At 39.8% G+C, this 121,896-nt stretch overlaps 2 protein-coding genes and 1 non-coding gene across 9 annotated transcripts; 2 read left to right on the plus strand and 1 right to left on the minus strand.

Annotated features, from left to right (window-relative positions):
* Nucleotides 1-57,294: 57,294 nt before the first annotated feature.
* Nucleotides 57,295-78,087, plus strand: pitrm1 (pitrilysin metallopeptidase 1). Its single transcript, XM_037786777.1, has 27 exons — nt 57,295-57,672; nt 59,980-60,085; nt 60,359-60,465; nt 61,342-61,493; nt 62,610-62,724; nt 62,978-63,074; nt 63,628-63,788; nt 64,129-64,255; nt 65,026-65,114; nt 66,102-66,230; nt 66,469-66,582; nt 67,038-67,134; nt 67,849-67,983; nt 68,961-69,099; nt 69,792-69,908; nt 70,027-70,156; nt 71,705-71,825; nt 72,216-72,292; nt 72,402-72,567; nt 73,092-73,192; nt 73,318-73,438; nt 73,540-73,590; nt 74,685-74,797; nt 74,910-75,032; nt 76,822-76,967; nt 77,491-77,593; nt 77,715-78,087. Exons 1-27 carry the CDS (start codon nt 57,626-57,628, stop codon nt 77,806-77,808), a joined length of 3,078 nt encoding a protein of 1,025 aa, XP_037642705.1. The 5' UTR covers nt 57,295-57,625; the 3' UTR covers nt 77,809-78,087.
* Nucleotides 78,088-79,957: 1,870 nt separating this feature from the next.
* On the minus strand, nt 79,958-119,922 carry LOC119498195 (ATP-dependent 6-phosphofructokinase, platelet type-like). 7 transcript variants are annotated; one of them, XM_037786780.1, is made up of 23 exons: nt 119,664-119,922; nt 114,168-114,241; nt 111,127-111,204; nt 110,508-110,697; nt 110,249-110,414; nt 110,089-110,133; nt 108,566-108,674; nt 106,110-106,205; nt 103,648-103,740; nt 103,348-103,473; nt 102,821-102,885; nt 102,440-102,509; nt 102,192-102,227; nt 99,569-99,715; nt 94,869-94,939; nt 94,227-94,314; nt 91,675-91,827; nt 87,319-87,483; nt 84,353-84,414; nt 83,430-83,541; nt 82,295-82,394; nt 82,074-82,179; nt 79,958-81,012 (listed from the first exon to the last, which is right to left on the minus strand). In XM_037786780.1, exons 1-23 carry the CDS (start codon nt 119,776-119,778, stop codon nt 80,856-80,858), a joined length of 2,424 nt encoding a protein of 807 aa, XP_037642708.1. In that variant the 5' UTR covers nt 119,779-119,922; the 3' UTR covers nt 79,958-80,855. The 7 variants fall into 7 exon arrangements, with proteins under 7 accessions (XP_037642708.1, XP_037642707.1, XP_037642706.1 ...); XM_037786779.1 differs by lacking the exons at nt 91,675-91,827; nt 106,110-106,205 and adding exons at nt 89,672-89,824; nt 104,490-104,585 and having other exon boundaries at nt 119,664-119,921; XM_037786778.1 differs by lacking the exon at nt 106,110-106,205 and adding an exon at nt 104,490-104,585 and having other exon boundaries at nt 119,664-119,921.
* Nucleotides 107,572-107,663, plus strand: trnar-ucu. Its single transcript is given in 2 exon segments — nt 107,572-107,608; nt 107,628-107,663. It is a non-coding gene; the product is annotated as a tRNA-Arg (tRNA).
* Nucleotides 119,923-121,896: the final 1,974 nt, after the last annotated feature.

Raw genomic sequence — 121,896 nt, forward strand, 5'->3', positions numbered from 1 at the left:
GTGTTTTAGGCTACAGTATATCAGAATATGGAAGTGTTAGATTGGTTGAATGTATTTTTATAGATGGTTTTACACTGCTATAATTGTCTTTACGGTGCCATTTTATATTGTTTTTAGGCTGTTTAAGCTTCCTTTTATTGATGATATTTCATTCAATCAATTGTTACTTTGTAGCTCACTGTGAATGTTGCCTATTTTTTTAATAAGATCATTTTAATCTCAATGAGACTTTCCTCAGAGGAAAAAGCCCCAAACGCAGCTAGTAATCTGCTTTGTTGCTGCTGAGCACTCTTTGCTGTGATGTTCCTGCACTGCGCTCCTCAGACATCAGCTGTCAATCAAGCGGTGTGGGCGGTACTGTGACATCTACACACTTTGTCAGATGAGATGCAGTTCGATTAGCATCAATGTCATCTGAGACTGAGGGTTTACAACAACTTTCTCATCGTCTTTCCAAAACGACCCATATGAGAACAGCAATGTCACTGCCTTCCAAACTAGTCACCAATGACTTGTACAAAATGATTCATTCGACTGTGTTCCACCATTATTCTGCCACCACAGGTGTGTCAGTTGAACATTCTGTTGCTAGTAGCAACCCCTGCTGGCACAGTTCTAAAGCAGTTTAACTGACATCAGACCTGACAGGTATCTTTTCTCTACTCCCCAAATGGCCTTGTTGGATCATTATCTATAGGTACTCTTTTATTATAGATATTTTGTGATTGTTGATTTGTGAATTCATTTTTATTTCTACCATCACCGGAAACCGACGCACGGAAGCACCCTTTAGTAACAGTACTGTATGTGACGAACAGGGTTTTCAAACTAACTCCAATGTAAACCCACCCACGGCGTTATTCGACAGTCAGAGCGAGTGACGTAGTATTAATAGTGGGAGAGTCCATTCAGGGCGGGCGGGAGGGGTGGTGGATGGGTCAAACAAACACAAGACTTTCAATGAAGGAAACCGGCGTTCATGTCCCGTGTGAAACTAAAAGTTTGACTTTTTTTCAAAACGTTGACTTATTTTGTCATGTGACTCATTAGTCAGTGAAGTTAACGTCAACCACGACTGTTTCCGAACAACTAAAAAAGTTTATTTTGAAAGGACACATGTAACGCCGTCCCTGGTCTGTCCAAAAGTAACCCAAGAGGGAACCCCGTGCGTCGGTCTCCGATGCCGAGGGGCACTGACCAAGCGGCGGTATTTGACGAGCTGGGAGTGAGAATGTGCTGGCATCACTTCCGATGGAGACTGACTTGATACTTTGATTCTTCCAGGCATAAGGGACAAGGGTCAGACTCTTCTCATACACCTTTCGTAGCTATACCAACGAAAAGTAATGCACTATAATTCATATACAACCCCCATAATCAGTTCATATGTAATCCACGTAATTATCAAGACAAAGTCTGTGTAGGGAGGAGGTCAGGGTGGATGGATCGGTGGGTTTAAAAACAGCAGACTTTCACCCAGGAGACCGCTGTTCATGTCCCGTGTAAAACCCAGAAATCTGCGTTGATTTATTTAATTGATTTATTTAATTGTCATGTAACCTGTACGCCACTTCGGTAGTTATTTTAACGCAAGCCACGATCTTTTCCTAAACCTAACCAAGTAGTATTTTTGTTACCTAAACACCGCAGACGCTTGCACAGGCGCACTGATTGCTCGTGTTGCAGGACATTCGTAGGAAAATGCACTGAAAATAACAAAATATCTTTTCATAAGATATCATAAATGACATCTTTGGATATGAATCGTTGTATGAAGATACGTTGCAATCATCTCTAATTTCTTCCTGGCATGAGGGACAATGTCACTATTTTGTGAATCCCATTTCTTCATGACTGTACTATTTCATTTTCACAATTATGGTCTAAATCTTGTTCATCTTGTAATCGCTCTCATTGAATTTATTGCCCAGTGATGTTTTCACAGTTTCACATTTGTTTCCCATAAAATCCTCAAAGACCAACAGCTGTGTGTTTAGCTCGCTGCATAGCTGTGTATCTAATTAGTGATGGCAGAAGAATTATGGTTCAGGAAAGATTGTGGTCATGGTGAAATGAAACCAGCTTTGATTGCTGGCAGGAGACGAGAAGTGAACCGTGTTAGATGTCTTGGTACAGAATTGATATTTTTATTTTTGTGCGTGGAGTTGTTTTCTGTGGATAGGAACCCGTTTAGCAAAGGGTGTTTGCAAGTATTGCAAAAACATACAAAGTAGTACCGGATCTAACAGCATGCATGCATGTCTTCAGGTTGTCTGTTGGAGGTTTCTGTTGATGGCACTCTTTTATTTAGTTTCAGGAGATGTAAAACATAATTTCCTGTGTGTCTGTTGATTTTTACATCTAAATAGCTACTAGCTGTGAAGCTGTGTCCCATTTCCATACTACATAATAACTCCAAGAAGGTTTTATAGTGTGTTCACACTGGAAAAGTGACAAATAAGTATACTCATAAAAGTTGAGATGCATAGTAAAAAAATGCATATTTGAGTTTGGTGTTGGTATACACTATTGTTACTTATTAAATTTAAAAGACATTTGGCTCTTTCTTTGTGGAGCTTAACTGGCAGCAGCATCCCAGAACTGAACCAAAATGGATTAAAAAATTCATCCTGGTTGTATATATTGCAGGACTGTTTAATCAGACTGCGTTAGTCTTGGCTAAACCCTTTTAAAGTTATGTGTTTAATTGAAAATGTTCATATCCGTTATAGATCATACGCAGTAGATTCACAGATCATAAGACACACAAATGCTGCCAGTTCCAATTAACACTCTTCATATTTAGATGAAGAAGCAATTTGAGGATACGTTTTGAGGTTCACACAAACAATTTGAATATCCTCGTAAAAAAATGATTTTAGGAGCAGAAATATTCCCTCCAATATGAGACTCTTCATATTGGAGGAATATTTCCTGCCAGTGATGTGGAAAGTGTAGTTTACTGTGCTGTGTTTGGTGAAAAAACTGCTGGAGAAAAAAAATGCAAACGGTTCCCTGAACGTTGCAGTCTTGAGTCAATGTTTTCTTGACAGGTTTTAGAAGCTCTTTCCTCAGTAGCTTGATGCATAAATTTCCTCTCCTTCCATCCTTATATATCTCTGTCTTTGAACACGATAACACACACGTCCTCACACTCGCTACCACACACTTTCCTTACTTCATTTTCTCCATTGACATACTTTAATTCGTTTTATTTCCAATAGATTTTCTTAGATTTGTTGTTTTCGTTTGCTTTGATTAAACACCTTTTATTTCCCTTTGTATTCATACAGTTTTTTCTATGATTTTAATACTCTCAATAAAAATCTAAACAAACACATATCAAAGATGCATCCTCCGAGTCTTGACAGTTGATTCAACGCAATTAATCCCCAGTTTGCGTCTCCCCCACCCCCACCCCTGACCCACCACTTCACTTTCCCAGCATTCCCCCTGAGGTTGCAGCGCAGCATGGGTCCCAGCTGCATGGAAGCAAGCCTGAGTGCATCTCGCCGTTGCCATCGCAACCTCATAAGCCACAGGCGTCTCTGGGTGCCGAGCATGAGGATATATGTTGTGTTTACACAGAGAAAGAGCAATGTGGTGATTAAAAAAAAGAAGTAGAAAACACACATTCGGTATACACACGGACAGACGGCACAGAAAATGACAACGCTTCATTTGGAAATTCAAAAGCTGCATTCAGAGCGGGGAGATGTCGAGCCCGGGTGTCATTTTGTATGAATAATTCCTTTTATTTGATTATGCACTTTCAAAAGTTGGCTCTTTTGATCAAAACGGTGTCAGGCTGCTCCCAGGTGCGGCTGCGTCCTTGTAGGCGCTGTATTTCATGGGATGCTCTATTTGAAGAGTTCTGTTCCAAAATGCTTTAAATTCACTCTGGGGAAACAAACATAAAAGTTATCATTCGGTATTTCTAAAACACAGAGAATCTGGTTTGTGGAAGTAGAAAACTGCCAGGGTCATCAGCCTCTCGTTTTAATTTGTGCCTTTATGTGCCTCTAGTCATTAAATCTCAATGAGAAGCAGATTTCACTAGAAGTTTGCTGGTTCAAATGTTATGCGACAAATCAGGAAGTGGAAGACAAACATTTTCCTTGCAAACTGTGGCCTTGAGCAAGACATGAGAGGAGCTGCATGAATGTGAAGCAAAGCTTTATTGGGAAAAAGAAAGCAACTTTGCGCGTCATGGCCAACTTTACTCAGTTAAAGCTCCAGTGTGTAGGATTTGGTGGCATCTAGCGGTGAAATTGCAGATTGCAACCAATTGAAACTTCTCCCGTATGCTAAGCGTGTAGAAGAATGGGAATGTCCCTCTCTAGAGCCAGTGTTTGGTTTGTCCGCTCTGAGCTACTGTAGAAACCTGGCGGGTGGCTCCGTGATGAGGACCCGCTCCTGATGTAGATATTAACGGCTCATTCCAAGCTAACAAAAACACAATGGTTCTTATTTGCAGGTGATTATACACTAAATAAAACATACTTATCAATATTATATTCCATTTCTGCCAATAGATCCCCCTAAATCAGGAGTCAGCAACCTGCGGCTCCGGAGCCACATCTTTAGCTCCTCTCCAGTGGCTCCCTGTGGATTTTTAAAAATGTAAATGAATAACTGTTTTTTGTTTACATTTTAATTTTTATTCATCATTGTTGTAGGTCTATGGAACGACGGAGTATTACGACCACATTGAGGAAAAAAAAAAAATCTGAGATTTCAAGAATAAAGTCATATTACGAGAATAAAGTCATAGGTTTCCGAGAAAAAGTCATAATATTATGAGAATAAAGTCATAAAATTATAAAATAGTAATTTTACGTTTTATTTTTTATTTTTCTCTTGTAAAGTTATGACTTTATTCTCGTAATATTACGATTTTTTTTCCCGTAAAGTTATGACTTTATTCTCAAAATATTACGACTTTTTTCTCGTAAAGTTATGACTTTATTCTCGTAAAGTTATGACTTTATTCTCGAAATATTACGACTTTTTTTCTCGTAAAGTTATGACTTTATTCTCGTAATATTACGATTTTTTTCCCGTAAAGTTATGACTTTATTCTCAAAATATTACGACTTTTTTTCCCGTAAAGTTATGACTTTATTCTCGTAAAGTTATGACTTTATTCTCATAATATTCTGACTTTATTCTGGAAATCTCAGAATTATTTCTTTCAATGTGGCCCTAATATTCCGTAGTACATTTGCTCTTTGGCCCTCACTGCATTAGATTTATATACTATATACTTAGACTATAAACTGTGTTACCTTCATCACAATGCTCAAATGTTTTGCAGCTCCAGACAGATTTTTTTTTTCTTTTGCCTAAAATGGCTCTTTTGATAGTAAAGGTTGCTGACCCCTGACCTAAATTATACACACTGTTCCTTTTAAGATGCAATTCTACTCCTTTATTTGTTGTCACTGGCCAGCTGTAGTTCTTGGAGTTGATGAAAATGGTATCCATTCATCCCCATGCAGCCCCATCGGAGTCACTGTATTCTTATCAACACAAACTGAAGAAAGAAAGTGAACACGCTGCAATTATCAGACGATGAACATGTTGATGATAAGCTACTTAGCAATCAGGGCCTCTTAATAAGTATTTATTGGAAGCTAATAGGCTTCAGGCTCATGGCTATGCAACCATTAGCAGGTAATTGGTAATTAATTAGCTTTGCACACTCATACAATTAGAGAAATATGAGGCCATTAAGGAATAACCGATCGGTCGTTAGTGTCAAGTATGCAAATAAATGTTTACTCGTTAGGGGGAAATCTATCCAGGGAAAATGATGTGGTAGTGTTAACTTTTTGTCCAACTTGGCAGGGAGAATAAAAGATTTAATTGCCTTCGAGCCAAAACAAAACTGTATCCATTTTGGAGATATTTTGCTTCCTGATATCATCAGTTAGTATTTCAAAATATTTTCTTTATGAGGATTGAATAATTTTTTCAAAGCTAATTGTTAGCTCGACTCCTGACTTGTGGCAATCATCACATCTGCTTGTGTTTTTGTTTTCCTCCAGCTCTGGATATCTCAATTTACAGTGCAGCTCTTCTTCTGCTCTCAGAGGCGGCTCTGTGGTGGGTTTCTGCATCTACGCGGCACTGAACATTTAACAAAACCTGAATAGGAAGGACTCTTTTATTCAGCACAAACGGAGACAAAAATACTACTGAGCGCTGGCTGCTGGAGGAGAGAGAAGATGCAGTGAGAAAAGTAAAAGCAGAGCTCGGTTCAGTGAAAATGTGACAAGAAGACGACAGAATGAGAAGTTCTTGTTTCAGTGAACGACTTCGATACAGTTTTTAGGCTCTGCAGCTGCAGATATACACTATGTCATGTTGTCTGCATTCAAAAATGAAAAACAAAACATACAACAATCGTATTCAGGTTCATAGTATAATAATAAATACTGCATAATAAAATCTAATCACATATCCGTAGAGTTGAATCAAATAATGAATAATATAGAAGGTTAGATACATTAATTGGATGTCTGTTTCATATTGACTACATTCACACTAATATTCCACTATTATTCTGAATATGAAAATATTCTGAATTTGATATGGGTCATGTAAACAGCCTATTCTGTTTGGATATTCTGAATTAGGCCTTATTCCGAATGGAGCATTTTCAGATTAAGACATGTGGGTTATAGTGATATTATTCAGGTTTTAGAAGCATTCTTTGGACATGTATACAGCACATTCAGAATATGCATCTCAATTTGAGTTTTTACGGCAGTTTGCGACACACGGCCTCTTGTCTGTTTACAGCCAGCTCTGTGCGTTGCAAACTAAATGGACTTGCATTTATATAGCGCTTTTCTAGTCTTCCGACCAGTCAAAGCTCTTTACACTACATGTCAGCATTCACCCATTCATACACTGATGACAGAGGCTGCTAAGGTGTCGACTTTGCCCATCAGGATCTAATCTAAATACTCATTCATGCACCGATGGCTATGCCTTAAGGAGCAATTTGGGGTTAAGTGTCTTAAGTGCTCCGGGTCACATGTCACATTGACATGTGACCCGGGGCAGGGGATCGAACCACCGACCTTCCGATTGGTGGACAACCGGCTCTACCCTCTGAACCACAGCCGCCCCTAGTTGACAGTTTGCAGAGATACGTGCCCAAAAGAAAAGCTCAGAAGGAGAAACACACCTACTTTTAAACATTATGAAAGATTTGGATATCAACAGGTTTTTGGATATGCTCAAATATCGCAATGTCGACCTTTTCAAGAAGCTAGTAGAAGGAATGAAAGAGGGAGGCTATGTTTGCACAGTCCAACAAGTCCGCCACCGGTTACGTTAATCGGAGTATGCACGGCTGCATATAAATGGATATATTAGCGGAATATTCATTTTCATTAGCTTAGTTGGGATATTGTCTTTTTTGGAAAAAACAGAATATTTTGTGCATGTAAGCGTAGTCAGTGATTACTTGTACTAAAGCCACATCAGTCCTAAACAGTAAACTAAAAAGTTTAAACTCCCCCTCCATGGAGGCCAGTTAATAAGCTTGGGGGAAAATGGTTGAAGCAATAGCTTACAGGGGCAGTAGGCAGTATATTTTTGGCATCATTGGGCAAAAATTCCGTAATAACCTTTCATCATATTGTAATTCAAGTGTTCTGAGAGAAAACTAGACTTCTGCAACTCCTCATGGCTCTATTTTCAGGTTTTAAAAATCTAGCCCGTGACGGGAGACTTTGACCAATCACAGGTCATTTCAGAGAGAAAGCGTTCTCCGCTGTGCTCCGGCACTGTGACCGATAGTTTGGTGTTCCTTCGAGAGATTTCACAATGGCTACCGCAACATAAACTTTCAAATTTTACAGCTAAACAGTACACTACAAGATGATTCTGAAAACATGGAGGAGAAATAGACATTACAGTAACAGAATATTGATTCAAATTTGATCAGCGCTGCCTAGTTTGACCGTTTGGTCGGAGTTCGTGAGTGATTGACAGCCAGTCATAGACGGCAGCTGGACAGCGGACCTCAGATTAACTTTGACTGCTTGTTTTCCTCTGGTCTGTGAAATCTTGCAGATGCCGCTAGGAGCACCGGAGGACACAGAGGCACATGATTTTTTTCAGGTTACCTGTTTCATGCACTAATGTCAGGATATAGCGACCGTTTTATAAAAATAACTTTTTTTAATCATATTTGCTCCAATCTCGCCTACTTCAGCTTTAAGTATTTTGGTTTTAGACCAGTTTTTTGTACTAATATTCTTAATTCTGGATCTGGTTCAGTTACTTTAAACATGTTTTTTATCTTTTCATTTCATTATTTCTTTATTTGCTTTCTCGTTCACTTTGAATAAAAGTTATTTTCTTTGAGGTTCTTTGCTGGTTGAAGATGGTGCTCTCATGAACGTGCACACATAAACCCACCGTTCTCTGGGCAATCTGGACTGTACCAAGTGGGATTTGAGAGAGGGGGAAAGTGTTCTCATCTTTTATTTTGTGTTTTGTATTTCTTGTCCAACACTAATAAGATTAACTCTAGTTTGAATATATTGTTGTACAGTTATTCTGTTTAAAGCCTAGTTGAAAAAGGAGTAGTTTTGTCCCTGGATAGTTAAGCTATAATCGCTGCAAGACTCTCATGAGATGAGTGTGTACTGTAGGCTGACATGAACTGAATTTCTTAAGTGATAGAAAATAATTAATTTATCATAAGGAATTGTTAAAACTCACGTTTGCCAAGTATATAATATAAAATAATGTACAATGAAATGTCCTCCTCCGTTTTAGTGATCATCAATATTACCCCTAACACTGCTACTGCAATTACTATTACGTTCATTTTCAGGCACTTATCAATATCATACTAATAAGAGCAATCAGAATAAGAGTCAAATAGTAGTAAATACCTCTGTGTCTAAAGTTTACAGTTACACATGTCATGCTTACTATTGTGACATCAATACAAATTGATGGTGTTTAATCTGTGTAATGTTAGCTTCTAGTTAATCTCCAACATGTTGGCGCACCTAAAGTAACTTAGAATAGTGTTGAATAAAAGAAAAGTTAGCGAACGTTAAATATTGCTGAGTTAACCTACTGTTCAGACATGCCATCAGCTTTATTGTTTGCGATATTAGACTTGTGACGTTATCGTACATTTCATGTTTTAAACGCAATATTATGTTACATATAACATAATATCTATAAACTACCATTAGCTTCACAATAACAAACGCAAGCTAGCTCTTATCTGATTAGCTAAATTACGTATGCAAACGTTTTGATAATGCGAAAAAATTGTTAAAGGAAGATGTAATGTGACAGTACGACTGTTTAATAATGACCTAATAATTGCTTTAATCCCTGAATACCCCCTCTTTGTGATGTTTTCTTAGTTCAAATATGTCTTATCACCCTATATATAGTAATATTGAAAAGTAAAACAAACCTTTGAAATAAGTTTCTTGACACTTTGTATTCATTTTGGTGCTCCAAACCGCCCCAAACTGCTGGCTACATCCAGATCAACGTCCTCCACTACACAATGGATATCTGTGACAACATAAGCAGATGAAAATGGTAAGCTAATTATGCAAGTAATTACAATTTTCAGTTTTAGGAAGGGTTTGTTAATGTCGAATAGGAATCTGGTGTTACACGTTGGGAATTGAACCTGGGTTGTGAAGAAATTAATGCAAAATGTTTAAACCCATCCCAATCATAACGCACTTAACCAAAACCTTTTTATTACTGGGAAGGGATTTTTTTTTTCTCATGTAAGTGTTTTTGTTTTTAAAGTGTGCTCATTTCATTCCATTTCTTAAGAGCAGGCTCTACTGCACAGCCGGTAAAGTGATTCAGACGTTGTTTATCGAGTCACCTGTAGTTCAAGTTGAGCAGTAACAATGTTGCCTCCAAGTGAAGGTCAGTGAAATGGTGTGTAAAATAAATGACAATGAAAGTTTTGGTCTCAAGGCGAAGCTCCTCATACAAACACGGTTTTACAACCGCAATTCATGTTTACACAGTTGAAAGGCAAAAGGACAATGACAGACTCGTCTAAAGAAGGATGAGAGAGAGAGAGAGAGAGAGAGAGAGAGAGAGAGGTGGGTGATAGAGGCAAAGATTGTTTTATTCACTCATGAGCAGGATTAATTAAAATCACGGTAGCATCCAGGCCGAGCTAGAAAATAATGAGGAAGATCATGATTTGAGCAGATTTGATAACAGATAATGGCAACTAAAATCTAAATTAATCAAGTTTTTCGACCAGTAGTCTTTCCCTGCTATATTCTCAATGTTTTAATATGCCAACTGCATGAATGAATAAATGAATATCCAGCAAAATGCTGTACAATTGACAGTACGACAACATGTGCAGGCTGTTCTCATACACTGTATGTTGCTACACCAATGAAAAGTAATGCACTGTCATTTGCATATATACCACAAAATCATTTCATATTCAATCCACGTAATCATGAACCAGGAAGTATAACAAACACCGTGTAGGCAGGAGGTCGGGGTGGAAGGGTGGGTCCAAAAACACAGGACTTTCACTCAGGAGACCAACGTTCATGTCCTGTGTGAAACCAGAGGTCAACGTAGATTTATTTGTAACGTAACTTCTGTAGTTATTGTAACTCAAACCATGATCTTTTCCTAAACCAAACTAAGTAGTTTTGTTGCCGAAACCTAACCAAGTTGAAGACGGAAGTTTATTTTGACTGTATGCATATAACAAGCGGAAATTGACACTGTGGAGGGATACGAAATAAAAAAAAGTTTTCTTCAAGAATTCAAGGTAACACTCTGTGAGTCATTGATATACAAATGGTCATTTCATAGGTGAAGTATTCCTTTAATCAGGGTAGACCTGAGTGTGATAACACTGAGAGTCTGACAGAAATATCGCTAAGGCTGACAAAGAACGACAAAGTGAAAAAGGGTTTGTCCTAAAATTGCCACTGAGCTCTAATAGAAACAGAACCAAACTGATCACAACACACCTTCAGCAACCGGAGCCTCCGCACACAAACAAAGCTTGCACCTTTAAATTAACCCCAGCATTTCAATAAGACCTCAAAATAAAACACACATTTTTCTTCCGTTTTCACTTTTTGGGGAGGGAGGAGAAGAGTGAGAAGGAGGAATAAAGATCCTCTTGTCCCACTGATGCAAATAAAAACCAAATAAATGTATTCTTTCATCAAAGCAATATGTAAATGACGGCACTCTCAGGATAGGGTTCCTTGAGGACTTGCTACAGTAGCACATCTGAGTCGCTGAGGGTTCGCTGCTTATTTATTTCTTTTTTTCATCACCGTTGTCTTCATGGATGCTCAGCTGAGGCAAACGAAACGAACGCCCCGTAGTTCTGTCGTGGAAAAAAAGCGGGAGAAGAAATTTATGCCTTTAATTAAGAAAGTTGCGTGGCCTTGGAGGGATGTTACTCCATTCGAGTCACCCCGGGAGCTAGCAAGTTGTGCTCCGTATGTGTGTGTGTGTGTGCGTGTGTGTGTGCTGGTGTGTGTTGGTGGGGACGAGTGTATTCATTGTGGTCTTGGGTGTTTTGTTTTTTTTTAGGAAGAAGGAAATTGCAGATAGAGAATGAAAAATGTTGTAAACTGCGTTGGAAATGTGATTTCTCATGAGTGGTGACGCCAATACAGCAAGACAAAGTGGGAGCAAGACCAGCAGAGATAGGGACAAAAGATGTTCAATACAGAGATGAGGAAAGAGACGGGAGAAAGAAAGGAATGACAGTCACAGAGACACCGATTAAAGACAGATCGGTGCAATAATGAGAGAAACTTGAGAGAGAAACACATTAGAGTCAATACTCAAAATTAAAGTAGTAATCTGCAATATTGACACATAAATATTTGCTTGTCTCTCAATATAGCAAGGTAATGATTCAGCCTATACAGCCAGAACATCTATTTTTGCTGCTCTAATCAGTTTCTGTTTTCTGAACAAATAAAATAAATTCCAGATTTCATTTTTTATATTATTTTGGTCCACTTCAGATCAGAAAAAAAACCTGTTTTAACCTGGAAACAACTCTGACATGCCAAGTTACTTAGTAGCGGGTTGGCTTGTTGATTGCTAGCATGTTAGCAAACAGTTACAGTGGAAATCCCTTATAGGGATCACGGTTTCAGTGATCAACCGCTTATATGACATAAAAGGTTTTCATTTTTCATACATGACAACATATGGATAAACATTTTAAAACTACAGTAAGCTAACGTTGTGTTACGAATGCGCACGGGGAAAGCACCTGTGGTTGAAGCCACGCTCGTCAGGTGGATTGATAATACCTTGTCATGTAATGCCTCCGAAGTGAAACTCTGCCGATCCTGAACCGGCTCTGAACCGGCTCTGCCCGCATTGCCCACACTGCAGTGACACAGAGCCGGCTAAAAACGGCAAACCCCAAGCGGGCCCTTGGTGAGGGAAAAGGCAAAATAATTGGCAGTGGACCAAAAGTGGCAAAGCTGACCGTTTCATACATTTGTATTAATGTAATAAATATACAAATGACGATTAAAAATTAGAAAGAACGCTGCTTATAGTGATCAATTTGACAGACGGACGTGATCACACATCCAGCGGACGAAGAACAACGTCAGCATTCATTTAGAGTCATGTTTGTCTTCTGATAAATGAAAGTCTAAGATTTAGTCTTAGCTCTGGTTTGGTCTGCACCAACTCCTGAGAAAAATATCCAGCATGTTCTCATCCCACCAGAACCTTAATGTTGTGAATCAAACAGAAACACTTGTTTAGGATTAGGCAACAAAACCACTTAGTTAGGTTTAAGGACAAAACAACATAGTTGGGTTTAAGATCACTACGTTTGTACAGTGAAAAAGTGACTTCACGTTGTGAACAACGAACAGCTGATAGTAAAGTGAAAGTGAAACGTAACGCACAGGACATGAACAGCGGTCTCCAGGATGAAAGCCCTCTGTTTGTTGGACCCATCCACCTCCCCTACCACCCGCCCTGCATGTCTTTCGCTCTTTGAATTACATCATCCCTGAGCATTTACTTTTTCCGCTGATCACATTGTAGTTAATGGAAAGCCCGGTGCGTTTCATACCGCCACTAAAGGGTGCCTTGTGCGCCGGTATCGAACACCGACGACCGTGACAAGGCGTCGGTATTTGACGCCCTAGGAATGAGAACGGGCTGATGTATCTGGCTTTCTTAGCTGATAGATGTTCCTTTTTTTAACAATGAGCTAAAAGAGGCTAAAAAGCTCCAGACAGCTTGGTGATCATTCTTGACTTTGACATATAACTTTTATTTAAAAAAATATATATAACCACTTTACAAAGGAAAATATCATTGTACCTGTTTCACAAGCTCGGAAATTGAATAATCATCTTAAAAACTCTGTTCTAACTACAAAATTAAAAAAAAATTGAGACTGTGCCTCTCATCATTGACGTTATATTATGTTGTATCTGACATCGATGTACAGTAGAATGGTTCTTTTAAAGTCAGAAAAAAATCTTAAAATTTAAAGAGCTTCTTGAGCTGAAGCGACATATTGAGAATATGAACATGAATATGCCATTTCATTATCTTTTATGTATGTCTTTTATTTAGTTATTTAATCATGAATCTTTAATGTACTGTTTTAAAGCTTTGTTGTATCCTAAAATCCTGTCTGTTGTGAGAGAGACTGGGAGAGTATGAAAACTATTGTATCATTTATTTTTTGTATTTATTCAATTTATGTATTTGTTTTTGCATGTGACATCTTAACCGTTATATTACCTTTGTTCTTAAAATGATGTATGAAATCCGGAGAGACAGTGAGCAAGAGATGATGATCTCATCAGGGATGATCTCATCGGTGTATATCCGTGGAGACTGTGTGTGTGTGTGTGTGTGTGTGTGTGTGTGTGTGTGCGTGTGTGTGTGTGTGTCAGACTGACTGGGTGACTCCTGGGGGGAGTTAGGGGTGGGGTGGAGTTGAAGGAGGGGGTTGCCCTCTCTCTTGTCTCTCCCTCTGCAGCTCTGCCCCCCCACACTGAGCTTTTGTGTTTGACTTTGATCCGGCACTGTTGCCAACATCAAAAAGTCCTCCGTCACTGGGAGCAACGCAGCGTACAGTCAAAGAAAATGTACGTGTGTGTGTGTGTGTGTTATACAGTAACACTAGTGCTCACAGCAGGAAAGGTGGGGGAGGTATGGTTATTTCAAGCTGTAGGAATTAATAACCTGATCTTTGTGAAAGTAAATGATTAGTGATGAATAAAATAAAACCAAAAGTAAATTTATAAACAGTGTTCGCTGTGATGCAGCGGGTAAAAACGGGGAGGGATGCATAATTTTTTGCTTTTACATAATGCACTGAAATGATATGAAAAACAACTTTGAATCAGAATGTGTTGCACTTCTACAGATAAATCTACTTTATCTACTGTAAAAACAGACAGAGAGAGGGGAAGCAAAAGCACAGGATAAAAGATATCAGTTTATTACAACTTGCTTGTTTTAGTCAGTCTTTCATTAGGTTTTCTGTTGAGATCTTGGCAGGGTAACATCGCTTCAAAGACTATGCACCGATACCGGATTGGATACCGGGCCGAAACTGACTGAAATAGCTGGATTGGGTATCATTGACAATGGGGCCGATCTATTCAAGTCATTTCTATACATATAATATTATATACATTACATACTAGAATTTTAATCCTCTTTCAGTTTTGACTAATTTGATGCTGCGTTAAAAAGGTTTGACATTTTTTTACCAAGTTGCTGGTGCACGATTTATTATTTCAACACAATTCAGTAAATTTATATCTAGGCTATGTATTTATTTGTTGTATTTTTTTTTACAAAGTTAGGAAAGCAATGTATCAGTCAGGCCTGGTGTTGCCGTAAACATAAAAGAATGATCCCAGTCACTTCCAAACAGCGGGGCATACAGCATATTAATTAAACACTGGTATCGGATCGGTACTCTGTGTCGGACCGGTACTCTGTATCGGCCGACACCGAAAGCCCGGGTATCGCTATCTTTACTGAAAAAGTCAGATCGGTGCATTCGTAACAAAGACGTCTGATATGGCAGAAAACATCAGCAATGGATACTGTCCTCCCTTACAAACAACAAATGCCCAAAAGCAACATGTTTGTGTTCAAGGCCTCTAGAGGCTGCAGAATGTATGACTCTTCGTCAGGAGCAAAGGAAGAAATATGTTATGCTGTCATAAATCGTGTTTCCATTCAATTGTCAAGCAAATTTTAAGAAAACTTTTGAAATGACGCAAAAAAGAAATGCGATTTAGGTGCGTTTCCATCAACTGGTTTGGAGCGATTAAACTTAAAATTAAAGTAATCCGCCAGTAAACGAACAACTCACCTTGGTCATCTAACCATCTACAGTAGAAAAATGGAGAGTGATCTTCAGGAATTAGTTTCATTTGGGCAAGTTTAAATTTCATATCAGCTAGAATCGGACATGTTTCATGATGTTCGGAGACGAAGACAAGCATTCACACAATATGGGAATATAATAGGTGTTTCCATAATCCATTTTGTGCATCAACCACCTCCAGCAAGCGTAAAAACCTTTTGCAGTTGAGGAAGATTTATCGAATTTTGCCGTTTCCGTACAGCTTTTCTAATGCGATACTTCAAAATGTACATAAAAATATGTGAATGGAAACATGGCTATGGTTTGCAGTGGAAGGTGATCAGGAAGGCTGGTCAACAAAAATGTCAAACTTTGACACATTACCTAACATTGGTTTCTTTCAACCATGACCAGGGTCGTTCCCTGACATTAACCAATCCAGGCAGATTTCCAGAGCTCTGTTTTCTTTACTTAAGTTCGATTTTTTTTTACGCAGTGATCACAGCAACAGACTTATGTACAAGTGGCTTACAGTGGCATATTTAGCAATACAGTCGATGAAATAGCTGATTGGCCAACACATTCTCACTCCCAACTTGTCAACTGCCGCCACTTGGTCAGTGCCCCTCGGCATCGGAGACCGACACACAACCCTCTTGCGTTACTTTTGGACGGACCAGGGACGGCGTGTCAATATACGCGCGTTACATGCATAGTGTCCTTTCAAAATAAATTTCCGTTCACAGGATGTTAGGTTTAGGCAACACAACCAGCTAGGTAGGATCAAGGCCTTTGGAAAGTAGGCTGGGTCATGCGTCATCAACGCGTCATATCTTTGGGGGTATAACACATGCGCAGTAAAATCTGATCTGCACTCGCCGAAATTGAGCCAATCGCAACGTACGACTGCAGCTTCAGTTACACTGCGCATGTGTTATACCCCATACCCCAAGACCCATGTCCACCCATGACCCAGCCTCCTTTACATAGGCCTTGGGTAGGGTTAGGAAACGGTCGTGGTTGACGTTAACTTCACTGAGTAGTGACTTACTGGTGGCTGACAATACTAAATGACTCATGTGACTAGGGACTCATGTCACTAAAGACCGACCCAACAACTTAAGTCAACGCTATTTTTAGTTTCGCACAGGTTGAAAGTCTTGTGGTTGTTTGACCCGTCCATCCTTAGCGGACTCTCACATTACTAATACTACGTCACTTGCTCCGACCGTGTACCGCCATGGGTGGGTTTATATTGGAGTTAGTTGAAAGCCCGGTTCGTCACATACTGTTGCTAAAGGGTAACTCTATGCAACGGTTTCTGATGCCGAGGGGCGCTGCCCAATCGGCTGTATTTGACGAGTTGGGAGTGAGAACGGGTTGGAGAGGTTGCCTCCTGCCCACAGACACCCTAAGAATGTTCAGAATCATCCAAAATGGAGGAAAGTTACTGGGCTGTTTTATCCCTACAGTATATTTTGTCTACCGCCTGTAGCCTGTCCCAGCCTCTTCAATGATGACTGCATGGTCTCTGTATCATTGAAACAAAAGAGTTGATCATTTCATAGTTTCTTACAGTGAAGTGAGAAACTGTGGAGAGACAGTAAATTTGGTTTAAAAGCAAATCATTTGATCGTTTTATTATCGTCCCATGATTTAATGATGGAAATCTACAGCATCAAAGGGAAAGGTGTGTGCGCCGCTGATGGAGAAGATGAGGACAAACTCCTCAAACAAAAGGGTTGTTTCAAAGCAGAAAAGCCATAATTGCACGATTTTATTGATTCTTCACAACATAATGAGCTATGATGAAACAAAGACTTAACACTGTGATATTTCTGTAGACACAGCAACCAAGAAACCAAACTTCACAGAGATAGCTTAGCTGTTTCAAGCCATGAAACAATTATGATTTTATTGCTTCTACACGACGTACTGTAATGAGAATCTTCTTGTGACGGCAGCAAAGCCCAGAACTACACAGAAACAATCTGTTTTCTGTTTCGAGCGGTGGCGTTTAGACGACGATGGCTGCAACTAAACAGCACTCTCTGTTTACGAGCTCATTTCGTCGTGACAAGAAAGATTTTTCTCTTGTTCTCTCCATCAATGCAGATTGGTTCAGACAAAGAAATATCAAGGACGTTTCTGAAAACCCCTTTTTCTGTCATTTGTGTGAACAGCTGAAGCTCACGTCAACACAGAAACGTAAGACTCTTCAAACATTCACTCCTGAAGAAGAAACCGGTGCAATACAGAGAAAATTAGGTGTATGCCATCAGCCTTTCATCATCTTGGAATTAGATGCAGTCGAATATGTGTGGGAAGGTGATCAATAGACGTGATTATAGAAGTGTGATTAGCATTGTACATCAAGGCTTCAAAGCTCTGGATTAGCTTTAATGCAACTGATCTATGGTGGTATGGAACAAATGTGAAGATTATTAAAACCTACAGGGACTAGACATAACACATAATGACTGACTTCAAACCTACAAAGATGTTTTCAGTCTTTACAAAGAGATGTGCTGAACAAATGAGTAAATACAGAGGACAACACATGAATGACAGGAAGACAACAATTAACCCTCCAAATCCTGCAGGAACACAAAAAGTCTGTGTGCCTGTTATCAGAAATAGACATCCATCAATAAACTGCGCTGTTAAATGTTGGAGACGCCTTATTAGTCAATAAAACTGATGAGGACTATTAGACCCTGTTCAGACCTGGTATTAACATGCGTCCTCAATGATCTGATGACAAGTGGACAGCTCTAAGTACAGGTGTGAACGCACTCAAGATGCATTGAGGACGCATTGAGATCGGATCTTTCAGACCACATTCAGAGGAGGTCTGGGCCACATATGACCACATCCTTTTAGCAGTGTGTAGGTGAATGTGTCTTGTGACATGAATTCTCTGAGGTCTTACTTATCCATAGAGACCAAGCTATTCTTGATTTATTTTGGGTATGTCTGTCTAGGAGAAACACACCTTCCAACACCCCTAGGGCTTAAGAGGTTAAGATGAATATTTAACTGTATCAGTTCTAGTCCAACTTTGAATTGAATTATTTTGGATACGAGGAGGCACTGCCATGTGTCAGGAAGAAAGTGCATACATATCTTGTTTCTTCAGGAGAATTGTGCAAATCGTGTTTCTATAATTATTTTATCCATCCCTAGCTCCTTTGTGTCCACTGCACTATTTCTGTTCCCAGTGTCTTTATGTTGCGTGTCCACCGTGTAATTCTCCCACGTTTCATGCAGATTTCATGTGTTTCTTGAGACCGCTATAAAATGAAAACAGAACCAAGAGCAAAACATATAAGAAATACAGACGAAAATTGACAGATTACCTTGAAAATATTTGTCAGACAAAATGTGGTGGCAAAACTGACATCTACATTTTTCAACTTTTTGTCATTGACTTCATTCAGCTTGCACGGTGCTTTTAGGTGAGAAAAATAGCTCAGTACAAGCAAATATTGAGCCTTAGGAAGAAGAAAAGCAGCCAGAAGGCAAGTCAAGGCAGGTCAAGTTTATTTGTATAGCTAGTTTCAGTAAAGCAATTTAAAGTGCTTCACACAACGCATAAAAGCCATTAAGACGAGATCAAAAAGGAACACGGGACATTATAAAAAAGATATATCAAGCTCATTTGAAAAGAGTAAATAAAAAATAACATCACAGTGTAGTGCAAGTTGACTATGACCCCAACTTCTGCAAGTACTGTAAAGTCAGGTTTCCACCAAGAAGTCCAGTTCAGTTCGTTACACATTAGAATTTTTGCGTTTCCATCAGCAAAAGTTGTGGATGGTACCTGTAACTTTTTTTAGTACCACCTTGGTCAAGGCTCCAAGTAAGGAGCTGAGCCGACACAGAAGGTGGAGTTAAAACACTGCAGACCACTGATTGGTGAGAGAGAATCGTCACTAGCGCGACACGGGACAATGTGCACAATCCCCCCGTTTTTAGATAGCCAAGCTACCGTCAATAGCAACACAGTTTTTTTTTATTCACTCGACCCAGATTTTAAAAAAAAAACGTCAGCTCGCAAAACTACGCGGTACAACTGATGAAGTGTAGATCCGCTGTTTGATTGCCGATGTGGCGTCGCTACGGCGATCAGCTGAGAATCACACCTACACTGAGGGGGGTACTATTTACAGTGGAAAACGAATAGAGAAAAAGGACCTGGTACTAAAAAGTGAGTTGAATCGAGCAGAGCCATACCGTGGAATGGAAAAACGGCTTGTGTGTAGTAAGTACAAACAAATAAGAAAAAAACAACTCATTGGGGAGGTGAATGATGGATGTGATGAGGACAGCATCTTCTGACAAGCTTGTTGCCAGTTTCCAGCTGTTTATTTCAGCTGTCTACTTTTCGTAGCACGTCATTATTCAGTTAAATACTTTATAGCCAAATGTCCCTGAAAATCACATTAAAAAGGAGAACTTCAGGTATTTTATTTATTATCCAGGCAGTGCGGTGTGTAAAAGGTGGTGGCAGATGTATAAGAGGAAAAGGGGTCATTGATGGTCCAGCCATGCATTGCAACAATGCATCATGGGATATGTTCACAGATCTAGTATTATTAACTTGTAACTGCAAAGCCTCGGAGACAGACAGAGGATTGTTCCTCCCGGTGTGCAACCTTGTCTCACTTCACATCCTGACACTTGTCTCTTTACACCCACATGGCCTCGGGCTGGACACTTCAGACTGAGCAGACAGCCGTGTGTGTGTGTGTGTGATTAGAATAGTAAATGAGGTCAATGGCAGTGCACACCTGACCTCCGTACAGCTGAGCCTTGTACAATATCATGGTACCCTGTGCTGTTATATAATGCTAAATGAGTGACTGCAGTTATTACACCAGTCCACCAGAGACATGCAGGACTGATATGTTTCTCCTGGCCTGATGTTTATTTTTCCCTTTGATGTATGTTTGTGCCGTGGGCAATATAAACAGGCAGTCATCAGAAATGTTATGGACAACAAAATATGAAAACATATAAAACCCAAAATATATCCATGAAAAGGCAAAGACCCAGCAAAGAATAAGTGTTGAAAATGTTGTAGCTGCATCAACAAGCTGCTTGCAGTGTGAACCAATAGCCATAGAAAAGAAGGGCTGGCAGTTTAAAGTGTACAACATAAAGTTCTGCTCAACTCAAAAGGATCATTTCGTTTTTTTATTAGAACTTGGGCTTTTTTTTCATAGTGTTAGCCATCATTACAATCAGTAATAAAACATTGTACTTAGCAAAGTAACTGCTGTGATCCGGGAACATGATGTGACTAAAAACAAATCTGATAGGACAAGAAGCATGAGCAGTCAGACTCAGACTAACCCAAACAACAGCTTATCCAGATTATTTTAACCGCTTTTATTTTGAGGTAAAACTGAAAGCGAAAGCACTAAAATGTCAGTAATATACCCTCATCAGGTATGCTAAGTACAGTAGACTAAAGTTGAAGCAGGAAGTCTGTATACTGTATTGTTGGATGTTCACAGTATACAGGGTAATCATTTTACTGTTTGGCTTCATTTTCTATCCCAAATAAATCTGTCTATTGTTAATAATAATGTTAATAATGTCTATTATTAATTTTAAGCCACTGCTAAAAACAAAAATATGGTCCTCTCTCTAGGTTCATGGTGGAGAGGAGGTCGTGTTGCTCGGGCTCTATCTATTTTGACGTGGAGAGGAGGTCGTGTTGCTCTGGTTCTATCAATCTGGCGTGGAGAGGAGGTCGTGTTGCTCTGGTTCTACCTAAATGGCGGGGAGAGGAGGTTGTGTTGCCAAGGCTCTATCTGGTTGGCGTGGAGAGGAGGTCGTGTTGCCCTGGCTCTACCGGTTTGGCGTGGAGAGGAGGTCTTGTTGCTCTGGCTCTACCGGTTTGGCGTGGAGAGGAGGTCGTGTTGCTCTGGCTCTACCTGTTTGGCGTGGAGAGGAGGTTGTGTTGCTCTGGCTCTACCGGTTTGGCGACGCCTGGAAGCTGCTTGACATCCTCCATGATCCACCTTCTCACTTATATTCACATTATACATATTAATCTTTTTCATGGATTGTCTATGTTGTATTTTCATTATGTTATTACTCTGTACAGACATCTATTGCACATCTGTCCATCCTGGAAGGGGGATCCGTCCTCTGTTGCTCTTCCTGAGGTTTCTTTAATTTTTTTCCCTGTTAAAAGGTTTTTTTTGGTTAAGTGTTTCCTTATTAGATGAGAGGGTCACACTGTCAAAGACAGAGGGTGTCGTATCCTGTACAGATTGTAAAGCCCCCCGAGGCAAATTTGTGATTTGTGATTTTGACTTGACTTGTCTATATCTTGGTTTTAAACCTGTCTGATCTCCCTCCGTTGGGAATTCTTAGAGATTTACTTGGTGAGTACAATGTTATTATGATAGGAATGATGGACAACACCATGTATTTCCATGGCGTTGTCCAACCCTCAAGGTATAATAAACCGGAATTACTGCTACTAAATCAGTGTGCAAGGCATACTGAACTGTAGGTAACCGTAGCAACAATCATGTTACATCATGCTATGTTATCGGTTATCTTTCGCTGATGAAATTAATCTGTGTTAAACTCACTATAAACAAACTCAAACCATTTTTTCTCTTGCAGAGTAGCCGTGGTATAAGCACAGTAATGCACTCGGACGTGTCCTGATAATGAAATAATGTACAAGTTGGATTCTAACAACTCCACCTGTTCTATTGTTTTCTCGAGATGGGACCCTTCATTGTGCATTATTGGCAACTTAAAGTATACCTTTTCTCTAAATAAATGTATCATGTATATGTCACCATCGGGCAGCGGTGGAAATTCTACATCACTGATTCAAATCATTTCAGTTCCGCTCCAGGCTTTGTAGTATCTGAATATAGAGTTTGTTTATTGTTTTCTTAAAGCTACAGTAAGCAAATGCAATCAGAGTTTAATAATGGCATCATGAGTTATGGTCCTCCTCTCATCAGTTTAGTATGGGATTCTGACTAAATTCAATCTGTTTGTAAACTTTAAGCTCGTTCAAACAGCTTACAAACTCAAATAACATATGTTGAGTTCAATACAAAAGTAGGTCTATAAAAGTTACCAGCTCTTCAACCAGTCATCACATGAGTCCAAAGTGTCCAAGTGTCTGCTCTCCCTGGGACGGTTGGGACAGTATTGTTCCTACCTCGTTATAAACCAACAAAAAGCAGACAAAAACAAGACAAATACTGTCCCTCAATGAATAAGAGCCACGAGAAGTTACTGAGTGAATGTTTACTCAAGTGGCAGCCAGTCAGTTACCCTTTTTGCCAAATTTCATATCAGTAATTTATGAAAATATAATGATTTTAATTTTTTTTTTTCAATTTAAATGATTACGGGGTTTTTTTTTTGTTGCCCAGAACAAGGTGTCCCAACCGTCCTGGGGAGGCAGAATTTTGTACCTTTAATAAAATTGTACTTTTCACATTTGGGTTGGGCTCTAAAAAACTTGATAAATTGTTAGCGAATAACTGTATCTGTTGTAGGATCAAATTCTTTTCATTACTGTTCAAGTATTCTGTGAGTAATGAGAGGTTATTTGGTGTCGATACAAAAGTGTCCCAACCGACAGCTGAGCTGTCATTGGAATTTCATTTTTTTTTCGTCCCCAGTGAGAGGAATTTTAAAGCAGCAAGTTATAAATCTGATCAGTTACATTAAAGATTCCCTTTGCACTTTTCAGCTTAAAGGTTCAGTACTGATCAACTGTAGTTTTGGGTCAAAAACGTAAACTCCCAAATGTAACTTATTTTTCATGAGTTAAATCAAAGAGTGTAGAAGCAAGGAGACGAAACTCCGGTGCTTTTTTGAGAAGAGCCGCTAGATGGCGCTGCGGTAGCGCTGCCGCCATTTTGGACTGAAAATGCCAATGAGTTTGTGGCCATGGATGTATAAATACACGTCTGTAAATCAGAGGATACTTTTTTTTAGGTAAATCAACTCCCCAGTACGTACACTTGAATAGCCCTCATTTAAATCATTATGTCCTAAAAGTTGTAAAATGAACTAACAGCTGAATCCAGAGTTATTTTCCTCGGCATAATGAACGTGCATCAGACCCACTGGACTGCACCGCCCTGCACGCTCATATGACATATCGGGTTCTGCCAGCTTCCTGCTAGCTGTATGCGGCTGTAATAATGGATATACAGTATTGGCTGTAATTCATCACTTTTATTATCTTCTAATACACCGATGGGCTGTATGCTGTAAGCCTGTACCGTGGTGGATGTATTAACGTTTCTGTTCCCAAACAACCAGCTATCGGCCAGTAGCTAGTAGTGCTAGTAGCATGACATACACAGAGTTTAATGGAGTTGTAAGCTATTTACTAACACGCAGGACAAAAGCACAGGACACAACCTCTTCTACATCCATGGTCTGTGGTCTACTGGACCCTCTTCTACATCCATGGTCTGTGGTCTATTGGACCCTCTTCTACATCCATGGTCTGTGGTCTATTGGACCCTCTTCTACATCCAAGGTCTGTGGTCTGTTGGACCCTCTTCTACATCCATGGTCTGTGGTCTACTGGACCCTCTTCTACATCCATGGTCGGTGGTCTATTGGACCCTCTTCTACATCCATGGTCTGTGGTCTACTGGACCCTCTTCTACATCCATGGTCTGTGGTCTACTGGACCCTCTTCTACATCCATGGTCGGTGGTCTATTGGACCCTCTTCTACATCCATGGTCTGTGGTCTACGGGACCCTCTTCTACATCCATGGTCTGTGGTCTACTGGACCCTCTTCTACATCCATGGCCTGTGGTCTGTTGGACTCCATTTTGGATCCTTGACATGAAAAGGTTTGAGATTGGTCTCAAAATCTGTGTGCTGGATTTTTCTAACTTCAATTTATGTCCATTGCTCACTTTGTGCTCCTCTGGGAACCGGCAAAACAGTTTAATAAATAAATAAGTAAGTAAGTAAATAATTATAATAGAATGTATATTTATCATATTTTTATCGTTCAACACATGCCATTTCGGTAGAGACATTAAATATTAGAATAGAAAAAAGTTATTAAGATTTACTTTTGTACGGCACGTTGTAGGCGGACGTTTTACTGTCGTCCGGTAGTCGCTTTCAGTCCAAAATGGCGGAAGCGTAGCTCTGCTGCTTGGCGCTGATGTTGCAATTGAACGACCAATTGACTCTCACTTCTTCCTATCAATATACATTCTTTGGTTCATTTACTTTCCACTTATAAAAGACCTTTAAACCTTCAATTAAATTCAAAAAATAAAAAATGTGATTTTCACCCAACCACATTAGTATCTGCTGTAAGTTATGTCTTTCACCATCTCTCCAGACTGTGAAACCTCTTGCTGTTCTTGTTTGGGTCTGTACTTTTTTATACGTTATCGTCTCAGCACCAACGACACCAACAGACAATGTTGTTCATTTAATGTTTATATTTTTTGTAGCTGCTGACTGAAGTGAATTTAAATCTGACACGAGATCAGATCACTGGAGATATCGCATCCCTTTCATCTTAAGCTCAATAAAGAGGTTATTCACCCCCTCCTGCGTTCACCAGCCAAAAGCCAAATACATGTTGGGCTAAAAACTCCATTAAAAAAAAGTGTAAAGAAACCCTAATTTGAAGTGAAAAAAAAGTGGGGGAGGGCAGATGGACTTCAAGGCTGTCTTGGCTTCTCCATTCAGTCCCGTTGGCAGCTAACAGGGTGGAGTAATTGGGATATGGATAAGACAGTGATCAAACGAAACCTTCACACCTCCATCACACTTAATGAAAGCTCAACAAGCAAACACAACTGCCAAGTGCTTTGTTGTAGTCCCTCGCCTGCACGAGTATATGTGTTTGAATGTGTCTGCATGCCTGTATTTGTTTGTATGTGTGTCTGAGTGTAGCTGCACATATCTGCTGTGTTTGCTTATGTTATTTTTAAGGCAATTATTTTGGTTTTTGGCCGCGTCAGTCAATCCGGCATTATCCGGTCTGACACGAAGCGCATTCAGATAAGTCGTCTAATGGCACAGATATAATAAGTCAACACTGAGACAAATTTTCTCCCTGTGTGTGTTTGCTCCATTTTTTTTTAGGCAATATAATGCCTCTGGAGTATTGAATTCAATTATCTACAAAATTACTGAAGAAAACAAAATTCACAATGTGTGGATTTCATGGAAAAGTAATTATTTTTGTCTCTCGGGAGTTTAGACAAAGAGCAGATTCCTCAGCATCGTTCTAACACAGTTACTGCTGCTGTGTGCCTGGAGAGATTGGAAGTAGATGTAGGAAATGGGGTTGAAAACGTTGTTGACTGTGGATTACCCAAACCCCAGTTTGTGCCTATCATGTAAACATTGTTTTTACATTTGTGTTTATTTTTACATTAGAGTTCCTTGCCTGCAAGTGACAAAATATGAGCCAATGTCGTCCTTAATTATATTTTAAAAAGTAGGCGATTTGAAGGGGGAATGCCTCTTGTTAGCAAAATTACCAAAATGACCATGCCTCATGTTAACCTGCCACTCACACCGCTCTATCCCATAGTAGCAGAGACACTGCAGGGGCTGAAGAGCTGTTTAGTTGAATATGTCAGACGAAGGATCAATGAGTCAGGCAGACTCTTGACTGAGGTTTGTGCAAGTTAGAATGTATGGCCCCAACCATGGCTCTATCAGTGAGTTAGAATCTATGGCCCCGACCATGGCTCTGAATTATCAGTAAGTTAGAATCTATGGCCCCGACCACGGCTCTGAAATATCAGTAAGTTATAGAATCTATGGCCCCGGCCATGGCTCTGAAATATCAGTAAGTTAGAATCTATGGCCCCGACCATGGCTCTGAAATATCAGTAAGTTAGAATCTATGGCCCCGACCATGGCTCTGAAATAGTAAGTTAGAATCTATCGCCCCGACAATGGCTCTGAAATATCAGTAAGTTAGAATCTATGGCCCGACCATGACTCTGGAATATCATTAAGTTAGAATCTATGGCCCCGACCATGGCTCTGAAATATCAGTCAATCAAAATCTATTGCCCTGACCATGGCTCTGAAATATCAGTAAGTTATAGAATCTATGGCCCCGACCATGGCTCTGAAATATCAGTAGCCTAACTGTGCTGTGTATTGGTAAATCCACGGCGCTGTCCATAGTGCTGAAGTAGCAGACGGATTTAAAATTGTTATTTTTTAATCTTGGATCTATAATTATCTCTAAACTAATTTATATAGCTATATAGCATTCTGTAAAAAATACAGAAGCAAAAGAGTTGTTCATGGGGCAGTTCGCTGGTCGTGAGTGAAGGACACAACCCGCCCCCCCTCTTAAAAGTTAACAAATCACCTACTGATTGTAAATGTAAGTTACACTTTGACAACAGTTACAAAATATTTTACAGACAGTTTTAAGCCCTTTGAGCTCCAATTATTAATTTTTTTCTGGATCACATTAATTCACATAATGTAAAAAGAGGTTGTTCCTAATGACAAAGCCCATGTCCCACCCAACTCTACGGACCGTTTTATCTCATTGTTTTGGTTTTATGGCACATTTACATACAAACACATACATTATACATTACTGTATATTTTTTCAGTTTTCAGCAGCAGCCAGCAGGTGTTTCTAGCAAAAAGTTCAGATTTGCTACTTTCCTTGCAGCAAACAGCAGACAAAAATAGCAGTAACTGACATCTAGTAGCTAAAGAGAGATACTGTATATTTCTCAGGAGTTGGTGGAGACCAAACCTGACCTAAAAAGAGAGTAAATATTGGGCTTACATTCATCAGGTGGACAGGAAAACAATCTCCAAATTAATGCTAATGTTGCTCGGTTTCTGCTAGATGTGTAAAAGGTGTTTGCAAAAATGCCATAACAAGTTTAAAATGCAATAATAGATCAGTGATTTGTTTTTTTCAGATTCTTGTAAAGTTCCTTTTCCTTCCACAGGCCCAAATCAAACTGCTAAACATTTTGTCTGGTGAACCATAAAGGGGATTTTAAACTCATTTCACGAGGTGCAACATTATTCCTTCCGCTAAAACAAATAGGCGATATATTTCCTTGCTTGTTTTTTACAAGGCAACATAAATGTAAACATGTTATTATGTATGAAAATAGAAAGTAATAGAAAGTATAGTTAAGTATAAATACGGTAAATTAACCAGATTAGAAAAATGCTAGCTTTGGTGAAGCGTACATGTTGAGCAAGAAGGTATTTCACTTTCACTGGTTGAAGGAGTAGAGTTTCTTTTTACAAAAGGGGTTACAAAACTGATGTTACAGTGCACTGGATGTATTTTTAGTTATAGCAGGAAAGATTTTAGAATGGAAGGATTTTCAAAAGTTAGTTTTAGTTTTGACAAACAGTGGCTTGTGTCTGTGACTTGAATATAATCACCACTTCACAAATGTAGGAGGAACAGAAAAGGTCCAGATTATCTCTTGTTCGTGTGTTTCTTGACTCATTGACCTGCGTCTCTCAGCAACACAGCTCCATCAGCGCTGCTCCGGAGGGACTAAAGGCGGTAATAACCAGCGTGATGCTGCAGCTGTCACACTGTATCTGTGTGCTTGTTTGTGTGCTTTCGGTACGTATTAATCTGTATGTTTGTCTCTGCATGCCTGATCTCACACTTGGGCGACACGGCGAAACGCTTTCTGTCACACACAGTTCGGGCATTAAGTCTTTCCTGCTGCACTGCACCGCCATCTGTTTCCCAACTCGCTCCCAGTGTCGACATGTGTTCAAGTGTCACATACTGTCGCTCCTGCAGTCACAATGTCTCCCAACTCCCCAGCCTGTGGAGGAAGCAGTGTGGAAGATATGACAATAAGCTCTCGTTAGGAATTGGATGAGTTGTTTTGACGTATCAGTAAAAATGTGACACCTGTTCGAAGGATTGGTGGTATCAAAATGTAAGTCCAGTTATTTGTTTTCTTAAAATAAATACTCCATTAGTAGAATGTAATATATCAGTTCTATGCTAGTACTTCCATTGTTTCAACAAGGAAAGACTACATTTCCCATAAGTTCAGTTACTAACCCCCCCCCCCCCCCCCCTCCCTCCTCCTTCCTTCAAGTCTGCAGTTACAAATGTTAGTAAGTTATCAACTATGAAGTAATAAATTGAGTTTTGTCCAGATGTTCTGCAGCATTGTTTCAGGTGGTAGGGGAGAGCGGGGTCGGTTGGGACACTTGTGTATCGACACCAAACAACCTTACATTATTCACAGACTACTTGAACAGTAATGAAAATAATTGGATCCCTCAGCAGATACAGGTGTCCAATCACAATTGAACAAGTTTAACAAGCCCAAACCAAACGTGAAAGGCACCATTTAGTTAAATGAACAAGGAGTGCATTTCCCTAAAATTCTGCCTCCCCGGGATGGTTGGGACAACTTGTTCTGGGCTAAAACCAAATATATAATTTAAATTGGAAGAAATTGCAGTCTAAATTTCAACACCTTATATTCAGGATGTCACTTGTTCACACATTTCCTTGAGAAAAAAACAACAACATTTGTATTATTGTATTTTTATAAAATACTGAGATACGGAATTTGGCAAAAAGAAAAAAAAAAATGTTTTTTTTGTCTGGCTGCCACCGGGTCTTATTCATTTAGAGAAACTTGTTTTTGTCTGCTTTTTGTTGATTTTTAACGAGGTAAGAACAATACTGTCCCAACCTCCCCCGGTCAACTGTCCCAACCGTCCCAGGGAGAGCAGACACTTGGACACTTTGGACTCATGTGCTTGCTAGCTACCAACAAACACTCAGACAGCTAATGCTAGCATCAACTAATAGGCCATAAAATAAGCTTTCTAACAATACAGTATGTGTTTTGTATGTGGCATAACTAAAACCAGAATGGTAGAAGAAAAAATAGCAGTAGAGCCCAAAATGTACTTACAGTACATGCTGTATATTTCAAAACTGTGAATAAAACGTGAGGAATAGTCTGAAGGTCTCCTATTGTGCAATGTTCAAGAAAGGACTACACATACGACTGATGCAGGATTAATACATGAAGGATACAGGAGTGTGTGTGCGTATCTGTGTGTGTGTGTGTGTGTGTGTGTGCGTGGGTGTGTGTGTGTGTGTGTGTGTGTGTGCGCGCTGCCTCCTGGGAGTTTCCCTCCCCACTCAGCAGTAATGAGCTGTGCAGGCAACATTTTGCTTATAGGCCCATAAACAACGTACTTATTAAGATGGAAGTCGCCGCGGGCAACCCAGGCTAATTCGGATACATATGCGTGGAGTGAGTGCTTTCGGAGGAGCGTGTGTTTGTGGAGGCGGAGGGGGGGTGGGAGGGGGCGGGGTCTCAGTCAATCAGGCTGTACACAGAGGGAGAAGGATGATGGACAGAAAAGGCTGGAGAGGATTTGCGCCCATATTCGGCGTGACTACAGAGCACAGAAAGAGAGAGAGAGAGAGAGAGAGAAAGAGAGACGTATATTTAAAGCGGGGATGTTTAGAGTTGGAGAGCAGGGACAGAAAGTGAGACAGAAGGAAAGCAACAAAATAAACAGAGACAGCTAGAGTCAGACACATAGGACAGCGAAAAAGAAAGGTAAAACTGAAGGACACAGACAAACACTACAAATTGGACAAAAGAAAGAGTGGGACAGCAGACAGAGAGAGAGATTAAAATAGAGTGAGTGAGTCAGACATGGAAAGAGAGACAGAGGGAAAGACTGAGTCACAAAGATAAAGACAGGGAGAAAAAGTGAAACATATGGAGAAAGAGTCAACACAGAGAAAGTGGGAGAGAGAAAAAGACACAAGACCAGTGAGAGAGAGAGAGAGAGAGAGTAAAAACCCAACTGAGGAGAGGGAGAGACAAGAAATCAGATGAAAAGAGAGACAGAGACATAGAAGTGAGTGAGAAAGTGAAAGTGAGAGCAATGGAGAAGAGGGGAGGTGGAGGGTGAAAGGAAATGACTGCATCTTGGGAAACCCAGAGTATGAGGTGTAAGAAAGAATAACATGATTGAGTGATATCTTGGGACAAAAGGTGAGATGCTGGTCAAAGAGGAAGACGAGTAGAAAGAGCAACATAGGAAGACTGTGATAAGGGAGGGAGTGAAAGGAAAAAGATGAAAAGAGAGACGTATAATGGGACAGACAGGCATGTAAAGAAGAGAGAATGAGTGTTTACATGTGTCCTAATATCTGTCAGTTATATGTTTGTGCATATTATCATTGTGTCCTGGTTTCAGTATTCTGAATATGCTACTGTAGCTGGAGTAGCTCAATAAAAACTGCCAATCAGATGGAGAAGCTTCATCTGGCAGATTGGTGCAAAAAGTAATGTTCAGGCAACCAGAAACCGAAATGGAATCATCCTCAACATGCTGACAACGTGACTCAGTTAGTACAGAAATGACAGATTTGGTCGAAGTGAAGGAGCAAAAACATGGCTGACCTGTTGCTGAATGATTGGAAATCAGGATAATATTGGAATCATGTAAACAGGGAGATGAATGACCACGTCCTCTCCAGAATATGATCAAGATCACGAAGCAGAGATGTAAACCTACGAAAGGAAAATAAGAGGAAAAGAGAGAGAGAGAGAGTGTGAGAGAGTGAGAGAGAGAGAGAGAGAGAGAGAGAGAGAGAGAGAGAATTGACGCTTTGGCAATATTGTTCACCTAACAGTCATGCCAATAAAGCATATTAAATTGAATTGAGAGAGAGAGAGAGAGAGAGAGAGGATGGAAATTCAGAATATATCTTAGGACAAAAAGTGAGAGGGTTAACCCTTAGAGACCCACATAGACCCACTTTTTGTCTTTTTTAGGGGGAGATAGCAGGTCAACAGTAGATGTCACATAGAAGTGGTGTACATCATCTGAAAGCTGGGAACCTGAAGATTAATTTGAGATGCAGCTCAGCACTGTGTGTCAAGTTGTTCCAGTCATAAATCAGAAATGAGAATTAATTATTGAATTAATTCAAATACATTTTGAAAGGGTGTAAGGGCTTATGATAGAAGTATATGATGGCCATTCCCATGCTCTGTTATGTCTCATAAGTTGTTGCAGCAATTTTTTGGGTTGATACCATTTGTTACACAGATTTGGTGCTAAATTTAACCATTTTTTACAAATCTAGAATTGATTAAAATTATGATAATCCCTCCAAAATTCCACACTAAGACACCAAGACCCTGAGGAACACCATAGAAAAAGCCATGCTGTGATTTGGTATCAACAACTTTTGACATTTGGAGATTTCTGTGAGAATTGCATTTTTCGGCAATTGGATGGCGAGCACTTCTGTTATGGAAATTGTTCAGAAACCCCCTTATTGTCAATGTAGCTAAGAAAGCCATCCATCCTCTGAATGCTCTAGGTCGCTAGTCGGATCCATCCATCCTCTGAATGCTCTAGGTCTCTAGTCTGATCCATCCATCCTCTGAATGCTCTAGGTCTCTAGTTTGATCCATCCATCCTCTGAATGCTCTAGGTCTCTAGTCTGATCTATCCATCCATCCTCTGAATGCTCTAGGTCTCTAGTCTGATCCATCCGTCCTCTGAATGCTCTAGGTCTCTAGTTTGTGGATGTAAAGTTTCATGAGGCTGTGATTATCCTAGAGGTCACCACAGGTCATTTTATACAGTGAGGTCAAGTTTTAAAAAATGGTCTCACTACAACAATGAAATGTCTCCTATGGGGACTAACATCATCACACATGAATACAGTATTTGATTGGATCCACAAGATACTCAGCTTTACAGTGATACCCAATTTATGTAATTCAAGACTATTTAGGGACCCCAGTATGCAGAAATATTCAAACACACCATTTTAGAATAGGTGAAAATAACACATTTATACTGCATGCAAATAACTGCATGTTTTCTGTCCCAAACTGCATGTGATTTTCATAAAATGGACATTTCTGTAAAGGGGAGACTCGTGGGTACCAATAGAACCCATTTTCATTCATCGTTATATCTTGAGGTCAGAGGTCAAGCGACCCCTGTGAATATAGTATGCTAGTTTTTCCCTCGCCAAAATTTGGAGCTTTATTTAGCCTCCTTTATGTCGTCTAGTTTCATATGATACCAGTATCTGTATATCATCATTCTAGCTTAAAAATTTAGCCCACTACAGCCTTTTAAAGACAATAACGTCGGCCGGGATCGCCTCGTCTCAGAGGGTTTTAAAGTGAAAGACAATGAGAGAGAAGGAAAGGAAGAAAGATGAGAGAGACAAGGTGAAAATGAAGGAAAGACAAAAAGAGAGAGGAGCAGACTGCCAATGAGAGCGAGAAATCCTAAATGAAAGAAAGAATTTGAGACAGAAAAATACACAGCAGGTGGTGCATGTGTGTGCACGCATGTAGGTGGAGTGGACTTTAATAAATAATACCACTGAGATCAAAGCTGCCACAAATGGACATGCATGTAAAAGTCCTCCGACTCGCCTCAGGTTCCCATTAGCCTCTGGGTTTTTGTTTTTTTTCTTTCCCTCAAGGCAGCACTCGACTGGAGTTATTAGTGTTAGTGTGTGTGTGTGTGTGTGTGTGTGTGTGTGCGTGTGTGTGTGCGTGTGTGTGTGTGTGTGTGTGTGTGTGTGTGGGGGTGTGTGTGTGTGTGTGTGCGTTAGTGGAGTGTTCTAACGGCTGTCCGGCAGAGTAAATTGGTGAATTTCTTTTTTTAAGTACTGAAATGTCACAGGAGGGTAATTTGCGTCTGCTGGATGAGATAGTGCAGGATGCCGTCACCAGCTGCCGACTGGTGACGACTCAACGCGCTTTTCAGAAGAAGATCAAGTGAACATCTTCGTTCATCCTCAAACTGGTTGTTTACTTTTCTTCTTGGCGTGTTTACCCATCACACTGCCACTACACACACTTATACACACTTACGCATTAACCAATGCAAGCCTGATAGCAACACAAATATACACATCAACATGGACACACATGCTCTTTTCATCATGCACCCTAAACACTGAAAAATATGAAAACTCATGTTCACAGTTGCACCCTTTTTTTCTCTTCCGTAACCACACACTCAAACACACACACACATTCAACAAACAGCCACATGTATGCATAAACAGTATGTAAAGAGCTGTGGACAGGCAAAGACAAAACACAAACACACCTGCAGTTTGTACATTTGCTTACTCGCATAAATAAAACTTAATATGCAAATACACGCACACATGCAAATGATTAAGTGGTCACCCACACGCCATCACACACAAACACACACGTATAAAGTGAACACATGCTCATGTGCAGCACATGCATGACAGCATCGCTGAAGATGCACGCGCAGCCATGTACAGAATGTGGTCACACATAGATATGTTTACTCGGTCATGCACATGCTGCCATATGCTATCTCTCTCACACACAAATACACTCACAGAGTGAGGAGACAGACCTTCCTCTCTCCAACACATTCACATGTGTGCAGTTGCCAAGCTTGTTTCCATGGAAACCTGAGGGGCAAGGTGTTAATGAAAGACTTTATGATTGTGTAAGCGCCACGAAATGTTCACCTGTACCTGCATCCACAGCAGCATGAATACACACTCTCTGTATTAAGTGCATCAGCTGTTTTTCACATTACAGAGGCAGACAACCTCCAGCTGAATTCATATTGATATGTTCAATAGATAAACAGTAGCAGGATACTTAGGATATCAGTATATGAGGAATGAGGAAATATACCACTTCTGTGCAAATCAAGTTAGAAGTAACAAATGCTGTTACTCTCTGAGCCAAAGCAAGTCTTGACTTTTGCTGAACAGCAGCCACTGTGATAACAAGTGACCACTTTGTAATCGGGTTTATGATGGGGATTTTGAAACTCAGTAGTGTCTCATTAATTGAAGAAACTTAACTTATGTTGATGTATGGATGAATGTCCTCTAGTTGTTGTTTTTTTTTCTTTCACTCACGGCAGAACTGACTCTCGCAAAAAAGTATTTTATTAGAAAAGTAAGTTCACTCTGACAAAGTTAAGTTTTATCTGCAGATTTTTACTTTCTTCATAGCAAAATAAAACTTTTTACATCCTGATGTTTCCCATTATTCCTACCACTTGTGCTAACATTTTACTAACCGACTTAAAGCGGCTGTGTATCAAGTGACAATGTGAAACAAGTTGCTCGTAGTGTTGAGCCTACAGATAATTATCACTTGAACTTGCAGCTCCCCTCGGCTTTATAGAGTGTCACGGTCTAACTGTCTGTCATAAGTTGAGTCATAAGGATGGGCTATTACGATTGGCTGCGGAGTTTTAGGGGCGGGTCTAGTTGGTGAGCAGGAAGTGATTCGAGCAACTCGCGGGAGAGCGAGGGGGCCGCCGCCGTTCTGGAACGCCGGAAAGACCGACCTGAACGCCACAAGGGAGGACTTTGGCGTGGTGTGTTCGGTCGTGAAAGTTGAATGCCAAGCCTGAGAAGACTGACGAAGTGACCAAGAATGAACAATGCCCCGTGAATGTTTGTGCCCTCAAGTTTGTCGTGTATCGTCTATGTCTCGTCTTTACGAGACCATATTGAATTATGAGGCCAACCATCGGCCCACCGCTGCTTGGGCTCTCCCCAGAGCTGCCCAGACGCACCGGCAACGGGACTGAACGGAGTCGGGAGCTGGCCGAGCAACTCGGAGAAGCGAGCGGTAGCAAGCGGGACCAGGTAGACCAGCCCACACTACACGCCGCAGCAGGTATGCTAATAGACCACTCCTTCGTCACATGCCACGGCTGACTAGCTTTGTAGTTACCTCTAGAGAGCCGAGTGAGTATTGACATACCATTATTGAGGGAAAGATGGTTTGACCGTTTGACCGTGACAAGAGCTTTACAGTGAGTTTCAGCTCATTGTTTAGCTTTTCTGGCTGCAACTGTTCCTGTTCACTCTCACCGATCTCATGGCGTTGTTTTCAGAGAAAAAGACGTAAAAAGCCACGGTACACTACCTGATCAGCCAACCCTGTCTCCGACAAAATGACATTCGCATACGACTAAACCGCATCACCAAAATACGTTTTGAGGGAAATTTTGGTTTCAGCAGTCTCCTGAGGGGAAAGTCCGGTGTGTGTTGGACCCATCCACCTCCACTCCTGTCCACCAGTAGTGGACTTTTTCTCTTGTTATACCTAAAAACATTATTTTTTCTTGTAACTTTCATTCATGGTCGCTCGATATACTACATCACCTGCTCTGCGCGTCACTCGTTGTACTTTGACACTCGCTGCAGCCATCTGCGGACTTAAAAACATATTTCTGATACGTAAAAGACAAATGTAATCCACTACAAATATGTTTCCTTACGAATGTAATTGAGAATGCAATTTAGTTGTATGGGAACATAATTTTTAGGAGACGGGGCAGCAGACAGACCCAGCTAGAGACTAGCTGGTGAACATAGTGGAGCATTTAGTAGCTAAAGAGACAAATATTTCCTTCAGGAGTTAGCGGGGACCAAAAGCAGAGCTAAAAGAGAGAGAATATTGGAATTACATTCATTAAGTGGACACAAACATAACACCAAATGAATGATAATGGTGTTGGATGTATAAATAAGCAACTGTTTGAGAACAAGTTAAACTTGTTTTTGCTACCCCAAGTGGACAATAAAAAAACAGTTATTGCAGGTTTAAGGAGTGGTAATACAATTATAACCCTGGTTTCCTAAACTTATTTGAATGATGAAACAATGGCCATACATCTATTATCTGTAACCTCTTATCCTATTCAGGGTCACGGTGGGGCTGGAGCTGATCCCTGCTGGCAAGGCGGGGTACACCCTGGACAGGTCGCCAGACTATCACAGGGCTGACACATAGAGACAGACAACCATTCACACTCACATTCACACCTACGGGACATTTAGAGTCAACAATTAACCTGAATGTCTTTGGACTGTGGGAGGAAGCCTGAGTACCTGAAGTAAACCCACGCTAACACGGGGAAAACATGCAAGGAAGGAGGGCCCCAAGCCGGATTCAAATAAATATTTCCACCTGATTTCTTAGTTTAACCGTCACCTCCTAGTTAAAATTATTTCCCACAGTGCAACAATAAATGTTGATGTTTCTTTCTTACATTATCCACAACCTTTCCTGAACTTACCCAAGTGTGTTAGTTGCCTAACCTTGGCCAAACTATGGTAGCCATGTACAGGTATGGTAGAAATGAGTATTAGGTAAAGTCGTCACTGATGTATAAAAATATTGTCATTGAAAGTAATCCAGAGTTTTGCAGAATCTCCAGAAGCTGTAAAGTGCGGTCTCGGTTGAATAAAATTAGATGTTCATGTTGTTCATTACGCTATTGTTTTAGTGTTATCATTGTGTCATTTGTAAGTGTCTTCCAACTTGAATGAGCTCTATTTGTTGTACTGTGGTTCATGTGGAAGTCAATGATCAGTCCCCACACACTACTTTCAACAGCTCTGTGGCCTCATTTATAAAACAGTGCGGAGGATCCATACTGAAAATGTACGTGCGCACAAAAGCCGAAAATGGTGTGCGTCAAAAAGAAATCAGACTTATAAAACTGTGCGGATCAGCCTCATATTACGCCCTCTACACGCCCACATTCAACCATACACGGTCGATGCAAAGCACCTCATGAATGTTTCTGCATGTAAATGAGCCTGCTGATCAGTGGATCTTTACGGTGAATCACGGCAACTACCGAGAGGAAGACCAAGAAAAGTTTTTTTCTGAGGAGCTTGTGGCTGAGGTGGTCCCTGAACACTCGTTCCCTCCTGATTCTTTCATTCACGTCACGTAGTCCTCACAGTGCCGGTACATCCACCATGCAGCATGTCACGAGTGTCATCGCAGTGTTTAATGTTTACAGCAATCAGACTGATCCATTCACAACTTGCCAAAATGATCAAGACAATCAGTAAAATCCCCCACCTATATATCATCTGAAAAAGGAAGTTTGACAGGTGAACTTGGCCTGCATTATGATTTGGACTGATAATAATAATGAGGATATGGAGAGTAATGATTGTGTGAGAGCTTTCACTGGCTTTATTTCCACACTTTGCTAATTTATACAATCCACGTGCAGGTGGTGAAGATGTGCCGGGTGGAGGTGACTGGAGGAAGCAGAGTGTGTGTGACAGCCAACATGGTGGCGCACTGGAGACATAGTTGCATCAGATAGCTGTTTTCATTTTGTCTATGTATACTGTATCTGTCCATATCTAATAAACCATAAATAAATGAATAAGTCATGTCTTGTTCACTGCAGCAATTTATCACACGACAACTTTATGAAAACTAATATCATATAGTGATATTTGCACACTATTAGAAGATATTATTAAAACTATTGGCGCTCTGTTATGCCATTCTTTAATGATATTTCATGTTATTTTGGATTTCTACAACCGATGAAGATGATTTCAACAGCTGCGTTGCTCCACAGCTGACGGCGACTGTCGGTAGTCCGGCCCTCTCCTCTGAGCTCCGGAGGACCGTGATGGTGAGACAGCGCTGACGAAATATTGAGCGGAATTTGCTTTGAGATTTGAGTTGTCTTATATATTTTACATTTGTAAGGTGCTTATGGAATATTTATGGCACACTAGCACAAATAACACTGCTGGTTGAAATGTTTATGATAAAGTGGATCTATAAGTAACGTGTGATATGAAGTGAAGTTAAATGTGAGAAAGGCATCATTATACGTATAATGATTACTCTTATTTTTCATTTCTACAGTCTGGTTTCAATTCACCACCTCACCATCTGTGTTGCCAGTTTCCCTCGTCTCCATAATGTGCGTATGCATGGGTCAAAGTTTCCGTACAGGTGCGCACATTCTCCCGTCAAGTTTGTTTTTACAGATCACAACTGTTGCGTGGGAAGTGGCTTACGCACATTTCAGACCCCGTTTTGTGCGTACACAACGGTTATAAATGAGACCCCTGGTCTGACCACTCATGGTCCTGCCTGGTTCAGCTCTGTCGTAGCACTGTCATTAGATAAGCTAGTCAACTGATGTGTTTTGAAAAGAAGAACTTTAATGGTCTGCCTCAGCTGCCCAAATGTCCTTCATCATCTTTCCCTTAAGGCACTTTCTCAACAAGCCAGGGTTGCTGCATTTTAAAAATTAAGGAGATATTTGTAATATTTATCCTTCTTCGATATATCTCTCGTCTGCCTTCCATCACACCTAACACCTCTTAGTGTACAGACTTAATTCCAGATGAAATAAATTCTTGAAATGGACATTTCTTTCCCAGTGTGGGTTTCAGCTCTGGAGGACGGTGCTCAGTGAAGCTGCGAACCCCTTCAGCCTCTTTTTTTTTTTCTCTTCCTTTTTTCCAGGTGAGTGAGCGTCAGGGGAGATAAGCCTGTCACCGTTTCCCTCCAGACTGAAGCACGGGGAGCACATCTCAAACAGCGGGACGACTGGCCAACAGCGATAGCTGGCCAACATCTCCATGAGACGGGTGAGACGGGGGAGGCGAGGGGAAGCAGGGAGAGACGCATCAAAAACCTGGCACACTTTCACAGGAACGGAGGCACTCTGCAGACCTATCTGTGACAGAGCCCGGGCAATTGTTTTGCTTCCAAACGAGATTCACTTTGTTGTCGACGCGGAGAGAAAAATCAAATGATTGATGGAACTAAGTAGTGAGTGATGGTGAATTTGAATGAGGGGTTTCACCACAGAATGGAGGCTGGATTTCAGTATGAACAGCCATTTGTACTCACTATGTAATGGCTCGACACTCACTGTAAATATCCTGTATCTCTTCACCAGCCACACACTGGCTTCATACTTTTACATGAAACATAAAAATGATAAGGTAGAGGGAGTTTCATCTTATCCAGACACTTATCAAAGTTTATGCCAAGATATTCTGGTTCCTTATTGCACTGGCAGACAATTTTGCTTATTGAGTAAAATTGTATTGTATGATATATAATAAAAACGTGTTTCAAGAGTTAAAGAATGTAATGCTTTTTGGGGGGAATTAGAAGGTATATTGAGAAATATGCTGACAAACTGATGAATAGGGATAACGTTTGAGATACATATTGATATTTTACTGTACTCTAATGTGCAGTAATCAACAGATCAATATTCTCACTTTAAAAATGTCCCCCACTAATCAAAAAGATCCCACTTTTCAAAAATGTCCTCACTTTCCAAAATGTCCTGAAGATGTTCTTACTTTTTGAAAATGTCGACATTCCGTCAAAAATGTTTTCAGTCCTGTCTCCTACAAAATGAAGTTCCCATTGGCTTAAAATGACTTAAAGTTTCTTACATTCTTTACGGCTACGGAGGTAAATTAAAATAAGTGAACGTTGACTTTTAGTTTCAAATGGGACAGGAACAGCTGCCTCCAGGGTGATAGTCCTGTGTTTGTTGGACCATCCACCACCGCGAACTCCTCCCTATGTGGAGTTCCGCAGACTCTCATTAGAAACAAATTTGTGATATGTCAAAAACAAACGTAATCCATGAAAAAAATATGTTTCCCTTGAAAAGTAATTTACAGTGCAGTTTGGTTGTATGGGAAGGTAATTTTTAGGAGACAGGACTGTCACTTATTATTAACATTCTTACTTTCCAAAATTGTCCCCACTATGTCAATACTTTGCAAATATGTCCTCACTTCCCAGGTCTAACACTGAAATCGCTCCTCACTAAAAAGGCAGTAGTACAAGGGCACACACATACTTTCTTTAGTACTCTCAAGCACACGTACGCACTTCAAATGTCTCCCTTTCCCATACACACACACACACTTCTGTCACACACACACACATACACACATAATTCCCCACGCACCTCCACACCATGTGCACAGTGCCTTCGGGGCTAATAAACATTCTCCGGGTTAATTATGCGTGCTGCCCATTAGATGGCCGTCCAGGTCAGAGCCGACATGTGTAATTTCCCCGACGTTTATGAATGGAGGCCAACAGCCCACCAGAGGCTCATGGGAAGCAGGTGGCTGCTGGACGCTGGCTCTCCAACAGGCAACAGGGGGCTTGTTCAGACTCGGCAGCATTTTGAAATGGTCAGGTACCACGACCAGGAGTTTCATCTCCAAATGACACACGTGAACTCTGAAAGAAAGGGGAACTTCTTCAAATTGGACTTTTTGGAGGGCAAAAAAAGTACATCATCTGTATTTTCTGACTTTGTACGGGATGAATTTGCAGTTTTCTTATATTACAACCACAGCTGGAACAGTATATTCTCTGGATGAACCACTTTGGTTGGTAACCACTTGTCATTTCACCATTACTTTGTTCAGTAGAGTATGAAAAGGGTCATTTTCTGCCTTGTTATTTAAAAAGTGGCGTGTGTGTGTAATCTGCTCCGAGCTGACCCTGACCCACAGAATCTATAAAGGGAAGAAAAGTCACATATGTCAGTAAATGTGAACGTTAATTGGAGTCAAACTGTAAAACCTGCCGCATACTTTTTATTGTAGCAGATGGGAAACCTGTGCTGTACCTTGCTGCCCTGGTTCAAAATATATTTTATATAGCAATGATGCTGATGGTCATTTGTCAGTTGCTTTAGGGCAGGGGTCAGCAACCTGTGGCTCCGGAGCCACATGCGGCTCTTTAGCTCCTCTCCAGTGGCTCCCTGTGGATTTAAAAAAAGGGAAATGAATAACTGTTTTTTGTTTATATTTTCAATTTTATTTATCATTGTTGTAGGTCTATGGTACGACGATACAACGGAGTATTAGGGCCACATTGAGGGAAAAAAAAAAAATCTGAGATTTAGAGAATAAAATTATAATATTATGAGAATAAAGTCATAGGTTTACAAGAAAAAAAGTCGCAGTATTATGACAATAAAGTCAGAAGTTCAGTATATATATATACTACTATATATATATATATATACATATATATATGTATATATATATATATATAGTAATTTTACATGTTATTTTCTTTTTTTCTCGTAAAGTTGTGACTTTATTCTCGTAATATTACGACTTTTTTCTTGAAATAGTATGACTTTATTCTCATTAAATTATTACTTTCCTCATAATATTACGAGCAGGCCAATTGCTTGGCCCCAAGGAATATATAAAAGAAGGAAGGGTCATTACGTCATCGTGACACCATTCTAATTTTGCAAATATACCGGTAAGGTCCATATTTATAGAGGCATATCAAATTTGATGATTAGCGCCACTTCCTGACAACAATATGAAACATCATCAAGAGAGGTGGCTAACATTAGCCCTCCTGAATGGTATTATGTCATTAACAGTTTGATGGTTGGTTATTTATTGATAACAAAGATGCTCTATTACAATCAAATACATGTTGAATACTACCGGCATGGCACCAATGTGAAGGTCATATCTAGAAGGTAACCCACAAGTTGTGAAACGCTTGCGAGATGGTTGAGGTTAGACATTGACCTCAAATGGTTTTGGCTAGGCATTGACCTTTAATAGTTAAGGTTTTGCATTGACCTTGAACAGTTATGGTTAGGCATTGCCCTTGAATGGTTAAGGTTGTCGGGCAGCGAATCTCGCAAGAGTTTTTGAACGTTTTCACAACTTCTGGGTTACCTTCTAGACACGACCCAATGTGAGTTCAGTGACGAAATGACCCTTCCTTCTTTTATATATCCCTTGCTTGGCCCCCCCGGAAGTGCTGCTTACAACGTTGTCGAGAACCGCTCATCGCTTGTTGACTCCAGGGAAGTGAAGAAGAGTTTGGTTGTAACGTTAGTATATCCAGCATCTAGCAGCAAAAGTGAACTACAGTCAACGAGTTGCGACCTGTAAAGACCCGCTGAGGACGTCATGCTCCACTCGGTTCACAGAGCCCTGAAGCCCCACCCCCCGCTGCTGCACAGAGCACTATTGCTTTTTTATTCAAAGTTTATTAATATTGAACATGTCGCATGTCCAATTGCACCAAATTCGACACTGCACGTCCTTGAGTACCCTGCAATTCACCCACCAAATGTGAAGTAGATCGGATGGACGGACATGCAAAGGACACACACATACAGACAGAGATTCCTTGCTTCATAGTTAAATGATTTATGCAGGTGTGATGCAGTGCGAGCCATAAATCTCTTTAAACACTCACACTCTGTAACCTGTGTGTTACCTGTTGACTGAACCAGGTTAATGAATGATCTATGAGCTGAGACCACCAGCACAATGAGCTCATATCACAACACATGGCCTCCTCTCACACACACACACACACACACGCACACACACACACACACACACACACACACAAACTACTGAAGAGATGCAAATGAAGCCGCTGTGTGTTTGGCTCACACCACTCTTTTTTTCACGGCCCCTTTGGGGAAAGCCCATGAGGGTTTACATCATCCGACATCCCTCCCTCCCCTTCTCAGCACACCTCCGCTCCCACCCTACGTTTGTATTTTAACAGCTCTCCTGGCACTACTTCATTATTGAATGTTTTTTCTGACATATTTTCTGATCACTTCTTCTACAATCTGGGGACGCATGCAATTAAAAATTTCCACGAGGGAAAGACACCAAAAAAAGAGAGAGAGGGGAAATCTTTCCACGTTTACCGCTGCGCCATTTGATGAATATTTCTCTTCTGAGATTGAGTGTTTCGAGAGTTGAGGAAAAAGTAGTGAATAAAACCTTATTTGTACTTTGTTTGTCACCTCTCTGGGATTGTCAAGAGGTTAGAGGGAGGGGTACAAACACATTCTAAGGTGTATTTAGATGCTACCAGATGGGACGCCTCACCCACGCATCACCCATTTACACCCATCAGAAAGCAGAGATGGCAACCGTGAGGTGCTGTCGAGTACAAAGTGAACCAGTGAAGGAATCCAGGAGGAGTGTGTGTGTGTGTGTGTGTGTATGTGTGTATGTGGTTGAGGGGAACTGTGGGTTTTTGACTTTGGAAGCCATTTTTTGGGGTTGTTGAACACCAGCACCAGACTGTTTGGTCTTCCAAAGAGGTGCACAGTGGCAGAATTATTGCATATTGCCTATGACAGCGATAACGACTCGCCGCATATTGGGATTATACTGCTGTGTGAAGTCTTGGCACCCAGCCTATTAAATATGCATGAATGTTTGAAATGAATTTTGGAGGATTTTTCCCCCCCTCTCTTCTGCCCCCCTCCTCTTCATTGTCAAACTATATAATCATATTCCTGTCTATTAAAATTCGGATGAATAATTTAAATGTATGACAACAGCCAGGCTCTGAAAGAGAAGGTTTCTGTTCAGCAGCTGGCAGACAAGGTTGCTTTTGATGAGCGATGCATGCTAAATTGACATTGTTGTGGTGGAGAAAAAAAAAGGCAAAGCAAAACAATAAAAGAAAAAAACAATCCTCCGAAAATTTCACCCCTGTGAAATTCGACGCCACGACTTCAAAAGTGTGACACAGAAACATATTGGCAGATATGAAATATTCAACAAGGTTACAGCGAGGCTGCAGCAGGTGGAAGCACACCGTTGTGTTGGCAAACGCCTGTCAATCTGTGGTTGTTTCATACGGTTTAATTTGAGTCAATGACTTTATCGGCATGACAGTTGTTCAGAAACAATTCTGCCAAGTGCTCAATGTAGGCTTCATTTTAACAAACAATTCTCAGGTTCAAACCAAACACTCGTGCTCAGTGTGTGCACAGGCGGAGTTTGACAGTGGCGGCAGATGAAATCATGTCGCTCTGTATCAAACATGGAATTGAAAGCGGCCTCAGTGTTTGTCCTGTCTGAAAACTTCACCAGAACAAAAAGAAAAAAGATTTTAAAAACAATGAATGGTTTTGGTTTAATATTTAAAGCTGCAGTGGGTAGAATTGGAGCAAATATGATTAAAAAAAGGGCCGCACGGTTAGCACTGTCGCCTCACAGCATGAGGCTGGGCCCTTCTGTGTGGAGTTTGCATGTTCTCCCCGTGTTAGCGTGGGTTTTCTCCGGGTTCTCCAGTTTCCTCCCACAGGCTAAAGATATGCAGGTTAATTGTTGGCTGTAAATGTCCCGTAGGTGTGAATGTGAGTGTGAATGGTTGTCTGTCTCTATGTGTCAGCCCTGTGGTAGTCTGGAGACCTGTCCAGGGTATGCCCCGCCTTCGCCCAATGTCAGCTTGGATCAGTTCCAGCCCCACCCCCCCCCCCCACCCCCCCCCCCCCCGTGACCCCGAATGGGATAAGCGGTTAAAGATAATAGATGGATGAATGGTTAAAAACAAAGGATATTTTTATAAAACGCTATATACATATTATTATTATATTATAAAACGCTCACTTTATCCTCACAGTAGTGCATGAGACAGGTGTCCCCTGGTGCTCCTATCGGCATCTGCAAGATTTCACAGACCAGAGAAAACAACTGAGCCGAGCTGGAGCCTTGCCGTCTCTGAGCAGCTGTCAATCACTCGCAAACTCCGATCAAACGGTTTTCGGTTTTCAGAATCATCTTGAAGTGTGCTGTTTAGCTCTAAAATAATAAAGTTTGTGACCCGGCAGCTGTGTTGAGATCAGTTGAGGAAATGTCCTCTAATTCTTAGAAAAAGAAAGCCTTGTTAATATGACATAACTTCAGTGAAATTTAGTTGAAGTTCAAGATAATATAAAGGTGTAATACATTGGAAAAATTACTTTCCAGACTTGATATTTCTTTGCTCTGAGAGTAGATGCAGAAGATATACGTGCTCGTGTGTATAGGAACAGACTGAATCTTATATACACAGATATGGAGAATGAGACAGACTGCATGCGCACACACAGAGATGTAGAGATAGACTGTGCATGTGTGCAAGAGAGTGTCTGAGGGACCGGCAGAGTGCAAGCTTGAAAGCGAATGCAGAAATTGGAGATATAGCTGTGGGTGGAGGGCAAACTAACTTTGAACATTCATTGCAGTGAAGTTATTATCCGTCCTCTCTGGAGGTCACAGTCAAGGCTGCTGGGAAGGCTTCTCAAACAGGAAAAAAATCCCACATATTGAACTCACAGAGCACGATATGAGCCTTCGCTTAATTCCCCAGACCTCAGAGAAAATGTCCTTTATACCCTTTTTCCATCAGAATTAGTGCAGGTTTTTTAAACATGGGAAAACATGTTAAAAAATAGGCGATAACCCTGGAAAACAGGGTTACAGTAAACAGTGAAAATGTAACTTCTTTTTTTTTTTCTTTTTTTTTATATATCAGCTATGATAACATTACACCCACCACTGTAATTTCTGAGATCTCCAGAAAAAAACACATCAGCGATCAGGCAAAAGCCAGATTAGCTCCCACTTTATCTGGAGGTGGAGCCCAAAAGTTTGAACACCTGCAATGTCCCTCATTGACCATAGACTGTATATATGAAGTGGATCATGTAACCATGATGTCACCCATTGGCTTGTGGACTGCCGTTTTGAAGACTCGAGTTCGGCATTTTGTCCGTGCTATCTTGGTTTTTTGCAATTAGAAGTGACACGAGAGGGTGGAGCTAAGTACAACCAAATGCTGAATAAGACATTTTTAGGCGACCACAATGTTACAATTAACTTTGATGAACTGAAAAGGTTGAAGTTGTAAGACAAAAACGCAGACAACTCCCAGACCGGACAGGGCCGTGGTAGCAACCTGTCAATCACAAGGTAGCCCCGCCCTAAAGCATCCCCTGCTTTATGGTCTATTTGACTCTAAATGGGACCATAATTTACTAAATGAACATCATGCTGAATTGTAGAAGACTTGAAACTAGCGATTGAGACCATAAACTCATGTTTACAATGTTTACTGAGGTAATAAATCAAGAGAGAAGTAGGCTCATTTTCTCATAGACTTCTATACAATCAGACTTCTTTTTGCAACCAGAGGAGTCGCCCCCTGCTGGCTGTTAGAAAGAATGCAAGTTTAAGGCACTTCAGTGTTGGCTTCACTTTTCAGAACCGGAAGTTGCCGCCTGTCATGGACACAGGAAAATAGTGAGAGTGCATGATTACGACAAGTACGGTAGGACAAAGTTGAAACAGTTGCTTAAGTTGAAGTTGCACGTTCCCAGATATCAGCAATCACTTTGGTGAATATGAGGTTGACATAACCAATAGAACCTATGGCTGGATGAAAACATAACTGAAGATGTAATAAACCTTAGTTTTCCTTTATCAAAATAGTTTCCTTACCTAAACTTTAACACCGGCTAACCTTGTAGAGGAAAAACATGCAATTTGTGTTATTATTATGTAACTTCTGCAGCGACTACCACTGCAGTGACATTCCAGCTGGAGACATCAGATAGTTTACTTCATTTACTATTTATGATTATAGCACCTTTTTAAGTTATAAGCAATCTCTGTGTTGACTTTAGTGTCACTCTGTGTCTAGGGGTGCTATCTGCCATGTTGCCGTTCTCGATACGACCACTAGAGGGTGCAAAGGTACGAAATTTCAAATTAATGGATTTAATATATATATATATATAATAAGATATATTGAATAATTCCAGCTTTGACAACCTGCATACAAAGAATGCGTGATTTTAAACATGTGTAGTATGTTTTTTTGTTTTGATTTTAAACTTGACTGTTTCACTCCACAATCACTGCACTCGCAGTCACAAGAAAAATCGCTCCACTCTTTCAGAAGTGAAATAAAGTGAAGTAAAGATTGTGTGTATTCACCTTCCAGTCATTTTTTTTTTATTATTTTATTTTGGCTCTCAACTAACAGTACATACATTATGTATTCAGTAATATGACATAGGCCTACTGTATAAACTTCAATACATTCGATTTAATACAATGTATTACTTTGACTGAGCTGTTTTGTTGTATTATTTATTATCGTGTTACTCATTGTATTATTTAAAACAACAACAGCATCCGGCTTCTGGGAGATTGGATAAAACTGCAGTATAGTCTTTGGGTGTGTTGCATACAGAGTTTACTTCTGATGGGTGTCAGTTGTAATCATAAAAACATCTCTGATCATTTAACATTACTTCAAGTTTCTTTTGTAGATACTCTGGCATGAGAATGGGAATCAATCCCATTTAAAATCGGCACGGTGGCCTCGCACCCACCCACTGAGGAGCTATTAGCAGCTGGCAAGCAGCTCAATGCTGAACCCACAACACCTGAACAAGAGAATTCACAGCCAATAATGTTTTAAACCCAGTGGCCTCACGTCTTATCGATTCTCCCTTCCATGTAGATACAACGTGGAGTTCACCGGTGCTCAGATGGCGACGTTGTGAATGTGTGATGTTTTACTTTTTTAAATTTTTACCACAGACCAAAACAAAAAAAGCAGAGCCCGAGGCTGTATGTCAGGGGAGCCATCTGAGACTGAGGTACGAGGGCGAGCGTCCGTCCAGACGATCCGTCCAGATTAGTGTCAAACACTGGCTCGACGCTCTGGATATAAGCGGGCAGACATAGGTGACTGTCTGTCTGTGGGAGCGTGTATGAACTCATAACCTACTACTGCTGTGTGTCTGCGCTCTTTTACTTCTATCTTAGTGAGGACAGATTTGAGTTTCAGTGCGTGAGTTTTCACTTTGACGTTTTGAGGGTTAACTCTTGGTTTTAGGGTTACGGCAAGAATTAGGTTTTTATCCTTCCTGAGGTACAACGGTGACAACGGAGCAAACTTCATCCAGCGAGGAAGACTGTGAGATGCTGTTGAAAGCTCAGAATAAGCTTGTAGTAGGCTTTAAGTTACGATTTGTATCTTAAACTACTGTTTTCCAAGGTCACGAATTAAAGGGGACATATCATGAAAAAATCTTCAGTGCTTGTGTTCATACATTTGGGTATCTGGAGTGCCTACCAACCCAAAACTGTGAAACAACCCAGTCCGTTATTTGGGGGCTGCCTAAATCAGAAAACATGTGATTCAACAAGCCATTCAGATTTGGCTCCCCTTCCTATGTCACATGCAGGCTCATTAGAATATACCGCCCACAGCTTGAGACCTACCTCTGCAAAGGTGCACCATATTCTTCCCGCAAGCCAATCAGAGCAGACTGGGCTTTTTCAGGAGGGGGTCTTAAAGAGACAGGCGCTAAAACGGAGCGTTTCAGACAGAGGGTGAAAGCAGGTATATTCAAACAGACAGGATGAGAAAAATAATGTGTTTTTTGAACATTAAACCATAAACCATACTTGTCAACCTCAAGACCTCAAAAGGATTTTAAAACGAAAGCGGGGGGGGGGTCTGGATGTCCTCCACCAGAAATCTTTTAGTTTCAGAGACTTTGTTTCCTGCATCCTGGTGACTTTTAAAGAATGAAAATAACAAAATAATAAGTAGACTGCAACAGCATTTTTATGTTAAATAGACCAGATTTTAATTCTCAGGAAAGAAAACTGAATAATTTGCCCCTCTGGCATGAATTTGTGTGAATCTCTGGCATAAATTATAGGCTAATATTCATCAGTTTTTATTCATTCACTTTTTTTTTTGCACCTGCTTGTGTATTTCTTCCTCTAGTACTCTCCATTTCACTCTCCATCGCTCACTCACGGAGGGCTGTTTCAGATACAACGCAACACGCGACACCACTGCGCTCTGAAACACATTATTTCTAACGGCTTGAGCCGCGCCACGATGGCTTTTCGCGAGAGCAGCTCAAACCGCCTTGTGTCACGAGCATCTCTTCCACCGGGAAACGACATTTGATGTAGCTCTATTGTTGTCCAGGTGGAAACAACAGGGCTTATACTGTACAGTGCAGGTTGAGATAAAGATGGAAAAGGAAAAGGAGAAAAAAAAGTGTGAAAATCTGCTATAAATCAGGAGAAATACAGGATAATTGTGACCGGGAGAGGGCAATGAAAAACGCGTCTCTCGGGTTGGCAAATATGATTGTAAACATGTTCTATAGAAACACAAAATACGAGTATGAACCTGAAAATTAGCACGATATGTCTCTAATAATGCTCAACTTTGATTCACAGCAGTAACAATGGATTTAGAGTCACAAGGGGAAAACAAATTAAGAAAATGTCAATAGAAACCGATCCTGCAGCTAAATCCTCTTCTCCACTGTTGATCTACGCTTCAATATACATCTGGAGGCGATGCTACGGCACAGACGTATTTAGCTACGTTGTGGAGAAACTATGAAGTAAGTGTTTGGAACATACTGAGAAAATGGATCAATGGAGAGAGAACTCGCCGCAGGAAGTTTCTGTGGACATTTTGGTGTGTTTTGACACGTTTCTTGTTCATGATTCTGGGTCACCATTCATTGTAACTGTTGTGAATTCAAGTCAGCTGCTCTCCTCCACGAAGGAGCAGCTATGGTACAAACTTTTATAACCTTTAAAGCATGCAGGAGTGTGATGAAGAGATTTTTGGTTGGAGTATTCCTTTTGAAGGATAAATCTGGCTCGTTACTTATTTTTGTAGAAAAAGGTTAGGGTTAGGGGCTACGGTACCCCGTCAATGAGGGTCCAAGGTAGTCTGTGTTTCTTTGTATTCACTCTTTTTGGGCACATTCTGTGTGTTTGTGTCTTGAAGTAAAGGGAGTGGAGAAGATAGTATTTTTGCTATTAGACTGTATGCACTGCACTTTATATATATATATATATATATATATATATACACTCCACGTATCAACACATTCAGCACTGACTGTTCCTTTGGAGTCTCCACTCAATAAGTTGGCAACAAATGCAAAACCTGCGAGATCAAAGAGACTATCGCCCTGCTAATTCAACTTCAGATCAGAGAGAGATCTTCAAATTAAGTGCGAGGTTTTGAAGTAAACGCTGTTTTGCCACCGCATTTCATTTATTTTCAGCTCCAGCGCCCTAATTGGCCCCAGAGGTGAGGAGGAAAGTGGATGGGTTGGGGGCGCAGACCCAGGGCCAACTATCCATCTAAAATGTGCGCTAATGAAACGGTCTGGGGAGAAATTGACATTTCTGTGCAAAAAGAGCAAAGACGTGTCAGATCGGCTAGTGGCCAAGCAAAGAGCCATGTGGGACCTGCCCTCTGAAAGCAACTCAATATTTCATATCATATAGGTATTAATTAGTCTCTGCATAACAGATCTTTACACCTTTCATCACAAAATATGTCCAGAAACAGCTTTTGACCTCTGTTGCACATGCAGAACGCTTCATCCTGTCTAAGCACCTGCATGAGCAACTGTGATGAGGACACATCCCGAGAGGCACCAAGCGTCAGGTTGAGCATTTAAATTCCTTGTTGCTGTTTCCTGCCTTTTTCTTCTTTTTTTTTTTACAAAAGCAGCACATGCATGCAGGTTGGCATCAAATGGCTTCACACTTTAATACATGTTGTTATACAGTCTGAAATGGCTTCATTCCAGAACACATTTCCCAAATCAATCCAATTTCAGTGAGACAAAATTGTTGCTACATTGTTCAATATCTCAAAATTACAGCTCATTCCAATCAGTAAAATACAAGATTTCATATCCAAACATCCCCACCCTGCTCACTTCTGTCACCCGGTTCAAAAGAAGGCTTGGTGTTATACGGCTGAATTGAGGGAGCACGCTTCCCAAGATGGGCCGAGCTTAAAGTAAACAGCCCATGATAATTTATTTTATCAAATACCCAACCTTTATTTGCCCTTTGTGAGGGGAGTGATAAAGGCACGGCGAGGGCGTTATGTGATAAACCTTAGTGCTGATATGGCGGGTGGCTGACCAGTGCGAGCCAAAATGCCACCACGTCCGATTGTGGTTGCATCATGTGCATCAGATGCGGTCACTGCAGAACTGATGATGTCAAACATAGATAGAAATGTAATGACTGTTGGATTATTTCAATAATAAAGTAGAGATATACTATTATATCAGCATCAGTTATTGGTCCTCTCATGTTACAGCATGGTTTAAGGGATGGCAATGCCTATTGGTCGGTCAGATTTCTCCAATACTTTAGTTTTTGACCATATATCTGCAGAACTAATGACATCATCAGCCTCAATTGCACCCTGTGTTTAGTGCTACTTAGCGAATGTTTGCATGCTAATACACTAAACTAAGATGGTAAACACGGTTAACATTACACCTGCTTAACATCAGCCTGTTAGCATTGTCATTGTGAGCATGTTAATACATTGTTTGTATACGTACAGCGTCACAGAGCCGCTATGTGGCTGTAGACTCTTAGTCTTAGTCCTTGTCCACACGTACACAGGTATTTTTGTAAACGTAGCTTTTGCTATGCCTTTTGGACTTTCGTCCACACCCAAATGGCATTTTAGGTCACTGAAAGCAAGGGTGAATATTTTCAAAAACTCTGTTTTCAGTGTTGACGTGTAAACAGTTTGGGGCTTGTAACTTCAGAGTGTGCACCGTTATCTCCTTTGTGAGTCATGCAACGGCAGCATGAATACATTCATGAATGGCAGATGTGACCAAATGACCTGCTAAAGGGACTTTTTACATGTTTACACATATTTTTACAGTTACTCTTCCACTATATTGAGGAGCAGAGGCGTCAGAATGCGCTACGGAGGTCGACTGCTACTTATCCATGCAACACTTCCACGACACAAACCCTGTTGCTGGTGTGTGTGTGTGTGTGTGTGTGTGTGTGCGTGCGTGTGTGCGTGCGTGCGTGCGTGCGTGCGTGCGTGCGTGCGTGCGTGCGTGCGTGCGTGCGTGCGTGCGTGCGTTTGTGTGTGTGTGTGTGGCCCAACCTGCTCACTGGCCTTGACAGCGCTTCGATTGTATTTTTGCATTTTCGTCTGGAGGGAGATTTTTTTCTAAACCGTGCTTGTGTGGACAGGAGGTTTTTTTTTGAGAATGAAGGAGGAAAAACACTCTTTACAAAAATACCCATATACAGTACATGCACATGTGGATTAGGCCTTAGTCTTGTCATTTTAGGATACCACAATCTGTAATTCAGCATTCATGCCAAGAAAAGGATGATGCAAAAATGTAGATATTTTGGAATTAGATTTGGAGGTCAAGAGATTATCAGAATAAAGGTTGATAAGGAGTTAGAAGAAGAAGACAAGAATAATTACTTTATTAATCCCCGTGGAGGAAATTTAATTTTCTCACTGCATTATTTTCCATACACACACACACACACACACACTCAGGCCCAAAATACACACAGCACCCACAGACATGCAGTTGTTGTGGAGAAATGTTGGAGTGGTGGGGCTGCCCATGGTCAGGCACCCAGAGCAGTTTCAGTGCCTTGCTCATTTGAACAACGGGCACTTCCAGTTACCAGTCCACTCTTCATACTGGACTTGAACCGGCCACCCTCCGGTTCCCAGGCTAAGAAAATGGATTAAGGGCTAACATTAGAATACATTTATGGAAGGATGACAGATAAGGTTAGCAGAGTTCCTCTCTTTGAAACTGAAGTAATGTACATACAGTCTACAGCAGTCATTACCAAAGACTGGGTCGGGACCCCCAGATGGGAGGATTGGGAGCAGAATTTCTTCCAATGTCTTTTATTTAACATGTGCAGTACACCTTTGAGCCACATGAGGAAACCTGAACGTTCGTATTGTTCTGATCATTGTAGCCTTCTTATAACACTGAATCCAATATGAAAGGCTAGCGTATATTCTGTTTGTTTTACTGATGAGAGCAAATACACGAGAGCCTGTTAACTCCGCCTAAATGCATTGATTTGGTCTCATTTATAACACATGCATGAAATAAAGTTGTGATTTATCAAACGTATATCTCTTCGACATGGCTGGTTTACCTAAAGTAAACCACCTAAAGTGAAGATATTATAACAGGTAAAATGGAAATGGCAGTAAAAATGGTCAAAACATTAAAGAGTAAAACGTTCATTAACGCACAAATTTGCTCTCGTCATGATTTACAGATAAGGTCTATTGTGAATTGGGTCGAGATGGTTTGTCATTTTTACAAAGTGGGTCCCCAGATAGTGAAACTCTGGTCCACAGGTACTTATTTTAATGGCCTGTCCTTTATCTACTTTGATTGTACCTAAAGTAATTTGTTTCTAGCTTTGAACAAAAGCCTATGCAAAAAAAATAAATGTAAATGTAAGCTTAGAGATGCGTTGAAAATTATTTTTTTTACAGATTATGATTTTAGACAATTGAAGAGCATCAAAAGAACAGTGTTGGTTTGTGTGCAAGGCAGTATTCCCCAGCTGCAGGTGAGTATGTCCACTATATGGACAAAACTATATGGACACCCAAACATTACACCCATATGTGATTGTTGAACATCTTATTCCAAACAGGGGCATTAATCTGCTGCTACAACAGCCAACACTCTTCAAGCTTTCGGCTGCATTTCCTCCCATTCAGACACAAGAGCATTAGTGAGGTCCAACACTGATGTTGGGTGATCAGGTCTGGCTCACAGTCAGTTCATCACAAAAGTATTGGGTGGGGTCGAAGTCAAGGCTCCGACACATCAAACTGGGAAACCAATATCTTTATGGAGCTGGCTTTGACGGGGACACCGGAGCCATGTTGAAACAGGAAAGGGACAAACACAAACTGTTGACGCAAAGTTTTAAGCACAATATTTTCTTAACTAAGAGGCCTAGCTTAAACCTTGAAAAACAGCCCCAGACCAATGGGGACGGTGGACAGGACCGTCTTTGGACTTTTGGCCATATAGTGTATATAATAGCAAGTGGTTGCTGGGGGAGGAAACATCCATGCTCAGCAAGCTGTCGCTGGATAACAGAGCTGTAAAAGACAGAAGTGAGGAAGAGCAAGAGAAGCTGGGGTTTTGTTTTCCATCTGACACTGATGGATAGCTTAAGCCTGGATGAACCAGCGTCTGGACAGTCCAGACCTTTATGAAATCCTGTGGATTACCTGCAGGAAAGAGCACATCAACACCAGCACGCCACCAGTCACTCACATCCCTGACAACACCATATATACTGTATGTTGAGTGATTCATTTCCCATTATATAAAGTATGATTCGGACATTATATTTGCATTGCATTTTGAGGATTTCTTGTTTGTGTGCCACAGTCCTTGTTTATAACTTGACCACCATTTATTACTTTATTCAAATAAGGGCTTTAAGAGCAGAGGGGTGGAGAGTTTGTTCAACCTAATGTAATCCTTCAGTTGACCTTAAAGTCAGCATGAAATGAAAAAATGCCTTTTCAAAGTTGTTTGCTAATTTTTTTTCACACTAGAGTATAATCCTATGTAACAATAAGTGTCAAACTGTGTACAAGTTTTATATCCAAAAAACCTTTATCGAATGTGTGGAAATAAAACTACAAGCAAATAAAACTCTTTTTATCTCTTTGAAATCTCATAATATTCAACTTTTGATTGGTTGCATTATGTCCTGCTGCAACACCCTGAGTCAACGGGAGCACATCAAATTAACGAGGCACGATGCGCGCTGCCAAAACGCTTTTTCACCTCCTGTAGATTGAAGATATGTGGTTTGTACATGAAAACAGCATTATGTGAAATTACGAAAGATAAAAGAAAAGGAATAACTACTTACGAGCTGCAATGTTATGAAATCGCTGAAACCCCTTATTTCAATTTGACATAAGAAAATCCTTGAAACAAATTGAAACCCACTGACATTATGTCACATTTTGCTTTTCACGTAATCAGGTTTTTAATGCAGCGTGTCTGTTTCACCCCGCTTTGTGTGATCAAGGTCTTCCCTGATAATGAACATGCAGCGGCAGACTGGAGCTGGCTACCATGTTGGAGGACGCTCCTGCTCTGTCAAAAACCCTCCTGCCTCCTCCTCACCAAGGCCTCCTATTCATGCTGCTGGAAAAGCTCCCACATGCTGTCAATGGAAACACAAGGGATGACTGTGGGTGCCTCAAAAGATATTTAAAAAGAAGAAACAGAAAAGGCAGTTTACTGTTGCTGTCAATACAAGCAGTGTGATTTTTGCGGGGAAGAAGGAACTTTCACACGACGCTGGGGAGTTCATACTCTAATGACAAGAGAGTGCAGTTCTCCATGGTACGTTTGTAATGACTATACCTTTATAACCTTTCTATGATATTCTTATTGTTGTGGAATTTCCGCATAATCACATGCTTGCTATAGTTACTTAAACAGAAAGGAAGGCCAGCAGGATAAAGCTGCACATCCTCTTCTGCAGAGGATTCACCTTAGCATCATCTGGAGTTACTTCCTGCTTCTTGCTTCACAGAGACCAGTGACTGATTTTGGGATACTGAAGAAGAACGCTATGACCTCCTTGGAATGCATATATTGCAAAGGAGGTCACAGAGTTCATATACATAAACTATAACAAGCACCACCTGATTTCAGGTGATTGTTTTGATTCCATTATAATTTCATACCCATCCTTACAAACACGCTTTATGCAGCTGAGCTTTGTTCGAATACTGTGAACATTATTTTAAATCCTTTTTGATATCCCAAAGTTTCCAACCACAATAGAATGTCAGGCTGAAATGTGAGGCAACATGTGTAACATGATGCAAGAGACATCTAAAATGTTCCATTTGATATAACAGTGCAGCCATATAATAATGGCATAGGGATTTGAATACATAATGCACAAGGCTGTGAAATACCAACTGAGAAGAGTCTGCCCCAGGGTCCCAGATCTCCAGGTCCCCCCCAAAAAACATAAGTTTACTGTGTAGCAATTGGTTGATGGTATTTTGATTACTTGTAACCAAGAAAGCACAATATCAACTGACATGATAAATGCCTAAAAGTAGGTCCTGCTTTATCACCTGATCTTGAGTCTGTTTTGAAGAAGGTGTCAAGATCTAATTTGAAGACCTACATTATTTCAGCTGACATTTTTCATGCAAATTTCTAAATTGATTTGTGTTTAATCGTATTACCACCCAGTAAACCTAGAGCAGGGGTAGTATTCTATCACAGGGGCATGAACGAGGGGGATAATGAGGGCTCAGCTCATCGGTCCCTAACAGATTAATCCGGCCATGACCATGCAGTGTATGTAAATAGAAAATATGTATTTATGTTGGTGACAGTGTTTTACATGGGTTTTCTTTGAAGATACTCAAATTATTAATGTGCTTCATTAATTTAGGGTAAATAAAAAATGAAGGAAAAGAAGATAGGACAGATTAAATATATTTTTTTAAGCCTGCAGGCAGCACATACTTGGATTAAAGTGCAGAAACTTTTAGCATGTCAATGATGGAAAGGTATTTTGACACACCAATTAGTCGATTGCAGCATATAAATAAGTCTGGAAGTGGTTAAAATACAATTTTAAACTATCAATCATCAATAATGATAAAAAATAATAATAATAAAATATACCAACAAAAAATGTTTTTCCTTTGAAACAGAGATTCTTTATTCGGTTTTCAAGCTCTACACTACAGTACATGCAATTTGCAATGTCATGGCAAATATAAAAGTTGCTTAGCAACACTGAAGTTCAGTCTTAATAATTCTGTATTAATGTATGTAAATATAATGGAAAGTTTAAGATAAATGTGGGGACTGTATGCACTTTTTTCACAATAAAGTTTGTTCAGTTGCACTTTAAAAATATGTGTTTCCCATTTTTCTCTTACTTTGAATGCCAGAGTGGAACATTTAGAAGAAAAAAAAGTTACTACTATAATAATACAACTACCTCTGTGACTAACTTGGTCAAACATGATCTTACAGCGACATCTGCTGGAAAAGAGACAGCATTACAACTAAACAGAAATAATAGAAGATGAACTCCTAAGATAGTTTTAAATGAATTAACATTAACGCTGTATTTGAATTTGCAAAAAAAAGTGTGATATAAACTAGTATTAATTATGTTTTACATGTGCTGCCCTTCAAAAACTCCCCACACCAGAGTCATTGTTGGGTAATATTAGTGATGTAACATACAGCCAATCATATCTGCTCTCCATTCCAGCTTGACCAACCGAAAACAAGCATGTTAGTAGGTGGACGTTCAGCTTACGGGTGTAGAAAATTGCTCAGCGAGTACTAGTAGAGTTTCACTGCGGATGGATGGGTCTAACTCAGTATGACGTCGCTGTCAGATCTGCGATCTGCGCAGGTGTGGCGGCCATTTTTTATGTGCGCAACTGATCCCATGTGTCATCTGTAGTACACAGCATGAGAGAGGACAGCGACCTGGGATGCGCAGCCTGAATCATGTGGAGTTATTGCTCGTGGAATTGATTATTTGATTATAATAGTGTAATTGTTGATAGCCGAACATACTGGGAGTGGACATACCGGCACTGGAATCATTTTCCAAGTGACAACAAAGCCATGTTCCGGCAAACGAAGACGGTGCTTCAGAAACTCCGATATCTGAGGTGAGTTACGGTGCAGCACGTTAGCGTGAACACACCATGGAACACACCTGGCACATTGCTCATCAATTAAACGCTACTGTTGTGTGCTGTTGACTTCGTAATGTCACGACAACATTCACTGACTGTCTGTGACAGTGTGGCTGCTTTGTCGACATGTGACATCAGGTTTAAATAAACTGATGCAACAGCTGATGTCACCAAATAGGATTTCTCTAGTTAACGTTACTGTTCATAGTTTGATTTGATTTATTTATTATTTTATTTAAAAGGGACCATGTACGGTATAAAACATAAATGTTACCATTTGATGCACCGTACCAGATCATAGCTTTAAGCTATCTGCAACCATCTATGACTCTAACCACTGGCGCACTTTACACTTACTTTAAACTATACATCCTATATACACTTACCTTACACTATACATCCTATATACACTTACCTTACACTATACATCCTATATACACTTACCTTATACTACACATCCTATATACACTTACCTTACACTATACATCCTATATACACTTACCTTATACTACACATCCTATATACACTTACCTTACACTATACATCCTATATACACTTACCTTACACTATACATCCTATATACACTTACCTTATACTACACATCCTATATACACTTACCTTACACTATACATCCTATATACACTTACCTTACACTATACATCCTATATACACTTACCTTACACTATACATCCTATATACACTTACCTTACACTACACATCCTATATACACTTACTTTACACTACACATCCTATATACACTTACCTTACACTATACATCCTATATACACTTACTTTACACTACACATCCTATATACACTTACCTTACACTACACATCCTATATACACTTACCTTACACTACACATCCTATATACACTTACCTTACACTACACATCCTATATACACTTACTTTACACTACACATCCTATATACACTTACCTTACACTATACATCCTATATACACTTACCTTACACTACACATCCTATATACACTTACTTTACACTACACATCCTATATACACTTACCTTACACTATACATCCTATATACACTTACCTTACACTATACATCCTATATACACTTACCTTACACTATACATCCTATATACACTTACCTTATACTACACATCCTATATACACTTACTTTACACTATACATCCTATATACCACTTTATAGACTGCACATATGTACATATTACATTTATTTATTGCACATTCTACATTTATTTATTGATGCACTGTACACACTATGTTCACCCATTCACTCTGTATCTTTTATATCTCTATTATTGTTTTTATCATTTTTGTATACCTTTACCTCTCCTGTGTTTCACTCTGTTTGCTGATGTTGCTGCTTTGACACCTGACTTTTATTTTATTTGTCTTGAACATGTTTTTATTGTGTTTCTTTAAAATGAGTTATATGTATTGTTATATGTTATGTTTTTGTTGTGTGTGGACCCCAGGAAGAGTAGCTGCTACCCTGGTGGCAGCTACCAGGGATCCAAATAAAGAATAAGAATAAGAAAACTTCTACTCCACTACACCTCAGAGGAAAATATTGTAATTTTAGCTTCAATACATTTGACAATATTAGTTTCTAGCAACTTTGCAGATTCAGATTCTTAATACAAAATATAAATCAACTAATAAACTATGATGTATTGTTAAGTAGTATATCATTATGAAGTATATAAAGTAGTTAAAATGAGCTCCACTGTTACCAGCTGCAACATTAAAGTGATGAACACATTAATGCATCAATAATTATAAAACAATGGTATAATATATATTGTTCTGAAATGGAACATTCTGCATAATGACTACTTTTACTTTTGGTACTTTAAGTATGTTTTGATGCTACTACTTTTGTACTTCTACTTAAGTTACATTTTGAATGCAGGACTTTTAAATGCATGCACACTCTGACAAGTCAATATCTGCAATGAAAGATGAAACAATAATACCCACACACAAGTCATGCTCATTCCAAATTCTTCTTTTCTGCCCTTACACCAGTTACCTCTTTTCATCTTTAAACTGAAGGTCCACATGGTAGTTGTGTGGCTGCAGTATGTTTTTGGACAGATACATTTTGGAATAGAGGAAACTTCTAATTAAAGCTTCAGCAGCATCATTATTATTGTCCTGCTGTGGGCATGTGTCAGCCAATACACCAGATACTCAACACAACGCTGTAAAATATCCTGATATGAGATCTGCATTTGTTTGTGCAAAGATGGGCGAGTTATTTTTTGTACTATTAATTATTTTCCTCTCCCAGTTTGAATGGACAGCAGCATACATGGAAGCTGAAGAGCACTTCAGCAAAAGAGAGGGCCTGTCAGTACCAACCAGGACAGAAAATCAATGGCTTTACAGTCAGAGAGGTAAACTGTGCGTGACTCAAAGTAGCATAATTTATGACCTATGGAGTAATGTTGTATGAACACTGTGGAGGTCAAAATGCATGTGTGGAACAATACTTTGCAAGTACATCAGATATTTTCTGGTTGAATTTTAAAAGGACGTACTGTGAATCTTGTACCACCAGTTGTTACAAGGTTTGATTCAGTGGCTGCGACAAGACCTTGACCCTTAATGAAAGTGTCTACTGCTATCAAACAAATGGTCATTTCAGCTGCTAACTCTGTGTTTCCCAGGTTGTAGAGGTCCCTGACTTGTTTCTCACAGCAGTGAAGTTGACCCATGATAAAACTGGAGCTCAGTACCTCCATGCAGCCAGAGATGATTCCAATAACCTCTTCAGGTTGGTTGAAATGTGTTTCAGCAGTATTTATTAGGGCTGTCAATCGATTAAAATATTTAATCGCGATTAATCGCATGATTGTCCATAGTTAATCAGGATTAATTGCAAATTAATCAAGATTAATTGCAAATTAATCGCACATTTTTATCTGTTCAAAATGAACCTTAAAAGGAGATTTGTGAAGTATTTAATACTCATGTCAACATGGGAGTGGGCCAGTATACTTGCTTTATGCAAATGTATGTATATATGTATTATTGGAAATGAATTAACAACACAAAACAATGACAGATATTGTCCAGAAACCCTCACAGGTACTGCATTTAGTATAAAACAATATGCTCAAATCATAACATGGCAAACTGCAGCCCAACAGGCAACAACAGCTGTCAGTGTGCTGACTTGACTACGACTTGCCCCAAACTGCATGTGATTATCATAAAGTGGGCATGTCTGTAAAGGGGAGACTCGTGGGTACCCATAGAACCCATTTACATTCACATATCTTGAGGTCAGAGGTCAAGGGACCCCTTTGAAAATAGCCATGGCAGTTTTTCCTCACCGAAATTTAGCGTAAATTTGGAGCGTTATTTAACCTCCTTCGCGACAAATTAGGTGGTACCAATGGATTCCTTAGGTTTTGTAGTAGTAGTAGTCATATGATGCCAGTATCTTAACTCTAGCTTTAAAACCGAGCCGATGTTAATGCATTAAAGAAATCAGTGGCCTAAAACAAATTTGCGTCAACGCGTTAATTTTGACAGCCCTAGTATTTATATTCTTGTTTGACAACAGATTTTTAACTTTCTCTCTGCAGTCAAACTTTACCTTGTACAAAAAAGAAAATAAATCCAATGCCTCTTGTTCTTGTTTCAGTGTCCAGCTCAGAACGACCCCCATGGACAACACAGGGGTCCCACACATCCTGGAACACACGGTGCTGTGTGGATCTCAGAAGTACCCCTGCAGAGACCCTTTCTTCAAGATGCTCAACAGGTCCCTGTCCACCTTCATGAACGCTTTCACAGGTACAGAACAATCATTTGGTCCTAAATGTACAGAGTGACCTCTGAGTCTGTGAGCAAAGCAGCTGGGAAAAGTGTGCTTACATCCAAATAAATATCCTGGATAGAAAACGAATGAGTGACTGAGGATCTAGCCAGGTTTAATGCACGTACATGGAAATAATCTAGGGTTTGTGGTTTACCAGAGGTTTCATTAGTCCCACATTATTGCGATGGACTTGCTCTGTTTGACCGTCCAGCAGTTAAGATTGTATAGTGTTTGCAGGTCAAAATATATGGATTCACTTTTGTTCTTATTTTATACATATAGTTTTTATAATATTAATTTAAATCCCCCCCCCGACCCACCACATTTTTAATTAATTAATTATATTAATTTCATTTTATTCAAATTTTTTCTTTCATTTTATTCTTATCTTTTTCTGTCCATATTAAAGAGTTTACTGCTTGTTTTTTTTTATTCATTATTTGATTCTACAGTATATAAAGCATCTTTGAGAGCTTTTGAAATTGCTATATAAATCTGTATTTGTTATTATATAGTATATCTGAACATGTATTATAGTGTTTTAAGTATTGGAAATGAGAGAGAGTTTACATGCACCAATACTTCATTAATTAAAACGCTACTGTCATTATATTACTAGTCAGCTTCTAAAGAAAAGAAAAGAAAAGAAAAGAAAAGGAGTTCCACATGATGGTTGGCCATTTCTTAAGGGGAGACACTACATTGTGAATAGGGTAAAACATTTGAACTATCCCCATAAAACGTCCCCAGTTGATTGCTTATATTAAGACAATTATTTTTTGTAATACAAGTTTTCTGAAATTCAGTGTTTAAATATGCAAATGAGGCCTTATCTAATGCTAACTTTTGGTGAATTTAGGAGAAATCTACAGACACAAATAGACAAAGTAGTAAAATAAACACCTAAATGTGTATTTAGGATGTTTTCTTTCCACTAGTCTGAAAGAAGACATGTTATGGAAGCAAAAAGCCCCAAATTTCAAAATTGATCAGTGAATAAAAAGCAACTATGTATTTGCCTGTGGCGTCTCACCTGGCTGATGAGCTCTTTGCATGGGTTGATGTTTGTTTGTTTGCTTCCTCATGAACAGCCAGTGACTACACCATGTATCCATTCTCAACCCAAAATGGGAAGGACTTCCAGAATCTTCTGTCGGTCTATCTGGATGCAGTTTTCTTCCCTTGTTTACGAGAACAGGATTTCTGGTGAGATTGACTATTTCTGCACAGTTATACATGTTACAATGCTAGAATTGCTCAATTTTACTTTATAAAGTACGTGACGGCATTAAAACAAAACAGTAGCCAAAATTAACTTTTAAACACTTGGTTGTGATTGTGTGAGTCTTTAACAGTCAGTTACTCACTGTATTGTCCATCAGTGGGCTAAAACAGACCAATAATTAGCAAATATCCCTATCATTACCATGTTTTAACTCTGTATGTCTTGATCTTCCAGGCAGGAGGGCTGGAGGCTGGAGAATGAAAACCCCACAGATCTCAACTCCCCTCTGGTGTTTAAAGGAGTGGTGTTCAATGAAATGAAGGGGGCTTTTGTAAGTCAACACTTCATCCAATCACTGTCATTAACATGTCATATGCATAGCAATCATCTGTTCTATACAGTGCTTTTTTTTTACACACACACCCACAGGCCATTTTGGTGCTTTTACGGTATAAACTCCCCAACAGTTTAAACATTTAATGCACAAATAAGTTATTCCTACTTTCCTAACTATAAAGCAAAGAATCTCTGTCCGTCTGTCTTTCTGTGTGTCCTTCGCATAACTTGAGAACCGTTCATCCAATCTATTTCACACTTGGCGGGTGTATTGCCTTTGGTGCAGTTGCACTTTCCTTGAACAAAGTGTCCTGTAATCCAAGACAAAAACACAGCAAGGCTACACAAAGAAAACAAGGACAGATACAACGTTGAGAGATGAAGTTCGACTGAAACAAATGGTGGGAGAGGGGATTTAGATTAAACCAACAAACTAATGTGGTTGGAAGAATGAAAACAAAAAGAACAATTTGAAATTTACCATATCAGCAGTGTCAGAATCTGAAATAATCATTTGTGTGTGTTTGTATGTTTGTGTATTCTCGCAGTCAGAAAACGAGCGTGTGTACGCCCAGCACCTCCAGAACAAGCTGTATCCAGACCACACCTACTCTGTGGTGTCAGGAGGAGAGCCTCTAGCCATCCCCGACCTCACCTGGGAGCAACTCAAACAGTTCCATGCCACACATTACCACCCCAGCAACGCCAGGTAGAGGGACACACACTTACACAGCCTAGAAAAGAACGGGAACATGTGTTGTTCAGTTTTATTTGTACTCGTTCATTCTGGTATTTTTTTTTTTATATTTTCCTAGTTGAAATTCACATTGAGGTTTACAGCATTAACCCGTGTCATAGTGTCAAACATTTGAAACAGACTGTCAAAAGGAAAAAAAAGAGTTCTCATCATTCTTAAAAAGAAACTCCCATGTTTCTGTGACAGGACAGCAACCATACAGCTTTTAAAATGTTACATATATGTTTTAACACGTTCCCTAAAAGAAACTTTAATAATACAAACACACATACACCCTCTATACGTTCTTCAGGTTCTTCACCTACGGAGATTTGCCGTTGGAGCAGCATCTGAAGCAGATTGAAGAGGAAGCTCTGTCCAAGTTTGAACGCATCAACCCGAACACCGAGGTCCCCTCCCAGCCACACTGGGGCAGCCCTGTGAGTTCATAATTCAGAAATATTACTATAACATCTAAGAGTGAAAGGGTATTTGAGATGACAAAACAAACAATCCACTACAGTCAAACTCAAAGGATTCCTGCTGCTTCTGTTAAAGAAAATCCAATTTGATCTGTATTAACAACATAGGCTGAGTAAAATAACGTGCTTTCATCATTTTATCCAAGGTATCCAAGGTTACGCTCCTGTTGCGCCTGCCGTTACTAAGCAACCAAAACCTGTACGATGATGATGAAGTTGCGGTAATTTAGCAGTAAAAGCTTCACTGACTAAACAAAGTCAGAACAAAGATAAATGGATTTGCAGCACCATGAATCCCTCACAGTAGCTGATTGGTTAATTATTGTCACATGACTTCTGCTGTGTTTGCTGCATTCGAAAAAGTTGGTAAAAAAAAATAAAAACGAACAAAAAATAGGCGTGTTGCCATATACAGTATGTGCACCACGACGACGTTGCTCTCGCTTTTGAGCACGCCTTCCGCGCATCTACATAGACAACAAAAGGTTGTCTACAGTCTCACTGAAAATACAAAACAAATAAAGACACAAGTCACGTCTTGCATTTCATTCTTTTGGAAAATGGTTTCCAGTACTATCTAAGTATTGTGTTGATTTCAGTTTGAATTATTTAATCTCATCATGTATTTAATTATCACTTGCATGCATGGTTCCATTGTTTTTTTTTTAGAAACAGAAATGCATGGAATAGCCAGTGTGGCCTCACTGTGAATCTCATTGGTTTCCCAGAGAGAAGACCATGTGACCTGCAGCCCTGATGCGATGGCTCCAGATCCAGCCAGGCAGGACACGCTGTGTGTGAGCTACCTGCTGGGAGAGTAAGATCACATCACTACTCTCTATTTCCTGCTGTGTTTCACGGAGACATTTGTACTTACTTACTTAAAGGGACTATTTGTAAGATTCAGAAATGCTGCTTAACAGCGACACCTGTGGCCGTGAAATCAACGAAAGTCAGCGTCGAGCTCGCGCTTGCTCGCTCTACATAGACATGAACGAGCATCGCTCAAAACAGTGAGGCGGCAGACGTCAGCTAAAAGCACAATATCACTCTATATTTCAGCTGCTTGGCAGTAATGTTAGCTGACCAGACGAAGGTCTCTCCATGAATCAATGCTGATCCTAGTGTTGGCTTTTCCTGCTCAGCGCAGGCTTCAGAAGCGGGGCTCCTCAACGAGTTACGTTATCGCCTCCCGACCGCAGCCGGCAGCTGAAGACACTGGCACCCGGTCGGTTATGAGACGATAACGTAACTCGTTGAGGAGCCCCGTCACTTCACAAGACACGGAAAACCTCTGTTGGTCTGGAGGAGCTGCAGCATTTATTTCTGCACAAACGTCCACTGTGCATTCACTAGATATTCTCAGAGATAAACTAACTCTTCTGCAGTGTGGAGTGAGCGCGCATGCACGTCTAGAGGTGGAGCGAGACAGCGAGGACGCGCGTGCTGTCTGAGTGAAGGAGAGCAGGCAGCGGAGACGAGGCTCCGGCCACACGCGAGCGCGCATTTGCGAACGCGCATGTGTGCCGACCCGCTACATTTATACGCTTAAAAAGTTACAAATAGTCCCTTTAAATAGGATGGCATTTATGAGATTCTGAAGCCACAGATACGCATCCTCTGTTTCTCCTGATCTTCTTGTTGACCCTTGTTTACAGTGGTTTATATAGTCATGTTGACAGCTTTTGTTTCTTCCTCAGTACAAAAAGACATCATACAGCATGTCTCTTTAAAAAGTGAAGCTTTGGAGTCTGCCCTGTTATTCAGTAACATCTGATCTCCTGTTCTTGTTCCTCTGTTGCAGCATCACTGACACGTTTGAAGGCTTTACTCTCAGCCTGCTGTCATCTCTAATGATCTCTGGACCAAACTCTCCCTTCTACAAGGCTCTCATTGAACCCAAGATAGGAACCGACTTCTCTTCTGTCGTAGGGTGTGTATATGGGCTTTAACAACAGCAAATCTACATTTTACTAAGATGGGATCAGTTACAGTTTGATTTTACTGGTTCGATTGGGAAGCCAACTACTGCATCCCCTCTTGTCCAGCTCATCTGTGGGATAAAACAAATCATCTTCAGTATTTGACCACGTGTCTTTGACGCAGTGCCATTAAGTGTCCATGACATTCATGTACTTGTTGAGAGCGTGTTGAAATGTCCTGTTGTTCAGGTATGACGGCAGCACCAAAGAGGCTTCGTTCAGCATTGGACTGCAGGGAATGGCTGAGGAGGACACGGAGAGGGTGAAACAAATCATCAGTCAAACCATCGATGACATCATCAAGTAAGTACCACAGTCATATTTGGTACTGTGGTTTATGATTTCATGGCTTGATATTAAATGTGCACTGATTCAAGTTAAGAGTACAACTCAAAGTTGATGACAGTATCATTTATTTTACAAAGTTGCTCCTAAAGTTGTTTTAATAAAGCCATGAATGTTTGATAGAACAGCCATAGTTTTATAAAGGTGGAAGCTCCTCATCTTTCATCTCATCTCTGTTCAATGACTATCATAAATTGGTATATTTTGGGGGTTAACTATGTAGAAAGAGTCAACTTTTTACATATAGCACTTTTCAAATGGTTTTGAAATGGTAGTTACAAAGTGTTTAACAGGAAAAGGGGAAAAGAGAAAATAGTATGTTGGTAAATGAGCCAGTAGGAAGAGACAGAACAGATTTCCACAGTATGTACTGTGAGAGCAACTTGAGTCACTTCTCTTGTCGTCGTTCACAGGGAAGGCTTTGAGGAGGAAAGAATTGAGGCTCTCCTCCATAAGATTGAGATCCAGATGAAACACCAGTCCACAAACTTCGGCCTGTCTCTGGCCTCGGTGAGTTCACTGCTGTGTATCTGTAACCTTCATTTTGTTTCCACAAAATAAACACTACATGTACAGTGGAAACCGCTTACAGTGATCACGTCTGTCTATGTCGAATTGATCACTAAGCTGATGATTATTATAACAAATTGTATTTATTTCTCATGCAGATTACCATCTAATTAACATTTGTATTTTTATTATTTATTACTTGCTATTTACCAAGGGCCCCATGTGGGAGGCATGTTAGCAACACTAGGGATGTTGGTTTGTCTGCATTAAATCTCATGCTTCTATTTGTTCCCCCTGTTTTTCTGTATATTTATATACAAATCAAGAATGTAAACATCCATGGTTATTGTCCTGGGAGACTATCTTGTGACCTAAGCAATTTATTTGCTGATTTCCTCCTGTTGGATATTTTACTATAATTCTAGAAACCTTCCTCTTTGTCCAAAATCCATGATCACAAAAAGAGTACGATGTTTAACAGTTAAACATTTACATCAATATTTAAAATGAATTCTATATGTGCATTAGTAGACAACTTGTCTGTATTATTAAGTATAAGTCATGCTATGAAATCCCTCTCTGAAATAAGAGGAAGAAAGAGTAAAACAAGATACTTGACTGCTTTAGCTGTTTGAGGAAATCTTCTTTTTTTCAGAGCTGCTGTTTTTACATGTTGGTTTCCTCACTCTTGTCATTTTGTTTGTGTGTTTCTAGTACATAGCATCATCGTGGAACCATGACGGCGACCCGGTGGAGCTGCTGCAGCTCAGTGACAGCGTTGCAGAGTTCAGACAAGCCCTGAAGGAAAACCCTCGCTTCCTGCAGGACAAAGTTCAGCACTACTTCAAGGTGAATAAAAAAAGATTTTTTGTGTGTCCCCGGTATACAGTAGTTGTAAGTTGATTGCAGAAGAAAAAAAGGGGGCAACGTGCAGCAGTCTGGATTCATATCCTAACTGACTCCCAGTGGTTGGGAGTAAGAGAGAGAGGGGGTTGTGATTTCGTAATTGAAAGTGTGAATTTGAGGGTAAAAATCAAGGACTTGAAAGTGTTTGAAAATAGAAATAAATAGACATGGGTCATTGAAAGTGCTTGATTATCAATATTATTATTTTTACACAACATTAGTAAATAAATACATATGTCATGTTCCACCTTCTTTGAAAATACGCAACGGTCACGTGCATGAGTGATTGAAGTCAAATGATGCAGGTTAAACAGCGGCGAGAAAGCCAGCGTTAAGCGAACCTCCAGCTATACCTGGAAAATGTAAACTCCAGAACTTGTGGCTCACCAAAGACATTTACAAAAACTGGCTTGTTAAAGATCAGTGGGCCATCCATATAATTAACCTTGATCCCTGTCTCAAACTGTGCCGTGTTGGATCCTTGAATCTGAGGAAATCTGGCCTGAAAAGTCTTTGAATGTAAAGTTTAAGAAGGTGTGGGAACTCTGCTTTTTTTAACAAAAAAGTTCTTAATCTGTTAACAAAAAAATATAAAAGTCTACTATTGCAAGGATATATTATTGTTTGGCAAATGAAAAGAACACCTACAGGCTGTAACTTTAATTAAATGGAAATCTTTTCTCTATGATGAAATACACTTTAACTGTAATTTCCAGGTGACATCCCCAGCATCCTTTTCAGGAAGAGGTCCGCCCTGGTGCTGGTTGGGTTTTAAGTCTCTTTTCTGGCATCAGCACAGATACTGGCTGTCACCAGTGGCTTTACCTCAAGTCCTCTAGTTGAATTTTAGGATTTAATGCTAATTTGTGTTTTTCTGTCCTTCAAACCCCCCAACCCCCCCATCCACCGTCACCCTGCAGGAAAACACACACAGGCTGACCCTGTCCATGAGCCCAGATGAGGCCTACTTGGAGAAGCAGGCCAAGGCCGAGGAGGACAAGCTCCAGAAAAAGATCCAGGCTCTGTCTGACGGAGACAGAAAAGACATCTATGAGAAAGGTAAGAATGAGGGCTGTCAGAGTTAATGCAATAATAATAATGCGTTAACAAGCAGTTGCCTGTTGGGCTGCAGTTTGCCATGTTATGATTTGAGCATATTGTTTTATGCTAAATGCAGTACCTGTGAGGGTTTCTGGACAATATTTGTCATTGTTTTGTGTTGTTAATTGATTTACAATAATAAATATATACATACATTTGCATAAAGCAGCATATTTGCCCACTCCCATGTTGATAAGAATATTAAATACTTGACAAATCTCTCTTTTAAGGTACATTTTGAACAGATAAAATATATTGACATATTGTTATAATAAGTCACTGCTCTATGTATGCAGTTGAATCTCTTTTCCTTTGCAAGAAGGTCAGTTCACAAAGTCTTAATCAATGTTCTTTTGTATTTTTACCTGTGTGATTTTCTTTTTATACATATTTAATTAGCGTTGTTGGAGGCAGCTTGAGACTTGATAGAAGAGTCTCATTGACAACTGCTTCTGTAATTGTTGTGTACATGATAACAAGTAACATGAATCTTGAAACAATGTCAGAAATCAACACCAAGACTTTCACCGATCATAGATTTCTGATGAGTACCCTGCGAACACGTGACTAAACTAGGATGTAATGGAAGGCACTTCTGATTCAAGGGGTCTACTCCATATCACAGTGGTGTGTTTTTTCTTCCTGGAAAGGTCTGGAGCTGCTGGCTGCTCAGAGTAAAACTCAGGATGCCTCCTGTTTGCCTGCACTCAAAGTGTCTGACATTGAGCCCACAATACCCATCACTCCTGTTCAAATCAGCACTGCAGGTACAGCACAGCGTCCTCGACATTACAGTCATATCACATGTGCATTTTCGTCATCATCACCCGAGTTAAGAGTGTTCAGTGAAACTCTTAACGGACATTCCTCTCCTAATCTCCACAGGAGGTGTACCAGTTCAGTACTGTGAGCAGCCCACCAACGGCTTGGTTTACTTCAGAGCCATGTGCAGTCTCAACACCCTGCCGGAGGACCTCAGGCTTTATGTCCCGCTCTTCTGCAGTGTCATTACCAGGTGAGTTAATCTGCCTGTCAGTAAGACCACAACAACATCTGGAATAGACGAAGTTTAGAAGTCGTAACTTTTTTGTCGTCTATTTTGTTTCTCTGATTGTGTTCATGTTTCATACAGTACATGTACACTGACTGTACAAAAACACTTCAGAGGTAGCTTTTATGAAGCACAACGCTGAAATTAATCCAGTTCAACTTGGTTCTTCCTTTTTCATTTCTTTTAATAAACCTATACTGATCACAAGTGGAGGAGAAACAGTGGATCAGTGGCGGAGTTTGAGGATCCGAGAGCAGTGACGTGTGGATTTTTTTGAAAAAGGCTGCACCTCAATAGCAGGATTTTAGAAATGTTTTGTACAGTCTGTGTATAGTAATTAACATGTGAGATTGAGACAGATGGACTGTTTCTTTTGTATGTATTTAGTGTGCTTTCACAAACCAACGTTTGGTCTGTTTTAATCTAACTCTGTTGTGGTTCAACTCCTGGTGCGGTTTGTTTTGCCAGTTGTGAACGCAGTAATCGTAGTCTGGTGCGGACCGAAACAATCGGTCCGAAACCACTTGGGAGAGGTGGTCTCGGACCGTTTCCTAGTGAACCCTAGTGCAGTTTGATTGAATTGAGAATATGATCTAACCCAACTGCAGGAAGTGAAGCAAAACACAGGCTGCCTGTGCGGGCATTTGTTGAGATGGACACAGGTAAACGACTGGTTAACATGAGTGGGAGAGGACGGACCTGGACTCCTGCAGAAGTCTGATGTTTGCTTGACATCCGGGCCGAAGAGAACATACAGAATATGACAAATAAAGTGAGGTTTATAAAGTCATTGGAGATAAACTGGAGGAGAAGGGATTGGAGACAGTAGGTCAGTGCGGAGTCAAAGTGGAAAAACTTTGACAGCAATATTTCAAAGTCTGTGATTCCCTGCATAGAAGTGGCAGCTCTCGAGACGAAAAGGATACATTCGCTCCTTCGTACACGACCCACAGCGAATTATTGTTTTCATTTTGTCTGCTTTACTAACCAAAAGTATCCCTTTTACTCTGATTCGGACTAGCTAGCCAAACAGACTATGGCTTGTGAAAGCGCCCTTAAACTGTACATGTTTTATAATAGAGCTGTGCCGAATACCATTTTTTTGGGCTTCAAAGCTTTGGTGATAAATATTTGAAGGTATTGGAAGCTTTGTGGAGCAGCGCAGAAAGCCAATATATATTCTTCCATCTGTCTCCATTTCCCCCGTTTCAGTGCCTGAGGCAGTGCCGCTGCCGTACTACTGTACACACACACACCTCTACAGACAACAAACGGCGATAATCCATCTGAGAATAACTACTAATAATTATAATGTTGAGGAATTATTCCTTATTTCATGGACTATTTTGGGATTTATACTTTGTTATTGCATACTTGATTCTATGATACTTGATACTCGATTACCATGGCAATGGTCGAATCTTCGACGCTTCGAAGCATTCGGGGCGGCCCTATTTTATAAATCGTAAAGCACATTTTAAAGTCTGGCTGTGTTTCTGTCTGTGTAATTAGGATGGGCTGTGGAACTCTGGACTACAGGCAACAGGCCCAGCAGAAGGACCTGAGGACAGGGGGCATGTCTGTCTCCACACAGGTCACCAATGACTCCACCCAGCTGGACATGTACGAGCAGGTCAGTGCCAGCTCAGTGTACTGGTGTCAGAAACACCGCACTGAAGCCTATAAAGTAAAAAGGAAACCTACTGTGTATTTTGCAGAATCAGGTTGGTTTGATTTCCATCCTTAGTGCTCTGCGTGCTGATTACATACGATGCAAATCAGAAACTTAGAAATGTATGAACCTGGGAAGTAGTCCAGTTTGGCTCCCTGATTTCAGCCCAGTGCATGCTGGGATAAGCTCCAGCCCCTTGCCCTCTCAAAAGGAATATGTGGATGAAGAAAATGCAGTTAGTGATGTCTTGTCTCGGTTGAGGATGATTCACTGCTGCAGGTTAAAGTACGGCCTCTCAAAACACCAAACAAGGAAGAGTGTCTCTCATTGGCTCTGTGCTCTCTGTTTCAGGGTGTCCTCCTGTTCTCCTCCTGCCTGGAGAGGAACCTTCCTCACATGTTTCAGCTGTGGAGCGACATATTCAACCGGTATGTTCTCCAACAGCTAGAGGCGATATTTACACGACAATCAGCTGTGTTGATGGAGCGGAGTGAGCAGGATGCAGAGAAATTAACATTAGCAAGTGTTCTCTTCCAGCCCCCACTTTGATGATGAGGAGCGCCTCAGAGTGCTGGTGATGATGTCAGCGCAGGAGTTGGCCAATGGGATCTCCTACTCTGGTCACATGTATGCCATGACCCACGCAGGCCGACACCTGACTCCAGCAGGACACCTCCAGGAGACTTTTGGTGGGATGGAACAGGTACTATGCAGTGAATGCATGAGTAGTCATCACAGGCAAAACATCCTTATCACAGTACTGATAAAATATCACTGAACATATGACATATGATGATTTATATTCCATAACAAATACTCATCACAGAAATGATGGAATACAGAAGTCTTCACTAAGACACCACCCAGTGTATATTTCCAAAATCGTTTTCTCCTCAAGCAGAGTGTCGATGTCACCACCTCTGCAAGGAGATATATGTCTGATGTTGCATACATTTTACATTATTGTGAAATAAGAAGTATATGTTTTGGTGGTCCTCTCATTAATATTGTGATATTGGTTTAAACCATATTGTCCATCTGTAGTGATAGTGACACTGAACATCATTATTCTTACCATGGGAGACTTCATGTCTTCATGCTCTGCGTTCTTTATACATGTGTGAGAGAGTTTTTTTGTTTTTCCCTTCTCTTTGTTTGTACCTGTTGTTTCTCAGCGTCAACAATTTGTGAAACAGCTGTTTTGTGTTTTGTTTGTTTGAACCTCAGGTGAAGTTTATGAAGAGGATAGCTGAGATGTCAGACCTCAGCCACGTCATCCGGACACTACCCAGGATCAAAAAACACCTTCTCAACCCTGACAACATGAGGTGGGTTCATATTACGGTACACCTCCTTATATCATGTTTTATCATATGACCAGAATATAGCATACTGTACTCTAAATACTTAGCATACTTCTCTCTCTTCAAATTCAAATGTCTGTTCCTTCTAGGTGTGCAATCAACGCAACTCCACAGAAAATGTCTGACACCTCAGCACAGTTGGAGAGTTTTATGAAGGATGTCGCCGACAACAGAAGGACAATCAAACCTGTCAGAACGAATATTATTGAGGTATGGAATCAGCAGGCAAACTGGACCAATAAACCAGTCTGAATATTTGTCATATTGAGTTGTTGATCAAATCAAAATCTAATATTTAGTTCTGTTTTTAGAGACCACTAGACCCCCAGGATGACCGCGGACTGAGTAGGAAACTCATCTCTGTAAGTTCATTTCTGCTGATCACCATCTTTAAGTGTTACACTTAGCATTTGTTCCTCTATATATTTCTGCCTTATTGAGTTTACTATAATTACTAAGAACAGAAGTGTTTCTGGTGATGGAAGGTAATTAAAGGAGTTTAAACGTAGGGAGGAACCCCTTTCAGAAAAGCAAAACTTTGATGTGAAGAGGCACATTTTGTTCTTGCAAATAGAAGCAACAAGATTTATGAGAAATGTCCTTATTTTTAATCTATACTATTTATTAATATTACCAGCCTGGTGGTGAGAGATAATTTGTGTTATGATGGAATATATGCCATAATTGTCTACAACATATTGTATATCAAATATTACACCTTTTATAGGGGGGACCCCGAATATTTGATCTAAAGAGCCGGATTCGACTGCCAATCTCACAGTTGAATCGTCACAGTGGCAGAACAATGTGGTTATGAAACAAAGGATCATTCCATTCTGGTTATATAGGGGGGGATGAATGTCTGATTTTACATAGAATTGCTAGGTTTCTCACAATATATCATGATATTTAGCCTATTATGGTATAAATATCAGCATATTGATAATACTGTTGATAAGAAAATGTAAAATAACTCCTTAGTATACGTGAATAAATCTCCAGGCTAAGTTGCGCTGTCCAAATTTGCGGGACCAAGGAATTCGGGCCAAAAGTTGTATTTACAACCACGAGTTGGGTGTTGGGTTCATCAATTTCCTCCGCTCCGTTTCAGTACTACGGACAGCGCCGCATCTACACATGCATCCCCTACATACAACCAAGCCCCCAGGAAGTGCATACATCCATGCATACAACACACAGCGTCAATCAATGAGCAAAACAAATGTGCAGCCTAATCAGATCCAACTATGTAAATTCTTGTCGGGGACACCCCTACACCTTGAACTCTACACTGTACGCTATACTATATGTAAACACCTGTTTTTTTCACATATTCCTCCAAGACAAAGTCCTGTGCATGTATAGTAGTATGATATGGTCTTGTTCGATAAATGATGAATAACCCAATTCTGATTTAGGATTAAGCGGTGTGTGTTTTTACTCTTATACTTTTCAGGAGCTGAATTTCCAGCCATGTCAGATGAAAACTTTCTTCCAGCTGCCTTTCCCCGTCAACTTTGTCAGCGAGAGCATTCGTACGGTGGCGTTCTCCCACGAGGACTACGCCAGGTAACCACACCAATGCACAGCAAAGACCAAGCTGACTTGACACTGAATGATTATTTCTAGTAGTGCTCACTCCGTCCACATCCTCAGACTGTTTATTTTCTCTCTTCGTCAGTTTGAACATCTTGGCGAGGATGATGACGGCGAAATTTCTTCATGGAGAGATCCGGGAGAAGGGGGGAGCCTACGGGGGCGGGGCCAGGATGGGAGGAGGTCTTTTCACCTTTTACTCATACAGGTGGGCAGCGGTTCAACACACTAGTCACAGTTTTAGACAGCATTGCACTGCAACACTGTATATTACCTAATGCACGGAGGTGGAAATGCAATGAGAAATTCGTACCGTAGCATTTGCTGGTTACAGATTATTATTTCATATCTACATTGGACATTTTATATCATTTAGGGATCCTCTTCCTTTAGGAAAACTTGTAAAAGTTGGTGAACTCCTGAAAACAGTCTTCCTATTGTACGCTTCAGTGTACCAACAGTATGGAATAGTTGTACTTTCTTGGATAATCTACGTGAAAGCTATAATCCCTTACTAGCTGTGTATTAAATCCACCTCATTGGGCACTCTGGTGGCCGAGTGGTTAAGACACCGACGTCCCTGGTTCAACTCTAGCCTGGGACATTTGTTTCCATCTCTCTTACCCGTGTCATCTCTCCACTGCCAACCTAGTGACAAAAGCATAAAATGCTAAAAATACACTCTACCTCAGTTCTGAAGGGGGAGGGAGATGTTGACGGGCTGAAATAGTGTTGTAAGCTTCACGATGAGTTGGAAGTCAATGTACGGGAGAAACAAGAATTACAGCTGCAACAATTCGTCGATTGATAATCGTAGTCTTTTTTTTTTTTTAGAAAAAATACCAAAATTCTCAGATTTCAGCCTCTCAGATGTGAACATTTCTGGTTTACTTAGAGTGCTTTCACAACTGTAGTTCCGCTAATTTGGTCCGAACCAAGGGGAACAAATAATGCATCGTTGTGTTTTAGTTCTGGTCCGGCTCCTGTTCACACTGACTTTTTACAAACAAACCAGAGAAGTAAACATGAAAAATACTTCTTTAAATGTAGCAAAAATCTTTTTAAAAAATGTAGTCATTAATTAATTAATTGATAAAATGTGACATAAATTTATATTTCTGTTTAAATTGGCCTCTTTATTTATTTATCTTAATTTATTCCCTTATTTGTTTACTCTTCTGTTTAATTTTCCTTTTTATTATTTATATCATGTGTTTATTTGTATTATTTTTTATGATTATAGAGTATTAAATTCTATAATTAAAAGAAACTGCTGATTCGACAGTTTTGGTGATTGTGATCCTGCATCATCAGGGCCCACATGGGGAAATCAAATGATGATGACTGACAGACGTTTATGCACCACTTTAATGCTCCCAGGTGTCTGGTTCCAACACATAGTTCGAACGGCGATCATGCGCACGGACACGTATTACTGTGGGATAGTTGTCACACAGTTTTTACAAAGAACACAGAGTCGGATACAAGCACAGCAGTTTTAACAGCTTTTGACCTAATAATCAGGGAAAATAGCCACACCGACGTGCATGGCCTTAAATACACATCGCTTCCTGAAGAGATTTCACCATCAGCAGATGGATTTATTAATAGTTTAAGTTTTTGAAATCATGCGAAAATCACATATCTGCTATTATAAAATCCGGTGGTTGGTTTGTTTGCTTCCGCTCTCAAAACAAACCGCATCAGAGGCTGCTTGGAGGAGGACCGAGACCTACCTTTTCAAGAAAGAGGTCTTGGTTCGGTTGTTTGGTCCACACCGGGGATTGATTGACAGCTTTCACTCCGGCCCAAAGGAACCGTACTGACCTGAGTTTGTTCCAACCAAACCAAACAGGTTAGGTGTGAAAGCACCCTTAGTCTATGTTTTGTAAGATGAAACCACTCTTAGTCTATCTTTTGTAAGATAAACATCTATGTGTTTTAGACTGTTTCACAGTGTGTGTTGACCTCACGTTCATGTCTCATCTGTCTCTAAGGGACCCGAACTCAGTGCAGACCTTGTCTGCGTTTCGTAAAGGTGTGGACTGGGCAAAGTCTGGACAGTTCACCCAGCAGGACATCGATGAAGCCAAACTGTCCGTCTTCTCAGCTGTTGACGCACCCGTGGCGCCCGCAGGCAAAGGTGAGACTCACCCACTGTGCTCAATCATCTCAAAGAAAGTGAGGGTTACTTTTTCACATCAAATCTTTTGAGCATCATTAAATATTATATTCAATCATAATGATCATGGAATACATGAGTTCAGCTTTTTAGACTTCTTAAAATGAGATTTTAAACTTTAACAGTTTTGTTACTAAACTTTCAGTGTTGAGCTGTTTCTGCCCAGCAGCTCTCAGTCAAACTGCGCCAAGAGAAACTATTCAACAATAAACCTAAAGAAAATATGTCACTTTACATTTACATCATTGCATATAGAGTGTTCTTGGGTTTTTAACTGTTGGTCGGACAATTTAAAGATTTCACTTTGTTTGGTTTAAAAACTTCCCATCATAATTGTTTGATCAAGAAAATAATGGAAAGATAACTTGATCATGAACATAATAATTAGCTAGTCATGTGCCATGCCTTTTTAAATTGAAGCTGTTTTGGGTTCTGCTGCTTTAAAGCCTGACACTAGTTTGTTCACCGTGTCTTTGTGATGCAGGAATGGGTCGCTTCCTCAGTGGAGTCACAGATGAGATGATCCAGAGTCACAGAGAAAGACTCTTCGCTGTCACTCACACAAGCCTAGTGGATGTGGCCGAAAGGTAATATGTTTAGAATTGTTACGAAACAGAAATGGAGAGAAAATAAAGAAGTAACAATACTGCATGTAATATAGTTGAATTGAAGTGTAAAACAAATGTCCTTGGTCTTGTTTTCCTGCAGATACCTCAGTGCTGGTCAGAGGACGTGTGGCGTTTCTATCCTGGGCCCAGAGAACGAGACGATTAAAAAAGATCCCTCATGGATTGTTAAATAATCTGATCAGAAGCTATTTCAAAATTGAGAACAATGTTACGGTGTCAAGATGTACTATGTACTGAAAACACAAAGGCACTTCTCTTGTTAGGATTGTTTTGAAATGGTTACAAAAAGGCTGAAGCTTGCGCACAATACCGAGAGGAGGAATGTGGACTGATTAGTGTTGTAGTCATAATCTGATTCTTCAGATTATTGCTTCTCTTTTTATATACTCTGTTGTGTACATATTAATGAAAATGTGATCATGACATTACAGTATAATATTGTCAAAACAAAATCTGAGTCATCTCTTTATTTTTGATTATCTTGTGATCATGAAGAGATTTCAGTGGGGTGATTTTCTTTTCTCTGCAGTATAATAAGGATCATATGGTTCCTCTGTGGTTCAGGAAATTAACTTTGACCAGATGATTCCTGACATGGGATAATATCAGAAATGTCACCAAATTAAAAACTCATTTTCAACCCAACAGTGATGATAGTGTGTATAAATGATGTAATGTTTTAAATAACAAAAATCACCGGTGCAAACACGCCTACAAAGCTGTGTCATATTAGATTCAATGCAGTTCAACAGTCATCTCTGTTACTTAGATTCTGAAAACCACAGACTATTTTCATTCGTAGCTGTAAATTGATTTATTCTTCTTAGTATTACGTATGTTTTTTTTCCGTCATTTGTTACAAATTCTTGATATATCAAACACTCTTCTTGATTATGCCTCCATCCTGACCAACTTGAAACTGTTCATAGTGACGTCTGTGAATTGATTCTAGAAAGACATGGTGATTTTTTTTTTTAGTTCAACATTTTTGGGAACTACACCAATTCACTTTCTTGCAGAGAGTAAAACAAGATTGATACCACTTTCGTGTCTGCATGGTAAATATGATATTTCATAACCCGCAGCAGCCGGTTAGCTCAACTCTGCAAAAAGACTTGAAACACAGTTCTGTCCAAAGGTAACACAATCTGCCTCCCAGTACCTCTTCATGTCTCATTTGTTTAATCTGTACAAAAGACGAAGTTTAAAAAGGACTCATTGTGGTTATACAGGTGGTTATATGACGGACGATTTCTTGGCCAGGAGCAGTGACTTCTGTGTCCAGGCAACCAGCTGGGACTCCAGGAAGTCACTGCACTTGGCCAAGAAATAGTCTGTCACATAACCTCTCGTAAAACCACAATGTGTTGTTTTTATACAGATAGAGGTTGAGAAGGTTGGTAGGTGTACAGTAGGTGGATTTTATTACCTTTGAATAACGGCAGGTTAGCTGTTTCCCCGTTTCCAATCTTTATGCCAAGCTAAGCTAAAGACTTGCTGCTGGTTTACCATAGTCACAGCACCACAAAAACCAAAACATTGTTTTTAACATACCACTCAAGGTAAGGACATTTTTTTTGAATTGTTGATGAGCTGACCCTTTAACTGGATTTTGTAGCTTTCCACACAATAAATGTTTCATCACACTGCCAGCACATTAAGTTTATGTTTTCATACATTCTCCATTTCACTGCCAACGGCAACAGAAGGCAACACCACGACACACACGAGGCCAGCTTCATTCACTAAACCTCCTGTAGGTCACATTTCCATTTTACAATCAAGATGGTAGATGATTTTCAAGGTGTGAAAAAGCTACATGGGTGTTACTCAGCTCGGTAGTTTAAAATAATACATATAGCTACATTTTAATGACTAAAACTTGAATACAGTACATAATAAGGAGTGCTTTTATATATTTAAGTCTATAATAACTTTGATTGGGGATCCTGTTGCTGACAATTTTTCTACATACAATACTATGATTTTCTTCTACATACTATACTGTTTTTGTCTTCATACTATACTATGACTTTTTTCTACATGCTATTCTATGTTTTTGTCTATATACTATACTATGACTTTTTCAACATACTATACAATGTTTTTGTCTTCATACTAAACTATGTTTTTTTTCTACATACTATACTATGACTTTTTATGACTGTTTTAGACATATACTTTTAAAAAATGTTCAATGCCATGAGCACAAATAAAACAAAAATATTGCTACATACCACTCGAGGTAAGAAAATCTTCTTTAAAATGTGGATGAGCTGACCCTTTAATTTCAGAAGAAGTTACTGATGAATCTCACAAACATTTCATGACTTTCCACACAATAAATGTTTTATTACTCTGTGACAGGACACACACATTACACTGCCAGCACATAATTAATGTTGCGTACAAGATTCAGACATTCTCCACTTCATTGCCAAACTACATCAACAGCAGAACCCTACTCACAATACCACTCTAAAGATGCCACATACAAAGCCCAAGGTGGATGCTGAGGCAACACCATAATACACACACACTCATACACACGATTTGCAGGTGATAAGGACACACACACACAAGGCCAGCTCAGCTCACTAAACCTTCTGTAGGTCACAATTCCATCTAACAGTCAAGATGGTAGATGATTTTCAAGGTGTGAACAGACATTAGATTAACAGCGTGTGATCCTCCTGGTATATAATATCTCTTTAGAAGCAGCTTTAGGGGATTACATTAATTTTGGGGCTCAAAATGCTGTAGAAAAAAATGAAATGACAAAAGCCAGACATCACGCACCTCAACATGGGTGTTTTCTCAGCAACAGAGTTAAAATTAACTACATTTTCGGGACTAAAACTTAAATACAGTACATAATAAGGAGTGCTTATATATATTTTTATCTCTATAATTACTTTGATTGGGGATCTCGGAATTACGTCAGCTCTAGCTTGTTGAAACTACTTAAGAGCTCTATTCCAAACGACTCACCCTCAAATTGAATCTGTCAATATCTAAAAAATAGAAGATCCCTTCCTTAAAGTGCCATGACTTTACCATACAATATACCTTTTTAAAATTACCAACTATCTTTGAAAATCTACTTTAATTTATTTGCAGTCAATCGGCGGTCGATCAGTCATCGTGTGAGTAGCGTCACTGTTCTGTGAAGCTGTTTTCTTGCAGGAGTGAAGCTCTCCACTGGCAGCGATGCGACGGCTCAGATGGCCGCAGTGGTGTTGGTCTCTTTGGGTCGGATCCGGGTCACGTGTTCCAGCTGGCCGGAGTCGGACACGTCATAGCTAGTCTTGTACTTGGCCAGGATTTTCATCAGTGGACGGAGCTTCAGCCACCACTGCTCCTTAGGGATCCTGTGGCTGAGGAGACAAAACACAAGGATGACTTATATACTCATGTACTGTGATATTTTTCTTGCTTTTTCCGACACACTGTACAAGGATATTTTGACTATTTTCGACATATTATACTATGACCTTTTTCAAAATACTATACTATGATTTGTTTTTGCTGTTTTCGACATACGACTTGTTAAAAACTCTAAGTATATGTCGAAAAAAGTAGAAAAAGTCATAGTACTGTATGTCGAAAAAAGTCAGTACAGTATATCGAAAAAAAATGAACACTAAAGTATGGCGACAAAATACTTTTATAAAAACTTTATTCAACATTATATACTATGACTTTTCGACAGACTACACTATGAATTATTTTCGACATACTCTATGACTTTTTTCAACTTTATTTGACATGCTCTACAATGGCTTTTTTCGACATACTATACTATAACTTCTTTAAAATGTTTTTCGGGATACTATATTTTTATAGTATAGTGTGTCGAAATCAGTCCTAAAGTCATAGTATAGTTTTTCAAAATAAGTAAAAAAAAAAAAAGAAAGTCATAGTATTGTTTGTCCAAAAGAAGTCATAGTAGTGTCGAAAAAAGTTAAAAAAAAAAAAAAAAAAGTCCTAGTATGGTATGTCGAAAAAAAAGTTGAAAAAAAGTCCTAGTACAGAATGTCGAAAAAAGTCAGTATAGTATGTTGAAAAAAAGTCATAGTTTGGAATGTCAAAAAGTCATAGTATAGTATGTCAAAAAAAGTCAAAGTCCTATAGTATGTCGGAAAAGTCATAGTATGATTTTCGACATACTATAATATTACTTTTTTAACGTACTATATTATAACTTTATTAGTAATTTTAAATTAGAAAATACAATAGTATGACTTTTTTCAACACACTACTATGATTTTTTTTACTATTTTAGACACACTATACTATGACTATTTAATGCCTTTTTTTGGCATACTATGACTTTTACACTTTGAGAAACTATAAGTGAAGTATAAGTTTGTCTCATCTTTTTAGTGAATCAGGGAGGTGTATTGCTACAGAGGGTAAAACTGAAAGTGTTTTTTACACAAAGTCCGTCTCGTCCCGGAGCTGTGACACAGGCTGAAAGACCAGAGCTCTGCGACGCATCCCCAACAGGCAGGCCGTGTCCTCCGAGTTAGCAAACACACGCCCTGCGTTGAAGACAAGCATCAGCCTTTATAACCAAACACATAGTGCACCCACTCATACACGGACACGGAGGAATCCAGAAAAACAAGGAACCATGTCTGCAGAGTTTTGTTCTACCTCCTTTGTAAGACTCCTTGAGCGTCCGTGTGATCCATTGTATGGCTTTAGCAGCAACTTTGGTGCCAAAGTTTCTATCAAATGGTGATGGAGCTCCTCCCTGTGAAAAGGAAAGCAAATATTGTTCTATTTAAAAAAAAAAGGCTGGGAAATAATATAATATCAAAAAAGGATATTTGTATAATATATGTAAAATGCTAATAATGATGATTAATACAACAAAATGTTATATCAGACAAAACAGCAGAGTTCTGTAAAACAGTAACACAATATGATCACATCATCGCAACTCCACTAAAACACAATGTTATTGAATTATCATCCAGCCCCAATTTACAATATTTAACTGACACCCTTATGCACCCCACCTCTCTCTCAGTGCATGCTGGGATAGGCTACAGCTACCTGCGACCATGGAAAGTTTAATGTCTGGGCCACACCGTCCGCGTGAGCAGGGCGGTGCGGTCTGTGTGGCTGCCTCTCTTCTAGACATTCAAGGTCTCGCCTATTTTATTTCCCCCATTTACAGCAAAAAATAGACAGTGAAAATGATCTTTTGACAGTATATTGACATCGTACCAGCAACATATTCTAGACATAGAAACTGTAGTAATGTCACAGACATGTGAAGTAGTAAAAATGTATTTCTAACGCAACACTTGTTTCCATTTCAAAATAAAGCCCACTAACATTTTTCTGTGGACAGAATCCCTTCATTTGTTAACAAGGCTTTTATTTGCAGGACAATGTTGTGGAAAATGCAGTAACTTGCATGGCTCCATAATTAATAGAATACCTGCTTTTAATTGATCCTTATTATCATTTACAGCAACAGCAGCAATGCTGTTGGTGTGGACACCACGCGCGTGTGAGCCGCAGCAGTAAGCAAGGTTGCCGTCACGAGCCGCTCATGCAGGCAGCTGATTGGCCCAGGCAAAGAGGAGTATTTATGGACTCACTCAATTTCAGGATAACATGACTCCCTACATCACTTCAATTCATTAACTTCCAACTAGTGAAAATAAAGCATGTACAATAAAATGTGATTGTGTGTGTGTGTGTGTGTGTGTGTGTGTGCGTGCGTGAGTGCGTGTGTGTGTGCGTGTGTGTGTGTGTGTCTGTGTCTGTTTCCTACCTGCTGCATATGACCGAGGATGTTCTTCCTACAGTCAAACACTCCTTTTCCCTCCTCAGTGTACAGCTGGTAGATAAAGTCAGTGGTGAAGTTCTCATTGGAATTCTCATTTCTAAAAAGACGCATTAAAAGGGCAACAGGTTAATTACAGGTTAAACAAAGAAGTTAGAACCTGCTGTAAAGTTTTCTTAGGAACTACTTTCTACCTTAGAAATAATCCCCTATTGAAAGTTGTTGACGGTGTGTAACAGGGACATAGATTCTGAAATGAGACGTTGCCGTATTTTTTGTAATTTGGGTGAACCAAGCAATCTAACTAGTGTCCTCATGCTGTTGGTTTCTCACCAGTGATCAAGTGCCCTTGAGCCAGGGCATCAGTCCGCTGTCCACCTACCTGCAGAGCCACTTGCAATGCACCACTGTGCTCGAGTGTGTCTTGTAATAATGAAATCACGCAGGTGCAAACCTCAGCACAGGCACACAATGTCACCTACACACTGTCCAAAATACTACATTTGTCCTAGTTCCACAGAATTCCATCCTGCTGGGAGCACTTTAAACAGTGGGATGGTGCAGTGGACTTAAAATAGCCACAACAGATGACACCGAGTTAAGTGTGTAAGGTCGATTAGCTGTCAAACACATTTTAAGAGTAATTCGTTTTGTGTAATTCACTGAAAACAAATACTTATTTACAATAAAGCATCACAAAGAATGATTTACCATTAAGAAATAGATAAATAAAATAAATAGTTTTTACACTCCTATCTCGTGTTCTCTCCCTCAGTGCTATACACACACCCATGCAAAATCCCACAGGCTAAACAGTGCGTGTGATGGGGTAATGCCATGGAAACTGCAGCTGAAATGTAACATTTAAAAAAGGAACAAATTGTCTGGCATATCTGAGTGCTGAGACTCACCTGAGCACCATGCCTCTCTGGATACTCGTCTTCATCTTCTGTGTCAGATGCTCCACGTTGGCCTGAAAACAAAGCGCAAAGAATGTTCACGTTCAACCGCAGCGACGGCGGCCTGCAACCTGCAACCTGCACGGGTAGCCGATCCAGCCGTCTCATCACCACCTCAGAACGGAGAGGGTGCAGGGTGACATATACACCACCAGAGGGAACCTGGTGGAATCATACCTGCTGTTTCTCCCCCGCTAACACCCAATCAAACCTAAAACCACTCTTAGCTTACAGGGCTCTTTACCATAGATTCTATAGCAGTCACTTTTTGTTTTCATTTGTCGTCATTTCTGCACTTTTCAAAATGTCAGGAGAAAAAAACTTCAACAAATATAACACTTTTTTTTTAATTTTGGTTTATGTTTTTGTGATTTGGTCTTATTAATATTGTATAATATCTAATGAAGAATTACTTTACTAACAACCAAATCAAATTCAATCAAATTCAAACTCAATATATTCTCTGTTGCTATGGTATGTTATTATGTGTAGAGCACAAAGTGGCTCACACAAGGCAATCAAAAAACAACTATTATAAAAGCAAATCAAAACCCTAAAAAAAAGACATTAAACTGTACTAGAATAAAGGTAAAATAAAAATAAAACAAGATCACAGACTATCAGGTGCATGTGCATTTGAACATTTTTCATTAGCACTGTGGCGTAGAGGGGTGGCAAGCTTCATCCTTAAAGGGATAAATAAAGCTGTAATGAACTCAATAGAGTTTAAGTCTGACACAATGTGACAGCAACAACATAAACATGGGGACAACCCTGACGCCTCTAATCACCCCGACCTGATCTGTCTGTCATGCAGTGATGCAGTTCAGAGGTTATTAATAAATTGCTTCAGACGTACAGCCATAATCTGGGTCACATACACATTCCTGAAACATCCAGGGAGAGCCAGTGATGAGCTGTAGGAGCCTCAGAGCCAGGCGTAAACTTTCAAAAGATATATTTATGTATACTACTCAGGTTAACTTAAGGTTATGAAATATAAAGAGACATTCCTGATGATGTGAGGCACTCATCTGAAAACAAGAGGGAGACACAAGGGGAACGGTAGCCCTTAAAGGTGAACAACGGCCATTTCTAAAACACTGATATTATTCTGGAGGCCTGTATAACATAATGGAAAAAATACTGCAACTTGCTCATGTACGCATATTGCAAGGGCGTGCCAGGAAACCAAAAGGTGGCAGCGTCATCACGGTAAACTGTAACTGCCTGTCAGTGGCAATTTAAAAGATAGTATAGAATTTCAACAACATTCGCAATTAAAATAAACATGATGTCACTTTATGAATTTATTTGATGTTAACAATAAACACTTAGAACATGGGGTATTTCTTTCTGACTTTTGCAGTAGTTATAGTTTATGTATGACGTCTATTGGAACAGAGAAATCCACTGGAGTGGAGTAATCCAGGATTTGGGCAGCAGCTAGCTTGCAGTTTCCACAGTGAAGAACATCTCAGACTATGACTCCCTGTATATCCGTGCTATATGTGGTCAACAAAAGACAAAAGTCTAGTACTGTATTTATGGAATTAGCTATAGCTAATGTTATTTTACTATCTAACTAACTACTTAGCTACCAATATGCCGCGCCTGTCACTAGCATGGTTGCTCGCCGCGGGATGACCGTCACAACATGCTCTGAAATCCTGTCATGATTCCAGTGGACAGCACTTGCATAACCTATAACTACTAGAAAACAAAAGAAAGGTATGACACAGTTTCCCTGTAAACATAAAATAGATTCACAAAGTGACAGCATGTTCATTTATATTGCAAATTAAATTCTATACTCCATTGATCAGCCGATCAGCCATAACATTAGAACCACTGACAGGTGAAGTGAATAACATGGACTATCTCGTTACCATGGCACCTGGCAGTGGGTGGGATATATTAGACAGCAAGTGAACATTTTGAACTTTGTGTTGGAAGCAGAAAAAATGGGCCAGCGTAAGGATGTGAGCGACTTTGACAACAAGGGCCAAATAGTGCTGGCTAGACGACCGGGTCAGAGCATCTCCAGAACTGCAGCTCTTGTGGGATGTTCCCGGTCTGCAGTGGTCAGGATCTACCAAAAGTGGTCCAAGGAAGGAGAACCGGTGAACCGGCGACAGGGTCAGACCCGAGGCTCATTGATGCACGTGGGGAGCGAAGGCTGGCCCGTGTTGTCCGATCCAATAGAAGAGCTACTGGAGCTCAAACTGCTGAAAAAGTTAATGCTGGTTCTGATAGAAAGGTGTCAGAACACACAGTGAGGAGCAGTTTGTTGTGTATGGGGCTTCAGACGTACTGCAGACGTAGCTGACGTCTGCAGACCGGTCAGGGTGCACCCTGCTGGCCCGTGTCCACCACCAAAAGCGCCTACAATGGGGACATTGTGAGCATCAGAACTGGACCACGGAGCGATGGAAGAAGGTGGCCCGGTTCTGATGAATCACGTTTTCTTTTACATCGTGTGGATGGAGACGAGTTGGAGGTGTTGACTTGGCCTCCAAATACTCCAGATCTCAATCTGATGGAGCATCTGTGGGATGTGCTGGACAAACAAGTCCGATCCACAGAGGCCCCACCTCGCAACTTATACAGGACTTAAAGGATCTGCTACTGACGACTTGGTGCCAGATACCACAGCAGACCTTCAGAGGTCTAGTGGAGTCCATGCCTCGACGGGTCAGGGTTGTTTTGGCGGCAAAAGGGGGACCTACTCAATTTTAGGCAGGTGGTCATAATGTTAAGGCTCGGTGTATATCGCCGCAGACAGATAGTTACTGTTTACTGTGATGACTCCAGAATAATATCAATGTTTTCGAAGTGGCTGTTGTTCTCCTTTAAGTTGAAAACGTTGCCTTATTAAACAGCTTTACTAAATGCTGAAATGAGACTGTATCTCTGACCTGCAGGTCCCGGATGTTAAACGGCTCCTCGTAGATGTAGACGGTGTCGGCGCCTGCAGCCAGACCGCCCACGGTAGCCAGGTAGCCACAGTAGCCCCCCATGGTCTCGATGATGAAGACCCGCCGCTTGGTGCCACTGGCGGACTGCTTGATGCGATCACATGTCTGAATCATACACGCAGGTTTCACAGTTATTAACAAGCAAAACGGTAGATTTGTTCACCACGGCGACTTCACCAAAGTAGAGCTGAAATTCAATTCAATCAACAGAAAATTTGACAATAATTTTAGATAGTGAGTTAATCATATAAAGAATGAATGAAGTGAAAGGTTGCTACAATTTCTCAAATGTGGGGATTTGATGTTTTTATCTATTTAAATTGAATTAAATACGTTTGGCTTTTTAGGTTTGCGGTCAGTCTAAGTAAACAATCTGAAATTTGGGCCGTGGAAAATTGTTGGGAATTTAGATATATGTCTATAGACTACACAATAAATCAAAACAGTTATCAGAAAAAATAGTTGATGATAATGATCAGCTGCAGCTCTACTTTAGTAAATAAAAGACTGAGTAAACATGCAGTTACCGTTTAATGTCCATGCTACAAGAAGAGTCAGATCAAACATTCTGAGTCTCAGTGATGCACAGGTTAACTCCTTATTAATTAATAAAACATTGATATGCCAGGGCAGTGGGTGCATTACTTAAGTTTTACTTTAAAGTTAAAATAACACAATTTATAGCCTAATAGATGCTGTGTTTGAATAGTCTAACATTTACCTTTGTGGGTTCTTAGTATAAGCTAAAATGTTTTAACCTGCATTACTGCTTATTTACTTGAAAGCTACATATTATTGTAGGCAACTTTTGCATAATAATTAATGTAATTTCAGTATATTCAGGATTTTACTATTGGATTTGATTGGACATGGTTATCACTTTGTGTTTTGTACAAGGTCTATCTGCTATGAAACAATAAAAGGTTTAACTAACTAACATTTGAACGAGCATTTTTGTTGTTGCAAGATTTACAAAACCTTCCTTTTAACAGTTACAAGCATACATTTTTAAGATTAACTGTAAGATGTTTCACATCAAAGCCTCTTATTGCTGTACAATAGTAGGTGTAGTAGCTCACACACTGCCTTGGTTTTCTGTAGACACAGGTAGGTTTAGATTCCCATATTAAGAAGAATCATTGAATTGGGATGGCTAGTGATTAAATGCAGACATGGACATCAGAGTTAATCTGTGCATACTGGAACTCTGTTCTAACCAGGTGAGTGAAGTCGACCAGATCTGAATAGTATACATCAGGGCAGCCTTTTTTATCTTGTTGGTAAACCTCATTGTTTTACCCATCTGGTATCAACAGTACAGCCGACACGTTCTCATCATAACTCGTCACATACTGACGCTTTGTCAGACCCCTCGGTGTCACTTTTCGGTCGCAGTTAACACGTTGTTAATGCTGTGAATTAAACAAAAACACTTGCTTAGGATTAGGCAACAAAACCACTATAGTTAGTTTAAGGAAGAAACAACATGGTTGGGCTTAAAATTACTACGTTTGTACAGTGAAAATGCGTCTCGATGTGGAGAAAACAGGGCACGAATGATCGGTTGATTGTAGCGTTAAAGTGAAACTTGATGCACGGGACATGAACAGCGGCCTCCTGGTTGCACCCATCCACCCCCCCGCCCAAATGTGTGTCTCTTTTCCACTTTAGACTATGTCATCACAGCACTATCCCTAAGCCTTTACTGTTGCCGTGGATGGGGTTTCGTTGTAGTTAATGGTGCGTCGCATACTGCCGCCAAAGGGTGCCTTGTGCGGCGGTATTGAACGTTGGCGGCCGTGACAAAGCGTCAGTATTTGACGCCCTGGGAATAAGAACGGGTTGGTGCAGCAGGTAAAACAAAAGCATTGGCAACCAGCATCCAGGCTTGAAAACATATCAGTGTTGCACTCCTCAAACACAAACAGCATCACAAACTTTACTAGCAGGAAGAGAGGGATTTATCACATAGCTGCTTCCAAAATAAAGATCATCAATACAACATAAAAGCAGTCAGCTGACATGCAAATGCATTATGGTCATCAGATTTGCGTATTTTGGATTAGCAGGGAAATGTGTACTCACAGATTGGAGTTCTACTTCTGTTCTCACATACAGCTTTCGAACTGATCATAATTCAACTCTCTAAATATGCAGGACTGATTCTGTAATCAAGGTATCTTCATAGGTTAAACTAGGACTTATCCACATTAACTGTCATTATCATAAGACATGTATCACTAGAAGATGCCTCTAGCTGTTATTTTCCTGTGTTTTTTCCACTGGCCCTTACCTGCACGATGGCGTTGAGGGACGTGTCAGCTCCGATACTGAAGTCGGTGCCGGGCACATTGTTACTAATGGTGACAGGCAGCATGCACATCGGGATGCAAAACTCCTCGTGGTCGGCCCGGGCCTCGTACAACTGCAGCAGGGACTCAAAGGCCTGATGGTGGTGGCCGGTGACATAAGGTTAGACTACCAGGGGTTAACAATGCATATCTGAGACCCAGTCAGTGTGTCCTTGTGTAGGAGACTACAGTGTTTTTACAGGCTGCTTCATGGTGCACAGCGGCTCCCTTGGCTTGTATCCTTCCTTGTAGCTGAAGCTGTGTCCCAATTTGATGCTACATGCTAACTGTTTACAGTATGTACTATGTGTTCATTTTCATATACTATTTTTGCATTATGCAAGAAATCAATGCACTTTTACATTACTTTTTTTCCAGGGATGTTTCTGGAGCTGTTTCACCAACATCTACAACATCATGTATTTACACAACAAAGGAGAACTCCTGAAGATTTTAAAACTTAACTCTGAGTTTTAACCACTTACTGTACATTTGGACGTAGCTGATGCTAGTTTAAATATACCAGTTCAACAGTAATCTTTCCCCCTATGGAGTTGGTGAACGATAATCTACTGTTAATGCCATTTTAGGAGCTTTCCCCAACTCTACATAATTGAACACTTCTAGTCTACCAAGGTTGAAGGACACAAGTAAAGGGAGTCCTTTGAATTAAACCGAGACCATGAAGATGTAGCACTGTAACGTGTGTATGGCCTGCAGTGTGTGTGCTGCTGCTGGGCTGGCTCTCTCCAGGTGACCGGGGCTTTGGCTTCCCATTGGCTGAGAGGAGATGGGATGGGATGGGGGGGGGGTCACCCTGGCTGACACATAGCGGTGTTGACATGTCAAGATAAAGACTGGGGCTGGTCTCCAGAGGCTGTGGGCAACGCTTCCTTTTATGTGCAAGAATGTACAGAGGGCCTGGCCTGGTTCAAAACAGTAACAAGACTTAAAATGTAGACTGCATTCAGCAATGCTGGACTTGTACATCACGGCATGAAGACTCTCCAAGAGCACCAACTCTGTGCCATATGGATGCAAGCAGAGTGTCCCTGTTGCGTTGTATATCATCATCGTCCAGTCGTCTGCTGTTTCCCCAAACAAACACAGAGCGGGCCGCATGAACACGCCAGTGCCACGCGCCAAAAACATGCCACAACACGTCACTGCATGCCCTAGCTGCACTTACCTGGGACCTCCGCTGTCCAGCTCGCCTCCAACAACAACCAGTATTGAGGGTTTTTCTGCTGTATGTGTCCTGATGCAGTGTGTGGGCATTAGCTGAATCCTGCTTATTAGCTTCTGTGGTAATTGTGACTGTGTTTCTACTGTTCTAGGACCTCTGGTTGCAACATCCACCTCGGTATACTTAATAACTAACTAAATATATTTGTAATTCAAGGATATTAAAAAAAATATATACTGTATCAGTGTCTTGCCATTAGCCAATCATTTCCTGTTGCATTTTTGCCTGAAGATGTGTCGCCAAAGCTATATGTGATTTGCGATTTTGGGCTATACAAATAAAATTGACTTGACCTGGCAAGTCTGAATTGTGTTTGAATTTTTGTTCTCATACTTCTTTGCACTGTACCAGTATCATATACTACCATTATGCTATGGTTTTGTTTATGTGAAAGCAGAGGGTTAAGCCTCTACGTTCCATTTAGGTCTAAGGAAGCTCTACTTACAGGTTCGATTGTTGAGTGTCGGGCTGACTGTGTTTACACAGAAAATACTGCAGCCCACTGACACTGTACAGCATTTGTCAATATCATGTGAGCCCTTTGCTGAACTGTCTTGACTGTCTTAACTTGTCAAATAAAGTCCACCTTCTGGTTGTTAAAGTGAGGATGCGAGCTGTCGATCAGCGAAGCCCCAAACTCTGACAGGCTGGATGGTGTGTGTGTGTTAGGCCAGGGTACACACATCCAGCCACACTTACATCAGTAATGGCGTTCAGAGCGGTGTCTGAGCCAATGCTGAGGTCTGAACCAGGTATATTGTTGGAGACGGTGGCGGGGACCATAACCATAGGCACACAGAGCTCGGTATGCTTGTCCCGCGCAGCAGAAAGTTCCAGTAATCCCACATATGCCTGCAGCAGTGAGAGCCAGCGTCTTATTGGTTGTTGTTGTTGTTGTTGAGGGTCTACAGACAAAGGGGATGAGGTGTGGGAGGAAAGCGAAGAGGCCTAACGCCAAGGTCTTTACAAGTACACTGGACAAGAGGACATAGGAGAGTTTTTAACAAAATCCTGGGGGTAGGAGTCAATTTTTTTTTTTAATTTTTTTTAATTTATGTAGCATTTAGTAGCTCCAATGTGTATTGCATTGTGGAACAACAGTGTTCACAAAGAACACAATAAAAGGTTAAAGGGATGGTTTGGGTGTTTTGAAGTGAGGTTGTATAAGGTACTTATCCTTAGTCAATGTATTACCTACAGTAGATGGCGGTCGGCATGACCCCCACAGCAGCAAAACCTATTTTAGACACCTAAAAGAACCAATATCAGTTTAAGTGTATGCTATATTTAAAATATTTTCACTACTTTACCAGCCCTTTCTGACGGGGAACTGAAGCTGTATCCATCTGTGCTCTTGGCAAAGCCACCAGACTCCATTGAAAAAAACTGTAATTTTTACGAGGTAAAATATTGTCTGAAACATAGACTGTACAGCTGTCTCACGGCAAGGTAAACCGGCAAAAATATTCTAAATATAGCATACACTTAAACTGATATTATTTTTTTTAGGTGGCTTAAATATATTTTGCTGCCGGCCCCGTCCACAGCAGTACATTGCTTTGCTTCCGTGCAGTAAAGGCACTGTTACACCAAGCTGACAGCTGTCAGACAGTTTGGAGCCGTCCTAGCTTTTGCAATGTGTCGGCACCGTCGGCTCTAGTCTGCCCGTGTTGGAGGTTTTCTGGCCAATTCAGCACGTTGAATTGGCGGCAGAGCCCATCGGAGAAAGAAATCACTTGGCTGTTCAGTTTAAACAAATCAGTGCACGATAAGAGAAACGGAAGTGAGGAAAGCAAGCAAACGAAGGCACACAAAAGGCTCTTCTTATTTTTCATCTTCATCACATCATTACATCATTCCAATACACGGATATTTTCACAACGACGGGGCCATCTGAAATGAATCATAACAACGGCTTGTGTAACGGCCTTCGGTCTTACAGTTTCCCTTTTTGAATGATGAATACAGACTACAGCCGCCTGCTGGAAAATAATTTCCTCTCACGCAGGCACGTACGTGTAAACTGGCTGTTGGCTCTAGTCTTTGCAGTGTGTTCAAATGCAACTTGTCGACCAAGACAAAGGCGACGTGGGGCGACGAAACAGTCAGCCTTCATCGCCGCTAGTTCTTTGATTTGGGCTTGGTGTGTCTGGGTCTTAACTCCTGTCTGCTCTTCCTGAGGGCGTGCCAACCACTATCTACTGTAGTTAATACACTGACTGTGGATAACTATCCCTTTAAGCCAACTTAGCATACAGACCTCTCTGAGTATTAGTTTTATCTTTTCCAGTATGAACACACTAAATGTTGAGGAACATGTAGGGAAGACAAACGTGGCAGGAGGGGCTTATTGAAAAGAGGGCTTTGAAGGGGGACAGGGCCTGTTGGTGTGCAGTAGGAAGATCAGAGACAGCGATGGCGGGTGGGACAGAAAAAAGGTCTGGGGATGACTGTACTGGTGGGAGAAGCCAAAGGGAGAGAGCCAGGCCAATCACAGAGGACAATGAAACACACAGAGGAAGAAGACGCTGTAGCTCCACACACAGAAAGACAGACAGGGAGGGAGACAGTGTCCATTTTTTGGCCTAGCTGCCCAAGTCAAAAAAACGCTGTATTTTGGAAAATTTAAAATATTTGTTTAGAAATTTAAATATCATTTAAATTAGTGATGGAAGTTACACTTTGGGCCCAAACTTTTACCTGCACACTTATATAAATATGAGGCCCATCCTCTTTAACAACTAGTTCACTCTACTGCTGAATATTAAATCCATCGTTTGGTTAAGGTCACTGAGGTTTTACATATAAATCATCATAAGGTTTTGGCTTTGCAGCTTGGCCATAAAGTAATAACCAAATATGGACAGACAAGGAGAGACCCTATAACATTTACATGTCTTAAATGTATACTGAAGATATGGTTATACAGAAGCAGAGACGTGTTTTGCAAACTGAAATGTCCTGTAGGGCAAATCAGTTAAATCAGACAATACAATACATAATGCAGGTAAAATACTGGAAAGAGAGTACTTAATAATGCTGTATGGCAGGTATATCAAGTTTTATCAGATTTATCTTTCAAAATTACTCAGGAATTCTGCTGTCAAACAATTATCAGTAGCTTCTGAAACATAAAACAAACAGTCAGACTAAAATATTTTAAAAGTATGAGGAAACACTGAAAGATAAAATATTGTGCAATTAAGATAAAACACCGCCATTATGTTCAAAAATCAGGTAGAGTTACAAACCTCGAATCCTCCGATGACCAGCAGGGCGTTGATGTTATGGATCCTAATCTGCTCAGCGATCTTATCCAGATGTTTGCCTGGAAGAGTTCTAGCATATAGAAACAAAATAATTAAATTGTGTTGTCAAGCTATTGTTTATATTTAGAGTCAGCCTTTTTAGTCAGTTAAGGTACAGTTACACTGACTATACACAAAGTGTTTTAATTGATATACAGTAAATTGGCAGAAGGATGTATTGAGATTTGTAAAGGATTAAACCTCATTCAGATAGGATTAACATTAATATTCTGCCTCGCTCCTTGGTAACTAAACTCAAGGTCAAGATTTTGTAATTCATCACTTGGTAGAGCAAAGGAAAAGATAGAGTTATTTAAATCTCCCGTCTGAGGATCCACAACTTCCTTGATTTTTAAAGACAGAAATCATGAGCCTAAAGCAAAAAAATAAAACAACAGATGATTAATTTATTAATTTCATTTAAAAAAAAAAAAAGGATTTAATTTGAGAAAAGTAAGAGAAAAAACAGCATCTAATGTCAAGAAACAAAAAAACAACAAATGTATACAAGATTTAAGTCACTAACAATATCAATACAATCTTCAGATTACACATCTACACTTTTTTTTCCCACACACAACTCACCGTTTGGTCCCGAGCAGAGAGCCTCCTTGGCCAGTCCAACCACCAACATCTCCCCATTTGATCTCCTTGATCTGATTTATAAAAACAGGAAGATGTCGTAATTATTCAGTCATTCATTTTTGCAAAAACTACTTCCCTTCAAATACTAAACTCATTTTTAGTGTAAATCTTTTTATTACATTTTTCAAAGTACATAGTCAAAACAACATACCAAACAATATAAGGTGCACAACATATCAGACAAGTACATACGTAACTAAAATACTAGAGAAAAAGAAAGAAGAAAAAAAAAAAAAAAAAAATTGTGGAACACTACTAAAATAACATACATTTATACATCCATACTTGTGTGAATGTGGATTTTGAGAGTGTGTGTGTGTGTGTGTGTGTGTGTGTGTGTGTGTGTGTGTGTGTGTGTGTGTGTGTGTGTGTGTGTGTGTGTGTGTGTGTGTGTGTGTGTGTGTGCACGTGTGGGTGGGGGATGGGGGGGGGGGGGATCAGGGGAGCCTACATCTGCTGTTTAGATACATAGTCATGTTCAAAGTAAAAGAGAAAAGGCCGCCACACTTTGAAAAACCTCTTAGATGAGCCTCTTGTTGAGTATCTAAGTTTCTCTAGCTTTAAATATGTCATTACACTTTCTATCCATTGAGAATGCGTCGGTGAATTGTTGGATTTCCACTGTAGTAGTATTAGCCTTCGCGCTAGCAGTGAGGAAAAAGCCACTGCATCAGCTTGAACCAATGACAGTGAGACTTCTGGAGGAGCTACCCCAAATATTGCAATTGTTGGGTCTGGCTGTATTTCTTTACCACAAATGTATGAAAAGGTTTCAAAGATAGCGATCCAGAGTGGAACCAGGGCTGGGCAAGTCCAAAACATGTGATATAGGGTGGCATCGTCTTGATGGCAACGGGAGCAAGTTGGATCTGTTCCTGGGAACATCTTTGCGAGTTTGCTTTTTGAAAGGTGGAGCCTGTGAATAATCTTAAATTGTAGTAATCCATGTTTTACACAGATAGATGTTGAATGGATCCGTTCAATTGCAAACCGCCAAACTTTATCTGAAATAACCGCTCCGAAGTCTTTACCCCATTGTTCCCTGAGATGGTTCAGTGAAGGCGATGCCACCCTTTGAATTTCACTGTACAGTCTAGATATCAGACCACGTTCAAGAGGATCCAAATCTAAAAATTCCTCAATCCAAACATTTGTCGGGCGAGATGGGAAGGAAACAAAAAGCTTTCTGACTAGACTGCGCACTTGCAAATACCTGAAAAAATGAGATTTAGGTATGTCATGTTCTCTAACAATGTGCTCAAAAGACATAAAGTTTTTATTTTGAAAAAGATCCCTTATACATCGTAGCCCCTTCCTGAACCATAACTGGAATGCAGAGTCTATTAATGAAGGTGGAAATAGCCCGTTAGATACGATAGGTAGCAAAGTGAGCGCCTGTTTATGTTTAAAATGTGACCTAAACTGGGACCATATTTTCAGTGAGCCATTTACAATGGGGTTGACTGTCTGCCTTTTTTTGCTGAGAGGTAGTGGTGCACAAAGCATTGATGGTAAGGATACTGGATTGCAAACAAATTGTTCCATCTCAGCCCATAATAGTCCTGTGCCCTCATAGAAATTTGATACCCAGTGAATAACTTTATGAATGTTGGAAGCCCAGTAATAATGCAGAAAATTTGGCAGTGCCAGTCCCCCCGCATCTTTCGGTCTCTCTAGATATGCTTTTCTAATTCTAGGAATGTTTTTGTTCCAAATAAAGGAAGATATGTATTTATCCAAACTCTTAAAAAAAGATTTTGCAATAAACACAGGAACATTCTGAAACAGAAAGAGAAGTCTTGGTAGAATGGTCATACTAAACTCATTTTTGATGTGTAGATGATGATTCACAGATTCACAGATCCACAGACTTCATTGACAACAGATTTTATTAGAGCTACTTCCTACAGAAGAGACTGTCCGTTGAAATCTGTCGATAGTGTGTTCTGCGGATTATCCAGACTAACAGGGACACTGATTTCAGAAAAAGATGTGGCTGCTGAATTTCTTTAAATTAATTTTTTTCATGCCGTGAGCACCACAGAGAAAATGTTATTAAAACTAATGTGGTGGAGGCAGAAATCTTAAAAGACCGATATCTCAAAACCTTGGTAAATATAACCAACACCCTCCGCATGGCTGATATACGACGGCGTATTAGGGCCATTTGAGGTAAGAAAAAAATAATGAAATTTAAAACAAAATTTAAATTCACAGAAACACTGCAGTAACGTGAGCCGCCAAGTGCAAAATATATAAATTATATTAGTATTTATTCATGTTCATAAAAGAACACAGAAAGAACATGAAAGATAATGCGTATATGCATCTTTCAGGACCTCCGCCTCGCTCAGAGGCCATCCTTACTGTAAGAATACTACTTTAGGAGCAACAAAATTCAGACAGCAGCTGGCGCTACCACAGTTTTGCACTTGGCATCTCATGTTACCGCAGTGTTTTAACGGTGGCGTCTGAAGGTGCGATGAGGTTGATCCAACCTTGCAAAGTGAAGCGATGGGGTTCCTTGACAAAAAAAACAAAACTGTTTTTTTTCAGAGTTTTTTCTCGCAAATGTGTTATGACAATATAATCTCAAAGAATATTCACGTTTTTGTCTCTTAAATTTGTGAGTTATTTCTCGGAAATTTACCACTTTAATCTTGTCAAATCTGAGGTTTTTTGTCTGAATATCCCCCCTCCCCCCTCCCCTGGATCCAAATTTTTTTTTGTCCCGTCTTCTTTATATTATCGGTTATTCATTCTTGTCAATGTCCGGTTACTGTGCCAGCGTAGCTACATTTATCCAGCAGCTGTATATTATAATCAGTGTCCTACTTAGTTGGGGTTTTAACAGGGGATCACAGCTTTCCTTTCCAATCAAGTCTAAACCTTCAACATGACAACTCAAGTCACTTCATCGCTTTCAACAAGTCTTTGCTACTCTGCACAGCTGAAAAGGTGTACGTGTGTGTTTCTGGAAAGCATGCATGCAATTGGAGTATAAGTATAACCAAGACTGTGTGTGTATACTGTATACATGGCATAGCTGCTGTAGGAGTGGAGTAATTGGCTTACACTAAGTATCAGTGTTTATCTGGACACACAGTGTTATCACTGTAGCCAGTGCAGCAGAGGGGAGGAGAGAGACTGCACCGCCACTCTCCTGCTCCCTGCTATTGGTCAGTAAATTCACCATGACCTCCAAGGAATGTAGCTTACCCTCATTGTCTAGTAGCTTTAAGTAAGTTAATAGTCTGATTCATTGCCCGATGGTAGTATTTGCTCCTGGATCACTGAGGAATGCAGATGTAAGATATAATAAAAGCCATTTATGATAGAGAGGTGCAGAAATAACAGCCACAGAGAAAAGGCAGCATGGCCTGACCAATCATGTCTTAAGATACGTTGGCTTGTCAGCAGTGTCAAGTTCAGGTTGAATAAGGCTCTGCACATACTTGAGTAACATGACAACCCAGAACTACAGCGCTCGCAGCGTGACTAATATTTATTTAGGTTGAATAAACTTCTCTTGTACTTGAGTCCTCACAATACTGAGAGCAGAGATTTCATGACTGAACTGTGTATTTATTGTAATTGATAATTAAAACATTTGAAGAGTTTGCTGAAGAAATTGCAACATATACAATGTCATTGCTTGCACTACTGTATTGTTCTGATAAATTGCTGAATACTACAGGGCAAAAGAGGTCCCCTGAATTTAGAAGAATTTAATCTGTACAAAAAAAATGCACATGCACTTGACAGCTAACGTGTATTTTTAGTAGGGCTGTCAATCAATTAATATTAATAAAATATTTAATCGCGATTAATCAAACATTTCTTTTCTGTTCTAAATGTACCTTAAAGGGAGATTTGTCAAGTATTTAATACTCTTATCAACATGGGAGTGGAAAAATATGCTGCTTTATGCAAATGTATGTATATGTTTATTACTGGAAATCATTTAACAACACAAAACAATGACAGATATTGTCCAGAAACCCTCACAGGTACTGCATTTAGCATAAAAAATATGCTCAAATCATACTCAAGACCAACAGGCAACAAAAGCTGTCAGTGTGTCAGTGTGCTGACTCGACTATGTTTGTATTTGTATTATCTTAAAGTGGGCATGTCTGTAAAGGGGAGACTCGTAGGTACCCATACATAGAACCCATTTTTTCATGCAACATGGGTAAGATTCTAGATTTTATGTAGATAGATATACTGTAAGTTGAGATCCTTCCTTATTCTGACAAATTACTTTCAGGCAAATTTCTACTGACTGCTGTACTGTGAAATGACAAAAACACTATATAATTTTTTAAAAAAAAATCTGAATATAGTTAAAATGTTTCAACATTTAAAAAATGTTTTTAATTGAGAGAAAATGCCTATAATTTGGACCAATGTAGTGCTGTTTTATATCACTGTAAATTGAGTTTTGGACGGTTGGTCAGACAAAACAAGTCATTTGAAGACGCCATGTTTGGGTTCTGAGAAACTGATACTTCTGACACTTCATAGACTACAACTCTAAATGAATTGAAAAAAAAGAGATTATGTGATGCTGCCCTAGACAAATATACTGAAAACAAATATGTACACTACATAGTTGCATGTTTCTCTTTCACTCTTACCTGTCCCTTGTAGAATCCCTCGAAGCCGTCATTGACGGCAAACATTTTGTGGCCTTCAGTGATTCCCACTCTGACAGCAGCACGCACGGCAGCGTTCATACCTGCTGCCGGGGCGCCGACGTTCAGCACCGCAACATTGAAGGAGCTCTGTGGAGGATGGAGAGAGGCAGTCACAAACACACAGTACACACAGAAATACACTAAACACATAGAGGAGAAAGCAAAACCTGGCACTTACATACAGTATGACCGTATGTTATAACACCTCCAAGCTTTGTCACATTTTAAAACATCTTCACACCTCAGGCTTATATTCAGTGTACAATCACAGCATGTACAGTATGATGCTTGGCTTGAAGAAGATGGTATATCAGCAACTATTAGAGGCAATGAAGACAAGCAGTGATTTCTGTAGCAGACATGAAGTAAGCAAATGACACAAAACTCACTGCAGGTGACTTTTATCACCGCAGGATTATTTTGCAAATTAAGAATAATTGTTCTCCATGCCTGACAGGACAGTTGTCCGTCTACACTGCCTGATAATACCATCCATGTCTCATTAACTGCTGGAGAGCCAGGCAAGACTTTGCCTCAGAGCAGAACAGCAGCAGGCAAAGATTACCTTGCATGCAAGAAGCCACATGCTGCTAAACGACGCAGTGAAGCAGCAGCTGCTTTCTCAGGACAACCACTGAAAATGTTCAAATACAAACTTTTACTCACTATCCAAATGTTTTCTTGCTATACAAACTTGAATCATCTGCTCCACTAGTAGCAGAATATACCTTTAGGTCACATTCCAAAATTGCTGCGCAACAACTTTCAACTCCTAATATCAAAATGCACAAGGTCCATATTTCATGACTCACATTTGAATGCAAGCTTCATACACTCAGTCACAAAGGTGTGCTGGGAATTAACGGTACAATAGATAGGGCTTCCAAAGCTTTTCTCCCGCAATTCTTTAACAGGATAATTGAGGACATGGATTGGATTAAAGAACATGAAGACAATGTGGAGAGAATCAAAATGAACAGGCGTCCAACTCTAAGCTGCTGATGAACTTCTCAGTGGCAAAACTCAGAGCATAACAATATTTAAAATACCACAATTGTGAAGACAAGTTCAGTGAGCAGATTTGTGTTAGTATTAGGGCTGTCAATCTTTTAAAATACTAAATCGCGATTAATCGCATGATTGTCCATAGTTAATCGCCAATTAATCGTACGTTTTTAATCTGTTCAAAATGTACCTTGAAGGGATAGTTGTCAAGTATTTAATACTCTTATCAACATGGGAGTGGGCAAATATGCTGCTTTATGCAAATGTATGTATATATTTATTACTGTACATCAATTACCAACACAAAACAATGACAAATATTGTGCAGAAACCCTCACAGGTACTGTATTTAGCACAAAATCATAACATGGCAAACTGCATGCTAAAGGCTGTTCTAAATCATAACTTTCCTAAGACTGTGGTCTGTTTAGGCAAAGTTCTTTTTCAGATACTTCTGTTTGACAACAGTATTAAACACCAATGTACTGAAAGGTCTAGAATGTGATCCTATTTAAAAAAAAAAGAACGGATTTGCATTGGCATCGCTATCAATTTGAAAGGATACCCAGCCCAAATCATTGTAAAGATGATCAATATTCTTCACAGCTACAAAACAATTGTATCTCTAAAGTCTTTAAAATGTTTCAGGGTAAAGAAAAAAAGTAACCACATTCTCAGCATGGCAGCCAGTTTTAAAACACTTTTTTCCAAAGGTTTTTGAGAAATCAAATGTGATAAAAGTTTAAAAATCAGAAAGGAATCATCTAATTCTTTGGCTGACGTTAAAACATTAAAATCACTGGGATCTGTAGTTTTTCCACAATAACATTATTAGTGTCTGCTACACCTTCACAATGGGTTTAACTAAATCCAGTTTCATATCAAGACAGTTTGATTTCCCAATCTATTTAATTCCAACATCATATTTTTAAACTCCCCGCACCAGAGCTTTAATTTCCGCAGCCACTGACCATTTTTAACAGAGAGAGTGTGGAGCCTGTCCAGTTTGAGTTATGAATAAGCAAGGACACTCTCGGCCACCATCTCCACAGACTTAACAGTAAACTGCAAGGAGGGCTACTTCAGGTTGGTTTGAAGCAGATCACAGCTGACGCTGTGATTGTCCTTGACAGGGAGGCTGGTGGGACGACTTCACTGAAGCACTAATGCAACTCTTTGCGTGTCTACATTTCTTCTTGTAAGCAGAGCAATGAAGGAATAAGCAAAGACAGACAAGAGCGACAGATAATGAGCACCGGCACTGTCATTTTGTGGCACTGTGTTACCATAGAAACATATGTAGTTATAAATGTTCCTCTCCTGTCTCATAAAAGTTTAATAATTAGACTAGATACTGAGCAAAAAAAATTAAATTCACTCATGTTTTTAATTAAATTTGATGTCAGCATGGGGGATTTAGAAGACAAAGTGAATATGGAGGAGGATCAACTAAAAGGTCTAAACTAGTTGCTGAAAAGCTCGTCTGCTCTGTGAACTACGCCTGCAGAAGCTGACCTATAGAGCGTGCTCTGCTGCAGCCTCATTACTCATCACATACGTCAGAACGCTCTTCACCCCCCGCCTCCTCCTCTCCCTCAGGACAGAGACAGCCACAGAAAAACTGTTAGTGTCACAAAAAGACTGCAGCACCCACAAGGCACCTGACCAGGAAGTACCTTATGCTACCGTACAAATCTCAGAGCCGCTGGTGGAAAGATACATTAGAAGAGTTAAAATTGTGATAATCTTGTCATTTGAGATAAATCATTATTTTTTTGTTTATTATTTGGTTGTAAGCATACTTACATTTGGAAGTTCAGAATCGGCTGTTCGGTAGGAGAGGAGTCTGTAGGTGGTTAGATTGTTTTCAAAGCTCCTGCAGATATCAAATGTGAAAAACAAAGTTAGCCGAAGTAGAAAATGTCAGCTCTGTTGCTGCTGGAGGGAAAGCCTTTACACAGTTATACTGGGGCACATACTGTTTAACAGGCAAGAGAGCGAGTGCTATGAATATGTGCAATAAATAAATCTTGTATATCATACAGGACCTCTGATGAAACAGGTGGAAAAAGTGACTTCTTTGCTCTATTTAAGCCTTTTATGTGTTTCATCTACCTTTTAAATTTGTTTGTAGGCAAATGGATTCCATATTTAATCATATTAAAGTAGCTGAAGTTAAAAACATACCTGCCACGCAGTCTCACTGCTTCTTCAAATTTCTTCTCATCCATGGCCTTCTGTACCTCTTGGGTCTGATGACAAAACATAGAAGAGGTTCTTCATCACACACGTCAAAGGCTGCTTTTCTGTTGTGACAGGCTTCTGGGTCTGTTTGTGTGTGTGTGTGTGTGTGTGTGTGTGTGTGTGTGTGTGTTTGTGTGTGTGTTGTTGGTTTTTCTGTCTTGTCGGTAAACGGAGTGCGGGGTTTTGCCAAACTGGGAGCACCTGGACTCAGTGATTCTGAGCACTACCACCTCATTCCTCTTAAACCACATGACACGCAGACTACGGCCCAATCAATAATCTCCACACCCACAGACTTTGAGGCACGTCCCCGCAAAGTCTGTGAGGGTTTAGGGCTGTCCCACTGTCAATCATCATTTTGAGCGCTTTATGTACACTTTCCCTAAGTCTGCATTAATGCAGACTTAGGGAAGACTCTGCATGACCTTTCTCTCCAACATGCACACACACACACACACACACACTCTTACCATCTGAACACACTCCATAAGTGGTAGTCGAACAGCCTGGTTGCCAACTAGAGACACGACGCAGGCCGGGGTAGTTGGAGAGGCCTCCAGTAACGCCAGCACCGCCTCCACGCCCATACGACTGGCCTGCAAGGGTCAAATGTCATTTCAAGGACATTACTGAGCAGCAGGATGTTTATAGTGTTAGTAAATAAACATGTTAGGGGTCAAGACTTGAGAATGTAATTTTGACTTGACTACCAATTAATCATGTCACAACAAATGTTTCCATTGCGAAGTATTAAATATACTGTGACTCACCAGGATCCTGTCAAAGGCCGAGGGGGTCCCACCTCGCTGCACGTGGCCCAAGATGGTGACCCTGGTGTCAAAACCCAGGCAGCGTACTACCAGCTGGATATGGAGGTAGAGCAAAGTGGGATGACAGCATATAGTGAGGATTAAGTGCTCAATACAAGGAACTGCATTCAATAATGTCCAGTAAAATCTAGTATACAGTATTATATTTTATCACAATTCAGTGTGATTAAACAAAAGAGCTGTAACATGAATTTAAAGGGTCCAAAAATTACAGATACACAGTATAAAAACATTATCTTAAAGAGTTAAGTTCAAACACATAAAAAAACACAACTCAGACATATAATATAGTATTAATATGTAATTTATTCTTTGTAAAATTTCACAGCATCTTCAAATGAAACCATCTTCAGAAAATGCCGAAATAAAAAGGCAACATAAAAGTGTCAAGCATTAAAAAAAGCAAAAAAAAACAACAACAACAAACAGAAGGAGAAATCATGCAAAATGCATCCTGTCATGTTAGGGAGTGCCAAATAATGTGCATGCGGGAAGTGACCTTGCAGCAGTAAAAAATAAGGGTGCAAAGGGACACGGGATGGGATTCTAAATGCCTGAAGGATATATGGAATCAAGCAACATAAGGGAGTCAGTATTTTAGTAAGAAATATTAAAAATAACTTGCATGAAACGTGCAAAAAATGTGAACACAACAATGACACACAGGGCATTAGACTTTGTGGTGTGTGTTCCCAACAGCAAACCATGAAGGAAAACAATCCATGCTTCTGAAGGAGAGTTTGTGGGTCCGTGACTTGACCAGACTTCTCCACTGTACTTACATCCTTGATATAATCAGGAGTTACTGCCTTGTTGTGGGAATCTATGGCCCCCTCAGCTACAATAATAATGTTCAGCCTTTTCTTATCGGCACGGTTCTAGAGGGATATGAAAGAAGCAAAAGCATTTGAAAACATGACAGAAAACGTTTTGCATTGCCAAAAGCTGGATCCGGTAATGGAGGACAATCTCAGATCAACTACTGATAAACCTTAATGTAAAGAACAACAGGGCATTTTGTCATCTTTCTTGAGCAGGCCACCACTTGCCACATTGTGGAAGAAGATTCATACCTACAGCTAACTGGGCCTATTTGTTTTCAACGAGGATTGCTAACAATGCAGGGAAACTGAAGGTCAGATGAGGAAATTTCTTAAAATGTCATGCACAATAATTAACCTCCTGCAGAGAATGTTTAACTGCATAACATTAAAACTAATTATTTTACCTACTTCTGGTAGGATATTAGACAGAAGAGTTATCTTAAAGATACCATGTGGGGTTTACTTTGAAACAAGAGTTAGCTTAAAGGGGCGGCAGTAGTAGTAGTAGTAGTGGGACTTGGCTTGGGAACCGGAGGGTCGCCGGTTCAAGTCCCCGCATGGACCAAGTACTGAGTGTGAACTGGTAGCTGGAGAGATACCAGTTTGCCTCTTGGGCACTGCTGAGGTGCCCTTGAGCAAGGCACCCCCACCCCCAACTGCTTGTGGTGCCTGTCAGGGGCAGCCCCCTCGCTCTGACATCTCTCCATTAATGCATGTATATAGGTCCTGTTTGTGCATGTGTGTGTATTTGGGCCTGTGTGTACTATGTACTACTTAAAATATAACAGAGTGAAAAAATTGAATTTCCCCTCGAGATTAATAGAGTGCCTTTCTTCTTCTTCTAAATATACCATGTGGGGTTTCATTTTAAACTAACAGATGAGTTAAATGTAACGTTAGTATGCGTGTTTCCTCGGGGCATAACAAATGTGTTGAATGACTTTCCTTCTTCATAAAACATTTTGAAAGCAAATGTTTTGAATATTTTGAAACTTCCACTCTTTAACTTGAGGAATTCCTGTTTGCTAGCTAGCAATCTTCTTCTTTGCCTTTTTATAGCAAAGTTACAGATGACTAAGATGCACATTACTGCCACCAATTGTCAGTCAGTGGAACTGCGTGAAACTAAGGGAGATCATATCACCCCCTCACTGACAGGCAGGACAATGTTTGAGGTAAATGCCACTTTCATTTACAGACCAACATGTCAGTCAAAGATTGATGTAATTCAAAATAAACGGCTTGAAAGTATGACCATTCAGCGGCTAGTTTTACACATCAGAGAAATGTATTTTCTGCTATTGAGGGTGTCAAAATTGTCGGACAGATTTCTTCCAGTATTATTATTAATCATTGGTGCAAAATGGTAGCTAAAGAAACCACACTGACACCAAAACTTGATTGTAAAAAATATTAAATTTTTCATTCCTTCTCTCAAAATGTGGCAAGTGTCTGGACAAGACAAAAAAAAACACTGTGAAAACGCTGTGCTGTAATTTATCACACATATTTCTGTCCACCAGTTGGTCCAGCTTCTGGTTCCCCCTCTGCGTCAGTCTGAAACTGAGCGCTACTCACATCCTTCACAAAATTAGAGGTAATGGGTTGTCCTTGTCTGTCAATGGCTCCTTCAGCAACTATGATAATGTTCAACCTGGAACCTCGAGATCGGCTCTGGACGATAACAAACACACTCACCACATCAAATTTACTGAAAAGGCATCAGTCAGTATCAGATTAAACAAAATGTGTATTGTTAATTGCTATTTGTTCTATAGAGAACTGTCATAGAATAACAATATTGTACATAGTAACAAATTTAAATTCCTCTTCAAATCATCTGATGATCTAAAATCAATGTCACAATGTGCTGAAAAGTCTTAAAGGGGAACACCACCCAAATGAAGAATTCTAATGTTGTATTCCATGGCCTATGAAAGTTCAATCAATGTTTGTGAACATGAGCTCCTCTCTCTCAAAGCCAGGAACCAGAGAAGTAAGTCTTAGACTTGTGATGTCATGGGGTTTAAAGTCTGGAGCTGCTCCATAGACAATGAATGGATCCACAGAAAGTTTGTTTTCTTTTTTATACCCAAATGAGCTTCATGCTATTGTAGTGTTGTCAGTTGTGAAAAAGAAAATGTCCCCATATACTCAGAACATTTCCCTGGGTGCTCTCAGTGTCATCTAGAACATCTCTCCCCATTCATGGTCTATGGAAAAACTCCACACTTTATACCCTAGGACATCACAAGTTTGAGTTTTAGCACTCTGGTTTTTGGTTTTGGGAGAGTTGTTTATGTTTACTAATATTTTTTGCAAAGTCTTAGACCATAGGAATAACATGTATGAATTTTGAAAATGGCCGTAGTATTCCTTTAACCCTTTAAAAACAGACCTCCCGCAGGCGGCCATGGTAGGTTGCTGTCTGCATGATCCTGTTTAAGTAAATCTCAAATAAAAACCATAAGAGCTAGAGCATTCAATCTTTTTGCAGTGGAAAGCCAAGGCTTCTGTCTTTCACGTCATCATGTAGTACGCTCATGATGAGGTCATTAAGTTATGTTACGTGCAGAACCTATCAAAACTATCAAAACGCCTTTGCACTTTTTCTGCTCATTAAAATGAGCATATCTCAAAAACAAAAAATTGTGCAGAGTTCAGATAACTTATGGGGTGTTAAGAAACATTTTGTTCATGTTTCTATATTTAGAAATCGTTTGGATCAATATGTTTTGTGTGTTTATTTAACATCTGTTTAACATTTTATGAAAAAAACATCCAATTTTTGTATGTTTTTTATTTATGACACAATCTCAATACTTTTGTCAATTACTATGGTTTATTGACTTATATAACCTTTTAGCCTAGGTTGTACAGATTCTAGTGATATGAAGAATTTGAAGATACTCCAAGAAATGACCTCACAATAAGCAAAAATACCAATGTAGGCACTGGCGGACCGTGTCTACTGCAGAGTTCAAAGGGTTAAAGGAGTGTGTGTAGGCATGTGGCTGTGTGTCTATAATTAGAAGCAGCCGGCTCTGTGGCGCAATGGATAGCGCATTGGACTTCTAGTCAACAACTTGAGTTGTAATTCAAAGGCTGTGGGTTCGAGTCCCACCAGAGTCGCTCTTTTGTGGAGAGAGAGGACACAAATCTGTGTATTCATGTTCATCAACAGGCTCCTTTTGCTGCTGACATGCACTTTGATTTCCTATATTTAAACAATTGTTTCTCCTATGGAGAAGTACCTTTTTTGGCCACAGTAGTGCGGTTGGCCACTGACACAAATAGGCAGCAATATTGACCGGCGTCGCCTTATCCAACTCTCTTAATAAATCCATGGTCGGATTACTCAGAAAAGTGTATTAGTTAAATCGCCTTTTAGCACTTGTTGGAAAGACAATGTGAAACATTGAATGGATAAATTATTATTACACCTCTGAAAAAAAGCATATGTGCAGATCAACTAGTCAACTACTATTTTGCAAAACCTTGTAACTTGTAAAAATGAGTAGTATGGGTTTTAGAGGGGAAATATATATATGACTCTTACTATACATGAATCTCCATTAAAAACAAGCTCCTTTAGCTACCGGCACCCACTTCTAATCCCCACTTTACATTGACAAGTGAATGGTCAAGTGAAGCTGAGATGAACAACCACAAATTTGATACCGACTTAGAAAAAGCCAGCTGCTCCATGAACTGCTTTTATTCAAGCGGGGTCAGTGTTTGCAGTGTATATGAGAAAAGTTGAGTTAAACAACTCCCTGAAGTGGTAGTCAACTTTTCCTGAAACTGGCAAGTTAGGGAGTTATGATGTCTGCAGATATTGTCCTGTACATGACAGGCTCTGTGGTGCAATAGATAGATAGGTGATTCAAAGGTTGTGGGTTCGAGTCCCACCCGAGCTGCTCTTTTACACATGAATCTTCTACACCAAAAAGGTCTTTTAGTGTCTGGTCTAGTCTTCTGATGTGTTTGTGTGTGTGTGTGTGTGTGTGTGTGTGTGTGTGTGTGTGTGTTACCTCAGACAGTTTCTGACACATGCTGTCCTCCCAGCCATCTTCAGGAGGCATTTCTGGGATAAACACCCAGTCTGCTCCGCAGGCCAGGGCACTAACCAGGGCCAGGTATCTGCACACACACACACACACATTTTAATAATTACCTTGAATCTTTACTTCCCTGTAACAGATATTTGTTGTGGAATATTTCATTGACACAGACTATTGCCCAACACACACATGCATGGGCCTCATCTATATTTCCACAAAAAATATTTTGACCAAGTCATGATTTATTCAAAGCTCAGAATATGCTTTCCAAAAGAATACGAGAGAAAAAAAAGTTAATTAATTAATTTAGTTAAGTTAAATCTGATAATATATATTTAGAATGGATTTGGCTTGTTAGATGAGATTAAATATATTTACTTCAAACATGTAACAAATAAGAAAACAAAACAAGAATAACCAATAAATTGAACAGTAAACATCGACAGCAAATTCTAAATAAACTAAATAAGTTAATATTATATATTCCAAAAGGAGTAGACAGAAGTTAACACTTATATGGTCGTACACTTTTCACCTTTACTTAAATCATGAACTTAATATTTATCACATACTGTAAAGCTGCAATGATTAATTGATTAGTTGTTGACTATTAAATGAATCACCAACTATTTTAATCCGATAATCTATCAATTGGTTTGAGTAATTAAAAAAAAAAAAAAAATTCTCTGATTCCAGCTTCTTAAATGTGAATATTTCCTGGTTTCTTTACTCCTCTATGACAGTAAACTGAATATCTTTAAGTTGTGGACAAAACAAGACATTTGAGGACGTCATGTTGGGCTTTGGGAAACACTGATCAACATTTTTCCCCATATTCTGACATTTTATAGACCAAACAACTAGTCGATTAATCAAGAAAATAATTGACAGATTAATCGACAATGAAAATACTCATTAGTTGCAGCTCCTAATATACTGTACACATAAATAATCATCTTAATATAAAAATAAAAGACATCAACGAGCGTCACGGTCCCAAAAGAGGCAAGGCCCCTTCCTCATCCCTGTACCTCTCAAAAACATTTTTTAAAACATTTTCTTAAATTGATTTATATTTGTATTTCGTTTAATTTCTTCATCTGATCCATTCCATAAATTCACCCCACAAATTGAAACATGCTCTTCCTAGTGGTACGAACATAAAGTTTTTTTTTATTTTTTTATTTAAACCCCCGTCTGTCTGAAAACATTTTTGTATGTTGCCAGGAAGTACGTTATTTCTTGCATTGTAAATAATATGTGCACTCTTAAATTCTACCAGATCTACGGACTTCAAAGCATGTTACTTTAAAATGTGCATGTGATATTCAAAATGTTGTCAGCATACATTTTGGTGTGGTTTGTTTGGTTTTTGTGAATTAGTATGTGCAGTAACATATCTCACTTGCATATATATTCTTATGTATATGTTCTTATGTGTATGGTGTTTCTATCTCTCTGTGATGTACTGTAACACGAGGTGACGAGCCTACCCGCAGTGCCTGCCCATGACCTCCAGCACAAATGTCCTCTGGTGGCTGGAAAAACAGTGATAAACAAAAGAAATGTCAGAACATATCAGTGTAATCCCGTGGACTTATCTTCTCATCTTTTATATCATGTCTTGTATGTCTTGTCTTTGGATTTGTTCACCTCTGAGCGGTGGTCATGATGGCGTCCACCACCTCAATGATCCTGTGCAGTGCCGAGTCGGTGCCGATGGTCATGTCGGTGCCGCAGAAGTCATTGTCGATGGAGCCGACCATGCCGACGATATGGAGCTCCGAGTTACTGCGGGCTGCCTCCTTATCGATCAGACCTGAAAGACATGAGAGGGAGGGAGGGAGGCGACTCTCTTTACACCTGTAAAGTCAGAGTAGTGTGGAATGTGGAGTCAAGAATGAGCAATCACCTTGTTGGAGGAGCTCATCCAACAGGCCGCTCCACTCCTCTCTGAACAGGTTGGCTCCGGTCAGGCTGCCGTCTCCACCGATCACACACAGGTTGGTGATTCTGCGCTGCACAAGGTTGTGTGCGGCTTTCAAGCGGCCCTCGTGGGTACGGAACTCTTTACAGCGGGCGCTGCCGATGACTGTGCCACCCTGAGGGAAACACAAATTACAATCTGAAATCACATTATTATCTCGTTTACGATATCTACAAGACAAATCGTTTTTCATTGTTGCACTGAATGTCATTTAGACAATGTCAATGACAAACAGTGCAAAGGTCTAATTCAATCACAGACTCATTTGGCTCAAAGCTAAAAGCGTTGCTGCTGAGTCACATCCAATGATCATCACAGATGTCCTACAACACAGCAGATATTCCGCTGTGTTGGCCGAAGCACCAATACTGCTGCTCCTCTGCCAGAAATCATTTACAAATGCCATTTTATGGTGCTAAAATATACAGTGATAATTATAACATTAACACTGGATCAAGTCTTTTATTGATAGCTGAATATAAGAGCCACATGTAACTATATCAAGAGGGCGCGACCTGAAACAGCATCAGAAAGCTCGGCTCACCACTTGCAACATGCTGGAGACGCTTTCCCATGTCGCCTCTTTGATGTAGCCTCCTCCGTCCACCATCCCCTGGTATCCCTGAGAGGACAGACACATATGATAAATGTTCACTGGATCATATAGGACACCTACGTAAACAGTAATCGCGACTGTGGGTCACTATATTCTCATCCTGAGCCGTAATATGTTTAGGGCTGCAGCTACTGTAAATGTTATCTTTGCTACAAATGAATCTGTCAAAGATTTTTTTTTTCAAATATTTAATTATTTTTTTAGTATATAAAATGTATGAAATTGGTAAAATAAAAAAACAGAAGTACCAGAATTAACATGAGAGGATGGAGCTAAGTACAACCGAACGTTGAATAAGACATTTTTAGACGACCAAAATATTACAATTAACTTTCAAGAACTGAAAACACACTATGAAAGGGTTAAAGTTCTGAGACGAAAACAAGGATGAAACCCAGACGTGGTAGCAACCTGTCAATTGTCCTAAAGTATCCCCTGCTTTATGGTCTATCTGGCTCTAAATGGGACCATTATTTACTAAATGAACATCATGATTTATTGAAGAAGACTTGAAACTAGCGATTGAGACCATAAACTCATGTTTACAATGTTGACTGAGGTAATAAATCAAGTGAGAAGTAGGCTCATTTTCTTTTCTTCTTTTTGCAACCAGAGGAGTCGCCCCTTGCTGGCTACTAGAAAGAATGCAAGTTTAAAGGTGCTTCAGCATTGGCTTCACTTCTCAGACCGAGTGGTTGCCCAAATGTTTGAAAACAATATAATCAAAACAGAATGAGAAATTAAATATGATCTTTTGGCGTTGATAGTTATGCTTCTTAGGTTCTACAGTTTTTTTAGTCTGTGTGCTGATCCAAACTACCAGCCGGAGTCCCAACCAAAAGAAAGGCATCATGGCACTCAGCTGTCGTTACTCACAGCCCAGTGGTTGTCTAAGGCTGAAGGGGATGACAGTGCAGCCAGAGAAGGATGAAGTCTGCCCCTGGTAATCCAAATATATCCACACTGAGACCAGATCATCTCTAGCTGTCATCAGTGGCGTCACGCCCACTCAAACTGCAGATAATATTCTCAGACATTCGATATCGAACGACTTTAAGATATTAATGAAACGGGGATTTATTGTTGCTTTTTTCTGATATTGAATCATAATAGGTCTAACTATGTAAAGCCCCATGAATGGCTGTAGTGTGACATGTGTGACACTAGTGGGAACAAATCCCTCAAAGTTGCATTTACATTTTACATATTCACTGTCTATAAAAGTAGCATTAATGCATGATGGATTAGCCATATAAAACTGTTCTAAGATGCATCAAAAAACATTGAAGATGTTTTATATTTTTGCAAATTCGCACAACTATCTCAGCACACGAGCCATAAATGAAAAAATGAGTGATGAAAGCTTTATCTTTAAATTGTCAAAGAAAGTGATGATTATCAAAACTCAAATGAAGATACTTGTAAAATGCTAAAACATAAAACAGGTTTTTAGGGAAATAGGAATTACCTTTAATAGCTAGAAAAAGAAGTGTAAAGCAAAATGGACATGCATGGTCAACTTTTTTTAGAGATGCACCGATCGAACAGCCACCAGGCTCATATATATCTCATATATATATTTTGTATATTTTTTGCCGGTCAAATTTACACACATGTGCCGCATGATGGTTTTACGTAAAGCACACAGTCGCACACATCATGTCGTCGATGTGGAAGTTCTTCAGCGTGAGTAAAGAAGACATAAAGCTCCTGCAAGTCCAACATAAGCCATGCAGGAACAACCTTAAAGAAAATGTTTTGACAACAAGAAAGTCTTGTAAATTTAGCAGTTTTGGAGAAAATGTGAGTTATTTTATAGTGAATGTTTTATTGTGAACATACAATAAAATTTAAATTTTCCATGAAAGGAAAGTTACAATAACGTTTGTGCATGCTGTTCTTAGTATGTAATTCTTATAAAGAAAGAAAATCAGAATCAGTATATTTCTATTATGTACCACTGATCTTCATGTCACTAAACTCAACACATTGAACTGAAAGACTAAATATGAGTTGGCTTTATCTAAATTAGTAAATGTAGCTATTCACTATGAACAAGCCAGTGTTAACCATCATAAGATCTGTGTTATACATTAAAGTATCTATATGAATGCAAATATTTGCCTTGCTACCAGTAGGTTATAAATAAAGACCGACCTTATAGGGAGTTTAAATAGTTTCAGCAATGAGCAGGAAGTACAATTTACCTCTGGGGACAGTGGATAAATAAGATGACATGGAGACAGGCCCAGCATCCAGAATTCATATCCACCAAGGAAAGAGGAAAATGGTTATTATTGCAAAGTGCAAATCCCCTGCTTTATGGTCTATTTGACTCTAAATGGGACCATAATTTACTAAATGAACATCATGCTGTATTGAAGAAGACTTGAAACTAGTGATTGAGACCATAAACTCATGTTTACAATGTTTACTGAGGTAATAAATCAAGTGAGAAGTAGGCTCATTTTCTCATAGACTTCTATACAATCAGACTTCTTTTTGCAACCAGAGGAGTCGCCCCCTGCTGGCTGTTAGAAAGAATGCAAATTTAAGGCACTTCAGCATTGGCTTCACTTTTCAGACATGATGCCGTCCCTGAGTCTAAAACTGATGCTAGAAGGGTACCTAGAGTGTCATAGTCTGAAGCGTAGGGCCACTGACCAAGCGTTGGTATTTGACAAGTTGGGAGTGAGTTGGGAGTGACAGTGTGTTGAATATCAACTATTTTCAGAACCCGGAGTTGCCCACTAATCCACTTTCTATGTATCAACACTTATTTAGATTTAAACTTTTTAAGGTCAAATGCAGGGTAACATCAAGTCTTTGAGTCCTGCTGGCTCTCTCAAAGACAATCGCAGCCCAACGAGGGAGACTCGTCTACTAATTTAGCTCACTGTCGAGTACGACAGAGACGGCAGACTGCCCAGAGGCCACGTCTGTAGTCTGAGCCATGAGTCACGCCTCACCTCGTAGATGAAGTAGACCTTTGCTCCCACGTAGATGCCCATTCGGACGACGGCCCGGACGGCCGCATTCATACCTGTTAACGGACAGAGAAGATTTAAAGGTTGTCACGGAAACAATTTCTCAATATGCATTCTTGTTGCTGCCATGATGTGTTTGATATGGTATGCAAATAGCCAAAGAATGGAAACGAATAAACTAAGAATGCACACATTGGAGGAGCACAAACAAGTGGAAAATTTGCAAGTCATGAGTATTTGCTATACATTCAAAAATAATAAAACAATTGCCATTGGAAAAAAAGTTTCCTTCTTCCACTCAATTTTGGTAAATCACTATTTAATAAGGTCAAAACTGACAGAGAGAGAAAGAGAGAAATAGTTGACATAACAGCATAAACAGGGAGTGGTAGGAGCCAGACAGACCAGCAAAAAGAGAAACAGAGAGAGGGAACAGGAGTCTGTCGCAGCACTTAGTGGAATTAGAAATAGCACAGACTATAAATCTCAGACCGAGTCTGTGATCAACATATTGATTGTACAATTTCACATAAGCAGACAGAGGCTGATATTGGTTGGTATTGATTGATTAAATGAAAGTATTTGATGTACAACTGGCTAAGAGAGGTCATATCTTGTAGCATCAGCATTGCATCAGATACATGCAGACTGAGAGATATGATTAAACTTTAAATTGGATATGGAAGCCAATGATAAAAGATCACTGCAAAGGGAAATAGTCTACAAATGAGAATTACAGCTGCAATTAATGGTTATTCTCATAATCTGTTCAAAAAACAAGTCATTTTTTTCCAAATAACTGATTAATTGTTAAAGGTACAATATGTATCTTTTCTGCATTAAAATGTCTAAAAATGACTTGACCTGTGTTATATATTTTGTAGGGCTGTCAAAGTTAACGGGATAACGTGTTAACGCAAATTTGTTTAAATGCCACTAATTTCTTTAACGCATTAATGCAATTTGTGATTTTTAGGTGGTAGTTTTAAAGCTAGAGTGAAGATATTATCATATATATCATATCATATGAAACTACAAAAACCTAAGGAATCCATTTGTACCAACCATGTCATACTAGCTTGTCGAGAAGGAGGCTAAATAACACTCCAAACTTAAATTTTGGTGAGGATGGTCATGGCCATTTTCAAAGGGGTCCCTTGACCTCTGACCTCAAGATATGTGAATGAAAATGGGTTCTATGGGTACCCACGAGTCTCCCTTTTACAGACATGCCCACTTTATGATAATCACATGCAGTTTGGGGCAAATCATAGTCAAGTCAGCACACTGACACACTGACAGCTGTTGTTGCCTGTTGGGCTGCAGTTTGCCATGTTATGATTTGAGCATATTATTTTATGCTAAATGCAGTACCTGTGAGGGTTTCTGGACAATATCTGTCATTGTTTTGTGTTGTTAATTTATTTCCAATAATAAATATATACATACATTTACATAAAGCAGCATATTTGCCCACTCCCATATTGATAAGAGTATTAAATACTTGACAAATCTCCCCTTAAGGTACATTTTGAACAGATAAAAAGTGTTAATTTGCAATTAATTGCGATTAAATATTTTAATCGATTGACAGCCCTAATATTTTGTTTAGTTGTATACTTACACAATCCCAAATGTTTCCAACCATTTTTAAACCTAGAGAAATCCTTAATTTTAATCAAGGTGTCATAAAATTGACTTTTTATTTTTACGATAGACTTTTTAGATATTTGTGGTATATTTGTGTAGTATTTTTCTGGCTTTTAAGTTCTCAGAGAAACAAGCTGAGGAGCTGCTGTGTCTGCCAAACAGCTTTGGAGAAACACTGAATTTGAATGTAAAACTACTTGATTCAGTGTTTTTACTGGTTTTAATCACCACGTCTGTGTGTTTTGGAGAAGAATAACCTCTGCGGATAATTCGGCTCAAAACCTCCTGGATGATGAACGCTGAAGGAATCCTAACCGGGAGACACTGACTGCAATGACTGCAATGGTGGTGAAGACAACAACTCCCATGATTCCACGCTACTTCACAATGTCGCCAAACTCTGTTTTGTTATTGTTTTGATTGAGAGACCCTAGAAAATGACATATTATACGCTTAAGTCTGCAAAATCTTAGAAATTAACAAAAAAAATCTAATTAGTAAACCTAAAGCTTGATGGACCAAATTACCAAATTGCTTGTTTTGTCAAAAACCTTCACTGAGGGGTCTCAAGACCAGCTCACTGTGAATCATCCCACTTATTAAGACTTTTATCATACGACGCATACTGATATGAAATGATGACTTTTATAAAGGCAGGATGCATTAGATCTTCCTGAGCCCATTCTCTGTGGCAGTATGAGTGAAGCGGAGCACTGAGCACAGCGGGCACAAGCTGCCCCTCCCAGTCAACAGAGCTCACTCTGCCAAATGTCCTCCCACACCGCATGCTTTAAACAACCCGTCCCATTCACTCGCTCTTGTCTGCAGAATGTGCACGGGATGTGACCGCTTCTTGGATGACAACGTCATGATTTAGGCTCTGTTCAGACAGAAAACAGCACTGCATACAACAAACAAATGTAGCCCCTTATTCATTTCACTGAGGTTGGCACACTGCAAAGTGCTCTGGCATAAAAACACAGGATCGTCAGACAGAACAGTTTGAACCTGGCTTGTAGATGACTTTGCAACATGAACCATGTATTTCTACTGGTTGTTTACCGAATGACAGGCACTACAGTGGGTTGTCAGCAATGTTTCTAGGTGCTGACACGTTCAACAGACGTAAAAAGCGTAAAAAATAATCTCAAAAGGCTAAATTTGCATAAACTCAGACGAACACGCTGGGTTGAAGGTTAACTGAAGGTTAACATCTGTAACAGAAAAGCTCATATCCTTGTTTGGCTTTTAATATAACATATTCAGCATTTTAGCTTGTTGCTTTTCTTTGTTGATTTTCTATTTAATTAAATTAACTATATTATTTATTATTATTATTATTATTGCTACTATAATCTAATGTCTGGAGGTAATTTAAACAACACATTCCACTTGTTTGTAACTAATGAAAAATCACGATATGTGTAACAAACAGTATGTCTCTTTAGATTCTCTTTAGAGTTTTTGGAAAATAATTCAATTTATTTAATGTTCATGAATAAATAAATTCTGGGAATAAAATTCTAATACATTCTAAAAACAATGATTGTTCTTCATCAGATTTATGCAAGCATGGAATAGTTCAGAAACTTTATTTACATATAAATTATGGAAATTAGTGCTTGTGCATGAGGACCAATGACTGATGTTACGGTTTACATAACGGTTGCAGCTGCGTTTTCCAAAGTGCTCCGATCTGAACTGACATCTACTCAAGGCGCAGGCTACAAATACCCATATAGATGGTAAAGTATTTCCCTTAGACATTGAATCTTCAATTAACAATAAAAACCAGCATCCAGTAGTTATGAATGGAAGAAATATAGGATGCTGGTAATGCATGTCTGACTCTGTGCATCATCAGTTTCAATTAAATGTCAGATGCTGTTTCACGTTAGTTCAACAAAGGTTTGCTGTAATATCCAGCAGCAAGGGAGCTGATGTGCTGCAGCCTATAGACACACAGTGTTATGTAACAGCCTGTGGTGAACCTACAGCACTGTATGTAGCTATAGATGGCAGAGCACAACATAGATACACCACAGAAGGACAAAATATAAATGGGAATAAAAATACATGTCGTGATGATGTTTCAAATACATTATAAGAGCACTATACAAGGATGCTCGAGTGATACAAAAACAGCATAACGTGTTATGAGGTCATTAGTGAAGCTCTAAATACACTTAATACATCCCCATGGAGATATCTCATGAATATTAATTAGCAATGGCATATAATAATTTACTATTTTACTTAATAAAACCCCTCATTTTAAGAGTAACATTTTTTAGTTTATTTGCATTAATTGGACTTCTATTCAGCATCACTACCCACATCACTGCAGCGTTGGTCTACTCGCTGCTTCTCACGTAGGCAGCACAGCCCTCAGTGAAGGATGGGTGAAGGTACCAGCAAACACACCGGAAGTCGATATATAACGCCTTCAAAATTAAAGCGCCACAGAGCAAACTGAAAGATCAGATATTTACTTTGAAAGGTTCAATCGGAAGTGGGGTGTTTTACTCTGTCTAACTTGACTCTGGTTCTCTCATTACCTCCTCATCCTCTGTAATGCAAGACAAGTGTTTTTACACATCTACTGGGATATAGGAGCTTTTTTTCCTGATGATCACTATTACTTTTCAAAACTTATTTATCCAACTTATCCAAACAAATGACATGGTTTTAATACAACAGGACACCTAAAAACTCTAGGCAGTCCTAAATAAGAAGGACTTAGGCTAGAATAAATATTCTATTCTGTAGCTATGAGCTAAAACCTACAGCAAAGTCATTCAACACTGACTGAACTCATTGTGGGAATACAAGAGAAATATCATGATTCCCTTGGGCTGATGATTTCATTATGTGTCCTGGTGGCACCGTGGATGCGCACAGGGACGCAGATGCATGCACACAAACACACACCAACACACACACACACACACATGCACCATCTGTGCTGTGCATGCACACAGTCCATAATATAAATGCAATGGTGCAGGATGCATGATAATTATAGACTTTATGTAGGGAGATGCATTTTGTATTATTCCATCATCTCTACCACTTGTTGATATTAATGCTGCTTTTTTTTATTTTTACAAATGATCCAAAAGCACATCATACTCCAACCTAGACTCATTTTAGCAGGCCTGGATTATTAATATGGGTTAATATAATACTAATAAATGGCTAAATCTCACTGATATTCAAATATATGTGAGACAGGAGTGTGGATGGGAGAGTCAGTTGTTGCATAACAGATTCATTTAGCACCTTATAGATAATAAGGTAGAATAAATATATATCCATATGCTGCTTAAATAAACCAAACTTGTCCGCTTTGATGGTCTGAGACGTTTTTAAACAGCCCCTTCGTCGACTTGCTCTACAGGAGAATGTAACTGTAACGTACTGGATCCTTTATCGGACAAGCTTGCGGCCACACATCCATTATTGGACAGGTCTTTAGCTGACATGTTTCTGTCATGTCTCCTATTGAATATGGAGGATTCATATTGGCAAACCTACACCAAAAAAAAATTGTGAAACAGCGTGAAATGCTACACATAGTTGTCCAACAGCAACATGATGGTGTTATAGCTAGCTAACTAACGTTATAACCTAGCTTAACGCTCCTTAATTTAAACCTTACCAATTTGAGACAATAAATACAATTATCGTGCGTTATTAGAAAAAAACGACCCATGACATGAGAGCTCAGTTATATTCCCCTTGTTGTTAATTGGCAGCATTGAATTGGTAGACTCAAAAGAGGCAGCAGAGCTGTCCGATAATGGAACTCGAGCTGCACAACGTTACCTTGAGCATCTCCTCCGCTTGTCAGCACAGCGATGGATTTACCAGCTCCGGTCAGGTTCTCGAACAGTTTGCGGGTGTCCTGTCGCTTCGGTGCTGCCACCACGCCGGCCATCATGTCGGTCTGTCCCTGTCACCTACCAGACCCCCTAAATAACAATGTTGCCCTGCGGAGGCAAGTAACGCTTGACTGTATCTGAGACAGGAGACAGGACAGGAGGAGAGGTGAATGTAGGAGGACTGCAGTGGTGCCCGCCCCTCAACCTGCACGTGCACACCCCCTTTAGCAAAGATCCTACATTACTTAAGATGACTCACTCCGTGCTTTAGGACAACAATGAGGCATGAGCAGGTAAACGCGTGTATACAATATGTACAGAACTTACCAAAAAAAAAATAAATAAATAAATATATATATATATATATATTTTAATATGGCTATCAATAGATTCAATTATTTTTTTTTAATTAATCGCAAATTAATCACACTTTTTTTTTATCTGTTCAAAATGTACCTTAAAGGGAGATTTGTCAAGTATTTAATACTCTTATCAACATGGGAGTGGACAAATATGCTGCTTTACACAAATATATGTATACATTTATTACTGGAAATCAATGAACAACACTAAACAATGACAGATGTTGTCCAGAAACCCTCACAGGTATTGCATTTAGCATAAAACAATATGCTCACATCATAACATGGCAAACTGCAGCCCAACAGGCAAGATCGATTGCGTCAATGCATTAAAGAAATTAGTGGCGTTAAAACGATTTTGCGTTAACGTGTTATTATCGCGTTAACTTCACAGACCTAGTCTTTATAGACGTGGTTCCCTGCAGAATGGTCAGATAGATATCTATAGCACAAAGTCCAGTTAGCTTACCCTTTTTTAGAAAACAATCTGGATGCCCAAAACGGACAAGTGGCTATGTATAATGACGGAAGCTCAATTGAACTACAAATTGGGACTCACACAAATACCATAAATGCCCATGTTTCTGATATTTCAGACTATGTAAGATGAAATAACACAGCTGTTTTATTACAACTTAAAAGTTGTATTAATAAGCAATAAGACACAACACTCTTTGCTGCTAGCTTATGTTGACTAATGTTAGCAAACTTGTACTAGCTAACGTTACAGCTCTGGGCTATCAGTACCCGACATGCCCGTTAGCTGACTTTAGGACTTTTCTCTGCTTGTGCTATTGGGACGCTGCATTTTTTCGCATGTCACAAATTAATATTTCAATGCTTTTATCGCAAAAGAAAAACAGGTTGTCCTTTTAGCTCACCCTATTAGCTCACCCTGGTTGCTCACCTGGTTGCTCACCTGGTTGCTCACCTGGTTGCTCACCTGGTTGCTCACCTGGTTGCTCACCTGGTTGCTCACCTGGTTGCTCACCTGGTTGCTCACCTGGTAGAGCGGGCACCATTGTACCAAGATTGAGTCCTTACAGCAGCGGCCCGGATTGGAGTCCGACCCGTGGCCCTTTGCTGCATGTCATCCCCTCTCTCTCCCCTTTCATGTCTGTGCTATCATTAAATATTGACAAAAAAAACAAACAAAACTAAAGGAAAACAAGAAAGGTAGCGTTAAACACATTGGAAGAGATCTTTTTGTTGTTTCAGCTTGTTTCGCTCTCAGTTAGCTTCCATAATGATGATGGCCGTAAGACGCAATTACTGGATATTGGCACATTGATTTTCCAACCAGATTAAAAACAAACAAATAATCAAATAAGTAAATATTTTATTAGAAAAATAAACACATTTCAAAATGACAGTATCCTGTAATTCTCACGTGTCCACTGTTCAACAAAAGTTGCATTTTCGTTACATTTAGTTAGTTGGAAACAAAGGATATTTGTGTATTTTGAAATAAAACGCAAGTATATAATAAACCAGTGTTAGACATAGAGCTTATTTTTAGCCTACTAATTCTAAAAATTCGAAGATATATTTAACTAGCTTATTCAAAAGAACTATATTATATTAAGAAAACCAAATTATTTTTGTAAAAGCAAACAAATTGTAAAAAATATTTTCATACGTGTTTATCAGTAGCTTATAATATTTTTTAAAAATTAGAGAATATCTGTAATATTAGGCCATGCTTTGCTCATTTTTGATCCAGCTCCCACTTTACGGTCTGGAAATAGAGTCGGAGTGAGAGATCTTCACTTTTTCATTCCTTCTTTGGCTCTCAGGAGGCGGGCTTCTGAGCCA

This window comes from Sebastes umbrosus, chromosome 12 (genome assembly GCF_015220745.1).
Source record: "Sebastes umbrosus isolate fSebUmb1 chromosome 12, fSebUmb1.pri, whole genome shotgun sequence".
Classification (NCBI taxonomy): Eukaryota; Metazoa; Chordata; class Actinopteri; order Perciformes; family Sebastidae; genus Sebastes; species Sebastes umbrosus.

Bases quoted from the DNA above. Each gene is read 5' to 3' on its own strand.
- LOC119498195 (XM_037786780.1), bottom strand. From the start codon at position 119,778: ATGATGGCCGGCGTGGTGGCAGCACCGAAGCGACAGGACACCCGCAAA. The intron at 111,205-114,167 runs GTGAGGCGTGAC...CTGTCCTCTCAG, and splicing joins AGGTCTACTTCATCTACGAG to GGATACCAGGGGATGGTGGA. The intron at 103,474-103,647 runs GTGAGTCACAGT...TGACCCTTGCAG, and splicing joins CGGCCTTTGACAGGATCCTG to GCCAGTCGTATGGGCGTGGA.
- pitrm1 (XM_037786777.1), top strand. From the start codon at position 57,626: ATGTTCCGGCAAACGAAGACGGTGCTTCAGAAACTCCGATATCTGAG. The intron at 66,583-67,037 runs GTAAGTACCACA...CGTCGTTCACAG, and splicing joins ACCATCGATGACATCATCAA to GGAAGGCTTTGAGGAGGAAA. The intron at 67,135-67,848 runs GTGAGTTCACTG...GTGTGTTTCTAG, and splicing joins TCGGCCTGTCTCTGGCCTCG to TACATAGCATCATCGTGGAA.